This window comes from Carettochelys insculpta, chromosome 2, assembly GCF_033958435.1.
Source record: "Carettochelys insculpta isolate YL-2023 chromosome 2, ASM3395843v1, whole genome shotgun sequence".
In the NCBI taxonomy this organism is placed as follows: Eukaryota; Metazoa; Chordata; order Testudines; family Carettochelyidae; genus Carettochelys; species Carettochelys insculpta.
Window position 1 is genome coordinate 86,825,411 of NC_134138.1, and position 144,179 is coordinate 86,969,589.

At 42.9% G+C, this 144,179-nt stretch overlaps 2 protein-coding genes across 3 annotated transcripts in view; both read right to left on the reverse strand.

Moving 5' to 3' along the window:
• Positions 1-7,215: 7,215 nt before the first annotated feature.
• TAF4B (TATA-box binding protein associated factor 4b) lies at positions 7,216-119,768 on the reverse strand. Its single transcript, XM_074985816.1, has 15 exons — positions 119,342-119,768; positions 85,939-86,087; positions 84,825-84,926; positions 81,634-81,801; positions 81,415-81,537; positions 80,188-80,277; positions 73,119-73,628; positions 69,579-69,714; positions 68,819-68,924; positions 64,779-64,948; positions 60,765-60,895; positions 53,455-53,580; positions 52,204-52,260; positions 29,257-29,376; positions 7,216-7,383 (listed from the first exon to the last, which is right to left on the reverse strand). Exons 1-15 carry the CDS (start codon positions 119,766-119,768, stop codon positions 7,216-7,218), a joined length of 2,583 nt encoding a protein of 860 aa, XP_074841917.1.
• Positions 119,769-131,440: 11,672 nt separating this feature from the next.
• The window catches only part of PSMA8 (proteasome 20S subunit alpha 8), a 15,935-nt gene continuing 3,196 nt past the window's right edge, over positions 131,441-144,179 (reverse strand). Inside the window, exons 2-7 of one of the 2 annotated variants that reach the window (XM_074985818.1) lie at positions 143,670-143,796; positions 139,971-140,095; positions 136,120-136,242; positions 134,655-134,774; positions 134,495-134,557; positions 131,441-131,963 (exon numbers count right to left, since the gene is read on the reverse strand). In XM_074985818.1, coding sequence (XP_074841919.1) covers positions 131,874-131,963; positions 134,495-134,557; positions 134,655-134,774; positions 136,120-136,242; positions 139,971-140,095; positions 143,670-143,796 — 648 coding nt within the window. In that variant the 3' untranslated portion in view covers positions 131,441-131,873. The remainder of the gene's footprint in view (positions 131,964-134,494; positions 134,558-134,654; positions 134,775-136,119; positions 136,243-139,970; positions 140,096-143,669; positions 143,797-144,179) is intronic. The other variant, XM_074985819.1, reaches the window with a different exon arrangement.

The following is a 144,179-nucleotide window of genomic DNA, read 5'->3' on the forward strand; positions in this document are numbered from 1 at the left end:
GTGAACTTCCCCTGCTTATGAGACAGCTGTGGGGTCCCTGGCTGGGGCCTGGAAAGACCCGCAACCCCATGACTGGAGTGGAGCCAGCCCTGGGGTCCCTAGTCAGGGCACAGGGAAACCTGCAGCCCTACCTGGCCCGCTTCCACCACCCACCCAGGCCCAGAACCCCCCAGCCCACCGCAGCCCCCCACAGGTACTGCACCTTTTCCAACTCCCCCACCACAAGGTTCACATACCTTTCAAGCAGCATGCTGCCGCTCCTTCCCCCAATTAGGAGCACTAGGAACCAACCAGAGGCTTTTAGACATATTTTAATGGTACTTTAATGTCCCTCATGAGTTTTTGCCTATGAACAGAAAGTTGGGAACCAAATTGTGCTCGTACAGCAAGGGATGAATGCACTTGCAATTTTTGTCTCTGCTGTTATTGATTATGTACTTTTGGGTCCAAATGAGGTGTGTGGCTGAAGGTGTTTCTATCTTTGGAGTTCAACTGCATTTCAATTTCAACTGATGCAATGGCACATGGAAGAGTCATCAACCTGCAGCACAAGCCCATTCAAGCTATTGGTGTTCACTTGGCACCTACTAAGAGAAATTCCAATGTAAGGGAGTTCGCTCGATATTGCCACGTGACTGTTTTCCCTGTAAATACCATTGGCTCAACTGAGGGAGCACTAATACAATATCATTATCTGCTGGGTGTAGCATCAAACTCAAATTCAAAAGTTCAATTACAGGCCCGTGTGGAAGTCCCACAACTTAAAATTGAATTTATTAGCCTCCAGAGGTGTCCTGACTATAACCCATAATGCCCCTCAGTTTCTCTCTGGGTGCTGCTCTCCAGCTGTGCAGGAATTAGGTAACAGGAAGACTGTTTCAAATCGTGACCAGAAAGTCTGAGACTGTGGGGTCATGTTTATATGAGAGCCTGAGATGTGTGTCTTTGCTGTTAGCGCTATGAGTGCACCTACCCATTGCAGCTATCCCCTGCAGGGAGTGGGTAGCTCTGTCTCTACACTTATTTCTTTCTGCTCTACCTGGCGCCAGCCACGGCCCCACCACAGCACATGGCAGCAAGGCTCTTGTGGGGGGTCGTGCTTGCATAAGAAGCTGAGAAAATGTTTCAGGGGTTAACATTTGTGCCTGAACCCCCTTCCTTCCCCTACAGGATTCACACGGTTGGGGTCTTTCCCATGCTCAGCCACATCATAGTGGTAGCCCCCAACCACATAAAAGGACATGCCTGCCGTTCAGTGCTGACCTTGCTGCCAGGCAGCACTATCTCCTGCCTTGTGAGCATTTAGGACTCCAAGGGTGGGAAAGAACTTTGGGGGGTGGCAGCTGCCGGGGGGAAGTATCTTACGACAGCTAAGATAATCAGGGGGATACTTAAACTGGCCCCCCACACCCCTAGGATGGGACCACTGTGGCTTGCCGGTGCCAGGGGGAAGTCTCCCCTAATAGCTAAGATAATCACAGCCTGGCTGCAGCCACAGACTAGAGCACCCGCACCACCAAAATGTTTCTGGGGGCTTGTTATCCATTGCAGACACCTGCTGCCTTGATATTTGTTAGATATAAGATCTTTTTGCTAAGATTTCCTGTCTTCACGCTCATGGCCCTCCCTTACCCAAAAAAAAGTGGGGGCCTGTTGAGAATCCTGTTTCCACTATAAGCTGTGTATGAGATTTCACTACCACAGCACCTGGTGGAGATGTCTGTGTATTGAAGAGGAAAGTCAAAAATATTTTCTTCCTAGACATTTGTCCTCTTTCTTCTAACGTTGAGAATACAGTCAAGGTCCCTGTGTTATTTTGAGGGTTTGGATGCAATCACAGGAGGGGGACATGCAGTAGATGGCCAGTTAGGAATTCAGCTACAGAAGAAAGGATTTCTGCAAACTTTTTTTTTTGCTACTCTATGGATGCCCTACTTCCTTCCTTCTAAGGGGAAAAATGGACTTTTGCTTACCCCAGGAGAAGAATGAGGACAATGCAATGTGGTTAGATGGTGTCAAAGGCCAGCAAGCATACCCAGAATGCTACAGGAATGAGGGAACTGTGGGATAGATTCCCAAAGTGCACTGCTGCAACATTCAATGTTTGCCAACTGAATGTGGCAGCAATAAGTTGACTTTGTGAGGAGCATGTGGGCAGGTGAGGATAGTCAAAAATCAAATTTATAAGTTCCTGACTTACAAAAATCAACAAACATTCAAATTTATCTCATAGCATAGATGCAGCCATAGGATAGGGCAACAGAGTGAAGAACACCAACAGAGTTTTCAGAACACAATCATGTAGGAAAGGTTGGGTAGAATCTGAAGTGTGAAGAGTGGAGTTTTCACACATTTTCTTCTAAGGGAGAAGCCCAACAAATAGAATATCTAAACTGGAAATTAGTCTGAAAGAATTCTAAAAGAACATAGTTCAATAAAATCAGAAGTGACTTGAAACAGGAAAGAACAGCTCTAGCTATTTTTCTTCTCTAGAACAGTGGTATCCAATAGGAATTCAAAGATTGCCAAATTTGTGCTTGTCGGTCTTCCAATTGGCCACAGGCCCTGCCCAGTTCTAAATGAATTCCTTTTGCCCAGAGTCAAGCACCTCCCACCCCACCCTCTGTTCTAAGGCCGTGGCTACACTAGCACCCGCCTTTCAAAAGGGGGATGCTAATAAGCCACTTTGACAGACGCTAATGAGGCACTGCCATGCATAAGCTGCACCTCATTAGCATAATGGCAGCTGCATGCTTTTGAAAGTGCTGCTTTCAAAATGCACGCTGCCAGTGTGGACAGGGGCCTTTCGAAAGAACCTCCCTCCCCCGGATTTCAAAAGCCCCTTCCCAAAACCAAATGGGAAGAAGGGGCTTTCAAACTCTGGGGGTCCTTTCAAAAGGCCCCCCGTCTACACCGGTGGCGTGCATTTCGAAGGCAGCACTTCCTAAACGCAAGCAGACGCCATTATGCATATGCAGCACCTCATTAGCATCTACCGAAGTGGCTCATTAGCATCCCCTTTTGAAAGGGGGGTGCTAGTGTAGCCACAGCCTAACTGTATATTCCGGCAACACACAAGATCCACTGTCACTGAAGCCAGGGGCTCAGGAGCTGCAGCAGTCAGGCCACAACAAGCCGAGGCAAAAGCTGCATGGGTTGCTGCTGCTGTCACGTGCTTGTCCCATCACATGGTGGAGCGGATGCACGAAGTGGGTAGAGCAGGTGGCCTTATTTGCCACATGTGGTAAATGGCCAGCGTATTGGACACTGCAGCTCTAGAATTATGCCTTTACTTTCAATAGCCTTTCTTGTTCATTTTAGAATTGTGAGTTGTTTTTCAGAAGACTCTCGCTTCCCTGCGCAATTCAACGTATGGTGTAGAAGTAAACAACACAGCGGCGCTGCTTTTGTAAGTTACCCCCGCCCCAACCAATCACTATTCACAACGTGCCAAAGGATTAAATGTATGAGAACAACCATACACAGCTCTAAAAGAATGCCTCCCCTTCTTCCATCTTCTCCCTATTGTAAGGCAACATTATTAATTTCTGTACTTGGGAACAGCTATAATTCAGTAATTGCACCAGAGATTATATTTCCTCTACAAAGATACCCATTCCATATTATTCAGGTCTGCGCTGTCTCATACTCACAGTATGCATTCATTTATGAAATACACAGCCCTTTCCAACTTCTGGGAATGCAAGGGACACTGACAAACAACTTTAATTATTAAGACTGTCGCACCAAACAACTTGTAACATAAATGACAGATTTTGGAAGCAAACCAATATGAATTGGCTTTTCAGTTACTGAGAAACAGATGATGCATCAGATCCAATTCAAACAAATTTTAAAACAATTGTGAAAGTCAATGTGCAGGAATAATAACTGTGCAGAAACTTAACTGTTCAAAGATGTACGTGACATGTTTGTAATGCACATCTGGGTAGGTGATAATCTAAGTACTAGAAATGAATGACATTGCACTCTATAAACGTTGCAATCATACTATGATCTATTCTCAATAATGCTTAAGGGGTCCTTTTATATGGACCTGTAACCCCCTAAAGATAGAGTAGCCTGTGCATTTTTTAAGACACGTAACTCCCAATATATTGTTGATATACATTCCTATCATTAGGGTAAACTGCTAGTTTGTAAGTGTCAACAGCCTTTATAATAATAAACTGCCAAAGACTAGAGAAAATAAACTTGAGTTTACACCTCTTTCAGCAGTGAAAGGAAGTCTTCAGTCAACAAAAAAGTTATTGAGATAAATGTGTGCATTTGGAGACAGACCAACATAAGGAACTAAGTAATTTAAGGCCTGCTCCAAAACCTACTGAGAGACAATGGAGAGCAACTCATTGGGTTCAATGGCCTTTGTATCAGGGCCTCAAGCTATTATGCGTTTCTATTTCACAACAGACACAGGCACCAATACGTTAATTTCTGTTCTGATTAAAAATTTGCTCTTGATTAAATATATTAATTGAGCACAAATGTGTTTATATTCCAAAGGACAATATTTAGAATTTCAACTGTAATTTTGGAGGCTATTTCTACTAAATAAATGATTTTGATCCTAATTTTTGTTTAAGTAGGGATTTTAACCAATCTAAATATTTAAAATAAAGAAACCCAGATACTCCTGTATATATAAACCCAATGGTGCTAATTAGAATATATTAGAAGCTTAGAACCACAACTGCAACTCTTCTTAATCATTAGTCAGCCATCGAATTTTCCCACACACACCGACGACTGCGTATTTCCTAGCATCAGATGAGTAAACTGACCCACTATGATTTTTAATAAAATAATTGCTTTAATGCAGTATGTAAAATAATTTTAAACATCTGGTCAATAAGATACAGTACACAAATATGGAAAAATGCTGCACTTTACATAAAAAGTAAAGCTAAGCATTTAATTATACAAAACAATTTTGCCTGATGCCATCAATATTTTGCAAACTACAGCTTCGTTTTCAAAGGACTGCTCTTTATATATATGCAATATATACACAAATAATTTACAGCAGTTGACTAGGTTTGTTCACTATTGTCCCAACAGATAAACATGAATGATTTGAAACATACTGTATTTGGTAAGGGTGTGCAGTGGTCCTAGTGATTGAGGCTATGGTTCATCCCCCCGCCCCCAGCTTCAGCATGCCAAATAATTGCAGGAAGCTTCATCCTTTGAAGTAATTTCAGCAGGAAAGCATTCAATACACTGTGCCTGCTTGACTTAGTAGGTGTGTTGGACAGCCATGCTATTCCACAATGTGTCATGGAGTATATGATGCTGTAGGAAGAAAGGATTTTTCTTTCAACAAGGCAGCTATCACCAGACCTTCCAATGCAGAAAAGAAACTCTATTCCAATAATATTAAGAAACTGACATCACCTTCACTGAGTGGGAATATTGTAAAGAGCAAAGCCATTTAGTTTATGTTCAAGATGATCCCCTGATCACTAGTTAAGATATTCTGAACATCTCTGATGCAGAATCAGCATCATGCCATTTAAATTTACATTCTCAAAGCAGTGAAAGAGCTTTGCACCTCGCAAATGCTGCTCTCCCCCTTAAAAAGGGGACTTTTTCTGGTGTGTAGTCCTAGCATGTTTAACTTCGTAAATGGGGTTTTTTTTTGCAGAAATTCCATGCAGGCTGCTTTGGACTGTTCCATTTTTTTGTTCAAGGTTAGTTCAACATGAATGGCTAGCAAAGGAGAACATACCAAACCTAGTTTTGCATTCTTTTTCAGGCTCCTTTTTTTGTTCTGGTCTTTTAGTAGCTCCAGGTTTCCATGAAGCTCATCCCATCCAGACTGTAGGATGTGAACCCCATCATGTGAGCCTGTGCATTTATATTCACATTCTAAATTCACTGCAAACTGTGACCCATTGGCAGAGCAGCCTGGCCCCGGAGCCTCCAGCCCAGAGCAGCCCAGCCAAGGTGTCAGAATCTGCCTCATGCAGGACATGCCTCCCCAGCGCCAACCCACCCGACTGGAACCCAGGGGGGCTGCAGAAGAGGTCCCTATCCTGCAGGCCCAGCATTGCCAGGGTGGGCAGAGGTGCTTTTCCCTACCTGCCCTGGTGCTATCACAAGGAGAGAGATGTAGGGAGTCGTCCTTCCTCACAGCAACCCTCCCTCAGCTCAAACCCTTCAATCAGGCCCCACCCCAGAGCCAAGACCCCCAGCCAGACCCCTTGCAGTTCAACCCTCTGTCTCAGTCCCAAGCCGTTCATCCCTGGCCACAACCCAGAGCCTGCACCCACTGCTGAAGCCCTCCCACACCTGCACCCTAATCTCTCGCCTCAGTTCAAAGCCCCTCATCTGCAGCTCCAACCCAGATCCCGCACCCTCATCCAGAGCCCTCACGCTCCTGCACCCGCACTCTCTGCCCCAAGCTTGAGCTCCCTCCAATACTCAGAACCCCTTGGCCCTACTGCCACCACATCCATTTGTTTTGTGCACCTATGTGAAGGTGCTGTGTTGCACATCACCTCCATATTGGTGCACACAAAATATATGCTGCTGGGGCCTGGGAAAACATTAGAGGGAATACAGCTCACATTCCTCTTGGCTTCATTTTCCTTTCGAGGAAGTAAGTGATATTACTCCATAATCCTTTGCTTGCTGCCTAGTTCCTAGCAAAACAGCTTTCAGAAATACTTACAACTAATTCCAAAGCCAGGAAATTCAAAGAGATGCTGACTCACATCGGCAATCCGCTAGCATACTGACGGACTGTTGGTTCGTTATTAGATACATTCATCAGGGAAGGTAGTGCCTTGAAATTTGTTTTCCTACATAAGGTTGGCTTACAGGAAGGCTTGATACATAAAATAGCAGTTCTAAAGTTTCACGTACTGAAGCAAGCGACATATCTAGGTGCATATCTTAAGTCTTCCGTCTGTGCAAGTTAAATGCATGCAGATGGGGCGGAGTACTTGTGTGCTAGGTGTCTTTACTGTTTTACAGACTGATTTAACCCAAATGTGATTGATTTTTTTTTTTTTTTTTTTAAAAACCCTCCACATGCTAAGTTATGCATTTAATAAAATTTTGCATCTGTAAACAAAAATCATCCTTATAACGGATTATTTTCCAGAAATTGGAATTTCAGGACAGTGCAACAATGCTTCAGTGTTATCTTTGGCAGTAGACAGCAAGAAATGAAAAGCAAGATTTGAATCATCACTTCAGAAGAGCCTGGTACAATGCTAGAGAATGCTTCATCTCCCTCTCTTGTTCCATGCAGAATATCAAGTCCCTGAGACAGATCCGGGTTATTCTTGGGCGAAAAAAATGTTTTGTTAGACTAACACCAGATGATCCAGAAGTATCTGCATTGCCATTCAAGCCCTAAACAGGGGTGGGAAGGGAGAGAAAAGAAAAGGAAAAATGAATTATTTTTCAAAATACAGATGTCCGTTTGTTCTCAATGACTACACTACTGAAATCCTGTAAAGGCAAACATCATCTTTCAAGTTGATGTTCTCCTTTATGAATATTTCTGTAAGACAGAAACCTATAATCCACAAATCCCATTTCTGCATTTCCTATGACTTAATTTATCTTTTGCAGCATAATTACTCTGCCATTTTAATTGGATATGCCAACAAATGATATCACACTAAACATTTTCACTGCAGATACACCTCAGTTAATGTTTGTACAGACAAAAATCATGCTAACAGTGATGTTAAGTTGCCATCTAATTACACAATAGCAGAATTGAGGAAAACTGAGTTTTCAGTTTGTGAGAAATTGACATCATAACATTTGGCTGTGATCCAATCATGGCCAAGACTGCTTTTCTTCATGATTTGCTACAAGTCACTAAAAAAAATTATTTTGGACAGACTGAAAAATGGTGTTTCCAAAACCACAAATCGCATCAAAAGCCACACACACTGTTCCCTGGCAGCACTTGAGTGCAATTAATAGATTTGTCAGTTTCACCACTGATCACCACTGAATAGTAGCTACTTGTCCAGGGCAGGAAACCTGGATATACCAAGCCCCCTGAAGTGTCAGGCTCTCCCAACCTACCAGCATGGCTGAGCTGCCACAGAACAAGAAAATCCACTTTTCCTAGCACCCCTGCTGGTCAGAATTCTGTGAAAAAGAACCTTGTCTGTGATTCAACAAAATTCCATCAAACCTGAATCAAGTCTGCAAGACATTTTCGGTTCACTGAACGAACATTTTCTGTTTTGTCAGGAAATTTTCCAGCTACCATACCCAAAATAAAGGGAAGGTATGGTTAAGAATTGCACAGAAATACACTGTTTTAGGAAAAGACAAGTCCTCATTTCCATCCACAACCGTTCTTGTGCTTCAGATGGTGACTTCCTCCCAAAACACAGCAGTTTGAGAAGAGACTCAAGTCTGAACACGTGGTAAGCATGTAAAAGAGGAACTGGAATAGTCTAACCATTCACCACCTATTTATAGTCATTTGTTGAAAACAGTGTTTAAAAATAATCCAGGAGATTATATAATTCAAAGCAAAAAAAACAAACAAACCACAGCCAAAGAATCTAAATGCTGGGAAGGCATTCCATAAACCTGCAGTTTATCCATCTCAGAGTCAGGTTTATCTGGATATGAAAATCCAACAAGAGGGAAAGCAGGGATTAGCTGTTGTATGTTCAGGGCGTTAGAATGAGCACATATATACAGCCAGCCCCATGAAACAGACAGATTAATTAATAGAAACAATGGAAGAGTATGATAAGCTAAACAATTGACTGGCTACTTATCTTGGGGCCAATCTATACTATACAGCCAGTCTCTTATCACTACTGCAGGCTTTTTGGTAATGAATGCAATTTGTACCAATGCAAGCACTCAGACTTTAACCTCAGCCAGGCAATGCCCACCAGCATCAATTCCACTTTGAGATGGTGTTACTTGGATGCAATCTTAACTATAGTCAATTCTTACCCCAACAGTCTCTGTGAAACTTCAGCAAAATAGGGCTGTCATATCTTGGCTTAAAAACTAATTAAAAACGGACCTTAGAAGCAAGCCAGTTAAGGACAGTCTGCAGCAATGAATTAGGTATTTATGCCACAAGGAGAGACTTTACATTAAAAAGCATTTAAATTTATAAGATAAAATGCATTAAAGGCACTCTCAGAGATTAGATGAAGATTTGCAGAAAATTAAGCAGTATTTCTTACTAGCAGCACGTGCAGAATTAAGCTCTATTTCATTTGCTTTACAATCATTAGTATTAAAAAATTATGACACCATCATTTGAAACTTTCAGCTTGTTAAACGGCTTGGAACAGATGTGTGCGTGGAGGGAAGACTGCTGGCCAGGTAGCATAAAAGAGGGCACTGCTGGCCAGGGAAGACACAAAGGGGTCACAGTTCAAGTTTGTCATATGACAACCCTGCAGGATCCAGGGAAGAGAGCTCTGCAGTGCAGCTGCCAGCACAGAGTTGAAAAGGAGGTCAATCCAACAGGATGCAGCAAAAGGCTCAAGGCAATGTTATAAATGAAACAAACCCCCAGGGATTTTCAGTAACCCAACAGCAATGTCCTTTATAATTCCAAGAACTTCATGGAGGTGAAAACACTTGCTAGATGGGAATTCTTATTTTTTTTTTTTTTTTTTTTTTTTTTTTAAAACACACAAATCCTCTCACTCTTACCTTGGAAAAATGGGGCACACATTGCAAATCCCCAAACTCTGTCTGGGAGCTGTCAATATGACAAGATGCTATAAGCAAGTGGAGAGCCCACCCTGTTTGGGTTGAAGAATTTTGTTTTTATTGTTTTGAAAGTAGTTAATTTTTTGAGGTATGGAATCCTTAGAAAGTCACATTTAGTGAACCCTACAAATTGGAAACTGCATTACCAAAGAACGTCGCCAGAAAAACAAAAACTGTAGTCTATTATGGTAAATTCACACCTGCAACTTCACAAGACAGCTGTCATCTAGTATACAAATCTTTATCAATAAGCTGTTTGAGTATAAAATTCTGATGGCCTTTCAATGGGCCAGACACATATGCAAATCAGCCACAACTACATTCTCCCAACTCACTTCTTGGAAAATTAAGAACACTGCAGATTTTTCTGAAAAGAAACAGATCAAGGCCCAGATTTGTAAAATGATAAACTGCACTCAGCACTGCAATACCTAACTGATTTAGGAGCCTAAACCTCATTTTCAAATGGATTTAGGTGCTTGGTAATGATCCAGTTGATTGCCTGTTAAAGCACAAGAAGTGACCAACTGTGACAACAGCTCATAGTTGTACAAGCATTTAGGCATTCAAGAGCCAGTATCTTGTTGGCAATCTGGGTCAGGCCATGCACAGATCTTAAGGAGCAACTGTAGGCGCTGCAAAAGGAACGAATCTGGTTGGAACGACACCTCAGAGGATGCTGGGTTGCTTTGAGGTTACAGTATGTAGACACCGCTTTTAAAGTACAAGTTAACTGCAGAACACATACTAGCAAAAGCTCAGATGTGCATCATTCTAATTCCCTCTTGGTCTGCCCTTCTCCACCCGCAGCAATTTGTTGTCCTTTCATATTTTGTTTTAAACTGGGGCGTAAGTGAAGGAAAAAAAAAGGGATGTGTTTGTAGACACTTTTTACCTTGAAGGATATTGCTTTAAAGGAAAACATCTTTCTGAAGTACCAAAAATACAAACCAGTATTCTGTGCTTACAATTGTGTGTTCACATTGTGCACTGAGAATCGCTAATTGCATCCGATGCCTGCATATGTCAAGAACAAAAGAAAATGGGTGCAATTTGCTGTTAATGCCAAAGAGCTTGAGTCAAGAGGACTTGGATTTTTGACACTTTGGGCCATATGTCCCTAGTGTCTCGCCTGCAAAGTGCTCTCTGTGGCATAACTCAGAAGATTCTTCTACTGCTCACTCTGTGAAGGAAGAAAATTAAGATGCCTCTCGCGAGGAATGGGAAGAGCTTCATTTGGATGTTGGATGACAGTTACTAACTCTAGATGCCTACACATCATCAGCTCCCACCTCTGCTTTGCAGAGATTACCCACAAACAGGTAAGACTTTGCAGGCTGGTAGCTGCAGGTCTGATCTCCGTCTTGGATGGAGTTTGTGTTAGTTTTCAAATAGAAAGGAAAGGGTCCTCTGTCTTCTCATACTACTCCCATTCATTCTAGAATTAGTATGCATATCATGTTAAGATACTTAATAGCTGCTGTTTCCTTTTTGTAAGAGAATGATTTTTAAAAAAGGATGGAAATCTCATCTATAGGGATTTCCCTCCTATCATCTGTATTACAGCAACAGATGTCCTAACTAAGGTCAGGGCACCATTGGTGCCCAGTGAAAAACAAACTAAGCTCCTTGGGGCGGAGCTTAAGGTCACAAGGAGGGAGAGGAAGCAGGAGGTACAGGCAAATGAAGTAACTGCTCAAAGTCAAAGCAGGTCAGTGGCAGAACCAGGCACAGAATCCATGATTTTTAACTCCCATTCCAGTGCCCTAACCAATGAACCAAGCTGCTATGTTCTGGGAAAATGTGTTAGAAGACATGCCATTGAAAGAACTGTATCATTGCAAATCAAAAAATGGTTCAGATGTATCCCCCCAAGGGCACCAAATTCCCCTGGACCAGGGGTCAGCAATCAAAATAGGAGGAAGAGCCATTTTTTCGTATTTGGTAAAAGCGCAATAAATTCAAGAGTCACCATGCGTGTGAATACGAGACGGTCCTTAATAACTAACATCAAACCATACTTTTTGTAACACCTATTTTAAGAACAGCACACACAGACCCTTGCCCTAGACCACAGGAAATACAAGCTTCTTTCCATTCAAAGAAGATTTTCATTCATGCAAATATGATTTTACAGAAAATGTATTAAAAAGTGTTCTGTCCTAACTGCATCTGGGCAACCTTTTGAACAATTGGGATTTCACCTAAATCTATTGACAATTTCTCTCCCTCCAACATTGTAAAAATATGAGAGGCTTAAAGGAAATGAAGTCACAAGCAAGGTCAGCTGAATAACTGCCTTTCCCTCCCTCTGAAAGCATTTAGATTTTTACTACCCAAGGCACAAATGAAGAGAGTGATCTAATGAAAGGCATGATCTTGAGTGGAGAGAGACTGGAGACAAACTGAGGAAGCACCAGGCACTTTGAACAGATGAGGAAGGCGGCTTCCAAATCAGTTAGTGGAATAAAGTTAAGAAAGCCCATTAAAAGAATACAAAACCACCAGCACAAATCCCTCACTAACTTGAAGGTAGAGCCTACCAGAGTAAGATCCTTACTGTGGGGAAGGAACAGATCCATTGGTAAAGGACACCCGTTTCCCTATACAAAAGAACCTGAACAGTGCTTTCAAAGCACCAAATGCACTCTAAGCTCCACTCCTGTAGCAGAATCAAAACTGCAATCAAGAACTGGTGGACTGCAGCTGTAGAGAACTTGCTCCATCACAAACATGTTCTGGCTTTTCCCCTAGCGGGCCACGTGATGTCCCCTACTTTGGGGTGGCAGAGGGGAAGGGCACAGGGCTGTGCAGCCTCGTAGTCTGAGGATTCCACAAGAATCAGGAAATCCTCAAGCTACTGTTTTAGCGCAGCTTTGAGGTCACTTTACAAAAACTCTCCAACTGTTAATCTGAAAAAAGCATGAGTGGGAGCCAAACTCCATGAAAGCTCCTGTGGGGGTAGGCAGACATGTGGCCATATTCATATGTTGGAAACAATTATGGCATGAAGTATTGAAACCAGAGGAAGATAAACGAATGAGCAGCATTGAGAGTGAGCACATTAGTCTACACAAGGCAGCTATAATTAGAGAATTACCACATGCTCTAAGGAATAAATTTATTAATTATGGTCCTTTATGGAACTTATCAGAAATAAAGACAGGAACAGCACTGCATGATCCAGAGAGAAGGAAACTACATAGTCGATGACATGCTCTTGGTTTTTGCTAATATAGGCAGAGAATTGTGGGTCTGGAAGAATTGTAGGGATCTCAGTAGGGTCATCTAAGCCAGTCCCCTGTCCTCAGTGCAGGACTAAGTACTAACTAGTCCATTCCTGAAGCTCTAACCTGTTCTTAAAACCCCCAGTGATGGAGATTCTACAAAATCCCCTAGGCAATTTGTTCTAGTGCTCAACTCTGACAGGATTTTTTTTTCCTAATATCTAACAAATCTTCTTTGCTGCAGTTTAAGCCCTTTGCTTCTTGTCCTATCCTCAGAGGCTGAGTACAGATGTCCACCTTTCTTGTAACAATATTTTTATGTATTTGAAAACTTGTGTCCCTCCTCCAATCTTCTCCAGACTAAACAAACCCAGCTTTTTTCCAGCTTCTCACAGGCCATGTTTTCTAGACTTTTACATTCTCCCCTTGACTTTCTTCAATTTGTCCACATCCTTCCTGAAATGCAGCTCAGCAATATACGTCAATTGCAGCCTTACCAGCGTAGGATAGAGCAGAAGAATTACTTACGTCTTGCCACATACCACACTCCTGATAATATACCCCCAAATGATTTTTGCTTTCCTCTTGTTCTTTTTCAGCAAGTGTTTCAACTGTTGACTCATATTTAGCGTGTAGTCCACTATAATCTGAAGATCCCATTCTGCAGTACTCCTTCCTAAAGTAGTTATTTTCCATTTCGTATGCGTGCAACTGATTGTTCCTTCCTAAGTGTAGTATTTTGCATATACTTGAGATCACTTCTCCGGTTTTCTCAGATCATTTTGAATTATAATCCCATCCCACAAAGCACTCGCAACCTTTCCCAGCTTGGCATAGTCTCCAAATTATCTAACATTATTTGTGGATATATTGAACAGAATGGGACCCGGGACCTATCCCTGAAGGTCCCCAGTCTTTATGCCCTTCCAGTTGACAACGAATCACTGGAAATCCATTCCCAGAGTAGTTATCAAACAGTTATGCACTCACGTATCTTATATGTCCCTAGCTCATGAGAAGTTAACACAAGACCATATCAAAAGCCTTAATAAATTTAAGACGTGCTACATTACTACTCCCCCTGCTCCCACTCTGATATCCTCAGAGAAGAGGTATGACATGATTTGTTCCTGAAAAACCCATGCAGACTTATCTCATCTTCTAGATGTCCGCAAATTGATTATTTGTTCCATTACCCTTCTGGGTACTGAAGTTAAGCTGACTAGTCTGTAGTTCCCCTACGTTGTCCTTATTCCCCCTATTCTATACTGGCCCTGTCTTTATCCTCTTCCTTGGTACACTGATACCCAAATATAAAATGTCAAAAACAGGCAACCTGTCCCCTTTCCTTCCTTCCTTCAAAAATAAGAATCCTTTATGTACCTGCAAGCTCACCATAAGATACCATGTGATAAATTAGAAGGCATATGATTATGATTGCCAGGACTATTTTAGTATAGAGCAAAGAGAACAAATTGTTCCACAAGATTTTAGGGTTACAAATCAAAAGAAGAAAAAAAGGAACCTTTTACAGCCCTACAAGTCAGTGACATCTGACTCATCAGATTATTCTGAAGAACTATTGATGGGAAAGTGTCCAGTGGACCCAGAGTGTTTTCTGGCATTTGTAATGAGCTAACAGTTCTGTACCTGAATACTTCAAAAGCATGAGTGAAGAATTTGACAAATTGGTGATTATGCAGTAAGAATACCAAGGTTTGTGCTGTAATTATCTCTGTTTGAACTGATGAGGTCTCCAAGCTATTAAGCGAAAGTAGATGTAACCAACTGGAACAGTAAGACCACAGACTTCTTGTATATGTTTCCAAGTGCTGTCAATAGTGTCAGTGATCAGAGCTGCCCACTCAGGACCTGATTGAAAGCTCACTGAAATAAGCAACTTTTTCCAATTAGAACTCCTGCTCAGGTTTAAGAGTAACTGGTTGATACCAAGGCTGTTTAAAAATGTTAACATGTTGTTCTCACCATATAGGCAAATCCCTAGCCCACTCTGCTTTTTGTAGATTCATGTTAATTTTGTTTCTTCAGCTCCTAGAACCAACTGTTTTCATTACATTAGTGTGGAGTAAATACATTAAAAATAAATATTCCAAGGAGAGAGAGAGTGTGTGCGCTTCAAAGGATTCTTTCTGTAGGATTTTTTCCTATATATTCACAGTAACTCTGTTGTGTACTATGTACACCAAAATACAAGCAGCAGAGAAAGAAAGACAGAAAGAAAGACAGTTAAGTTACAAGAAAGAAAGAAGACAGAAAGAAAGACAGTTAAGTTACAAGAACGACACAAAAACGCAGACCTGATATAGTTCCTGTTCTTAATACATCCTACATAGAAAGCAATGCTAGGGCACTGGACTGCGATTTCAATCTGGGTGCCATTCCCTATTCAGAGACTTCAGAGGGAGTCACAAGCAAATCATTTATAATGGACTCTGTGTCCAAAAGATCACTATCTTCATTCTGCAGATAACACTTGTCTAATCTCAGAGACCATGAAGAGGATAAAAATCCATTAATGATTGTTAGGTGCTCAGATACTACAGGGAGGAAGGCCAAATAGAAGGCTGGTTGTACTGCTGGTTAACTAGTTAGTTATCTAACTAACACTGCTGAAAGGCAGCACTTTTACACGAAATGAATCCAATACAGCTTTCAGTCTTGCCATCTGTAAGTCAGAGGGACTTTTCATATCAGTCTGCACCAAAATGACCAGAAGGATCACAGCGTAACCCACAAAAAGCAAAAAGGTACTTGCTGAAACAAATCCATACTTCTCCAGTTACACCAAACAGGATTAGACTCTGCTTCAACGTGCCCTACTCTGATAAACCCTGATTGGCTAATAGTACTTGTGTCCACGAAACTGGCTCGAATGGTCTCTGAAATTGCATTTTTTTTAATGCAATACACAAACTTGTTTAAAAAGGAGATCAAGTTGAAGTCTGAAGGGCTTAAATCTTTATTTCCACGCTGTTTATCATGCAGCTGAAAACCAAATATACATATTTATGATATCTTTAGACTAAAAAGGAGCTCCACTCCACTGTCAAAGATTACAGAACAGAACAAGATACTCAGCTACATTTTTTCGCTCAGCTTTCACTGACACTTTTTACAAACCCTTTTCAAATGTAGGCAACGTGTTTTACATATTGAAACAAATTACTGCAAATGTAATGTCAGTTTATTCACGATTATGCCCAACATTCATATACATGTCACTTTCTACAGCTACATCAGATGCTTAATCTGTACCTAGAGGTAATGAATACTGTACAAATGTCATGTTAGTTAACAGACAATTATTAAGATGAAGTTTTCTGGCTCTTTGCCACATCATTTTAAGCAATATATTGTCAACTAAATTATAAATCTCTTGACCCTTCACATGTCATCAACATTTATGTGTGTTACCAATATGTTCAGCCTAAAGCTACAATGCAATTAGTCATTTAAATTGCAGATATCCTTCACACTTAAGAATTAAACGAATCTCTATACACGGACAACACTATATGGGCGAATGAGCTGCATTCCTTAAATATATAAATGGCAATTTAGCATATCTTTATCTAGTTACATGCTAAACTATTATGTCAAAAGTATGACCTAAACTGACAACTGCCAGGAAATTCAGAGCCGGAAGTGAAACTACTGCCTGAAATAAGAGGGCTGTGCCTGGGTTTTACCGCAAAATACAATATTTTTTATTTCAAAGTTTCCTTTTTGTGACTACAATATACTGTACCTCAACTGGACAGCACACTTAAGACTGGAGCATAAACGCTTGAACTGTCTGGTGGTTTTAATGGTCTGTAGATATGAAATGCATGTTTTTGTTTTTTTTTGTTTTTTTTTTTAAAAAACACCCTTTTAGTTGAAAGGACCTCCTCTGTCAAGAGTTTTAGGCCATCAGAGGTTACAACCAGCTCATTTAGTCTGACAAAGGACAACTCAGATTGCCAGTGCTATCTAGTATAAGTTGAAGTGCTCTCAGCCAGCATCCTTAGAACCTCACCAGTGCCAGACGAGAGAATTTGCTGGACCACGGGAGGTCAATATGGTCTAGCAGCATTACCAACAGTTCCCCTGCTTACTGGGCTCTTAGAAGACATTTGGGGTAAATTACAGCTAACTACCAGCACCAAACACTTAGCCAGGACTGGTGGCTGTAAACAAATTTGATGGGATCACAGGAAACTTGGTCACACCCCTAAGTGGTCATCCAGCTAACTAACATCATGCTAGATTACAGATGTAGCCAGACACGAGTGTGCTGGACCAGAGAAGTTCAACCGGTACCTTCATCTATTGTCCTTCTGGAACAACTAAAATCAGAAGTATTACACTCCACTTTAGGATTAGATTAGCACATGTCACGGGTAGAGAATATGAGGGACTGAGGCACACACAATGCCACTGCAACAGCAAGAAAATGATTAAGTGAGAGAGACAGTTAGAGACAAACCTGGCAAATGACTTGCAGCCTCATACTGCAGAAAGTAGCAAAACACCTCTCCCCGCTACTACCAGTCCCTGCTGACTGGACCTGAAAGAAAATTCCTTCCCAAGCTCACATATGGAAATCAGTTAGACCCTGAACACATGAATCCCAACCAGCCAAGCACAAGAGACCATGTTCAATGTCACCTCGGCACTGTGGCACACCCCTTCTTCCAAGTCCCTTTGTCACACATGGCCATTTCCGATGCTTTAGAAGGAGACCACAGAACTAGACTGGAGTGAGGGAATGTCAAAGGGGGGCACTTATTTCAAAGCTGCCCCCATCTTCACTGTGAATCTGAAATTCAAAGGCAGTTTGCACAGCTGTCATTATGCTAATGAGGCACTGAATACGCACATCAGCGCCTCATTAGCCTGCTTCGCATTGCCTCATTACCATGTCACCTCCGACGGGAGAGTGGTTGTGTAGCAGCAGCCAGGAATTCTAAGGGACTCAGAGCTCCAGCCGGTGTCACTGCCACTGCCAAAGTAGCCTTGGCAGCAGCTGAAGATCCAGGCCTGTTTGAAAAGCTACTGAGGGGGCAATCGTCATCCCTCTCACCCCCAACCCGTCAGCAGGCCTGGGCTCAGTATTGTAGCACATCTACTTGCACGTTAGAAGTTCACACCCAACATGAAGTGACTGCTTTCAAAGTCACATTTTCAACAAGCTTTTAAGAAGCTGTTTCAGCTGCACTAATGTGTGTTAATGAATGGCATCCAGCAGCAGACAGGCACGCTGATCAGATTGGAAGCTGGGCACATCCCATTATACAAGCAGCAGCAGCAACCCAGTTCTCATCTCCTACTGCGCTAGTGGTCTGAGTTTAAATTAGATTTAAATGTAGCTGCATATTGATCCAATATTTGTGTTGATGAATTATGTAAATGTCCACGCACAAACACTTCATTGAGAGAAGTAAGAACGAAAGTTGCTTATACCTACAAGAGCTAATGTCCAAATGAACATTTAAAAAGCTATTAGATACATTAAACACTGCAAACTAGGAAGTCCTGCTTAATTACTTCCCTTTTGTGTTAAGCTGCTCCCCTAGGGCTAGGGGGTCTCTGGCAGTGATGTGGGGCAGTAGAGACCTGTTGCTCAGGGTTTATTCAGTTCCCTTATATAAGCACGTCCAAAGCTGCAGACGCAAGTTTTCAGTACTGTTGATAGTTGTATCAAACTAAAGCTGCCAGAAATCCTGTCATAAATGGTGCTCATAAAATGGACAGCCCAACTCACCCATCTAGCCTGATCAGACTAGCAGGGATTCCAATTCTAGAAGAGAAAAAAATCTGGTAACCATCTACCATTCTAGATTCTGATTTCTTCCCTAGTCTGTGATAAAAGGGGGCAGTAACTTGGATGGAGAAATAGTTTGTAGGGGAATCTAATCTCCCTCCAAATACCTGTTGCTGGGAGGAGCTGCTAGCTTATTTCATGAATATGTAAATGGTGACTGAGCTGAAGCCCTGCATAGGACTTCATTTCTACTCCAGAAAGTGACATAGGACAAGCTATCCAAACTTTGATTCCTTGTGGTATGGAGATTTTGAAATTGATTTCAGACCTCTGCTTAATATACAAGCAACAGCAACCCAGTTCTCATCTCCTAGTGAGCCAGTAGTCCAACAAATGACTGGGGTGTTCTTCCTACATTTCAGGGGAAGGTGCTTGAAGGTGTCTGCATGGCTCATTTCCAGTGGTTTTCAGAGTTCAGGTTTCATCATCTCACCTTCCAATGCTGTGGGGCTGGGTGCCAGTATTGAACAAGCAGTTGCCCATAGGTATGTGAATACAAAGGAAAGAACTTACAAGGGTTGAGTCAGATACCTTCAGAAATACCTAGGACCTACACCAGCCTGGGTGTGTCTAGCCTCTGTTTGCAAGACGCTGGAAATGAGCGACAAGGAATTGATCACCTGATGATTACCTGTTTTGTTCATTCCCTTGGGGGCACCTGGCATTGGCCACTGTCAGAAGACAGGATACTGGACTTGATGGGCCTATGGTCTGACCCAGTGTGGCTGCTCTTATGAGAAAGTCCTGCAGGTTTGGAATCATGGTGTTTCAATGGGATTCTTCAGTCTTAAAAATGAAGACTCATGCCCAATGTTCCCTCTAAATTTTCCAATGCATGGGAAGAATAAATTTCTATGTGAGCCAATGCATGCGTGGATGTGCACGTGAGCTGGATAATAGAACCTATGTGATTTATCACCAGTGTTACTTTCAATCCTAAATCCCATCCTGCATCTTATCTTGCTTACTAGCCATGTTATCAAACTTTTGTAGGCAGGAGCTGGCGTCCTGCAGCAGTCAAGGTACTTGCACAGCTGTGAACTGATCTAACCACGCCAGCCATAACAGGTGTTATTTACAAAGCAGTGTCAGGATGTGCTGCGCTATAGAAACCATGAAGGAGATAAAATTTGAGAAAGGTCAAAGTGATTTAGGCTCTGAATCCTCGAGGAAAGGTGCTGGAATTTAGGTCCAAAGACCACCAAAAATGGTATACTGTCTAAGATAATTCTTGGACTTATTTTGGGTAATGTTTTAAAAAGTACTTAAGCTCCATTTTCAAAAATAGTTTTAGGTAACTCAGAGCCTGTCTCATTGAAAGGCAATGGAAGTTAGTTCAAGACACTTTCTGGAAATCTGGCTTAAGTGCTTTTCAAAATGTTACCCAAAAATCTGCCAAAGAATTCTAGACAGGTAATAGATCAGGAAACAGAACAATTTTACTTCTTAGTGGTGCTGAAGCTCTTAAAGCACCCACTTGAGGGTAGAGACAGGAACATCTAAGAAAGTGAAAGCCAGGAAGCTGTTAATTTAGTTTTAGGCTTCTGCACATGCACACAATGCTCAGTGTTTCTAGAGCAGAGCATTTATGCAGCTAATTTGGATTTACATGTGATTGTCAAGAACCTATTATCTTCCCTATTATCATTATATTATGTTGAACCTATTATCAACATTCTTCCACTCTACTCAGTGTTGACAAGGCCTGAACTGGAGCAGTGTCTCCAGTTCTGAGCGTCTCATTTCAGGAAAGATGCAGATAAATTGAAGAAAGCCAAGAGAAAAGCAACAAAAATTAAAGATCTAGAAAACAGGACCTATGAGGAAAGATTAAAAGAACTGGGTTTGTTTAATCTTGAAAAGAAAAAAAAATGGGTGGCAGGGAGAACATACATTTTCAGGTATCTATAAAATATTCCAAGAAGGAGGGTGAAATGTTATTCTCCTTAACCTCTGAGGCTAAGACAAGAAACAATGGATTTAAATTGCAGCAAGGGAGGTTTAGACTGGACATAGAATATCTTGAAATTCTGTCCAGAATTTGAAAGCTGAGAAATTGCAGTGAATGCTATTTTGTTTCCAGTGTAAATCACACATTCCTCATTTACATTACACTGCATCTAGACAATGTGCTGTTAAATTCTAGAACTGATATAGATTTGCAGGAGCTAGAACTTTGCATAATGGAAACCAATTTTATAAACACTATTGAGAACTTGTGGTTTTGTCTTTCTTCAGCAAAAGGGATTCCCTGCATTTGATTTAGGAATTTTTAACAACTATGTTCTGAAAAATGATACTCTTCACAACAACTATTTCATCACCATATGAGGTAGCCTCCATTTTAGATAGAGACAACTGACTGCTTCATAGTTAACAGTTTATGACTTATGAACCAATACAAACCATTAAATATGATGCACAATAAGAAGAAACAGCATGAGAAATGGTGGCTCAGTGATTTCCCTCACCAAACCTAGCTCTCCCCACTTCATGGAGAATTTCTAAAACATCCTTGTCACATACATTTTTAAGGTGTCCTCTTTCAATTCACTGACTTTCCCCTCTTTGTGGAAAGAGGATAAAAAAAATCTGAGGAGCTGAAATCATGGTCTCTGACCCTTGTGCCCATCAAAAAAAAGTGTGTTACTGAAAAGAGGTTCTGATGATCCTTGGAATGCAGCTTCTAGCAACTGGCATGTATTATTAGGATAACCAGATTCTTTCACAAGGGCTTAAAACCCACATTCACTTAAATGTGGATGTTTAATCCAAGTAGAGATTATAACAACTGTCTCAAACAAAAACAATAAGATAGTTTTTTATATTGATATTTTTCATGTAGAGTCTAGATCTGGAAACGTTAGCCCTATTGACTTGAGTCTCTTCATTGGTTTTTCCACGGCCATGACACTGCTGAAATGTGGTGGCATGTATCCATCAATAGCCATTACACACACAGTTTACTCTGTACTGTGGCACAGATGTGTGCTGTGCTTTAGAGAACAAAGGAAGGGCTATATAGTTGCCTAGAGGAGTTTACAATTCCATTCAGACATAAAAAGCAGGGGGATGACAAAGGGTAATGGGGCTTTAAGGGAGACAAAAGGTTCAAACAGTGGCTCATAGATGCTTGTGTCAGTATCTTAGTTCCCAGCTCATTTGTCCCATTTTATTCTCAAAACTCTTAGAAATTTCTTTAAGACACTTGACAATATTATTTTGTCTTCAAAATATCTCAAGTGCAGGAGTGACTAGCACACAAGAGTGAATACACAGCACTGGACTGAGAGTCAAGGAAGAAATGGATGAGGGACAACATAAGCACAGAGAATGCAGAATAATCCACTTGCTGGAAGTAGGAAAGTAGGGAAAAGACACTGTGCACATACCAGATGGATTTTAGCCCTTTACTTATTATTTTGGGAGCAGTGACTGAAACCGTTACAGTCGAGTGTGTTAAGTTGCCCTCTGTCACTGCTTGCTAGGTTTCTCTCCCCAGTGAAGGAAGATTTTTAATGTAAAAACATTAATTTATGTAGGGGAAAAATTTCACTTCAACATTTGGAAACTAATCATCTCTCTCCTTAAATACCCCAGAGCTTTAGTTTATCTAACTGACTAATGGCACAAAACACTTCCATTTATTTTTAAATATGGAGTTATAGTATGAGAGCACAGAAAAATGACGCATATCACCATCTTATTCTTATTTTCAGATGTGCTGGAGCACAGATGAATGCACCAGAATGCACGTGCATAAACGTTACCTGATGCATTTTAAAATAATTATCATGCACGTCCAAGAAAGCCTAATACTAAAATGAACATTACATATTTAATTGAATTACACAAAGGGCAATGAGAATGCAAAAAAATTCCTTCCACTACACAGAACTTAGGTACTGATAATGGATACAGGAGTATTAAGGACAGACTCACTCCCTTTTGCTATAAAACTAAAAAATTCTGGCATTTAAGGAGAAGCCTAATGCTTTCCACATTTACAATACAAAATGAACAATTACACTCTACAAGTTTAAATTACTACGACAAGTTGCCCCCAAAGATGATTTTAAAGATATCAAATGTGTGGAGGCCTAAAGCCACACTGTACTTGTTTCATCAATTTGAATTCATTGCATAAAATTAATCACTAGCATGTGCTTATCCCATGACAGCATGCTGGGCACATAGTGAAGGAAAATGGTGCTTCAGAGCCCCTGCATCATCAATGGTGTTGAGCAGGGCTGTGTGCTTGCACTTATGCTATTTGCCATTTTCTTTGGGATTATGCTACTAGAAATTCTTTCAGAGACAGAGGGGTATTTCTATGCACTTCTGCACAGGGGGCTGCATCTTCAATCTCCTCCAACTTCATGCTCATACTAAACTGATTGATTTGCTCATTAGGGGTCTTCTCAGCTGATGACCATGCACTTAGAGCACATATCTGAAGACACGCAGCATCAAACTGACTGCTTCTCTAGATCAGCCAAGCCATTTGGTTTCCTTGTGTCTGATGGAGTTCAAAGTGCTTTATGAGCTTGCTCCAGGAAAAAAAAAAAAATTACAGTTGACGACACTGCTTAAAGCAGTAGAAAAATATGGCTATCTTGGCAGCACTTGATCTAATAATCGTGATCAATGATTAAAAAAATTGCATGGCACATTTCTAAATCCAGTTCTGCCAATGGTTGACTCACTGCCTGGGGAAGGCAATAAGCATTTGATTTCACACCAATTGTCTATCATGCAATTGTGTTTAGCACTGTTTTCTACAGCGCTATAGCAGCCACTTGACTGAACTAGAGAATTTTCAAATGTGCTGTCTGCATCTCATCTGTATCGCCAAGTGGTCAGACAGGATACCAAAACATCTGGAAGTCCTGGAGTGGGACTGCCTAACCAATCATACAGGCACCAATTCACTGGCAGCCATCTAATATGGATAGGTGATTTGTCACTTTCCCAAGTCTATTTTAATGGACTGGTGAAAATGGAAGCACATATGCTGGGAGGCCAACTAAAAGTGACATCAGGATACCCTCAAAGCTCATTAAAAGCTGGCCAGGTCTAACTGAACACATGGGAAGTTTTACTTCTGACCACACAGGAAAAAAGGTAGACTTGTTGGTCTGTTAAGCAAATAGCAGAACAGAAAAAGGTCAAAGACGTGGGAGCAAAGAAAGCAGACTGTACAAAACACCTGGCCACATCTGCCCCATGTGCAGCACATCTGAGGATTCATCACTGGCTTGTGTTTGTACAAGCACTTAAACAAGTTGACTTCTATGTTCACTATTACTGGAAACTCCAACATTGGTTCAGAAGTTCCCAAGAAAGACAGAGAAGATTCCTTTTTCACTATTAAAACGTGTTGTGAAATGGAAAAGCATCAAAAAGGTTTTTTCCAAAGAATTAGGCACTCTTCGACAAACTACTCCTCTGACCCCAGAACAACAAGCACCACACATTGAAGTGGGTTGTTTTCACATGTGACATTTTCATGCCATCTTTTACGAATGAGCACATCGGGATTGAGGTGGTGGTCAAGTTAGAGAGAAGATCAATACAACGCATGTCAAAAGTTGACTTTATCAACCTGCATTTCCAACGGAAATTATGACAAACACTACCAGGTTTGTATGAGTTTAAGTTCACGTCCAAAATCCCAATTTAAAAAAAGAAAAGAAAAAGTACATTAATGGCCCCCCAAATGCTGTTGTCACATTATTCTCAACTGTAATGTTTTGCCATAGTGTTACTGAATTTTTATTAAAGGAAATGGGCACGCTACAAAATAAGCAATAGCTGAAATATAGTAACAGGAAACCATTACACAGTCATTACTCTTACACCAACAGAATGTTAGCAACTGCAGCTTTTTATTACATATCCTTTCCCTATCAAAGGCACTGTTAAAAAAGCAAATCTGACTAACCAAAAAAAGCTTGGCAGGAAGAGAGGGAGAGATGAGGGAAGTTATTCTAATGCTAGGCTCATGTTTTCAGGTATTCCAGTGGTGTTAAATAAAAAGGCAGATAAGCAGCTCACTTATACATGGCAAAGGAAAGGCCACTATTTCATGGCACAAATGTAGCCATTCAAAAGGAAGATAATGGTCTTGAAAAGCTCTCTGTGACCAGATTGGGCTAGGTTCTTCTGCCTCATTTGCTCTGGGGGTAGAATGGCAAATGAGGATCATAGAAGAGTCTCCTAATTGGTCTCCCTCCTTTGCTTCACCAGTTTGATTCTTTCGATCCGGAAGGAAAACGTTAATGAAGCAAAGCAGGTGAACAAAGGACAGTTTCTTGTCAAAGCCTAGACTTAGAAAAGCCTGCAAGATGGGAGTCTCCATTGAGTAAGAGGAAAGATGGGTGTGGCAGTTCTCTGTACCTGCTGATGGTGGCCTAGGCTAGAGATCTAGAGCATAAGTGTTCTTCCCAAAGAGGAAATCTTTGCCTACTTGTTCTCAGGGAAGGGGTCCTGGTAGCCCTGCCATTCCTGCTCATTAGCCACAGCTACTATAAAAGAGCCCGCTGGTGGATGAGTGTGAAGATGCCCATCGTCCCTGGAGAGAGCAAGATACAGCTGAACCTCTTTAAATCTAGCAACCCTGGATTTAACCTTAAACATTAAAGATTCTGCCTGGCCAGCAAGGGTACTGTGGGGTTTGGGTATGGAGGGCGGGGGGAGGAGGTGAGAGGTTACCTGGAGTCCCCTGGCCACTCCTAGGCACCACTCCCTGCCAGAAGCGTCTCACAGTGCTGGATCTGAAGGAGTAGGACTCCATCTCTGACTCTGTATAAAATGATCATGGATAAGTAGAGCAAGACAGCCCTGTCCACACACATCATTGCATTGACCTTCCCATTACATGACCCTTGGCTTCTCCTAGTTTTTAACATAAACCCTGACTTCTTACTCCTCTCTGAGACAGGACACTCCTCCCCTGGATCCAAGTGCAGCACTAGTACCGGTTTTCCCCCAGACTACACCAGGGGTCTCAACAGGTGCCACTGACTCTGACATGGGCATCTTATCCCATCAGGCAGGTGAAGACAGAGACATGAGGGCCATCACTTCCTGTGCTGCCCGATAGGCTTCTGGTGTGGAGGGCAAGTCCATCAGGTCTGTTGGGTGGGGAGATGAGACAGAAGTAAGTTGACAAGTCTCTTGTGGCAGAGGCCAGCCCACTGCTCCTCTCAGGTCTCAGTGGCAGGGTCCTTTACTCATCTGTGGGGAGACCAGTGCCTCTCTAGCCTCTTTCTTGTGTAGGACTGGTGAGTAAGACCAGCACTGCCCACGTACTGGTGCTCTTGACCAGGTATGCCAGTGTTGAATGTTCTTAGAAGAATCTCTTCTTGGCACCACTCGTGGCCAGGCAGTGCCTGGAACCATGCACTGGTTCCAAGGCAGGGTCTGAATAAGAGCACAAAGTGTCCACTTAATAACGCAGAGATGTGCTCACGCTCCTTGCAATGCTCTGAGATTTGTCTTATGCACACGTCGGTCAGGAAACGCCTGGGTCACTGACAGGCACACACTTGCCACTGTCACCACAGGGCTTATACCCTGGGACTGGTATGTCGCTGTCGGCAAGAGAACGAGAGGTGGGAAGACTAAAGGGTACAACTCCCAACTGGGCTATACTATTTATATGACCTTTTGTATGAAAAAGACATTTAAACTGCAGAGAAAAGCAAAGCTAGGGAGCAGCACTTGCGAAGTAAGTGCCATGATATTCTCAATACCTTTCTCCAGAGGCGATAAGGAGGAACTGAGAGAGTGATAGGTTGACAGGGCCTATATGGAGCTCCATGAAAGTGCAACTCTCAGGGTGCCCAGGTTGACTACTTGGGGGAAAAAAGTTCTTCCAGTTGTCACGCACACACAAACCTGACTGGAACCAACATCAACTACTCAATGAAAAATGCCAACTTTTCCCCCTTTGTCGTTTTACTTCCCTCCCGTCTCCTGGACTATGTTCTAACACGCTGATCAAAGCTTGTGTCTATAGATGTCTGCAGGGACAACAAACGGTGGGGCCTAGTGAACAAATACAACATATTCCAAGTGGCATATCTGCAAATTTAATCGGATGATGCGCTCCACGTCTACAACAAGAGGTGGCCATGTCTAGTGTAATGGCTTTAAATCTTCTTGGAGAGAAGTTTGGCAGCCTCATAAGTCTTAGGTGCCAACTCTGCTTATCTGGCCAGGGTCTGTCCTGCCACCTTGAGGTCTTCCCCTAAAAACTCTGGAGGAAAAATTAAAAAATGGCAGGGGGGAATCTTTCATGCTCAATGTTTCTGATCCAAGAGCTCCTGCAGGGCCCTCCTGGAGAGGACAGGTTTTGCAAGAAAAGGAAAACCTTGAACAAGACTAGAACAGAAGGATTAGATTGGGGTTGGGGGAGACAATTATCTCATGCACTGCAAGGACTGCTTCCCTCCCTTTGATGCTCATAACTATCTCAGGCAAGACACTTAACATACCCCACCTATCACACCACTCCTTCAGTCCTATGTACTTGATTTGTCAGTTTTTCTTGCCATTTTTTTGGACCTCTGTGCTTATACAGGTCAGTCTGGACTGGAAATACAGTTGATCTGAAGAAGTGCGTCTGTCCCATGAAAGTTCATCCCTGAATAAGTCATTGTTAGTCTTTAAAGTGCTTCATTTCTGCTGGTTTGTTTTGTTAGATGATAGACTAACACAGCTACCTCTCTGTTACTATTGTTAGGAACGGAGTAAAAAGTCAGGATTTCTGATAAACTAGGATAGAAGCCAAGGGTCATGTTATTACGGGCAAGTCAATACCATAAGACTATGGGACTACTCGCACATTAACCCTCTCTTTGGCAAGGAGAGATACTCAAGCTACCACAGGAAGAGGACCAGAGGATGCATTCAAAAAAAAAAGTAAAATTCATACCAGGTATGTGCACTCTGCAGCTGGGAGTGAGCCTTATTTGCTAGTGAGCAGTGTGTTCCCTGTAAGCTAAGCACTTAGGCAGCCACTCAGGAGAAACTCTGGTGGTACCCAGCTGACTAGTAGAGCCCCTGTAGCCACCTGCAGCCGGCGTCTATTGTGGTGCATACCTGCACATGCCTTGGCAGATGTAACATCCACGTGGGAGCAGATTTTGAAAAAAAAAGTTAGAGGAACACTGCTAGTGAGGGTCCAGCAACCACACTGAAATTAGCAGCAGCTTGGATAGTGTGGTTTGGGGTGGGGACAGGGGCCTGAGCCATAAAGGGCCAGACTGATGTTTTTGGTATCCCAACTGAAGCCCCACTAGCCTGAATTTGTTCATCTGTGCTGGCAAGCTCGCTCCCACTGAGGTACATACAAGCACGCTGCAGTGCCCTTTGAGTCGCTAAAGGAGCTCCAAGTGGAGGAAGCAGCTTTGGATAATGCAGCGCTGGAGGGGAGGATCCCATATTGTCTAACCCCTCAACTGGGCAACCCAGGGCTCGAGTGCAGAGATTAGACTTGCGTTCAAAGCCAGCAGCTGGAAGTTTAAGGAAGTGAGATTCAGGTGCCACTGAAAAAGTCTCTATGCCCTACCTACAGAAAATGGTCCAACTCCCCCAAACAAAAGACTTTCAAAGTGTTAACGTGGTCAAGAACAACCCCCCTCCCCCCTGCCCAAGAGATTCAGGAATCCTTCAGAAGCAGCCAGCCACACACTAGATCTGGTCTACAAAGATTTTGTACAGGTATAACTACATCAGTATGAGGTTCGGACGTGTGCGTGCCTGCGTATGTGGGATTTTATAATGATATCGGTGGTACTATCCCTCATACGGATGCAGGTGCCCTGTATGGGTATTGTTTAATTCTCCTCCTGTACTTCTATGACAGATGAAGGAGGTGTAACTTATGGTTTGTGAGGAAGGCACCTGAGTCGGGGGTGGGGGCATTACTTGAAACCATTCACCTGATCCATTGGGAAGCACAGCTTGTGTACCAAGCCCACTAGGATTGAAAACATAAGCTTCTTTCCTACTTTTTGTGGTAGAGGAGGCCGGTTTGGTCTTCCAGAGAGCACCTCAACTGCTGTTTGTTCCTGTAGATGAGATGCTTCCCCTTTTTGCAAGTGCAGCAGTTAAATGTCTGTAATAGCCCCAGAAGTAGTTACACTGGCAACACACACCACTAAGACTGTGGAGGATCCCCTCAGAGATTAAAGTAGAGACTTTCATTATTTTTGATTTTGTGTTATAAATAAAGCACGCTCATCAAGACACATAATTAGTAGCCATATTTGACTAATCGCAGTTCACCAGAACTAAAAGCTTTTAGTATCACTTTACAGATTGAGTATTTATTTTCTGTACAATATTTAACGAGCCTCAGGGAGGGCTTTCCTTTTCCATAAAAAACGGTGCAGAAGATAACAATTGAGTATAATCACAGAACAAACACATAAGCCATTTCAATACCTCAAGCCCAGATCCAAGGTTTGGTGAATCCAATGGCCTTTTTTTCCTTGGCCCAATGGCTGCCAATGCAGTGAGGTTGGCTTCTCTTTGTTGCATCTGTGCCAGCTCTAACTGCTGCATCTAATTTAAAGGAGAAAAGTATGAGATATATGGCAATGCCTTTTTTATTAAAAAAACTACTACTCAACTGGCTTCCTGCCCCACTTCTTCCACCCCAACCATTCCCATGGCTTGGGCTGCTTTTATGCATCTGATAAATCCGATCACACATGGGTCTATGGCTTTTCAGAAGTTACAATTTCAGTAGTTAGGCCTACCACCACATGAATCATTTTACAAGCTCAAATACTAACCACACTATATATCCCATCGTTAGGTTCAAGGGTTTGGGGAAGCCACCTAGGTTCAACGATACTACCAGATATATTCCTGTTGATCGTAAACAGTGAATTTCACTCTGACTACTGAGATTAGAAAAGTTCTGGCTCAAAACTAGTTTAAATGGCCAAAAATTAACAATTGAGAGCTGAAGGTTCTCAATATTGAGAGTTGGTTACACCGAACTTTATCTCACAGGTTGTTTCCATTTGGAAATTCAGAAACATGACTTGTATTGGCTGAAATTCATTTTGTCTTCAATTATCTGAAGTTTAAATCTGTAAACAAAGACCTTGTGCCCCTGATGTTAATCTGCATGTCATGGGGACAGAACAGTTGGGTCAGAGGAATTTTCAGGTGACTGAAGTTTAATATCAGGCAGCTAGCACTTCACATCTGTTAACTTTTTCCAAAAAGTCTCGCCTTTTCTGGCACTTGTATTAGACAAGTCTTAGACTTCAGATATTGACTTCCAGTTGTTCATTAAGAAAAGAATTCCCTTAAAATAAGACAAGGCTTATCAGGCTCCATGATTAGCTGGTTGGATTAGTTTATTCAAAATAACCAAACAAGCTTATGAAATACGTCACTAAGTTACTGCTAAAAATCAGCAGCTTTTTCTTTTTTTAAATATAAACTAACACAAAGTGTTTCCTATGGCAAGGTATATATTACTGCTTCTCAAGTGCATTGAAATAGTCTCATGGTTTTCATTCATGCTGGAATGACTCAAGATTAAGGGGAAAGTCTGCAAAGTATTTTTCCCTCTGAAGGATTATCATTTATAGCAAAAAAAAAAAAAAAAAAGTGCAAAACAGAAATGGAAGTTTTCCAGCTTAGGGTTCAAAACTTTCCAACTACAAAGCCCATACATTCAATGCCTTAGTCATGCACCAACTACAGTTTTTTTATATTAATATTAAAATGGCCACACTGGGCCATCTGTAACTTACTGAAACACTTCTTCGTTGTAGGTGTGTAAATACCCAAGGAATGTAGAGCAGCAATGTAATCCTTCAACATATGCAAGGAGTTATTCATGGTCTCGGAAAAAGCTTATGGCCAAAACAGGAGTCCTCCACTAGGGAGTTCAGTGGGAATGAGAAAATTGGTCAGAATCCCTAGGAGGTATGCAGTACTTCTTATCCACTCTTTTGCATATTGGTTATTGTGGGGAGGCTAGATACTTGGCTTGATGGTTTAATTCTGTAGGACTGTTCTCATATTCTTTGTGGCCAGCATCTGCTATACTGTATCACTTTGCCAGATCCAGAAGAACCTCGCTAATAAGTAACATGCCTCTAGAAGGGTTTGACAACTATAAAACATCCAGCAGCTTGTGCTCCTTATCTGACTTCCTGAAGAGGGATCTGCAGAGCATTGGCTACCCTTCTAATAAGGCCCTGGAACAACCTGAAGCTGTCAGAAGTGGAAAGTTTGGGAAGCATAACAGCCTCATCCGCAAAAGACAAAATTTGTGTTTTCAGGGTTGACTGTCATCTGTCCTAGCCTCCTGTTCCTCAAATGTCTCCTATCATGAAATGAAAGGGGAAGAATGTGAAGCTCAGGCCTTCTTCATGGAGCATAGCAGAAGTCTATTAAAGCGTTGCCAACAGATAGCATGGGTCTCAATATGGTCATTGTGAGAGGTGGGAATGGGGACAAGGGTGGTGTCACCATCCTTGGTGAGCTGCAAGAAACTGCCTGAGAGGGGATGGGTTCCTGAAAGGGTATGCAGGAGAATCCCTTACAGAAAATCATGGTGATTAATTGAAAGTCCTCTTCCTCCTCTCCCTCTTCCCACAAGAGGTCAATCCTTGAGGATGAAGGACAGTCATGTGCCATGGAGTGGCCACTCAGAGACCAAGGCCGCTGCACTGAAACATCTGTAATACCTAAACAGTAATGGGGACTCCAGTTCATTTAACACCAAGTACCACCTTGGGTATCAAAACTCCTGTAGTAACAGACAGGACCCTCGTAGTGAGAGCATAACTTAGGCTGCCAGGGCCGGAGATGATGACCCTTCAGCAAACTTCAAGCAGTGCATGTGTCAGACACTGAGGGCAGTTCACATATGTACCCCACTCACCCTCGGCATCTGCCATGAGGAATCAGAGTGCATGCCCAGGGCATGGGCACTGCTAGCTAGAAATTGCTGCTCACAGGCTTGAGAGGCTCATAAGCACCTCATGTGGGGCACCCATAGGAACACTACTCAAAAAAGAAGTTAGTTCTGGTTCTTCATGTATGAAAGCAGTGTTTAACATCCATTTCCTGGCTGGTTAGGCTCAGAGAGGTAGTCGTGTTACTCTGCAGCTTTGCAAAACAAAAACCAGCCCTGTAGCACCTTAGACATTTTTAGTCTTTAAGGTGCTACAAGACTGCTTTTTTGTTCTGGTTGGTTAGGGGTTTTATTTAAAAAATTAAAACAAATTTTGTCTACCCTAAAAGCATTTGGCACCTTGCCATCTCCAATGCCTAGGGGCCATTTAAAAAAAGAGAGTCACAAATTCAACTTTCCTACCCCAGCACTTAGGTGTAAGAGCAACAAACATGCTTTGATCCTTTCCTCCAGCAAAACAGACTTGACATTCCTAATGTTACTAAGGTTACAAACAGTTTAAAACACCGAGTCATTCGCACAAAGGGACCAATCCACATTTCAAAAAGATTTTTTGCAGCTCAACTTATCTGCACAGGGAAGTTAGTGTTTCTACAGCATTAGCTACCCTATCACATGTGTATTTTTTATTTCTATGTTTTCTTAAATGCCAGACATCATTCATCAGAATTTCTTGCACTTTGCTTGCTTTATTTCCATTTTTTGTAGTGTAGAGAATCATATTAGCAGTAAAAAGTTGTCTAAGAACAAAACCTACTACATTAAATTTTTAATTTAAAGAAGTTTTGCTTATGTTTCCGACAGCTGCCTTAATATTTGTGGGTTTTGCAAAGAACAGTTTTTTAAAAATAAAGAATTTGATGTAGAAAATGCTTTCTGAAGTCAACTTACTTTAAATTGGAGAGGAAAACACAATTTAAATCCAAGTAACTAAACTGAACCTTCACTTAGAAGTCCAGCCAAACCTCATGATTTGAAAAATCAAATAAAAATATTGCCATTTAACCACTTCCTGGATTTATTAGAAGCAATTAAAAATCTGCAGTTCTTCGACAGTTATTGAATTTCCAAGCCAAAATTTCTAGACCTAAGATGTTCCAACAAACATTTAAATTTGTGGGTAGTAATCTGAGCTGAGTTTTACAGAACCGTATACCCTTCATTTTAATCAGACAATTCTGTTGATACATTTTTGTTGTAGAATTTCACACAGCTGTGCCACACTGTACTTGCTTGCAGACAACAGTCTGTAAATATACTGCACAGTTACACTGTATGCTGATGTCCTCTTTAGCCACAGCAGACTGAACTTAACTGTGGATAGAACATTACATTTCACACTTGAGCAGACAAAGAGGGACAGACAAGTTCCAAACTTCTAGTTTTACTGTTGTTCCAATACAGCAAAAACAGTTAATGAAGATAGATCAGTATATAGTTGCTTTCCTCAGGCTGCTTATAAAAAAAACAGACATTTTCAAAGATGATGCCTAAAGTCAGGGGCTACGTCTACACTAGAGAGTTTTGCAGACAAAACTGGGTTTTTTTCAACAGAAACTCTGGACAATAGCAGCCATGTAGACACACACTGGGGGCTCTCTGCCAACAGAGAGAGTCAAAAGATCAATCTGCTTTTATATGTAGATGTAATCTGTCAACAGAAGTTTTGTCGGAAAATCCCTTCTGATGGTAAATTCTATAGACAGATGCTTCCAGTGAAGACACAGTCCGGGAGCCTAAGACACTGATCCTACATAGAGATTTGTGCAAATGTACTCCTGCCTTGCTCATTGCAGGATCAAAGCCTTACTCTACAGCTACGTCTTCCAATAAGTGGCCAGATTTTCAAAGGTCCCACTCAAATCAGCCACTGAGGTTTTTTTTTGTTTGTTTAAATCGATTAAAAAAGAGTACGTAAGCTAATGACCACAAGACACGAAGGAACTGAGTTTCACAGCAATAGAAAAATTATTGTGCCTTCTCACCAATTTAAGATTATTAAATTTGGACAAAGTAAGCAACCTGCCAATTTTTACTGACAGGCAGCCATGGTAGTAGAAAAACAGGAGCCAGTGACAAAGAATGACTGAAACAGATACTGATTTAATAGAGAGCCAATAGAAGGGGAGGTGAGGAAACAGGCTGCTGAATTCTATACAGTGCAGAGTTAATGGAGTGTAAGAAGAGACATTTATCAGCTATCCCAAGGGACAGATGCACTTTCTATTGGCAGCCTGGGTAAAAGTGACACCTCTGCACATGAGCTGCTCTCTCTCTCATTCATCCTCAATGACTTACCCTCCCAATGGGACTGGGACTTCTCTGTGAGAGAGAAAGAGAGTCAGTCAGTGCTGGTACTGTTGCCTACCCGCTACTTGTGGCAGCGGTGGGGCAGTGCGGGAAAAAGGAGGTTCAGCAGGAGGAGAAGTTCTTCAGCATGGTCACTTGATGCATCCTTGGCTATCCAAGTTCTACCAGCAACACTTTCTAACACTGACATTGCAATGCCCACCTATTCACGGAAACTGGAGTTGGGGATATTTGCACCCCCGCCCCCAGCATCCATCCTTACTCCACCCACAATACATTTTCCATCTGGGGACAGAAAAAAAAAGAGACAGAATCCAGCCAGGGTTTGAAGAATGAGTCTCACTTTGGCTACATTCTGGAGATGAGACAGTTGTGTCCTAGAACACAGGAACAAACATTGCAAAAATACAGTGGAAGCATTCAGTACAAACACCTCTAATCCTTCTAAAGGACCCAAGGAAATGGTAACAAAGAACATCAGGCTAGAAGCCTGGCTCAATACACTAGCCAATTAGACAGATTTGACTGGAGTGCATTTAGTTTTTCCGAAATGTGCAATGCTTTCAACTGAGTGTTGACAGCACCAAAAGCAGAGTGAAAAGGAGAAACTGATGAGATGTGAAGAAAGACGATGGCATCAAGAGATACCAGTGGACAATGGCTAGTTGATTAGTTCTGTGATACAGCAGTCAGGAAGAACAAGGTAAGATATGGATGTTTTTGTAGCACATCTGAGTTACCAGCAAAGTGGAAAAAAAGGAGAAATGGAACATGGTTTAAAATGCAGCATCTATAGCAGAGTAAGAACTCCTCTTAGATGGTGCAAAGTTGGAAGACGTCTGTGTGGAAGCTGCAGAAGGACGTGGTGCTTGGTATGCCACAAAACCCTTCAGCCAGACTTCCACTAGCAATACGTGCAATTCAGCAGCTTTACATGGGGGAAAAAGTGGTGTCCTAGCTAACCCCCCCTCGCATATCCACTTCAGAGATGCTCTCTAATCTCATCCTCCACTACCTTTCCTGTCTACCATCATCCCTCAAAACTGACAAACACTATGCTAATCTTTTGACTTGCTTTCAAATCTTTTAAAATGTAGGAAATTGCATATATTATTGAAAATATTCTCCACAGACAATAGAGCCTCTTCTCCCATTTCAGTTAGGAAGAGGGATGTTCCCTTTACATTTATATTTTGTTGTCTGGGCCGTGAGGAATGTGAACTCCTCAAATTATCTCCATCTTGTTGCATCCCATTTCTAGGGGATGGATGCGATGATACATCGCAATAATGTCAACATGCCATCAAAACCAGCAAGCCGCCTCTCCTAGGCTACATGTCAGCCACTGAAAAGATGACACTGCTGCCATTATGCCTGTCCATTTTGTAGATCCTACTCAAAATTTGGTCTCAAAAACAGCAGAAAAGAAGCAGTCTTTGGATGAAAAAGAAGCCAGAGAGTGTTCATGTACATTTTCCTCCCTTCAACTTTTACTTTCACTCTAAGAAATACAGTACAAAGATTTCTAACCTCCTGTGCACACAAAGATCAAATTGCTGTGAAAATGTCTCAAGTTGCAAAATAGTCTTTGTTGCTGCTGGCCTTTTTAATAATAAAAATGGGTTTTAAAGTCTGGTCTTGCAGCAGTCAGGAACTTCTAGGGTGACACAATAACCATTTTAGTTAATCTGACCTGCAGCACAAATCAAAAAAAAGGTACATGTTTAAGTCCTCCTCCTAGTAAAATGGCATTTGCAGCATAGGTGTAATCACATAAAATGAAAGGTTTTAAAATTGACCTCTCTTCTCCACTCAGTTCCTCTACCCATAAAAGTATTTCCATTCCAGCTCATGCAAATTGCATTTCTAACTCTCGTGAAGTCTTATTCTGCACATTTCAGTAAAATATGCAAGGCCCGTATCCAGTATTAAACTGACTTCATTTTTGGTGACAATCTTTTAGAAACAAAATTTTACTTTTAAGAAGATAGACAATATTTGAGCCATGAGACACCAAGCAGGTGGGAGAAAAAAAAAAGCAATTTGGGTTGTTACACAAAGTGCTCAGAAGACTGACATCTTTGGTTGCAATGGCGAATAGGGCAAAGTAGCTTACCAGCGATTGCCTCTCTGTCCTAGACCTGCTAACCAAAGGAGCCTGGCTAAGGAGGAAGTTATTTTTCTTTGTTATTATGTAACAAGTTGGATTTGTTTTGGTAATACAAAGCAAAGAGGAGACACTACATCAGTGTTTCTTAAACTGCCTTCCATGAACAACTTGCAGGAATGCTGTGAGCATTTGGAAAAATACGCTGATGGTATATATTTTCTGTTACTCAAACCAGCTACAAGGTTACTTCATTGCTATGATACCAGATTAAATTACTTAATTTTGTTTTTGCTGTGTGTGTTGCTATTTGTTCTTTTTTGGTCTGACTACTTTTTTTTTTTTAATTTCATGGATGTTCTGCATAAAAATATTGTTTGGTGTTCCAAAATCTCAAAGTTTAAAACCAACACTGCACTACTTTCTCCCCCCCACCCCCCATGCACAAAAAAAGCAGGACTTTCAGGTTTCCAGAGGTAAGTAACATCTTTGTCAGGTACCAACGATCAGGAAAACCAAGGTAGTCTGAAGTCATTTTCTATGCCTGACAAACAAACGAGAGAATGCTCTTCGTGAAGCTTCCAACCTACACCTACTAATTAGAAACCTCAAAAGTTGTTTTAAGTCATATTGCCTCAGACCCCCTGATTTGAACTATTAAACAACAACAATTTCAACTCATGCTTGCAAGCCCCTAGATATGTTGCTTGGAAGGCAAACAGCAGCCTTTGAAGTACTTCCTGATAGACTAATCAGAGCCCTATTTCACACTGTGTGAACGTGGACAGTTCTGTGCTACGGAAAAATTGTTTGCTGCAGTGTTCATGAAAGTCTGTCTGGGAAACAGAAAGGGAAAAAAAACTAATCAGTGTACTGTATTTTTAATTAACACACAATGGTGTGTCATGTCTCTGGTATGTGATTTCTGTTACTGAACGACGTTACGTAGCCTAAGCTGTACAGGTTGAACCTCTCTAGTCTGGCATCCTTGGGACCTGACTGGTGCCAACTGAGAGAATTTGCTGGACCACAGGAGGTCAATATTGTCAAGCAGCACTATCAACACTTCAACTGCTTACGGGGCTCTTGGGGTAAACTACAGATGAATAACAGCACAGATCACTGAGAGTCAGGACAGGTCGTCATATACACACATGCAAACAGGCATGTAGTTTTCGGGGAAGAGGAAGAACTATGTTTCTTGTGGGGGGTTCCAGAGAGCAACTGTACCATTAACATCTTGTTTTTTTCCTATGCTAGTCAACATGTAGGCCAGTCAGGATTGCAGAAGAGGTAATATGTCTAAGAGGAACAGGTCTGGAGTGCATAGGGTAGACAACAGGGCAACAAAGGGGCTAAGGTTATGGGAGGACAAGAGGCAGCAATCTGAGAGATGACAGGTATCCTAGGGACAGGTAAATCCAAATGCTTAACTCTGCCTGAGTGCAGCACATGACAAAGTAACATATACAAAATGTGATACCTATATACCCTGAAAAATCCCCTTCTACACAACTATGGAAGAAATCAAATGCAAAGGAACACTACCATGTGGGGGCAAACAGAAGGAGCAAAGTGAAGAAATTAAGTCTTTAAGACTGGGCAGTAAAGAGCATGCAACTGTTTGGATGTGGACAGAGTATACAGAAAGGAAGGTATGGAAGGAACAATTCCAAGCTTCATTTGGAGGACTAAGAAAAAAACTGGAAATGTATAAGGTGTGGCACCAACCAAGGGTGCCCATTATACGGATGGGTTTAGTAATAAGTAAAAGAGGGATAACTTCAGGACACCAAGTTTCAGCAGAACATGGAAAGAGGCTCTATCAAACAATTTAAAGCATCAGAGAAACGGGCAGCAAAGGAAACTGGGGAGGGCTAAAAGAGAAGTTAATGTATGCCCAAGGGTTATGCATGCTATTCAGCAATAAAAATATGTTCAGAGTAATAAAAGCAGTAACATGGATAAACAAAAATATGTAGAAGGCTTGAGGAAAAAGGAGACGGCAGACAAAGGCAAATGAAAGAAACTAAGGTAGTGGGGACTTTCAGTTTACAGAATAAAGAGAAACAAAGATAGGTAATCACAAAGGAGTTTACTCATACAAGCATTTAGTTTTTCCACTAATTTTTTTCCTCTTCTTTCCCACTGATGGACTATTAAAATTTAGAATTTTAAGATGCATAGCTAACATACACCTAACATCGGCTGTTTATTCTAAATACCAAAATTACAAGTCTTTCATTTCTTGCTCACACTCATTTTCACATAGATATCTATCTATTCTACCTCTCCCTCTAATCTCCATGCATCAAGTTTTCAAATGCTTTTATTCATACTCTTGGCCTGCTCTCTTCTACTGCCTTCTACTCTAAGGCTATGTCTAGATTGTCAAGAACTGTCAGCAAAAGATACACAAATTGCTCAATGCATTTGTGTATCTTCTGCCGACAGTTCTGTTGGGAGAGGCTCTCTCAACATTTGGCCAATCCACATGGGGCCAAACGTCAGGAAGACCCTCTTTGTTGAGGCATCCCACGAGGAAGAAGGGACATTGGCAGAATGCTCCTGATACGTCAGAGTTCTGTTGGGAGACCTTTAGCCTCCCAACAGAAGCCTGCAGCTTAGGCACCTACCTACCTTTTGCAGCATGTCAAGCACATTCCTATTTTGCACTTGTATTTCTCAATGCCTCCTCAGGACCTTACACCAGCTCCCAGCAAACCTAATACACTGAGCACCGGCTTTACATTTCACTCGTTTTGTAGGCAGCTTTCTGACCTGCAGGGTGAACGTCACATTTTCAGCAAGAGGAGGTGGAATTTTTGGACTGTGCGACTAACGTACTTGCCATCTCTTCTTTCTTGATGCAGTTTCTCCCTCCACCCCCTCCTTACAACACAACTGAATGCTTTAATTAGCCACACCACTTGTTCTTACTGGATTTTAAATTGTATTTTAGCATTAAATACAAGACAGAGGGAGTATATGGTATAAAGGGGTTCGGCGTGCAGCATGATTGTTTTAAATACATTTTTAGATTAGATGATGGATTTTTTAAAAAATTTCTCACACACATGGCATCAGTGACAAAGAAGCCTAAAGTAAACACTACTTCCGGGCTGCCCTCCCAGACCCGAGGTCTCATCTGCTATCTTGACAGTGGTTGTAACATGAGACACAGAACTGGTCCTAATACAGACTTTTGGGCATTTCTATTTTAAATGTCTGTACCACTCTGAAAACTATTTATGTTTTAATGTTTTCTTACTCATCACAGTTTATAATTTACGAAAGCAGACTACCTCCCAGCCTGCAATTACTCAAGGTATGGCCACAATGCACACAACAGCTCACTTGGGCTTCAGGCTAAGGGCAAGGCTGAATTTTGGTTTCGACATTTAGTCTCAAGCCCAGCCTGAAGGATACTTCCCCGCTGGCAGCATCCCAGAATGGAGGTTCCAATCATCCACACTGCAACTCAACAGCCCTGTATCTACAACAACCAATACAGGCCAACTCTGGATGTTTAATTGCAAGTAAACATGCCCTTAGTTTAACAGCCTTTCATGGGCAACTCTGACAAAGACTCTTGATACCTGTAAGAGACCCTAAGCGACCGCCCTTTCCTTCAGGGTGGCTGATTTTTATAAGGTACTGCACAAATCAAAATACTCAATTGGAAGGAACCTGAATGGGTTAACTAGTCCAGTCTCCAGCTCTCATGGTCGGGCCAAGCACCATCTAGACCAGAGGTGGCCCACAGATTCTCTTTCTGTCCCGTCCCATACTCCTCTCGCACAGTGGAGCAACTGCAGCCCCACACTTCCTACTCCTACCACTTCCTCCCAGCAATTCTAGAATACGTAAGATGTCCGAATCATGCTCCTTCCCCACTCCGCTCCCACCCTGCCACATCTGGAACACAGTGAATCCAGCTGTTTGCGGCTATTCAAGTTCTCGGAGGGAGGGGAAGCAGCAGGGATGGAACACAAAACAGTGGTTTCATTGTACTCTGGAAGTTCTGGGAGGGAGAAGGAGAAGTAAGAAGTGAAGTTCTCTAATACCATAGTACATAAGAGGTGCACGTCAGAAAAGAGACAGGGGTCTGCAGGCGGAATCCCAGTGGCCTGCGCACTGCTGCCAATCACCAAGATGAAAGAGGGCCCCTCATGCTTCCCATTAACTATTCTTGGCTGTCCATGGGATGATCTAGATCATCCCTGACCGCATTTGTCTAACCTGCTCTTAAGATGGACAATACGACTTTCGTGGGCAATTTATTCCAGTGGTTAACAGGCTCGGCAGCTTCATCCTGAGGTGCTTCAGAACACAAAGATGTATTTTCGTATGTCTATCATGACACCTCAACACTATCTCCTCTTCAATTCCTGAAACAGCTCTCCAACATCCTGTTTTATCTGCTCTATACAGCACTCCTATAGAAGTTTTTACTTGTTTTAGCTGCATCGAAGCGTGAGCACTTCAGTTTTTGCTAAGATTTCAAATTTGCTTCAACACACATATCCTACTGCTTGGGAAGGGGGCAATGGAAGAAATGCTGAAGTCCAGATCACATAACTAAATTACTAAAGCTATGGGCCCAAGCCACAGTCCAGATGTAAGGCCAAGCAGTTGGTTGATGACATTATGATGTTTTCAGCTTGTTTCTAGTTCCTAGGTACCTCTTCCAGGGGCTACTAGAAAAATATGACAGCGGACAGGATACACGAGCTACCTTTGAACACTATAGTCTTCACTGGGAAAAGGAATGAGCTGATGAATGAGAAATCAAAAATGAGGTAGTAAGTGCATGGCAACAGGAAAGCCAAGCAGCAGCAAAGATAATCAGGCAACTGGAAAACTTAAATAAAATAGGACGACGTAACCTATAGAAGGGGAACAGAACTAGAGCTGTAGAACACAGGATGCGGTGGGCACAGAAGGAACAGATTAGGTAAGGGAAGTGGAAATAGAGTCAGACTAATTTTTGAAGCTATGTCAAATGCAGTTAGTCACTGTTTTTTAAAAAAAAAAAAAATGTAGATCCTCTCCTACTATTTCTCTCAGGTCCAGTGGCTACCACAGCGATTTCATGTTAAACGAAAGAGGATGAGGCGATAATGCCAGGGAGGTGGCCCTCAAGACACTAAGATGGGGGAATATCAGGTTTTGTCAGTAAGAATCTCTGAATTAACAAGTTACAGGTTCTGAGGTCCCACGGCACATGAATGATTTCAGAGAAAAGGTGAGTGACAGGAAAGCTTGAAAGTTGAGATTTTAGATTCAGATGCACAACAAGCACCAACACAAACAACAAACTGACTGGAACTCCGTTTACATGAAGCTCATACTGCATTCCTATTCTTGGTACAGCTATTTAAATCACGCTGGAAAAGATTACATTAATGAACTAAAGACAAGCCAACACAGATATTTAAGAATACATCATCTGGGGAAGATATGAACATACTTTAAGGTTTTATTTTAGGTGAGAAAAAAGTTCAAGAATAGCAGAGAGCTGCAGAAAATACTTATAATATTAATGTTTAAAGAACAAGCATCACAGATTGAAAAAGAGGTTTATACCCCATAAACCTGAAGTAAGAGATGAGAGGGGAAGTCATGAACAATTTACTCAGGCTTTGGAAAGCCTATTACATGAAAGGTTAACGTGTAAGGTTATTAAATCTAGTAGAAAGCACAAAATGTTGAATGGATAAAGGAGTCAGTTGAGGTGTACCTGAAACCAGCTCAAACGGGAACATGCCCTTTCTGTAGGTGATAATTTACTCACACATTTGGGTAGGTGGAGGGGGCAGTAATAAAAGGATCAAGTTTAGTGTGGGCTAGGCAGAGCATGGGCCAATAGATTACTGTTAAGAGAAAACTGAGGTAGGGGCCAAAAAGGCATGGAAAATGCAACAATTTCATTTATAAAAGCCCATAGCCACTGCTCAAGTCTGTTGATGGACTTAAAATAAAAACAGTTTAAAAAGACAGTGCAGCCTGTTAGATGAGCGCCAACCCTTAATTCACATGTGTTCAAAACACTCTGACCTAAACCTTCAAAACTCCCTCCCAACCCTCCATCTGCTGTAAAAAATATGACCCTTCCTCCGCCAATTAATCCCTAGGATAATGGCAGGAGACAGGTAAACATTTAGAATACCTGCCTACATTCTATAAAACAAAAAGGAGGCAGCAATGCAACCACCTAGAAAGGAGGAAAGACGGTAAGAAAAATAGGAGGGTGTGTGTTTCATGAATGCAGACAAAGTGGAAGTGCGAGACACTGCTCGTGGCAGGGGACAATATTTATGGAACCCAGACATTATGGCCAAGATTGTCTAAAGTGACTGGCTATTTTGGGTCCTCAGCTTGATAAAAAGTGCGATTCAGTTGGATGGGAGCCAAGTACTTCCTTAAAGATCCAGTCCCATAGGGTGTCAAGTAAGGCATCAAAAACTGAAGCAACCAAAGTCATGGCCCAAGTGTCTGAATTGTTCTGCCTGACTTTTGTTATGTCTGCATTTCTACAGCTTCAAAACCCTGAAGTTCTTAAGTCCAGTCCTCTACAAATGGTTGACTCAACTTTGGAAAACTAGGCAACTGTTCCTGAAGCGATGCTCAGTTTCTTTTTCAAGCCCCTCCTGTGTTGGAGGCAGCAGAGAGGCCCAGTGGCAAGGAGGGAGAGGGGTTTGGCTCCCTTCCCACCCAGAGAAGGGGGCAAAGCCAAGGGCAAAAGGAATGGGGCTTGTGGGGGCAATCACCCGCCCCCCATGCTCTCTCAGGGCTGCCTGTGGAGCAGCAATAGCACTGCTGCAGTGTTTCAAAAGGGGCCCAGGCCAACTGCCCTCTTTGCCCTCCCAGGCCCCATTGACGGGCCTGGTTGGATGCTAACCACATTCAATTTAGACCTTTAACAGAAGGAAATTGAGTTGTATTTTAAAAGGCCCTTTCACTCTTAAATTTTGTAGCTGTCTTAGTGTGACCCTCCTTTCTTCCAAGCTTGAGTGACCAATAAATAGTTAAAACTCTTGACATTTACAAAATCACTGACATCTAAGTTAGTCTTCCCCTTTGAGGTTAACAGGGTGGCACATACGAGTGCTAACTGTTTCAAGCTCTGAGAGCACTGGCTGGAGCTTCTAATTTAAATTATATCTGCCAGAACAACAGTTAAAAAAGTTACTCTAACTGAAAGCTGAAACTATAGAAAACAAACGAAAAGCCTGTCTGCTGTTTTGCCCACCCTGCTGGTACTCTGTACCCCTTTCTTCTGGGAATAACACTTGAAATGAGCATTGAAGGTGTCCAGTGCTGTAGTGTTTTTCTCAGCAGGCCACCATCTTCTTCTATAAACTTCAGATTTCCACTTACCTGTGGTCCAAACACTTAGGAATTGTTACAGCTGTGAACAGTTCAGGTGGCCATCAGCGACCTCTCCTGTTTGGAAAGGCTGACCTGGAAAAGCAGTATCTGTGGCCACAGGTGTCAGAATTGCACAGATACTCAGGTGTTTGGGATCGGGCTTCAGGCAGGGTTTGACAGGCAGAAAGGTAGTCTTGGAGATAAAGGTTTAGAGCCGAATTGCCACTAAAACACACCTGGCAGTACCACAGGCTATATCTGTTGATTTCACTCTGTTCTTAGATTCTGTTTGGGTTTGCAGTGGAAAAAAATGCAAACAAACATTCAGCCCTCTTCAAGGTTTCAGTAAGGAAGCATCAGAACTAACTTGGTGGATTTGGGCTCAATGCCACTCACAGCCCTAGAATGGAATCTGTTCAAAGAAAAAAAAACCCTAGCTCATTATGTTGAGTTAACGAGCTGCATTTGGAACCTTGTGGAGCTCTATTTAACTCATTCTTTAAAAGGACACTGAAATGATAGAGCAGCAGGCAACCAGACACACACTGATGCAAAGATCTCTATTATTTAAAAGAGGTATGACAAGCCTATCCCTGGATTCTTTTGATGGAGAGGGAATTAGAAGCAGCTTTCAGTGGGGTGTAAAAATTTGTACCATCTGTCCTCTATTTCCACAAAAGTCTCTTTGAAATAATACAAAACAGAGGTCTAAAGGGCATAACTCAAATTAAGGAAGGGCAGAGCACTAAATTCAGGTGGAGTGTCTTTCCACCATGTTGCCTTCTTGCTAGTTTATTAACTGCCTTGTGGGTTATCCTGGGAAGGAGCAAGGCTAAGGGAGTAAACCCTGACAGAAAATCTGGAGGGGAGTCCTAAGGTGGTTCTGTGCCAGCTTCTGGCATTGACCCGGCAACTCCTGCAGCTGAGCTGGTACCAGACGTAGAGGTTATCCTCTCCTTTGGACTATATCAGTAAAGCCGAGAGGGGGACCACTGGCGTCTGGGCATCCCAGGGTCCCAAAAAAATTGCCCAGGCTCATGCCTGGAGAAGTACTCCAGCATCGTTAACAGTGTTGAACCAACACGGGAGGTAACAGATACCGGTTATAAGCTCTTGCTCGATTGGCATAGAGAAGGAGCGCCAGGGGTTGCCTTCGACAGCGGGAGAGATCATTGCATCTCACTGGACAGTCACCTCCCGCCTCAAGCTGGGCAGTCCCCAGGCAGAAGGGTACTGTCCCACCACAGTTCACCTGCCTCACTGGGTGCATGAGGCTTAAGGTTAAAGCTAAATCTAAGGTGTGGGAAGTCATCATCAGAGATACGCTGTTCACAGATGCTGCTGCTGCTGTAGCGTCACACACAGAAGACCAGCTTGAGAAACTGCTGGATCAGTTCTCCAAAGCATGCAAGGACTTTGGGCTTTCCATCAGCCTAAAGATGACAAACGTACTTGGTCAGGATGTTGCTGAACCTCCATCAATCAGCACTGACAACTATACGTTAGAGGTCATCCACGAGTTCGTTTACCTCGGGTCCATCATCACTGACACCCTGTCATTGGAGACTGAGCTAAATAGGAGGATTGGAAAAGCTCTGTCCAGACTCAGCAAGAGAGTGTGGAATAACATCAAGTTGTACACCCACACCAAAACGCAAATCTACAGAGCCTGCATCCTCAGCACCCTCCTTTACGGCAGTGAGTCTTGGACCCTGTACGCCCGCCAGGAAAAGAGGCTGAACGTCTTCCACTCGCACTGCCTCAGGTGCATCCTTGCAATATCGTGGAAGGACAGAGTGTCCAACACTGCCATCCTTGAGCAAGCTGGAATCCCAACCATGCACACCCTCCTCAGGCAGCGGTGGCCCCGCTGGCTTGGCCACGTCCACAGGATGAATGATGGAAGGATCCCAAAAGACATCCTGTATGGTGAGCTAGCCTCTGGCAAAAGACCTCCCGGACGCCCCCAGTTGAGCTACAAAGATGTTTGCAAGAGGGACCTCAGGGAGGCAGACATCGAGCCGGACAGCTGGGAGGAGCTGGAAGATGATCGCAGCAGATGGAGGCAGGAACTACACAAGGGCCTTCAGAAGGGTGAGTGAGGGTCAGACAGCTAGCAGAGGAGAAGCGAGCCCACAGAAAGCACAGTAAGGACCTGCCAGACACCCATTACACATACAACAGATGCAGCAAGGACTGTCACTCTGGTGTGGGCCTTCACAGTCACAGTCGACGCTGCAAATGAGGATTCCAAATGGAACTACGAAGGGTGCGATCCATAGTCTACATGGACTGAAGGATGCCTACTACTACTAGTAAGGCTATGTCTACACTACAAGTCAGGTCAATTTTAAGGCACTCAGCTCCATTTTTCATTGTGACTGTCTTCACTGGAAATACCATTACATTGATTTTAAGGGTAATAAGGTCAACTTTCTCACCCCACCCCTCCCAGGAGGTATAAGACCAAAGTTTGAATTTAAAAGGTTGTGCGCGCTAGTATGGAAACAGTGTTATTTTAAATCAATTTTATTGACCTCCAGAGGCATCTCACAATGCCCGACAGGTGTCCATTCTGGCTGCTATCACCTCTGCTGCTCTGCAGGTGTGCAGGAAGTAGGGAACAGGAAGCACATGAATTTAAAATCCTTTTCTTTCCAACCACTGTGGATCGCACATGTCAGAAGCGCATCTCAGGAGCAAACAAGAGCCCCTAGCAGACATCCATCATGAGATCCAGGGTCTCATTTCTGTGCTGAGCGACAAATCTGTGCTGAGCAGACAACGAACCAACAAAAGAAAAGCAGACATTTATGGGGAGAATTCCCAGGGCATGATGGAGAAAGGACACTGAGGAAGGCTGGGTCAAAATCAAGGAACTCAGGCAGAATCAATCAGAAGGTGAAAGAAGCCAACAAGTAATCTGAGACAGCTCCCAAAACATGCCACTATGGCAAACAGCTCAATGCAATTCTTGGGAAGGACCTGACCACAGATGCCAACGATTGCATGGACCCATCAGGAGACCAGGCTCAGCTCTCTGGTGAGAGATAAGAGGGCGAGGATGCAGTGGAGGTGCACAAAGAGGACACTGCCAGTCAGCAGACACTTGAGGAAGCTGATCCTGCCATGCAATCTCTCTCACCCTGGAGACAGTCCCCCCTCATTACCACCTGATGTTCTGGAGTCCAGCAATCATTGGAGATGTCTCTTCTAACCAGATTATTTTTCAAAATGCTACAAGTGGGTTGAGGGATAGGTGTGGTAGATTTATGTCCCTTAGAACAGTTTGTTAATATTTCTGGGGATTGAGCACTAAAGTTCTCAGCCAGGTACTTTATTTTTTCACACAAGGTTTCTGGGGAGGCCCAACATATTCCAGCTTCCACGATAGCATACCTTGCCATGCCAGGCAACCAGTAAGTCATCTGGCATGATGGTAACACACAGTATTCTGGCAAAACTTCCAGCCCTGTGCTCACACAGTAGGAGCACATTTTCATTTTCACTCCGTTATTCTCAGGACGCTGATGTCTCTTTTTGCAACGTGGAAGCAGCATGGGCAGCTTCATTAAAGTTTACCCCCTCAACATTATCTCACTGTTCCCCAGCCATGTAAATTTCCCAAGATTGCCCTGCCATGCCATGCGACTGGCAGGGTCAGTTTCCCCCTGCCGTATGGCTGGCAGGCTGTCCAAGCCCTCTCCCCTCCCACCACTTTGCTGGAGGGCTCCCCAGCTCTCCTCCCACTACCGCAACCACACAGCTGCAAAGGATTTATGAGGAGCTGCTGAGAAAGTTTTTTCTGCCTTTTACAGGGCTGACTCCCGCTACCGCCATGTGACCAGAGGGTTTAACCCCTCCTCGCACCACACCACTGCAGGGCTGTGCAGACCCTGATTCCAGACACTGTCATGTCCAATGTGGGCTTTCCCTGCTTTAAATGCCACAGGATTTAGGAGGAGCCACTGAGAAAGTTTTTTCCTAGTCTTTACATTTTGCAGGGCTTTGTTTCAAACCCCCTCCTCACTCCTGCCATTAGCCGCCAGGATCTTATGTCTTCAATGAAATGGTCTGGAGAACTAAAAGCTTCTGTGCTGCAGACATTGATTCTAGGTCATCCTTAAGAAGCCAAAAGTGGCCTTGAAGAACAAGAGTTGCAGTGAGTGTCAAAGATGCATGCATTGTATGGGTCAGTGAGGTGTATCACATTTAAAAATTACACCTAAATTTTGATCTTAACTATCTTCACCAGGCAGCATGAGTGACGGAGACAAGGTTGCTGTAATGTGCCACAGCAAAAGATGCAAACAGGACCTCATCCCGCAGCAGCTTCAACAGCCCCAGAGGGAGCAAGTCCAAGCCGCTGCTGACAGAAAGTGGACCCAGCAGTGGCAGCAAAGAATGGCCCAGTGCAGGAACAAGGACTCAGCAGAGCTCATGATGGCTGCCGAAGAGCCAATTGACATCCTGCGATCTGTGCCAGAACTGCAGAGGGACAAGCACCGCAGAACTCATATTATGCAGCCTCCTCTCCCTGTTGCTTGATCTCTCCTACTATGTTGCCCAGCCTCCCCTCATTAAGGGCCCCTCTGAACACGGGGTGCAAGGGAGAGGGAGGGTAAGGACAGACCCATGGTCCACCCCCAGGACCTCTCCATACTGCAAAAAAACTCCTATTCCACCACTACCTATGAGACCAGGATTCCCTTTTTTCCTACCTCATAACCCTCAGTCCCCTAAATAAATTTTTTTTTTTGTGAAAACCACAGCCTCATTTACGGGTTCACATGGGGTAGGGTGCAGGTGAAGGTGCTATCAGACAGGTCAAGCACACATCCTTGTGGGGGGTGGTGGTGGTAGTGGTATTACAATACTTAAATGCAGCAGATTGATGTGGCTGTCGCCTCATTCAGAAAGCTATTTTTCAAAGACTCTCTGATTTCATTACATCTGCATGTGGATTGCCGATTGCCCTTTTACACAGCTGCACATAAGCACTGCCCAGGGTACCTGCTTCTGCAACCCAGGCTGGCATGAAAATTTCCTTCTTTGCCTACGTCTCCACTAGCATTCCTTTGTTGAAAGAAGCATGCAAATGAAGGAAATCCAAATTGCAGATGAGGCATATATTTACATATTTGGCACCTCCTTTCAATATTCTTTCAAAAGAAGAAAAGCAGTGTAGATGCGGCTCTTTCCAAAGTAATCCCCATCTTCGAAAGAACTTTCCCCTAAAAAATAGGAACAAGGGTTTTTTCAAAGAGGGGCATTACTTTCGGAAGAGCTATGTCTACTCTGCTTTTCTTCTTTCAAAAGAAGCTGCTTTGAAAGAATATGCAAATGACATGCCAAATATGTAAATCTGAACCTCATTTGCATTTTCAATTTCCTTCATTTGCATGCCTCTTTTGAAAAAGGAATGCTAGTATAGACGCAGCCTTTGAGGCACAAATTTCATGGATAATACTGCACAATGCAAACATGGGGCGGGGGGGCAAATGTTGGCTTTGCCAAGGTCCAAACGGGTTTAAAGGCACCTGAAACTGGCTTTTAAATGGCCAAAGGCACACTACACTGCCATTCTACACTTGCTCAGCCTGTAGCTGAAGTGCTCCTTGCTGTGGCTCAGTGTGCCTGTGTGTGGCTTTAGGAGCCAAAGGAGCAGAGGGTAAACAGGGCTGCCAAGTTATCACTATGGGCATTCTCTATGTCACCAATCTTGATTTTCTGGTATGGCAACAAAGTCCCACTCTGGAGCTCTCTGTACAGATCTGAATTTCTAAAGATACACACATCATGCACCCTTCCTGTCATCCCATGTAGATGTCAGTGAAAACACCTTTGCGATACACCAAACACTGGCAACACCATGGAGAAGTACACCTTGCAATTTATGTTCTGAGGCCAGGTGGTACAGGGCCAGGATGGGGATTTGCATTCCACTGATCACTCCACTACAGTTAAGAAACCCCATGGCAGCAAAGCCGTCCACTATATCCTGCACATTTCCCAGAGTCATGGTCTCCCCCAGAAGACAGGAATTGATTGCCTGGGCTATGCAGATCACCGCAGCCCCCATGGTACTCAGTCTACCCCGAAATGATTTCCAACTGACCGGTAGCTGCTGGGCATTGGCGACTACCACAGACCAACTGTCACCTGCTTGTGAACAGTCAAATCAGGTCTCATTTTAGTATTGCAGCATTTCAGAGTAGATGACAGCAAATCACAAAAGTTCCATGGAAGTGGTCTTGTGCACGCTGAAGTTGCGCAGCCATTGATGGCCCTCCCACACCTCCAAAACAATGCAGTGAGTCCCACCAGTGTGTGCTGGTTTCATGTCTCAAGAACAGATGCTCCACTACATGCAACATATCCAGGGAAGCCAGCAGCTCTGCATTCCTGGTCTCCAATCCTTCAATATCATCCGCATCCATCGCATCCTCCCACTGGCTTTGTCTAATAAAATACTGCATGACACTTTGGGAAGTGGCCTTAACACACTTTGCAATGACCCTAAGCTGTTCAGGATCCATGCTAGCGCCATGTAGCAGCATGAGCTAGAGGGAGGCTTGGGAAAAATGGCCCCCAAAATGGCATAAAATTCCTTGGACTGTTAAACCTTTTCCAATCAGCAGGACGTAGGAGTGGGGGCACCGCACTCTGGGATGATGACAGACACCACAAGCACTTGCAGTGCATCTTTTCCCATAACCCACTGGCACAAAAACCCAGAATGCAACAGGGCTGCAGGCACTGTGGGACATGTGTTGCTGACAGTCAAACCTAGCTAAGGGAATGGAAACACACTGTCAACTTTCTGGACATTTGTGGACACTCATCTTCGACTTTATGAAATCTAGCGGCCAAAAGTCAACTTCAATAAATTCAACTTTATTTCGTAGTATAGACATAGTCCAAGTCATTTTAAAAAGAACTGAAAAAGATATTCAAGACTAATGCCACCATTCAACATCTAATTCTTATTTCTTATTATTGTTCACGATTTTCAAGCTTTTGTACGATACTGTTTGGCAGAAATGTGGCCAGGAACCATATCAACGTCTTACATATGGGTACTTCTAGGTTGTAATGCTACATTAAAGTCCCCCTAAGAACTTCTAGCATACAGTACTTCATTGGTTATCTACAAAAGATAGATAGTGGAAATCAGGATGGGAACACAACAGCATTTGGAGAGATATATTTGCTGCCATTTCATTGACATGAGAAGCCACTGGGGAGAGATTTTAACATTTCCACCTGCAAATTGTAACTTCTACAACACTGTTAGAAGACAATGAAAAAAAAAATCACATGGTAAAAAGCAAGTTTCTCCTTTCTGCCCTCCCTTCTCTCATTTTATTTCTCTTTCTACTTTGGTGAAAATCCAAAGCATTGATTTTAGGACTATTTTACTGGATTTCCATTTGTTTTGCCTCAGCTCCTACATTAATCCAAACAATAAGGGCCTTTAAAGCATTCATAAATAACCTGATAGCGCTTCTGGCACCTAGGAGCCAACTGCAGTAATGTTAAGCAGCAAAAAATTTCATAGTTCAAAAGGCACAGTTAAAGAAAAAAGGTTGCTCAGGGAAAAAAAAGCCAAACAAAAAAACAAAAACAGAATAACCACTCATTTAGGACACAGATCCTTAAAAATTGCATGAAATCAGTCAAGTAACTATAGAAACCAATTTTTCAGCTCTGTATCACATGTCTCACACCTCAATTGTCTTTATCATCATCTGCTGTCAGATCCTTAATCAGAAATGTGAACAGGCTTGATGATTTATTCAGCAGGGAAAAAATCTGTAGGTCAAGTGAAAAATTTCACACACACACTCTCCCCCCACTCCACCCCCAACCTTAGGTACTTTCATTTCATTCCGTTCCCAGTAGCTCAGGGGGCAACTCCAGAGAGATCCAATATTAAGGCTCAATTAAAATAAGCTCCAATTAGTGGAGCTTTTTCCCTCCCAGGCTAGAGGAGTCAGGAAATGGATATTGGGAAATGTAAAAAGTCAGCTACTGAGAGGAGGCTGCAGACATAAATGAACTTATTTGTTGATTTCTACAGTTGCTATGCAGAGGCCTCTGGGAGTAAAAGCTTAACCAGTCTAAGCTATAAACTAAAACCCCTGCAGCTAAACATGAACTGTGTGAAACAAGGGCTCCATTCCAGAACAGAAAACTGCTGGGCCCAGAAAATTAAAAGCCAGAGGCGTTTTCCATTTAAAACTAAATCCCAGTACCGCCTCCAAGCCAAAGAATTATAAGCAGTATCAGATTTACAAAACGAACAATTACCCTGGAAAAATGTAGCCTATTGTACAGTCCCAGATGCTAAATCTCAAAGTTTCTTTCTTTTCCTCCTAATCCCACATTATATTCTTACTAAGTGCATGGCTGTAGTTTACAAAGAACCATTTCTAGACAGGCCTAAACTATGAAAATTAAATGTTAAAAGAGCTCATAATTCATTGACCTCATTTGAAGTACTGCCCTTGCCTGTAGCAGTTCCTGTCCTTCCCCAAGGCCTCTGCAAATGGTATGCAACAGCAAAATAAACCCTGACCTAATTGCCAGGAGAGGCCTGCCAACCTTCCCTTCAAACACAAAGGCAAACACGGTAACTTGAAAGTCCCACCTCTTTCGCTTTCTGCTTTAATCGCAGCTGTTCTGGATCTTCTTTATTGGAACGACTCTATTAAAAGAGAAAGAAAAATTGAACAGAAATTGCTAGCATCCAAACACTGCAGAATACGCTAAATATTTAATAAGCGACAGTTTTCTGTTGTGATTGAATGTCTTAGTTCCAGGGGCGAATGCCTCAATCCACATTGGCTTCTCTCTTCCCCCAGCCTCCCTCCTCTTCATCTGGGCCTGGGTGCCTCTGTTCTAGCCTGAAGGCAGCTCAAACTGAAAATGATGCTAACACTGTCAGTCAGGTCCCGTCTAGGCATGATGTTGTTCATGTCAGCAGCAGACATTTAAAAGGACAGGAAGTAGAGAAGAAGAAATTGTTCTTGTTTAAGTAGAGTGAGATCCTAGTAAGTCTAGATTCCACAGCCACCCCTGTGATTCTAGAATATGGGCCCCAGGCGCTTTTTTTTTTTTTTTTTTAAAAAGGGTAAAAAAAACAAACAAATACACAAACTGAGCCAAGACTACACAGTCACACTCATTTGTCCATTTTGCATACGCTCAACCAACCATTTTAAACAACAGAGCACAGGCCAGAAGCAGGTCACATATTGAACTGACTAGATTGCAACACACAACTTGTCAAGCATCACACTTCCAGAGCACTGGCAGAAACAGTGAGAACAAACATTTTGACCAGGCACCAGGTAAAGGTATTGAGAAGAGCAAGCAAGTCGGTTCTAGAATCAAAAAACAGACGGTCAGCTTAAGATTATAGAATCAATATGGGGGTTGTGCCAGTGTGTTCACCAGCAGGACTGAATGAACCAAAACATGGCCCTTAGGTAACAATCTTTCAACTTTATTCCTTAACGTTTTATTTTTAATTTCTACATCAATGATACTATGTTTGCTGAATGTGTATTATTCTTACATTTATTTCTGGAAGATTAAGACTCCTCACTTTAAATGACTGTCTTTTTTTTTTTTTTTAAATTGGATCAGGCCCAGTGGACTGGAAAGTAGGTATGTGGGGAGATGGTAATAGAGATTTACCCCATGGCTCGTACATGAGCAAAATGCCTGTATCTTAGAGAAACAAACCCAATAAGAAAACCTGTTCTGCATGGCATATCACATGTTATGATAGCAAAAATCAGACAGAAGTTGAATGTACAAGACAGGAGTGATTGAATGTCTAGTGTTCAAAAGGCTGCCATTTTTCTAGGTGGCTAACTATAAGATGTTCTCTTACCTTGGCTGCTCGCAGAAGCATTTCACGTTCCTCTTCATCTTTTCGCTGTTTTTCCATGTGATCCAGCTTCTCAAGAAATCTAAGTTGTGCTCTAGTGTCACTAGAGAGGATATACTTACTGTTTTCCTGCAAAGAGATCAGTTGGTCAAGCTTTCATATATGGCTAAAAACCCATTCTATAGCAAATAAGTTATTGGAAAGAAGCGGTATTGGACCGAAGTCTCTTTCTTCCAAAGCTGATCATTATAAGTACTTCTCAGAGGATTCTTCTTACAAGAGAACCTAGTTGCATGTCTCCTCTTCCATGTAGTATGCTCTGTCTATTCAGGTATTTAACAGCCTTCTATTATTAGCATCCCTAGCACCTGTCTAGTCTAAAAATCAAAACACCACCCTACCTGGCCCACTAAATGCTTAAATTTTAGATATGTGATTTGAAACTGCCAGTTTATGCCTAAAGAGGAAAAAAAGACACACAAACCATTTTTTTTTAACTGAGCAAATTTTTGTTATAAAGTCAAAATGTTATACAACCAAGATATACATGATCCATTTTTACCACCTACTTAAGACAAAATATATTTCATGCTTCCGGCAAAATACAACAATCTCAATATTGGAGCATTGTTTCAGCTAGTCATTCCCAAATGTGAATTAAGCCTTAGTGGTATTTCCAAAGGGGATGGAAGAAGGAAACTATATTTTTTCCAGAACTAGCTAAGACAGTTAGATTGAGAACAAGCGTGCACGTTAGCACTGGTCCTTAGCATTTCATGAATAAATTCTCACTTTGGTCGATTAACAGCTCTCATTAAATGCTAATGGTAATTATTGTACATTTGTGCATGAAGGTGAGAATAGGACCCTTAGTGTACGTTAATGGTAAACACCATCATTCCTTTGCTCCTTGAGTTCTCTGAACTGAGCACACTTTTACCCTTTCTAGATATAAAAAAGGTAAGAGCTCATTTAAATATGCCACTCACAGAACACTAATTCAGTCTCTTTTTGCTCATATTCTTTGAAAAAGTTACATTACATACGCCCTGTAGACTAGACTACAGTATTTTATTTCCTTTACTCTAAGAAAGTTACTGTCATTTCCTCTTTACTGGTTGTACTTTTTTTTCCCTCCCGTCTTAGAGTTGCACTTCCTCTGTTTCAGGGATGAGCAAAGTATGGGGCGGGCCCCCTTGGGAGGCATGAGATTTTGTAAGTGGGAGGGGGCACAGCACAATCACCTGCTGGATCTCAGGCTCATCCATCTCAAAAATGTTTAAATCTCTGTTATGGTTTTTATGCAGGTATATTCATTTATATACCGATTAATAAAGTTGATACATTTTTCTCACATGCCGAAAGGGTTCCCCCCACCCCACGTACATAACCAAAAATTCCCCATCAGTTTGGATTACATTAGACAGGTGGGCAGGCCCGTCTAATTGCAGGGACAAAAAGTGGGGCCAGACATAAAAAGTTCGCTCATCCCTGCCTTATACGGCCCTTTTTTCATCCCTTACCACAGTAAGTCAAGTTACCAGCTCAGCTCAACCTGTTCTTTAAAAAAAAAAGAGTCTTCCTACTTAACATCTGTTTTTGTCTTTTTGTCCCTTTCTTACATGGTTCCTGAAACGTTCACCCCTCTTTCGGCAGGCTGCCCCTACTTCGCTGTGTTCACAATGTAGTCTTGTTAGGCAAATATTTGGGAATTAACTCTGTATTTTAACTCATTATTGTAGTTATTGTAAAAAAAAAAATCACTTCAGAAGAATGAAGTTTTCAGCTCTTCTGCTTCCTCACCAAATGCCAATGCCACCACCAACTGGCCACCCAGGAGCATCCATCCTTACTCCTCTGGTCTCAGCCAAGAGCTGACTAGCTCACATCCTGAAGATCCTTTTATCTGAGCTTGCTGTTCTTTGACCAGCTGCTTCCCAATAGCCTTTATAGCCAAGCCTGGAGGACCCACCTTTACTGTTCTTTTTCCGGGGCCAGATATGGTAAGATTTTGAGGCCTGCAGCAAGGGGCCTCAAACTCCTGGTAACTCTGTTACACTCCTGTTAGTGTCTCTAGTTATTAAGTCCTCCCACATGGAGCATCATTTGTAAGCAATTCTATCAGCTTTGTGTACCATATAAATGGCAAGATCTTAGCACTGCAAAGGTATTTTCAGCTATTCCTATACTAAGAAAAGCCTTCAGAAAGTTATGTTCAGAATATGTCATCATGCATCATTTGTGCTATATTAAATGATGTAGTAGTAGTAGTAGTAGGCATCCTTCAGTCTGCATAGACTATGGATCGCGCCCTTTATAGTTTCAATTGAGAACTTCATTTACAGCATCTACTGTGACTATGAAGACCCACACGAGAGTGACAGTCCTTGCTGCATGTCTTGCAGATGTGGTGGGTGTCTGGCAAGTCCTTAGTGTGCTTTCTGTGGGCTCGCTTCTCCTCTGCTAGCTGTCTGATCCTCATCTCGCCCTTCTGAAGGCCCTTGTGTAACCCCTGCCTCCCTCTGCTGCGGTCATCTGCTAGTTCTTCCCAGTTGTCCAGCTCAATGTCTACCTCTCTGAGGTCTCTCTTGCAGACATCTTTGTAGCGCAACTGGGGGCATCCGGGAGGTCTTTTGCCAGAGGCTAGCTCACCATTCAGGATGTCTTTTGGAATCCTTCCATCATTCATCCTGTGGACGTGGCCAAGCCAGCGGAACCAACGCTGCCTGAGGAGGGTGTGCGTGGTTGGGATTCCAGCATGCTCGAGGACGGTGGTGTTGGTCACTCTGTCCTTCCATGATATTCCAAGGATGAGCCTGAGGCAGCACAAGTGGAAGACATTCAGCCTCTTTTCCTGGTAGGCATACAGGGTCCGAGTCTCACTGCCATAAAGGAGGGTGCTGAGGATGCAGGCTCTGTAGACTTGCATTTTGGTGTGAGCGTACAGCTTGTTGTTATTCCACACTCTTACTGAGTCTGGACAGAGTTGTGGCCACCTTTCCGATCCTCCTATTTAGCTCAGTGTCCAACAACAGGGTGTCAGTGATGGTGGACCCGAGGTAAACGAACTCGTGGATGTCCTCTAACATATAGTTGTCAATGCTGACTGATGGGGATTCAGCAACATCCTGACCGAGTACGTCTGTCTTCTTTAGAAGTAATAGTAGTACTTTTAGAAGTAAAAGACAAGTTCTGTGACGTGCTTAGTGCTGCTGTAGTGCAAATACCTGCTCGTGAACAACTGTACATCTTGGGTGACTTCAATGCAAGAGTTGGAGCTGATTGGGCCTCAGGGCCTTCCTGCTTAGGACACTTTGGTGTGGGAAAAATGAATGACAATGGACAGGGTCTCCTTGAGCCGTGCACATACCACGATCTGTGCATCACAGACACATTCCTCCAAACGAAGCCACAGCAGAGTGTCGTGGAGACACCCACGCTCGAAGCACTGGCATCAACTAGACGTGGTCATCACTAGGCGTAATAACCTCAAAAACGTCCTTCTGACACGCAGCTATCATAGTGCTGACTGAGATACAGATCACTCGCTAGTTTGCTCCAAGTTCAAGCTGAGACCCAAGAAGCTGTACCGCTCTAAACCTGCTGGAAGGCCCTGCATTGATGCCAGAAAGACGGCAAACTTGGAGAAAGCTGAAAAGTTCAGAGACACCCTCCAGGAAAATCTGCGCAGCAGCCCTGAGGGCGCCCATGTGACATCCAAATGGCAACATCTGAGGGATACAGTTTACAACACGGCCTTGTCGGTGTTTGGAAGAAGAGCTAGAAACACGAACGACTGGTTTGAAGCTAAGTCCGATGAGATGATTCCAGTCATTGAAAAGAAGCACACTGCACTCCTGGAGTACAGACGCTCACCGAGCCAGAGTACCTAGCAAGCACTTAGAGCGGCCAGAAGAACAGTACAGCAGACAGCCAGGGGCTGTGCCAATCACCACTGGCTCCAGCTATGCAGCAGCATCCAGACCTGTGCTGGCTTTGGTAATCTCAGAGGAATGTACGAGGCTATGAAGAAGGCATTAGGACCCACCCAGAACAAGATGGCACCTCTGAAATCCAAATCTGGTGAAGTCATTGCTGACAAAGCCAAAACAGATGGAGTGCTGGGTTGAGCGCTACTCTGAGCTGTACTCACTTGAGAACGTTGTGGTTGATGCAGCCCTCGATGCCATCGAGCTCCTACCAGTAATGGACGAACTGGATCAAGAACTGACTGTGGATGAACTGAAGAGAGCCATCGACAGCATTGCAGCAGGAAAGGCCCCTGGCCAGGATGGTATACTACCAGAGGTAATCAAGTGTGCCGCGGACACACTCCTGGAACCCCTACATGAGCTACTGTGCCTGTGCTGGAAAGAGGGTGAGGTTCCACAGGATATGAGCGACGCTAAAATTGTAACCTTGTAAAAGAACAAAGGAGACAGAAGCGACTGCAACAACTACCGTGGAATCTCCCTCTTAAGTGTCACTGGTAAACTGTTCGCTCGCGTCATCCTTGGCAGACTCCAGAAGATTGCTGAGAGGGTGTAGTCCAAATCGCAGTGCGGATTCTGCACAGAGAGGTCTACTGTTGACATAGTCTTCTCTCTAAGGCAGCTGCAGGAGAAGTGCAGGGAGCAGAGGAAGCCACTCTACATAGCCTTCAATCGACCTGACCAAGGCCTTTGACTTGGTCAGCAGGGATGGTCTGTTCAAACTGCTCCACAAGATAAGCTGTCCTCCATGGTTACTCAAGATGATCCAGTCGTTTCACAAAGACATGAGAGGAACCATCCAATATGACTGTGCATTATCGGACGCTTTCAAAATCAGGAGCGGCGTCAAACAAGGATGCGTGCTTGCTCCGATATTGTTCGGGATCTTCTTCGCACTCCTCCTGAAGCATGCTTTTGGATCTTCAACAGAGGGCATCTTGCTGCACACAAGATCTGATGGGAAACTGTTTAATCTTGCAAGGCTGAAAGTTAAGTCTAAGGTGCGGGAAGTCCTCATCAGAGACATGCTGTTCGCAGATGATGCTGCTGTAGTCTCTCACACAGAAGACCAGCTTCAAAAACTGCTGGATCAGTTCTCCAAAGCGTGCAAGGACTTTGGGCTTACCATTAAATGATGACCACTACAGGAAACTCACATTTATATTAGGACAGTCAGGGTTGATAAAAAGTTGATTAGCAGTGAGGGACTCTACTCCTACTGCGGCCGTATGGCATTCCTGCAGAAGCTCATGTTTCCTTTGCTCCTGCTTTGGTTTGTTCTAAATGCATACGCCTCATTCTCACGGAACATTGTTTAAACAGGAAGATTCAAACAAAGCTGCTGCACTTCATCTGAACCTGGAGGAAGAAGCAAACGCTTGAATTCTATAGGGATTTCAACAATTCCCACCTGACTACCAACCTCAGCCTAGACCATTCCACAAAAAGAGATCCACTTCCTGGACACTACAGTACAAATAAATGATGGCTGTACACCACCCTATAACTGAAACCTGCAGACCCCTTTTCTTACCTACTTGTCTGTAGCTTACTTACCAGCAGCCACACACAACACCAGGAACCTATTCCTGCAACAAAGCCAGTTGCTAACTCTGTCAATGCATCTGTACAAGTGACATCATAGGACCTAACCACATCAGCCACAACATCAGGGGATCTTACACCTGTACATCCACTCGTGATATATGCCATCAAGTACCAGCAATTCCCCCTGCCATGTATATTGGCCCAACTGGACAGTCTGTCAAAGGATAAATGGACACACAAACTTCAGGAATGGTAACACTTAAACTTGTAGGGGAATATTTTAACTTCCCTGAACATTCAATAAGGGATTTAGAAATAGCCATTCTTCTAAAAAAACACTATCACCAGTTCACAGAGGGAAACATTTTAACTAGAGCTCATTTACAAGTTCAACACTATCAAAATGGACTTGAATAAAGACCCTAACTGGTTAATGCACTACTTAGGCAATTCCCCCACTTTTGATATTTGCATTTCCACAACACACGCTCTGAATGAGACAGATCCAGTCTGACCTAATTAGCTTCACTAACACTCATCCTACAACTGACAGGTAATGTCTTTTGCTGTTAGAATTTCCACTCCAACTGATCTGATGAGGTGGGTTATCCATGAAAACTCACGGCCTAATAAATGTGTTTGTCACCAAAGTGCCACAAGACTGCTAGTTGTTTTTAAAGTTACGGACTAACATGGCTACTGATGCACAACAATACCTTCTGGAAATTGACATTTCCTGGCCATTATCTGTTAATACTTCAACAATGCCAACCTATTTCCTCCTGTAGAATTTACACTTTTAAATTTAATACAAAGATGTTAGGAATTTAACATTTATTATCAATTGTAAGCTAAAAATAAGATTACTACTATTGTATTAGGTTTTATCCTCTGAAGTTGCTTAATGGGTGCAAACACAAGGCTGTGTCTATGCTTAGGAAAAACTTCGAAATGGCCATGCTAATGGCCAAATCAAAGAACACTAATGAGGTGCTGAAATGCATATTCAGTGCCTCTCATTAGCATGCCAACAGCTGCGGCACTTTGAAAGTGCCATGGTTTGCTCCCACATGGCTTGTCTACACTGGGGTACTTTTTGAAAGGACCCCACCAACATCGAAATCCCCTTATTACTAGTGAGCTCATGAACTACCTTATCAGAAAGGTAGTTATTACATTTAGAGTGACTGGGATGACTACATACTTCCCCCTCCCCTTTTTTTTTTTTTTAAATCAAGTTTCCATTTACCTGTCTATGGCATTACTTGGTCAACTTAGCATGGTTTTAATCGGAGATGTGTCTAAACACAGTACTGGAGGATCCATGTTTGCGGTCTTTCAATTGTTTCCTTATGAAATGAGTCCAATTTGGAAACAACTGCCAGAGTTTCAAATAAGCGGAGATCAGAAAGACAAGCTGTTCTTCCGAGCTCATGCTTAGCTACCGGTAATGAAAGTTCAGCAGGCCAATTCAACCCCATCTTACAGCTGTGCAATGCCACCATTAAAGTTACCATTTTCCATGAAACATGTGATTTTTTTTTTTTGTTTATTCATACTTTATTTTTATGTGCACTGAGCTAAGATCTCAAAAGGGAAACATCAGGATTAATTGTAAGCCACCATGAACAGTGGCAAAATAGCCTGGCAAATAGCCTTGAGGATGATTAAAGCCTGCACACAGCATGCATGCGTGTTTAGATAAAAAGTTTATCTGCAAGGCTGTAGAACAGGACTAACTTTAGCGAGAAAAAAATTCCTTATTTTCTCTACCTTATAGGTGGTCATTCGATGCTGCGCAATTACAGTCAGTTTTTCTAGGAGCCCTCGTAATCTCTCCTGTGTAGCATGGGAGATCAAGTTCACAACATCAGAGTTAGGCTCCGTAATGTCATGCCTTTTACCTGCGGAAGCAGAGAAAATCCATTATGTGTTTTAGTAGTAGCTGATAATTGAAATAATTAGCACAGCAGGTATTCTGTTCCCCCTGGAAGTCATACCCATTACGAATAAAGGTTTGGAGATTATGATTTTCCTGGTAAAGTCACAACTTCAAAGATCTTAGACGTTACATTAATAAAACTTAGCCTGGAGCTTCAGAAAATATACACATTGTTTCACTTAGCCTCTAGATTCATTCTCCTTGCAAGGTCATTTATAGGACAAAGTTAATAAGAACACAAATCAAGCCTTATGTTCGGGGAGTAGGGTGAGGGGGAGAGGAGAGGAAGAGAGAAATAGTAACTGTAGAAATTGGTGCCATATTCTGTTAATTTCAGTAATTAAAAAAAGAGAATTACAGTTTGCGCTGGTAGACACTGCTTGTGACATTTATTTCAATTATGGTTTTTGCAGACCACTCCAGGCGTAAGAGCCTCCTCTCCTCTACTTCTGACCAAACAGTATATACCCAGGACACACAAGGTAACAGTTTAGGAAATACTTGTGTAGTCCAATTGGGGTAGTAATGCCATCCCCTCTGACCTGTCCTCTTGGGTTGCCACTCCTCTCCCTGTTCCCTGATGACCCCTACTGCTTCTCTCGGTATTTCAACAGGTGCTATTAAGGGAGACAGCTCTGAGCAATGCCATTTGGGGCTGCATGCCAGAGGCTAAGCATCACCTCTGCAACCTTCTCACAGCTGCAGATAGCCAAAGAGTTTCTGTGGTTGACAAACATGTCAGCACATTGACACAAGTACCTGGACATTCTAACTTCTTTTTACTAATAGTGTAGCCTAGCTACCAATAGCTAATGCAGATATCAGTGTTAAGACAACAAGTTTTAACTTTTGGCCCTCTCCTTGCAAATAAAGACTAGCATTTTCCAAACACAATATAGTACACATTTAACATGTAATGTGACATTTATTGCTCACTAAAAAGTGAAGGGCTAAGAACATAGCATTTATTCAGAAATAATCACTTCCATGGCTTTATTTTCATTCAGTGGTAGCACCCAGATAATATAGGTTCATATTGTTTATGTACTCAAAAGGGCCTATGACGTTGTTATATGCAAGGTCAAACTGCATGAACATTTTGATCATAAGTTAATAAGTACTAGCAGCCCAATTATGGGCAACATGCTTTTATTTCAGACAGCTTTCAAAACTAACCCACTGAAGACAGAGTTAAATATATATTGGAAATACTTGAATTACAAGCCATTTAAGAACATTAGCTATATCTACTTATAATTAGTGTGTTGTGTCCAATTCTGGGCACTGCATTTCAGGAAAGATGTGGAGAAACTGGAGAGAATCCAGAGAAAACCTAAAAAGATTAAAGATCTAGAAAATATGACCTATGAGAGAAGATTAAAAGAATTGGGTTTAATTTGGAAAAAGAGAGGGGATGTGACTGCAGCTTTCAAGTACCTAAAAGGGTGTTAACAAGGAGGAGGGAGAAAAATTATTCTCCTCGGCCTCTGATGATAGGACAAGTAGCAATGGGCTTAAATTGCAGCAAGGGAGGTTTAGGTTAGACATCAGGAAAAATTTCCTACCTGTCAGGGTGATTAAGCACTGGAATAAATTTTTTTAGGGTGGTCCATCATTGGAGATATGTAAGAACAGGTTAGATAAATACTTAACAAGGAAGATGTAGACTGCTGTGAGGGTAGGGGATTGGACTTGATGACCTGTTGAGGTCCCTTTCAGTTCTAGTATTGTATGATTCTATGATTCACCTTTCAGACTAGTCCAATTACTATTGCTTCCTATATATCCCTTGCTCTCCCAACCTAAAATTGTGTAATATGAACTAGAAGACACATTCCATTAACAGAAAGCTAACATGTTAAATAGCATGGTTGAACACTTAAGTCAGCAAATTTCAAAGTTGGCAGACTGAGCTTTTACAGTACCCCTTTGTCTACTTCTTGCATAAAAAAATCAGATCTTTACTATATTAACATACTGTGTTTCAAATAGGGAAAAAGTTTCCTTCCAGTTTTATTGTCCTAATGGTGCAGTAACCCCTTCCTGACTCACAGGTGCATTGCTTCAAAAATATTTATTAATCTGTCACAGCCTATGTATTAAGTTTTTCATTTCAATTTGCAGCATTGCTTTCCTTAAGTACATTACAGGGATGAGACAAGTTATTAAGTAAACTTCATAGCCAGATAGATAGATTTTTCTATTTTGTAAACAATTTTCACACCAAGCATACATTACACAGAACACTTGCATGAATTCTGGTTAATTGTATCAGAGTCTAAAGATACTGCTTAGATGACTAGGGGATAGAAATACTGTCTTATTACACAGAAATAGGATAGTCATAACTGGACTTCCACAACGAGTTAGAGAGACACATGTACACGTTTTGTTATTTTCTGACAATGTTTAGTTTTCTATTATGGCAACCCAAGCAGGGGAAGACTAAGCAGCAAAAAAAAAAAAAAAAAAAAAAAAGCGAACAAGGAAACCACTTTTTTAAACAAAACATTCATCTTGTTGGTTCATAAGAGCATTCAATAGTGAAATTGGGAATAGGCCCTCATTCTGCTAGGTATTGTACCAATGTGTCTGCTCTGGGCTTTGGGCAACACACACACAGGTTGAGGGACACACAAAACCATGTTTTTAAATACATGCACTCTGGGTATATGCTCCCATTATTATCATACACAAGTAAAAACCTCATATCTAAGGCATAGTCTTACCCCAACTGCCCTCAGTTCCACTCTTTAAAATGTGAGCTGAATTCTTGCAGGCATTGAAACAAAAACAGTTAGAAGAGGTCTCAAGGACAAGCAGTACTTTAAACATCAAATCATGAACAAGACTGCCGCTTCTTAAAACTTGCTTTCAAGATCAAGAGCCCTGAAAATACTGGAAAAGAAGTATGTTGGAATATGTCCCCTTCCGGCTAAGGCGATCTGTTTTCTGTGTATAGGCTGGCATGGGTTTACTTCTGATCATATCAGCAGACTCTAACACTTACGTAAACAGTGCATATCTAATAGTGAGATTTCAGAGCCTGGAGATCTGCCACTGGGTTGGTGATTATTTCTACCTTCCCCATATTATATGGGAAGGGTTGTATTGGTAGAAAGCCCAATAACCAATATTCCAGTCCAATATGCTTGTGAGTAATTGATACCATGGAGTACCATTGCCCCAATGCCTTATGGGTTATCTTGGGAAGGAGCAAGACTAAGAGAGTAAACCCTGACCAGAAAATCCGGAGGGAAGTCCTAAGGCGGTTCTGTGCCAACTTCTGGCATTGACCCGGCAACTCCTGCAGCTGAGCTGGTACCAGATGTAGAGGTTATCTTCTCCTTTGGACTATATCAGTAAAGCCGAGGGGGGTACACTGGCATCTGGGCAGCCCAGGATCCCAAAAAAATTGCCCAGGCTCGCGCCTGGAAAGGTATTCCAGCATCGCTTAACAGTGTTGAACCAACACGGGAGGTAACAGATATCAATCCATAGTCTACATAGACTGAAGGATGCCTACTACTATTGGAGTACCTATTACAGTTCACAATCATAATTAAGGTGGATGAACAGAAGCTGTGCCATTGTTACTTCTGGAGTTAAGGTTTATCTCATTTTTTTTTCCTTTGGATTATCCTACAGATTTTAGGCCCACACAAAAATGTTTAGGACAGATTTCTTAATGGAAGTTCAAAAAAGAAACACAGTTGTCCTTTTTTCCAGCCTAAACAGATATTTATGAACTCAGTATGAGATTTTAAAAAAAAAAAAAGAGCGCGTATCCTAAAGTGTGACAATTGTTCAATGTGGGCACTGAGTCCAGATGGCTTTTGCCTCACCTATTTCAAAGATCTTCTTTTGCAAAGTCTCTGCGGAGAGAAATGGTTCATCCACACAAGATCGGATCAGCGTACCAACCACTTCAGAATTGGTTGCCAAGATACAGGCATTTTCTTCGTTTAGGTTGACCCCAGCCATAGAAGTCACATCATTGATGTCATCTTCGTCTCTACCAGAAAGAAAATCAATGGTTGTTTTATTATGCTTTTGTTCTTTCCCTCACATTTTAAAGAGTCTCATTATTTGCAGACCAGTTAAACTTTACACACAAGTACTTTTATGTAATCATCCTTATGCATCAGGAAGCCAACAGTCTACTGCAGTAGAACCACAAAGTTAGGAATGACTTGGGAATGAACGTTGTTGATAGTTCTGAAACGTTCATAACTTTGACCAGCAAATTATGACTGTTTCAAAAGTTGAGAACTGAACATTGACGTAATGTAGCTTTGAAATTGTAGTATGCAGAAGAAAAATGCTGCTTTTAACTCTGAATTTAAATGAAACCAAGAAGAAACAAACAGTTTCCTTACATTGTCAAGTTTTTAACTTCCCCTTTTGTTACAGTTTATGTATAAGATAGCGAAACACTATTTGCTCTCTGCTGCTGCCTATTGGCGTACTTCTGATTTCAAATGAGGTGGGTAGTTGACAGAACATTAGGGTTTAATTCTGAGGTTCTACTGTGTACCTTCAGTGTTCAATGCAGTTGTGACCTTTTTCCACGTCTACTTTTGTAGCTAGGCAGTTTCCATATAAATTTGTTTAAGGAAACTACAACAAACAGATATTCAGCCATGGTTCATTTATTCTTAAGTGGCTGACAGACTTGTACCCTAGTTCAGTGCATTAAAAAAAAGGACTGAACCCTACAATTATCAGAACAGTTAGCGACCAGTGATAATTTAAAACTGAAGCCACCACTGATGTTTCCTCCCTCTACTCAGCAGCAGTGGCTGAGCAATTTCAAGAATGTATTCATAATATATTAGCAAAATAGAATTCTTAATCTTTCAGGAAATGTGCAAATTAGGCCTTGAATGCATGGTAATTGAGTGCTAATTGATCTTCACAAGTACACTCCAATTCCCGTCTTCCTAATGACCATAGAATCTTTGGCTGCAGTTAAGACTCTAATCCCACTGTGGTGTAATTACAGCTACTACCATAATCAGCCTATAAAGAGAGGTTATGTAGCAAGTGTACCTATAAATACAACATTATACACTAAGACAGTGAACTTAACAGAAGTCCACGCTGAAATTCGGTGCTTAGATCTTCCAGGGATGGATTCTACAGAAAGACTTTAATCTCCTGTAACACTTCATATACCACTGAGTCCAAATGACCCCTTTTCTCCTCTTCCACCTTGTTGTTTAGTGCAGGACTGAGCAACTTTTTTTATGCTGGGCCCCACTTTTCATCCCTGTAATTAGCAGCCCCCACAACCTGTCTAATGTAATGACAAACAGACAAATTTTGGTTATGTTCATATGAAAAAACCCTTTTGGCAGGTACAAGAAGATTACGTAGCACGTAAAAACTTTATTAAAATCGGTACATAAGTGTCAATACACCTACATAAAAACAGTAACAGATTTCAACATTCTTAATTAAATGGATCAATTTAAGACCCAGCAGCTGATTGTGCTGCACCCTCCTTATGAAATTTCATGACATCCTGAAGGCTCAAGGGACTGGCAAAATATGCTGCTAACTTACATCATGGTCTCTCAGGCAGCGTAGCTTTACTAATGAATCAATTTCAAACTGCAAGTATCCATTTCTCTAAATAGTCCTGCCAACTACTAGTTTCTATGATACATTTTAGTAATTTATTCAAGTTCAGCACTACGTAATGACCTCCAATTGAAAGTTCAAGGAATGCACATGATATAGCTAAGAGAAGTTAGACTCTGGCTATCACCCTGAAGTATTTTCAAGTTATTCCATGTAGCCGTTACACTGGAAGACCAGCATGACATTATATAACAGCAATACTATTCCACAGTAATTTCTCTTACAGCTTTCCTAGCAGGTGTGGTTTCAAATCTTACCCTTTACCAATCAGACGTACATGGTAAAAGATGTTATCGGTATACCTGTTCATAGACCAGAAAAAGGGTCACACGCAGTCGGCCTCTGCTCATCTCTACTTGATGTTAGTTAGACTCTCAGTATTAGTTAAATTGGAATGAAAAGCACACAATATGTGGTTTACTGTAACAGAGAGGAAGCTGTGCTCTTACTGTGTGATCTTGAATGTGCTAGATGAAAAGTGAGCCTCTGGCACCCTCTGGTGTTTAAATGCACCCATTTTCCTCTTATTCCATCCCTTCCTCACTAAAGCAAGAAAAGCGGTCATCTAGCACTTTAAAGACAAACAAAATAATTTATTAGGTGATGCTCTTTTGTGGGACAGACCCACTTCTTCAGATTATTATTTACTGTATTTTTACTGAACTGAGAAGAGGAAGGTATTTAAGGAATACTTAAATCTACCCAAGGTTATATTGATGTTGGACTACAGATCAGAATAAGCATGCGGCCTTTAAATTCCATCCAAGTGACACTGATAAGGTTGGTAGAGAGGATAAAAAACCTGGGAGCGGGCAAGAGAGTTAAGAGCAGACAGCTATCAGTAGAATATTCTGTGAAGGTGTCTCAGTAGCGGTTTCTTGCTCCCATCCATTGTTTGACAAGGGTCAAATATGTTAGCTTTCCAAACAAGTGGGAAAACCCATCTTTTCCATATCACTATTTGGAGGAAAGACCATCTTTATAACTGTATTACTCTTATTCCACTACAGAAAAAGTATCTGTAAAGCGATTTTTATGTATTTTTTTCGATTCTGTAAGTGGCCAGGGATGACAAAGTAATAGGGAAAAAATAGAAGGGAAGTGCCAACATTAGATTTGGAGATTTCAGTTGGTGAAAGAAACGGTTTCTCTAGTGCTTTCTTGAAAAACATATGTTGTAGTTCCAAGGCACTCAACTGTAAAAAGAGGGATCTCTAGCATATACCTGGTACTTCCAATTTTCTGAAACCCTGTTATCCAGCGCCTCCACATTTGGCACAAGAAAGGTGTCGAAATAATGCAGCAGTTTGGATAATACAAGCAGAGCACCCCAGCCACTGGAAAGGCCACCCTGTTGAATGGTTTCCACGGCAGGCTGGTGACATCTGATCCTTGGCAGGCATAAGATGCAGGCTAGGCTGCAGTCCCAGCAGGGTGAGTCCCAGCCATGGGGAGCTGCTCTGACCAGCTAGGGCCCATGACTTCCCTCCTGTGACTTGCACTTGCAATAATCAAGAAGATAGGATTAGAAGCACAGGAAGCCCTCTGCAGCCTCTCAAAAGTTAAGTTCAGCTCTGATTTAAGTCAGCAGCGGAACTGAGTTTTGGCAGTCGCCGTCTCCACTTCTGTTCCCATGCTCACTTTTCCAGAGGAAAGCAGACTGAAGTTCTGAAAATTTAATGAATTACTGGGACTAATATTGTCAAAGATTCTAGTGATCTAAAAGGCCAGGTACTGTGCTGCTCACTACAGTCAGAGCTTTACATCTACCTAAAAGTAGCAAGTAACAAAAGATGCCCTTAAAAAGCTCCCATCTGCATCAGAAGTTTACTAGTACAGCCCAAATTATAGTCCAGTTGTATCTGGCTGCTTGGACTGAGCAGAGGTCATTTTTAGTTTTACCCCAAATAGGGTTTCTGGCAAAAGTAACAGTGCAATAGGCCACTCGATTTTATAGGGTAAAATATCAACATGCCTCCTCACTATAAAAGCATCATCATTAATACACAGTGGTAATAGCATGCTGATAAAGATCCAGAGCCAATAGCGTAAGGGTCTCAAATTTCAGGTCCATGTTTTTAGGTTCCACCTCCCTCACCACTAAGAGATGAAAACATCTATCAGAAGTCTCTAAATTAATTCATGGAGGCGTCACTCCCCTTATTTATACTGCTACTTGATCCTTTTGGTTAAGTCTTGTTTCCTACAGTCACAAACTTCCGACTTTGTTTATTTTTACCTGAAGGATGTTGTTCCATTCTCTTTTATTTTATGTTTCTGAACAGGAGATGCTTGAAGCGACAGAATTTTGTTTCCTGGCAGGGTAATTTGTTTCAGAAAGGAACCTAAAAAGCCAACATGCTAGAATGAAATTCAAAATCCAAGACAGATGCCTGTTCATTCAACACATATTCTAAACAAAAGTCATTGTTGCAGGCTGCAGAACCAATTACAGCCATTTGGAAAGCAGACACTCAAAAGTACTACATCTAACATTTTGCAAGACTAATATTTTTCACCCCTTAATGAAATAGCATTTCACCATCTTATCACTAACCTACCTGGGTCACATAATCCACTGCAGGAATGAGCTAACCAAGACAAAACTGAAACCAAAAATTACTGAATTATACGTTAAATTAATTTGTACCAGCGGAAGTGCACTTAATATCATGAAGCACCAAAAGAGCGCTTATCAGAGCAGCATTAATTTGCTAGAATGAGCATACTTAAAATATTCAAAAAGAGTAAAACTACTTACTTTGCAGTGAAATATTTTCTCAACAGGCAAGATGATGCCTAGAGCTCTCCCAAGGCTCTGTGACTACACAGTTCCAAGTAACTACCGAAGACACCTATAATTTTACCATAATTGACTGATTTGAATTCAATATTTCCCTTATCCCTTCTGCTCCAACATCTAATGCTACATTTTCACACAACCCAGTTTAAAAACAAAAACAAAAAAATCTCTCAAACTCAGAGAGATTCAGCCCTACCTGCAGGAAACTGGTTAGTTTGGATTAGTGCATTTAAAGGCATCCTTTTTTCACCAGGTTTCTGGATAGTCAGTGTTGTTGTTTGTGGAAGCGTGGCCACTTGTTTAACAATGCCTCCTGATGGCTGCTGGACTACCTGGAAACAGTACAGCCGATGGATCAAAAAACATGGAAAAAGCTAAATACAGAGAGACATGAATCCTATCAACATGTTCATTCAGCCAAAGCTGCTGGGGGTTATGCATGCATCGCTAGCTGTCACTTTAAGAAATACATCCTGCTCATGAAAGTTTACATATACTGTGCATCTTAAGAAGGCAAGTGAACCTACCAGCTGTTAAAAAAAAAAAATTATAGATAGCAACACTGACTTGGCTGGAGTGTTAAAGTTGCCAGACAGAAATTGCCGCCCCCCTAGATATGTTGCTTATTAAAGGTCTTCACTTTGATAAAAGAAACTGGCATTAAAGGCTATCAATGGAACAAAGAACTTCTTGCTGTATGGATTCAAACTAAGTATTTTTGAACTCTTGAGCAATGTGTTTCATAGCTTGTTCTTAAATTGTCCCTATATATAGGCAAGTCAAGACTATATGTATCTATGGAAGTGAGGATATGTTTGAAAACAATGTTTTTTCCCCCCCGGAATCAACAAGTTTTGATACATATTTTTTGTTAGAGGGCCTCTCAAAACTATATTTATGCCATGACTGACAAGTACTATTCAGGATGGGGTTGGGGTGGGGCTTGTGGTACCTGGCTTTGGGAGAGGAGAGGGGCAAGGGCAGGTGGGCTCGCAGGGCTTGGGCAGCTGGCTTGCAGGGTGTGTGTGGCTGGCCCCCGCATTGTGGGACTTGGGACACTTGAGCTGGTGGGTGGCAGGCTGGCCGGCCACCTGGCTAGCCCCAGCAGTGCGGGGCTTGGGTGGCTGGCCCTGGCAGCGCAGGGCTCAGCCAGCTCAGGCCACCAGGCGGGCGGCTGGCCCTGGCAGTGCGCGGCTCAGTTGGGGGTGTCTGGCAGGTGGCACAAGGCTCAGCTGGGGCTGCACTAGGCACTCACAAAGGGCCAACAAAAGCTATTTGTACTTTTTTTCATTTTAAGTAACATTTTTGTATCAAGTTTGTGTTTATTGTAAATTACAAATTCAATATTTGGTTAAGGGGGATAAAGAAGAGGTTGGGGGGGCGGTGTGAGGGTTTCTCTGAAAATCAAAAGCGGGGCATTATGCTGAAAAGTTTGGGAACCGCTGGTCTAGAGAGACTACTCTAAATGGTGCTGGTCCTGCCAGGAGGGCAGGGGACTGGACTCAATGACCTCTGGAGGTCCCTACCAGTTCTAGTGTTCTATGATTTTATTACCTCTAGCATCTGCAGGGTCACAAAGGGGACTACGTTCCTTCTTGCCCTAGTCAAAAGAATGGCAGCAAGCAGCAGAAGCACAAAGACTGACAAAGTGTAATGACCCACTGGCGGACTCGAACTGGGGACCTCTGGAGCTTAGTACAGGAGCCTTTACAGTTTGAGTGGAAAAGCCAGCTCGCCCTCAGCTAAGGCTGTAGAGGAGCTTCATTTTCTCTCTGTAAGTGGTCTAGGTGCCACTACACAGGACAGTAAACCTCACCCTTAGGTGTTGTGATTACAAAAGCAGGGAATAAAACTAGGGTATGAAGAGAGCCCTGTGAAAAATAAAGTTACACAATTGTTTTATTTTTGGGGAATTCCATTTTACCCATGGAGGAGGAGGACAGGTGCTGCTGCTCATGGGGCTACTTCATGTCATATTTCATAAACAACTCAGCCCCATAGCAGAAGCTATTGATATGGCCTAGTCAAAAATCAGGTCGGTCTTCATCCATTCACCTCTCTCAGGAATGGCCAGACTTTGGAAAGAGCCAGAGTTTAGCAAACTGAACCTACACACAGACAGGAACTCAAAGTTGGGGCTGGATGTAGCATGAGTATCCCATGAGCCGGTAAATATTTTAACCTGGAGTGGGCAAGATCTGGCCCAAAGCCCACCCACCAGGCCCATCAAGAACAGAGCAGCCCCAGGGGTCAGAGCGGCTGGCTGCTCTGTGTGGCTGGTTGCAACTCGTAAGGTGGCAGGGGGTGCACAAAGGGAAGGGGATGCTTCGCATGCTGCCCTCAGTCCCAGTATAAATTTCTCAGCTTTTGTGGGTTAGTTTCCAACCCATGGAAGCCCAGAGATTTTGCTGGGGGTGGCAGGTGGAGGGGCTGCACGCAAAGCTGCTTTCCCCCTGTCCATGCACAGTACAGCCAGCCAGAAGGAGAACCCAGCCGTTTTGAGCTATCTGAGGCTGTGACAGGCATGGAGCCCACCTGAGCAGCCTCACTAGGCTGCTAGGTGGAAGCCACCTCCATAAAGGTCCTCCTGGCCACAGCCTGCCCTGGCACCCCAGCACTCAACTCCCTGCCCCAGGTCACCACACAAACCCTGTGCACTCCCCACCCAACGTTACAACTCTCTCCCGGATCCCACAACCCCACTCCTATTATACTCTCCGCCAGCCAGCATCCTCTCCTGCACCCAAATCCCCTACCGCAGGTGACAACCCCCTTCAGCCAAATTCCCTCTCAGACTCCACATTTCTTAGGCTTCTCCTTAATGAGGGAGAAAATTAACATGGAGACTTGCTTTTTAACAAATTATATCAAATGTGCACAGCTCTAAAAATAACCAAAACCTAAACACACATACTGTTGAAGACCCAGGGCTGGACAAGAAGCTTAAGAGATGAAGAGACTCATTAGATATTATTTTTTGGTCATTAATAATTAGTCAGGTTTTGCTCATATAAAAAAATGAGTAAGCGCCTGTCTCAAGTAGTTTAGCTGCTTAGCTCCATGCACTCCTACATGAGTCACTGTGCAGATTTCAGTTCAGTCCTCAGCCAATAGGGATCCACACTACAATCCACTGTACCAATACTCCCAGGGAAAAGCCAGAGCAGAAGCCGGGAGGGAGTCCTGTCTCCATGGACTGTCCCCCTGCAGCTTTGCCCCAGAATTGAGACCATCAGCAGAACACCTATGAACGGATTCAGCTACACCTGCACTTGGAATTTTGTATTCCTGCTAAAGAAAAAAATTCTTCCTTTTTGTAGTGAGTCACCTGGAATAGCCATGACAGCACTAGAAGTCAGGAGCCAAGACCCCCCTCAAGTCCAGTTAGGGATATTCTCAGCACATCTTGCAAGATCAGCTCCCAAAACAAACCCTCAGCTCCAAACAAAATTTATCTTTGATACATCTATTTCACACTCAGATTTGTGACCTATAACATTAATCAACAGTAAGGTGTCTGCATTTGCTCTCCCACACTTGTTAAAACAGCTGCAAGCCACCATAATTTAAGAGAATAAATTTAATTTAGCCAGCACAACAGAACAATGTCTCAGGGAAATCCAAAGCAGCCCATTAACCGATGGCAGAATTTCCTTTTCTAAATATTTATAGAACTTGTAATTCAAGATTGTGCTTCTGGATCCGAAGACAAAGGTGGAGGGAAGTTTAATCTTACCAGCTGTTTCACTCTAACTGCCTGTTGAGCATGGACCGACTGTGCAACCGTAGAGTTGGGCTGAGTAATTTTAATACCGATAGGTGTCCCAGTGACTGATTTCATAGGCTGAAGAGGAACTGTCGTCGTGGTTGCCACTGTAGATGTCCGGACAGGTTTCAGACCCTGAAGAGAGGTTGTTGCCACTGCAGACATGGAGACTGGATTTGCAAGCTGAAGAGGGGCAGACACTGTTTTTTCAGTCTGAAGGGAGGCAGGAGCCACTGTCACCGATGTACTGGAGGTGACTGCTTTTACAGTCTGAGAGCCCGTGACCACTGCAGAAGTGAGCGCTGGTTTTATGGGCTGAAGAGAGGTTGCCAGAGCTGAGGTGGTCGTTACCATGGAGGAAGGTGGTGCTGCAGACGTACAGGTAGAAACAACTGCTTGGGTTGGAGCTTGCTGCTGAGTGCACTGCTGGATAAAAGTCTGTGCATTGGGCATTAACTGCCGTAAAGCAAGCATACTTTTCTAGAAAAGGAGAAAAAGATGGGCAGCCATCATAATACTGTGCATACCTCAGGCAAGTTTAAGAACTGCATTACTTTTCAACCGATTTTTCAAAGTTCATCTTGTTTCATGAGGAAGACAAGAAGTTATTCAGCATTACCTACAACTGTAGTCAAAGTGACAAAACAGCATACATAATGTAATAGTTATAGCATACAATGTGCAGTAGTTAGAAGTTGTTCACTGCTTCTCTATGGAATAAACAACATCTGATATTCGATTATATTTTCTTTTAATTAGTTACCTTTCATTTAGTAACTAGGCTGTAGTCCATGTTTCACTGTGGGAATAACATAATTATATGGCTTTTGATCTTTGTTTCAAAAAAGCCAGCAGCTTATTCATGGCATTGTGTTTATTCTGTTAAATAAACATGTTCTATTAAAAGTGTTCTATACACACAGAAGCAAAATTCTCTGGACAAAAATCTATAGGATTCCCCTGGAGAGTCACCAATATTCAGTTTTATATACTTCCTGTAGTGAAACCTGCCTATCCAGTACAATTCTGATATCGTTCATATATGCAGTGTCATTTAGAGCACATTTATAAAATTCTAGGGTCCAATAAAATGTTCATTTCATCTTGGAAAGGAATAAACCTACTATTCTTTAATCCCCAAAATATGTGGGCAAAAAGCGTACCTGACTTATTACTTGTTAGAGATTTAATTTTGAATCTGAATAATGTATTATCTGCTTTGTTGACTGGTGTATTTGGTTCAGACTTCCTAAATTAAGTCTTCCTAGCAAGTCTCAAACTTTTAATGAGAACTTCAAAGAAAGCAGCCAGTGGAAGTTTCTCTAAGGGATCGCCTAATTATACAGCTCTTAATATATGCTTCCACTGTCTCACATAAGCAAGTTTCATCATTTTAGTTAAAGTATTCAAATTTTGGCTCTTCTACTTACAAATTGTTTTTCCTTTTGCAAAACAAATGGTGTAAAGCATTCACTTAAGTGGCATGTGCAATTAGCATTCAAGGGGGCATTGCTATTCTATGTTAGAATGGTGCCCATAAAATACGGCCTAATAACTCAATATGCTTTGTCTTCAATGAGCATATTTAGCACCTTGGGTTTGCTTGTTCTGAGTTCTCCTTCCCTTTATAAGGCATAGTCTTGCTCAGCTTAAGAGTCTAAGGCCTGGTCTACACAGACATTCTTTAGTTTAGTTAGGGGGTTGATTTTTTGCCAATATTGTTACATGTATGTGTAGATGCCACTTTCGGCATAAGGGCACCTTATACTTCATAGCTTTCTCTAGTGGGAAAAGTGGGAATGGGGGCAGAAATTTAAAAGGTATACATACTACACTTGAACCTCTTTAATCCAGCAACCTTGGGAGACAGGCTATGCCAGAGTGTGAAATTTTCCAGACTGCAGGTGTTCACCATAATGAAGGTGACAAATATTACTGTAACTTTTGTTATATACCAACCATTACAAACCATCTACATGTATAACTGTTCACAAGAGAAATCCTTCATGCACTGTATTTAAAACTTTTGTTTTGATCATCTGCACGTAATTATGGAGAAAGCCACTAACTGTACAGCACAGTATTCTGACATCTCGTGTTTAAAAGATAACTGTGTACTAGACACTCCAGTGTGGGTGCGAATGTATGTATAGGGATGTATGCTTCTTGATGCACTGTATTTAAAAACTTATTTTGTTTCTCTCATCATTGTGGCACTCCAGCCATGGGGCGGTTCAAACTTTGGTTGTTTTAGGGTTAGACTCCCAGACTGAGTTAGTTCTAGTATAAACTGAATCTACATAACCAAAATTGCTGCTTTAATTATGCTGGTATATTGTAAACATATGATGATTAAGTACAGCTAGCTCTACCTGCAACAAGACAATACTAAGAAATTGAGATGTCTGGCTACCTTTTCCGACTATAATGTTTGAGGTTTCAGTTACTGGGGTGATCCGAAAGAGCTGTTTTCTTCATGAGATACTTAAAGCAAAAATAAATCTAATGTTAATAGCTACAGGAAGACCCTCTCTCCTCTTCCAATCCATAGAGTAAAAAAAGAAATAATTACATTACACTGAGATTTAAAGACTTTCCAGCTGCGGATTTCTTGAAGCAGGGGGTGGGGTGGGAGGAAGTACTTTACCTACATGCTAGACACATTGGATAGATAAGGTTATTTGGATAATTAAGTTAGGATAAAGTTATGTCTTCAAAAGTCACTTAAGAATTTCTTGACTTTTCACCATGGTTACGTCTACATTTGGGCAAAACTTTGAAATGACCATGCTAATGGCCAAATTGGAGAATACTAATGAGGCACTGAAAAGAATATTCAGCGCCTCATTGGCATGCTGCTAGCCGTGGCACTTTCAAAGTGCCACGTTTCGCTCGCCCACAGCTCATCTACATGGGGGTCCTTTTTGAAAGGACTCCAAACATTGAAATCCCCTTATTCCTATCAGTGCCTCATTAGTACTCTTTGATTTGACCAGCAGCATGGGCATTTTGAAGGGGGGTTTTTTTGGGAAATGTAGACATGGCCCATGTGCCAGACCATGTGTAGGCAAGAGTTTATACAGCAACATGAACCCAGCATGATTGATTTGAGAATGAACTACAGGTTGAACTACTCTAATCCACCATCCTCAGGACTTGACTGGTGCCAGACGAGAAAATTTTCCAAACCACAGAGGTCAGTATTGTCTAGCAGTATTACCAAACATTTTTGCTTACTAGACTCTTGGAGCTAAATAAAACAGCACAGAACACAGAGCCAGGACCAGTGGCTGTAAACAAACTTTACAGAATTGTGGGAAATTTGACCACACCCAGGATAAGTGTTCATTCAGCTAACTAAAATCATGCCAGACCACAGATTTTGTAAAATGAGTGCCAGATCAGAGAGGTTCAACCTGTACTGTCCTATAGCCAATGTTGTGGATATCTATAGTAAGCAGTAAAACAAGTTAACAATGAATACATTTTTGTATTTTACTCATGAGTCATGGCATGCTTTACACTGTGTCTTGTGATATCTTTTTCAGCTTATCTCAAAAGCACAAAAAGGTAAAGCCTCAAATATAGGATAAGAAATTGGAAATCCATGACTAAGGCAATTCTTAACATACCCGTTCATACAGGAAACATTTGGTTATGCCAATTTACAGTCTGCTGAATAATTCTAACCAAGACCAGTTTCATTCACCCTTGCGTTAACTAGTAGTTACGAAATCCTCAATTTCATCTATACAGTTAAACCTGGTCTGTATTGGCTGCAAAATCACGGTTGGCATGTCAGGTAAGTCACCTCTTTATAGGGTTAAAACAAAAGTTTTGGGCTACAGAGCAGACTATATGCAGTTAATAATGAAGTATTCACTCCAATTATGTTCATTTCATAAACTATGAAGTGAGAATATATAACAGAACTTTAGTTGGTAGCTCTGGTGTTGGTAATTTTGACCAGTCAACCATACACTTCATTTGGAACCAGAAGTATACAATCAGGCAGCAGCAGACTCCAAAAAAAACAAATACAATGCAGAATTGTCTTGAATATAAAATTAAAAAATAAAATGTAAGGTGGCATTTTCTTCTGCATAGTGAAGTTTCAAAGCTGCATTAAGTCAATATTCAGTTTGTTGAGTTGTAAACTTTAAGAACCATAAAGTTTTGGATTTATGAATAACCTCCATTCCCCAGCTGTTCATCTGTCTGAAGTTATACTCTAAGGCTCTGTCTACATTATATTCCTCTTTTGAGAGAGGAATGCAAATGAGGGTAACCAAAAATGCAAATAAAGTGTTATTTAAAAATCTGCTTCATTTGCATAATCTCATCCAATTGCTTTTTCAGAAGAGATTTTTGAAAAAAGCAGTTTTAGAGGGGTTCTTTTAAAAAAAAAAAAAAAGAAGAACACAACCCTTTTTCGAAAGAATCTTGTAAACCTCATTTGTTTGCACAAATAAGAGTTTTCGAAAAAGTGCCCTGCCCCAGAAGAATCCTGTCTTCACTGCTTTTTCCCCCCCACCCTCAAAAAAACTTCAAAAATAAAAAGGCAATTAGACAAGATTATACAAATGAAGTGTAAGATTTGTAAATCAGAGCATCATTTGCATTCCTCTTTTGAAAGAGGAATGTATTATAGACATAGCCTAAGAGGAAAGTGTTCTAAAAACAGTACTAGAGAGGAAGTGCATATTTTACTGTAATGGGACAAGCTACAGCCACCCATTGTAAATTCACTGCAAAAGTTGTAAAAAAAAAAAAAAAAAAAAAAAAAAAAAAAAAAAAAAAAGCCACCATGAAAAACTGGGAATGAGAGAGAATACTTAATGTAAAAATTGGCATTTGTGAGGTTAAAGTACCCGAGTACAGTGGCACTGACCAACTCCAGGCTAAAATAAGAGAACTTATTGACAAGGCGTTTACAGGTTACCCTTGAAAGATAGGTATTAGCTCAGTATTTGACAGATTACCACCACCCTTTGAAGAACTAAGGTTACTACATAACAAAGTTCATGAGGTAGTACAATATGCTGTACAAACAGAAAAAGGCAGTGTGTGGATTGCCTCCAACCCAGTTCTGCCATTATGCTATTCTCCCCTAGGTTTTGAGATCTTTGCTCTGTACTTGCAGGTGTTCATGGGTTCACTGACTACTACTACAGTTGGATCTTTGTCTTATAATAGAATGAACCTCTTGGGAGAACACTATTCTCTGCGGCTACATCTACACTATCCCAAAACTTCGAAATGGCCATCTCGAAGTTTACTAATGACACGCTGAAATAAATATTCAGTGCCTCCTTAGAATACTGGCAGCCGCAGCACTTCAAATTTGCTGCGGCTCACTGCCATACGGCTTATCCAGGCGGGGCTCCTTTTCGAAAGCACCCCGGAAAACTTCAAAATCTTCTTATTCCTATGAGCAGATAGGAATAAGAGGATTTCGAAGTTGCCGGGGTCCTTTCGAAAAGGAGCCCCGCCTGGATAAGCCGCGGCAATTTTGAAGTGCCGTGGCCGCTAGCATTCTAATTAGGCGCTGAATATGCACTTCAGTGCTTCATTAGTAAACTTTGAAATGGCCATTTGCATGGCCATTTCGAAGTTTTGGGATAGTGTAGACACAGCCTGCTAGTTTTAGAAAAAACAATCACTATCTGGCTTTAGATCAAATTGGCTGAATGGGGTTAGAGTTATCCTGTACTTTTTTCCCTAGGTTGTGGTACATTGACTGGTTAGTGCTTGGTGCAGTTTTCTATAAACCTGTGTTTTGCTCAGTTTAACTACACGTGGCACCTAAAGGTAGGCACTGCTTATTTCGTTATAGTAGGATAGCATCTTTATTCTTGTTCCATCAGAAACATCTAAACACACAGTTTCATTCTGCTCTGCAATATACTGATTATAACTTCCACTACGTTTGACTGAATATTAAGTTTTAGAACAGCTTCAATGAGAGTCCCCAAGAATTAATGCAAAATGTAGTAAGAACAGCTTCTAGAATTCTATCAGTGACAGTATACACTTTGGGACAATCCACATGAGTTCCGTAAGAAGGGCATGTTTTATATAGGTTAGCTTTCTTGACTACAAGTATTATTGTTTCACTCCCTGGGAGCTGGATCTGCAAGCACTTTGGTAAGTGAACTGCAAGATTGTGTATTTTCCTTTTAGCTCCTTTGGCACAGAACCCATGTCCTGTGCTGAAACTCATTTGTGACCAAGGTCCCTCTACCTGACAGCAGTAAGATAGTGGGAGCAGTTGGAGGGCCAAGAACAGCTTACTTCATCTAGAGCAGCAAAAAGTCAGCTATTTCAAAAGACTGGCAAGCACTAGCCTGATAGGCCCTAAAAGAGAAGGTGGAAACTTAACAGAGCAATAATTGTAGTTTTGTAAACACTTTAGATTAACTGTGAAAGAATTCATAAATCCATCTGATTTATAACTACTCTGCTTAGTTTTACATTTCTCAGTGCTCAGACAAACAAAATTAACCTATTTCATTTCACTATCAGATTGCTAATACTGCAATGCATTTCAAGACCAGCAATCAATGTTCCATTTAACTTATTCTGCGCATGGAAGGAAAAGATTATGTTCAAAGCATGAGCAAATGTGCACCATGAGTAGAACCCAAAAGCCTAGCAGTGGATCCCCTGCTAATTAGCTGAGCATCATTTGACTCTTGAGTGTCTTCACAGGCACATAGCTTAAAAGGACCACTGCAAATTAGACAACTTTGCATTGGAACTATACTTAATTTTTCAAAGCTCTCTGATGGGTTTTTACACAAGAAAAAAAAAAAAACAACTAAGGCTCAACATGGAAATGGAATGTAGCAACCTAAAGAGATTAGTAAAGTAGTTGTAAGAAAAATAATATTGTGGCTTATTTTCTGTTCACTTTCTAAAGTTTGATTTGACAGTCTTTTCCAACATGAGTTTGAAATTAGATCCTAATATCAGTGACAAACCTGTGGTTTTTTTAAGTGCAGAGACCATAAACTTCAGAACCATTGCACAAACATACCTTGAGGAAAGGAACCAGATATGGTTGTGGAGAGGACTTGAGTTCTACATAGAGCTTTTTTGTAAATTCTTCTGGTTCAATTTTTGCTTCCTAAAAAGAACAAGAAAAGCTTTTCATACAAAGTTGATCTAACCATAAATATGAGTAATTTCAAATTATATCTAAAAAAGAAAGAGAAAGCATCCCAGCTCATGGGAATTCCAAAGATGAAGTTGTTGAATTTCAGAGTTTCCACATACTTTTATTCATATGATTTTTTTAAACCCTAATTAAATACTGCATTAGAGAATTAGTCGTTTCAGCTCTGAACAGTTAACCCCTTACAAGAGCAATAACTGCTGAAGCATTCATTATGAGCCAGTAACAAGTGATTCCCAAGATAAATGTTACTTAAAAATATAACCTTAACTCCCTGTGAGTGCCAGCCTTGTGCAAAAATACTGTAATGTATTTTCTGCAAAATAAAAGTAGTTTATCTACACTCCAATCAAGAGGGATTCAACTGCAGAGGTCATGAAAAACACAATTAAAGCTAATTTAACATGAAACTTCTCTCTAAAACAGAGTGGGCTTGTGTACGCTACCACCTTCCTTCGCAGGAAGGATGGTAATTAGGGTGTTGGGAGTTTACTAATGAAGTGCTGCCATGCATAAGCAGCACTTCATTAGTAAGCTCCCAACACCCTAATTACCATCCTTCCTTTGAAGGAAGGTGGTAGTGTACACAAGCCCAGTATGTAACAGTCAGAGGCCCTTTATAAAACGGTAACAAGATGACACAGGGAGAAGCTATCCATCCACAAGTCAAGTTCTATGAGGGAGAACAAGATACGAATTGATGTTGATCCTCAATCCCACAGGCTACCACTGGTGGGTTACTTTGACAAGTGATTAGTTCAGTGCACTGAGTGAGGCAAAAGGTTCTGTGGGGGCAGGGGGGGGCATTGTATAGGATCATTAAATTCTGAATCTTAATGCGTATTCAGAAACAGACCAGATTAAGGTTGCCAGAATTCATGTTTCTCATGCATTCTCTTAGTTTTAGAGTGCTTGATGTGACCACTTCAGTGATGTTTCTGAATTTTAACGCACAATTAGAAAAAAAAAGGGTGAAGTAGAGTAAGGTAAAAAGAATAAAGCTAACTTTACAAAATGCTTTGCATGTATAAAATACTTAAAAGTATTAATACTGATACCAGAAAATTTTGAACAAAAATAGACTCTTACCAACAAATGTTGTACCAGATTCTTCACATTCTGTCCCATTTCTGGGGCTTGAGGCCCACTAGACGCCAGTTTTATTAGTGTTGCAAGAAAATTCTTGCATTTCTTCACATTCTCTAGCATTTCCTGGTTGTAGGAGCGAAGGGAAAAAAGTAAGCCCTACTGAATTTGAATCTCAGTGGCCTAAATACAGTGATATGTTAAACTACTTGTTTGCCTTACTGTGGAAATGTTGGGTTGTGCTACTGCTGTGCTCTCTGCTTTGAGGGAGGTTGCCTTTTGTGTGACAGATGGTGCAGGAGGTGCTGTAACTGGAAGCTTTACAGGTGTTCCAGTCCCTGGAGGTCTGACAGCAGTAACTGTCATAACAGTGTTAGGTGCAGCTGCTGGCTGAAAAGAAATATAAACACTTGTTTTATGGATACCGTCACAACCACATGCCATGTGCTGCTGCTGTTTAAGCAGTATTTTTTCCTAAGTAACCAAGTCAAACTGTATCGCAACAGAATTTAAATGGCTGCCTGAGACAAACTTGCAAGGATCATCCTCATCAATATGTGCTTCATGTAACTGCAAAGTTACCTTATTTATTCAAAACAAACAAACAGTCTTGTTTTCTCCAATTCACATTCTTTCCGAGGGTCAGTCATAGCTTGTTGACTGAACCTCTTCAGAATAAAAAAAAAAAAAAGAGAGAGCAGTCAACAATGCTGATGCTATGATTGTGTGAAATTTACACTACACAGTCTAGGACTGTGTTGGACGGAGTGGATGCCATTTTGAAAGCCAGAGCTAAAACAACTGTCACTTTTTACTTATGGTCTTAGAATTTAACAATCAGTGCTAGGCTAAGGAGAATTCAACTTCCTCACCTGTCTCCTCTGCTGTACAGTGCACACAGGAGTCACAGTAAAACTAGTCAATGTAGTAAGTAGCTGTTACGACTGGGTACACACCAAGTACAGAGGGCTTGAATAAGGAGGTGATACACTGTTTTAAAAAGAGGTCCCTTTCCAGAACCAGAAAAAAAAACCAAAAATCAATATTTAAATGTGACAAACAAACATGACCATCCTTTCAATTTCTCTTCTCATGCCTTTCTTGCAAGCAGGCACCTCTCCCAGTAGCTGCCAAACATCACAAGCCAATCCACCTGATACAGAAGAAGTGAGCAGTTTCAAGAAACCGCTTCAGCTTAGCTTCCTGCTGCTGGTACACTTCAACAGCTCTCGGGCAGGATCTGTGCCACCATTCTGTTCCAAGGAAGCAGCTCAACAAATGTATGACTGAGGGAGGATGACTGGGCAAGAGAATCCCAGAAGCAGATGAAGGGGATGAAAATGACTGGTGGGTTAGAGGACAGAACTATCAAGTTGCAATACTTTCCAGGTTGAAAAGGGAAGTTGCCCTGGAGCTACTCTCCTGTGAGCCGAGTCTAATTGTGGGTCAAGAAAAGATCAGTGTTTGGTAACCCGAGGAGAGGGGGGTCAGCCTTCCTTTCCTGTCCCCACAAAAACTGACACGATTCTATCCATCGCCTCTCCATCTTCTCCACAATGCTCTGAGTGCAAGTAACGGAGACATCACAAAAGTTAGAGCTCTTGTATGACTGGCATTTATCCTGCCTATTTGGAAAAGGGTTGTATGCAGAGCAGCTGCTCTCTTGAAAGGACAGTACTAATTAGTCAGCTCTGGGACCCCTTCTGGAGAGAAAGGCAAAAAGCCTGCACAATGTGGGACTGGAGGAAGGGGTGGCCTGGGATTTAATATTTTTAAGGAAATCAGAGCTGAAATTAAGAATACAGTAAACCCTTAATTTAATGGACTAATAGCAGGGGGCAGGAAGGGGTGTTTGTTAAAGGCAAAAGTCCATTAAATCAGAATGGTTGTACTCTATGTATGATGATGCACTGACCTTCCCAGACCAACACTCACTCCTACTCTGTCCCCCTCCTGTCCCGCTCTTCCCTTCACACCTCCTCCTCCCAATTACCAGGAGAGGAGCTGCGCCCTGACCTGGTTCCATCCACCTCCTGCAGCTCTCAGTGCACTCAGTGCTGTAGCTCCTCCAGCCCCGGTGAGTCGCTGGCATTTATTTGGGGGGTGGGGGGAGGAGGAGGAGGAAAGGAGGGCTGGTGGACAGCATCAGTTATTTCTGCAGCCCGTTAAATCGGGGTCCATTAAATCAAGGGTTTACTGTATACCTCTGAAGACTGGGTGGAGTATGGAGCTGGTAATAGATTTATTGCAGAATACATTGTGCCAATAGTTTTACATGCTATCGACTACAGAGATGGCTTTAATACATGAAAAAGCTAAACTAGCTAAGGATTGTATCTCATCATATTAAGCTTTTGTTTTGGCTGATAACTCCATGCTGTGTCTTCACTTTTTGTCTTTGGTCTTCTGATTGTCAAGACTAGTGCTAACAAGCTAGGGGTTGGGGTGGGTTGGCAAGCCAATATGACATGGCTACAGAACAAGCTTCTTGGGCCCTCTTTCCTTTCTCAGGCAGTCCAAGACCAGCTTGAATGCTGCTTCACTGGCTTCTCTATGGCCAGGTGCAGGAAAGCAGGACCACCTCATAATTACAGTCATTTACTCAGGACTTCTGAGAGACAGCAGGAGGGTTTGCCCTTTGGCATGGAGGCTTCTTTGCCACCAAGAAGAAAAGGAGTAGCGTATTTTAGTACAAAAAGGATCAGTTTGCTTTCTTTTTGAAAAAAATGAATCCCTTGTACATCGGAGCCTGGCTTTCTGGAGAGGGCTCCCTATCTGTCAGTTCTGAAGGAGAAAATACTGGATAAATATTGGATAATAGCATTCTCAGACGCACTACTGCTGAGGATATTGAAATACTACACTGAGACAACAGTCTCTATCCAAAGAGCTAGATAGAAATATCTTTACATTTCATACCTTTGCTTTTGGAAAGTCTGATAGCACATACAAACTACTGCAACCCTCTAAATCATCTAGTGTTATTGTAGCCATGTTGGTTCCAAGAAACTAGAGAAACAAAGTGGATGAGGGAAAATCTTAACTAACCAACTTCTGTTGTTAAGAGATGCAAGCCTTCAAGAGCTCTGAGATAATTACCTCATCCATCTTGTCTCTCTAGATGATGGGCTCTCCTGCACTGTTTGAGCAACCTGGTAAAATTATGAATTTTAAATATCACATAAAATTATAACCTCAGAGGCACTGAGACCACTGGCAAGGAGGAGTGAAGTCTCTGCTCTACAGCCTCAGCTAAGGGCCAGCTGGCCTTTAGCCCATGTGTAGGGGCTAAAGCCACGTGCTCCAAGGTTGCACGTTCATACCCTCCTGCAGGAGGGCATCAGGTTCATCATCCTTAAGAGATCATTTTTTATCTGAAACAAAGAAAAAAAAAGCAGCAGTGGAAGACATACCTGTACTATAGCAGGTCTTTGATCAGCAGATGCAACTGAATTTGTTTGAGCTACTGTTTTCACAGGTGTCACTATTTTTTTCACTAAACTGGTGCCAGTGTTCTTAAAAATAAAGGGATATGATAGTTAAAATACAGGAAGCATAGAATAGTAGTTATGCTAAACAATACAGTTGCAAACATTTACCTACATTAGTACTTACTCTCTCTGCAACGCATTTTTTTTTTAAATCAGTAAGTCATTCCAACAATTTAAACATGAATTTGGGGAGGGAATGTGAAGTTGTAAATAAGCCTATTTAACCGTCAGTATCATAAATCGGTCTGGAAATACTTTAAACAAAATAGTTTAGGCATGTTTGCTGGTTAGTACAGAAACGATCAGACAGTGACCAGCTTATGAAGAGAAACTTTTCAGTTACTCTTTGTTTTGATATGTCCATATCTGTGTGGTTCATATATTAAGGCTAAAATTCTATGTATTTTCAGATATATATATCGAATCACAGAAATATAGGGCCCTCTAATTCAATCCATTAACTGAGGAAGCTGAAGTATATATAAGCCATTGACAACAGCTGTTTGTCAACCCAGAACAAAGTATCAGAGCATGTTTTAAACAGACTTTGTACAATCAGATTTTTTTAATCATTTCAGATTGATATTTGAGATTTTTTCCATTCATTGATTTAAGTTTTCAGTTTCAGCAAATTACAGGGTATAGGAATCAAATAGTAAGTTTTCAAGAAGTTATTTAATGACAGATCCCAAAACATAAAGCTTCACAAATTGTTAAGACTCATCCCCAAGTCAAGTTATTCCAATGAAATATTCTTAATACTAACTGTCAAGGGCCAGCTTTTTTATTTTAGTCTGTTTGTGTCTGTACAGGGATACTGACATTTACCAATAAAAATCTCAACTGGCGAGACCTAGTTTTTAAAATAAGAAAACAAAATACACAATGGCATTCATTCTTATGAAAAACTAAGACATCCAAACAATGTTGAATGAATCTTTTACAACAGGTTTTACAAATATGATGTTATAAATACAATCAAATTAAGAAAGAGTACTGTACAGCTACTGCAAAATCAAGCTGCATCAAGTTTTACCTGCACAGCACATATTCTGACTGAAGGTGTGCTGGTAGGTATTGACGGTCTTACACCTGCGTTGTTTTGTGTCTGGCTCTGTGCCTGAGCTATTGCTTGTTGAGATACTAACATTAGTTGACCATTGTTACTTCTGATAAGAACTGTACCTGTTAAGAAAAAAAACAGACTGATAAGAGGAATTATTGCATTGAAAAGTACCTAATAAGAATTTATAAAAATTCTTGCAGTTCTTTGCATATAACGCGATATCGCCCTCTCTGCAAAAGTGATAAAAGTGAGCACTCTTAGCTTGGCTGCCTTGAACTTTATGTATGTTTCATGACAGCAGTATTTCATTATTACAGGCAGTAACATTAAACAAATAGCAGTATATGTAATACTCTATGTTCCATTTCAATTTTCATTACACACTGTTGGGTCTTTGCTTTTTCAAGGCTATTTGTTTTTGTTGCTTGGTTTTCTTAAAAAGAAATACAAGAAAATCCAGAGCAGATTGGTCAGGCAGCACTTGCCCATGCAGCTATCTGGATTTATTAGCACTTAATATGCTGAGTCAACAAGCGTGCACTTAAATATAGATGAACACAGATGCACTTTCAGTTCAGAGCAGTATTTCCCAAACTTAAAACATTTGCACACCTGCTTTGTGACTTCAGCCTTATCAGCATACCCCCTCTCCCAGTGCTGTCCCAGTGTTTATATCCTGATTTTAATAATTTATCTTCTGCCGCATCCCCCTTGAAATCCTTTAAGTAACACCAGTGGTACATGTATCACACTTAGAAAAACGCTGGTTTAGAGGAAGTTTGCAATGGAAACGAAGTATGCAGGCAGACTGCTATTTATTAGTAAGGAGCAAAAACATATACACTTGCTTTGCCAATTTTCAAAAGACATTTGACAGTATAGATCAGAAAGTGACTTGGGCAGTGCTCGAGTCATACGGAGTGAATAGCAGACTAATACAGTTGTTGAAAGATATCAATGATAACGCGGAGGCAGCAGTGAGAACATGTGAGGAGTTGGGAAGTTGATTTAAAACAAGCAGAGGTACGAGACAAGGACATCCAATATTGCCAAGTATCTTCATTACACATCTGGAGAGAGCGATGGACAAGATCAAGGAACAGGTAGAAGGGATATCTGTGCACGGGAAAAGAATTAACAACTTGAGATTCGCAGATGGTATAGTTATCATTGAGGAAGATGAGGAGAAGCAAGCGAAAATGGTGCGGGTGTTACAAGGGAACAGTACGGACTGATTATGAACATTGATAAAACAAAAACAATGGTATTTGGAGAGAAGGAAATAGGAAGATCAGTGTGGATGGTATTGAGCTAGAAAATGTAGAGAAGGTCACATATCTGGGGAGCAGCGTAATGTATGATCTAGACTGCAAGAAGGAAATAGCGACTAGAACAGCAAAAGCAAGAGCAAGTTTTAAGGCAATGGATAAGATCTGGAAAAGCAAAGCAATTAGCTTAAGAACGAAGCTGGGTGTCTTGAAAATGTGTGTATTCAACAGCATGCTGTACGGATATGAGACATGGATAATAACGAAAGATTCAAAAAGAAGAATATTGGCATTTAAAAGGAATTGTTATAGAAAGATTCTGAGAATAAGATGGATGCAGAAGGTCACCAATGAGGAATTATATAGGAAGATACAGATGAAAGAGAACCTGCTGCAGAAGGTTATAAAATGGAAGCTACAACTATTTGGACATATTTGCAGAATGAACGACGAATGAAAAATCAAGACCCTAGTATTGGGCATAATGGATGGTTCGAATAGGAGAGGCAGACCCCACAGGGAATGGATAGATGATGTAGTAGATTGGTGCGGAGCTAGTCTAGAGAAACTAAACCACTCTGCACTGGATAGGGAAAGATGGAAGGAAATAGTGAGAGCAGCATCAGACATCAACTGGTGCTGAGCCCACGGTTATTGATGATGATCATTAGAGTTTGAACCTCTCTAACCTGGAATGCTTTCCTTTGTCAACATCTGTAATCCGGCATATTTTAGTTAGCCTGAAGACCACTTATCATGGGTGTGGCCAAGTTTCCCACAGTGCCATAAAGTTTGTTTCCAGCCACGAGGCCTGGCCCTCAGTGTTCCATGGTGTTACTTAGTTGTAGTTTACTCCTAAATGTCTTTTAAGAGCTTGGTAAGCAGTGAATGTGTAGGCAATGTGCTAGACAATACTGACTTCCTGCAGTCCAGCAAATTCTCCTGTCTGGAGAAGAGAGTATTGGAGGTCAGAAACATCCCTTATGAGAGGGCGGAGCAGCAATATACAGTGAAATGCAACGAGGTAAGAAAGCAGCCAGAAAGGATAGGTGAAATGGTTAGAGAAGCAGCGTGAAGACAGAAATATTATAGCAAGTGTAAGATTAGGATAATCAGGAATATAATAGGAAGTGGCAGCCGAAGCAGACGGCAATCAAAGAACTGAAAAAGACCTCTCTGCTGAGCATCAAGACCAAAACTGATATTTCAAAGGAGGACGCAGAAAGATCAGTGAAGTGACTAAACAACAAGAGCCCTGGAAATGACAAAATCATGGGAGCAATCAAATACAGTGGAGAAAGTATAATTCAGAAAATACACCAACTATGTAACAGCATGGAAAGATGGGAAGGCATCTAAGGAATGGACAAGATCTGTGCTAGTGACAATACACAAGAAAGGAAGTATATTGAAATGCAAGAACCACAGAACAATTGCCCTAACAAGTCATCTAGACAAGGTGTTGATGACAATATGATGGAGACTGAGATCGCAGAAAGAACATCTAGTGGATGAGCAACCAGGGTTCAGGAAAGATAGAAGTACCATACAGCAGATCTTGGCACTAAGATTATAGCAGAGAAAGCTTGACAAAAGAACAAGCATATCTACACTTGCTTCATAGTTTTTCAGAAGGCATTTGAAAGGCTAGATCAGAAAGTGACTTGGGTGGTGTTGGAGCAGATAGCAGACTGAGAGGTTACTGGTGAAGGATATCAGTGACAACGCGGATGCAGCAGTGAGAACATGCAGAGAGTTGGGAAGCTGGTTCAGAACAAGTTGAGGCCTGAGACAAGGAGCTCCGATATCACTGAATATCTTCACCATGCACCTAGAGAGAGTGATGGACAAGATCAAGGAAGAGGTAGAAGGGATATCAATGCACAAGATGAGAACCAACAACCTGAGGTTTGCAGATGATAGTTATAATTGAAGAAGATGGAGAAGCTAGTAAGGATGGGGCGGGTGCTAGAACGAGGAAGGGAAGTGATATGGACTGATCATGAACATCAATAGAACAAAACAATGGTATTTGGAGATAAAGAAAAGAGGAAGGAAAATCAGTGAAAATGGGCTCAAGCTAAAGAATGTAGAGAAGTTCACATATCTAGGAAGCAGTTTAACATATGATCTCAACTAAAAAGGAAATAGTAACTCAAATAGCAAAAGCAAGAGTGAGTTGGAGGTGATGGATAAGATCTGGAAAAGCAAAGCGATTAGCTTAGGAATGAAGATGAACATCTTAAAAACATGTATGTTCAGCAGCATGTTGTATGGATGTGAGACATGGGTGATGACAAAATATTCAAAGAGAAGGATATTGGCATTCAAGAGGAGTTAGAGAAAGATCCTGAGAACAGGATAGATGCAGGTCGTCAACAAAGAATTATACAGGATGATGCAGCGAAGCGAGAACCTACTGCAGAAGGTTACACAATGCAAGTTACAGCTATTTGGTCATATCTGCATAATGAACAAAAGATCAAGACCCTGGTATTCGGTATAATGGGTGGTTTGAAAAGGAGAGGCAGACCCTACAGAGGATGGATGGATGATACAGTATATTGGTGTGGAGCTAGTCTACAGAAACTAAGCCACTCTACACTGGATGGGGAAAGATGGAAGGAAAGAGTCATCAGACACCAAACAGGCGCCGAGCCCTTGGTTGTTCATGGCAGTGGCACTTGTCAGGTCCGGGGGGTGCAACCTGTATTCCACTCGGTGAGCATCACAGCCACTACTGAAAGCCTCCTAACATAGGATTTAAAGTTTTCAAAACAGGACCAAGAGATTTTATTTTGACATTTAGCAAAAAGACATTCTGCTTTCTTTGCCCCGTCCTGTCTGCATGTGTACGATTTTATGTATTTTTTCTTTGTAGCAACTCTCAATATCCAAAACCTATTCTTAAAAAGGACATTAAAATTTAGCTCAATATTTATTTAAAATAATGAAGCTTTCCCAGAGCTAACCAAAGATGACAACTGAAGCATTCTGCCAGTGTACATTTGTTACATGATACAAACCAGAAATCACTTAATAGTATATTTTTTTCCCCTTCAGGTACTTCACGATCTTCAGCCTCTGCACTTGAAGCAAAGTTGTAGTTCAAGTTTGCTCCTCTATATATAGATTGATTTCACCAGCACCTATTCCATGCTCACAACATTTAAGACACTGGAAAATTGTTCAGTCCATCGAATATCAATTCAAGATGTACAACATACGAAATAACCCACTCAAGCCCTACAGCAGGGGTCTGTAACCCCCGTCATGAGTGCCAAGAGCAGCACATGAGCCAATTTTCATCCGCATGTGAGGGGGCAGCTCAACCCCACTCTTCGTCCCTTAGGCAGCCAGGATCTTGCTCAAAACCCTGCCACCTGTGCATTAACCAAAAAACAGCTAATGCTACCAATCACCTTCTCAACAGTAAAGCTCTGCACCTGCATTTGTTAATGAACCTGTTGTAAACAGGATTATAAGAGACTTTAAAAAGCATCACAGCACTCTGACTGCGCATTAAAGGTCAAAAGGTCAAATTTTGATATTCCACCTCGAAAAGGTTGCTAACCCCTGCCATACAGTTTCTTCTGCTGTAAAACTGAAGGGAGAAGGCTACACAACAGATGGGAAGCATCATTTGCAAGGCAGGTGCAACAAGTGTGCATTAGCTCCTAAATACAGCAGTGTGGCTGGAACATCATGCACGTAATGCTGGTTAGTCACCTGAGTACAATCCTGACAAATCCCCCATATCTATACTCCAAAGACATAATTCCCAGCATGGATAGACATACCTGTGCTAGCTCTGCTCAAGTTAGCACTTAAAAATAAGTGCGCCTGCTGTGGCTCAAGCCAGCCACCGGTTTTCAGATATGCCGATGATAAGGCATGATTTGCAATACTAATGAACTAATTATCTTTTGAGAACATGTTGGCCTTTAAGGCCCTGCTCCTGCAAAAGCTTACATTACTTTTCTATCATCATTTACGTGACCATTTCTATTGACTTCAATTGGACTATTCACACAAGTGAAGTTTAGGAAACATACAAGTGTTTGCAGGATCAGGGCCCCAAGTGCGTGTTCGTTAATGGCATGAGGTATACATAAGCTTCAGTGAGAAGAGAAAGATATCTGAAACTGTCTTTGTATTAAAGTTGTCCAATTAGACGAAGGAAATTGACTTTGAGACACGTTCATTTGGAAGACACTGAAGAGACACGGGCAAAACAATTTTGGTTCAGACCTAATTCCTTTTTAATCAAATCTAAAGGAAGCTTGAGATGGATTAAAAAAAAAAAAAAAATTATTTCCAACATGATTTTAGCATTCCAAAGGAAACAGGATTTTGGTTTCTTGAAATAGAAGACTTCCTTATCATGTCTACAGCCTTAACTTTGTACTGTGCTGGAAGAAGATGAGAAGTGACAGCTTATATTAAAACACTTTGGTTGGTAGTGTCTATCAATGGGGAACATGAGTTACACTGACAGAAGCACTGGTGTGAACAGAGCTATGTCAGTAGGAGACATTCTCCTTGCGACATAGGTACAACTACTCATTTAAGTAGCTTTGTTATGTTGACAAGAGACGCTTTCTCCCATTGGAATAGAGTGGCTACACAAGCAATCTTAAAGCACCATAGTTGCATAGGTATGACTGTGCCACTCTTAGCTAGCCAGGGCAGACATGGCCTTAGTCTCATACTTCTCTCAGGGTGGAGAGCTACAGGTAAATACCAGTCAAAAATGTTGAGTATTTCAGTGTAATGAATGGGTATATATTCTTTTAGAGAAATCAGCAAACTTTAAAAATATGCTTTTTAAATTTAACTCGTGAATTGCCAGAAATAATAAATCTGTAATAAATTGAGCTAAGTTTACACTTATGTCTTATTATAGTTATACTTGCTACAATCCAATATCTGGAAGAGTCCACCTTATCATCAAGTTACTTAAATTCACCACTGGGCTGTCTAGTTCAACTTGGCGTAAGTGGCAGCAATTTCCACCAGAAGTGCGCATGCAAAGGAGGTTCCTAAAGTGTAATCCATAAACATCTTTAAAACAAAGTCTGCAAATGCCCTTATGTATTGGATCTAACATATTAAAAGTTTCCCAGTATCACCATCTTTATGAATGAAATATTAAATGCCTTTAAAATCTACGGTCGTGTCTACATGGAGTACTCAAGTTAAGATGAATTAACTGTTGGTGCTTAAGTGCATTAGTCAAAGCACATTAAGAATATTTACCACAGCGATTTATCAGAAGTAAAATGGCCATACCTCACTACCAATTCAAAAATTATTGGGGTTTAAATGCACGTTTAGACCATAGCTACACTGGCAAGCTTAGAGCTGTGCTTTGGTAAGATCACTCGTTGGCCTGAAGCGGCTACAAGAGTTTTCCCATTGACATAACAAAACCACCTCAATGACCGGTATACATTATGCTGGCAGGAGAATGTTTGCCATCAACATGCACACAAACACTTAAGCCAGCAAAACACGTATCACCCAGAGGTATTTTCTGTTCCCTCCGCCCTCCAAATCCCTGAGCAACATGCATTTTCCCAACATAAGTGAAAGTGTAGACATGGCCCCAGTCTTAACTTCACAGTAGTTATGTCTGCACCATAGAAAAAAATATGTGCCGCTTTAGTGCAGTAGATGGTAGGTTGACAGAACAAGTCTGTCAGCTGTTATCTACATGTGGGCTCAGGTCAGCTTAAGCACGGTGCAAAGCATGACACTTTTCACAGGTCTGAGTGAGACAGCTAGGTGGATCAAAATATTAATTGTAGAATAGGTCTGGGTAAACATAGGTGCACTAAGGGAAACAGTTATGCTATACTATTCAAACAAAATTTCTGTAAAAACATTTTTCCTTGCCACATGAGCTTAAGACCCAATACTTAGGACGGTTGTGTTCAATCGCAGTTCAAAGATTGTCATGCTTGTGGTAGTCATCTTTCCCAATTCACCATATTTGCCCCTCCGCAAATAAATACCCTGCCCCTCCTATAGAGCCAGGCACCCACTAGCCTAGTGGTCGGCAACCTTTCTGAGGAGGAGTGCCTACCTGGGCCTCCCCACCCCTCTGCGCATTACTGGTACAGTAGCTACTGCAGGGGACTCCAGACACAGCTCGAAACTCCAGCAGCACCCCGGCCCTATGCTCCAGAGGGGGCCCTACCCCAGTCCTGTGCTCCAACAGGGGCTCTGTGGCTGTGGCCTAGGCTCTGGCCCCAGAACTGTGCTCCACGAGCCCAGTTCACCCCAATGTGGTCTCCTATTTGCCACATGGGGTGAATGGAGACTGTCCTGGGCACAGACTTAGAAAAAGGAAAAAAAAAAACCCCATAAAAGCTGTCTACTATAACACAAATCATTCAGAATTCCTCCTGTGAAGCGTGCATTTGACCCAACTGTCCTAACTGACCAGCAATAATTGTGGCAGGACTTTTTAAATGGTCTCGTTTTGATTTATTTCAGCAAGAGAGCTGCATTTTTTGTGGGGGGGGGGGTGGTAAATGAAAAATGAATATTAACAGTTGGCAACAAACTTCTCAAGGCCTGATTGACATGTGGAAGGCGGCAAAGATACTTATAAAGACTTTCAGATATCAAACCACAACGTGTCTAAACCAGTGGCTCCCAACCTTTTCACTTGCACAATCCCCAATCGCCCTGCCACAGCCAATTCTAGCCACTATGTGCACTTCAGGAAATCAAACAGATACCCTACCATAGATTTTTGGACAGCAATCAAGAACATTATTGGAAGATATTTAGTTTAAAAATAGATTGCAACTTTGCAAATTTATTTAAAAAATGTTTATGATCATTTCTTTTCCTTTTCTCACCAATCCTATGAAATACCCTGGCAGATCCCTAAAGGTCTGTGGACCCCAGGTTGGGAATCACTGGTCTAAATATAATACCAAATACATATGTTCTAAAACATTAAAGTTACTCCCTTCTGCCTCCATTGGCATGACCGTGCCAAGATTTGAATTCTGTGCATCTCTTGTAACACAAGCCCACAATACAGTGGGGAATATTTCTGAAGGAAAATAGACTTGTTTTGCATTGAATGACAATGACAGCATGGGTGAAAACAGCTCAACCTTCAGCCTGACTGAAAGACTAAGTTGGGAAAGAAGAAAGTGGGATGGAATTTTCAGAGACTCCTTAAAATGGGGCTCAAATAATACTGAAAGTTAATAGAATTTAGACCCCTAACTCCTCCAGGACCCTTCTGAAAAAAAAAAAATCACAGCTATGATCATTTTCTCATACTCAGGGAAGAAAAACCTCAAATGAGTATGGAAATACTTAAGGCATTAAAAACGGAGTATCAATATGATTGAAAGTCAGCAAAAATAAAGATAGGCTAAACTCAGGGAAAAAATACTGAGGCCTCTCCCTCTATGAAAAAGTCAAAAAGTGACAGCCTTAATAACAGTGTTTAAAACTGTACTGGACAAAGCATGCCATGCTAAGATACCTTAAAGGGAATGGAAGATAACTGAAAAGCCACAGAATTACACCTGAAACAGACCTAATCTTCACACAATGTGAATTAAAAAAAAGTTTTTAAAACCATGTGGTTTCCTTCCTAGGTTATATTTTGTTTATAAGGACACTGCTGACTAAGTAAAATTCATTAACCAGGGCTTGAACAGATGCCTACTGTATAAAGAGGGAAGGAATATCCGTAAACCCGAAACCAACTTTTTTGCAAGAAACTTATTGGGGGAATGTTACTATTCAAACTGCACTATTTTTGTACCCCGTACTGGTACGAGAATGGTGCCAAAAGGAAAAATGTACATCTTCCAAGACAGACCACATTCTTCTACTTCCACTAGGGCCTAATTCTGGGGAAGGGAGTAGGGCTGCCAGCTCTCCCATCCAGACAAACCACATGCCATTTGCAGCAATGGTATCTGGTCCAAGAGACCTGGCAGCCCTAGAGGGGAGTTCGTAATTAGTTCCCTCCCAGATAGACCTTTCAGGGGTCCTCTCCACTTGTCAGAGGAGAATGTTGGGTTGAATTCACCATCTAGATGGCACTTAGTGCTGCCACTACCACAGAGGACTGGGTCTTCTCGCAGTCCCTTCCAGTTTAGAATTCTACGACTTCGTGGACGACTGAAATGTAGAAACCAACAGTTAATAAAAACACTGCTCTTGAACAAAACTAGTGTGCTCTGGATCAGATTTGCTTGTGCTATATTACAGAAAGGTGGAGGATGGTTGAACCCAATGTTTCACTTCTGTCTGGGAAAGACTGTATTCAAAGACTGCCGCAGCATCTATTCCGACTGCTACTCAACAGCCAATCCCTTGAACAGCTCAGACACCGTTTTGTCAGCACTGCTGCATCCCCACTCTGCTCTTTTAGAGCCTTGCTAAATTTGCTGGCTTGAAAGCTGAATAATTCAAGTCCCAAGTCATTGTCTGGACCATTTAGCCCCAATCAATTGGGAGAGATGTATTCACCTGAACCCAAGTGCTCCTGGGACTGACTGACTGCTGAGGGAAGTCAGGATCCTTGAGCTACTGTTAGATTACTACTGGCTGAACTGACGGGTGGTAAGTGAAGTTGCCACACATTTTCACTTTCAAAGAAACCGCTGCCCCATGAAGCATGCAATTCGTACAACACACCCTGTTCTTCCTCCTGCTATGCAGTGTTCAGCATGTTTATGCCTGCTTTAATTGTCCTGAATAGCAAGTCAACCGTGTGGCACATTCAGTATAAACTGTACAGCACTATTCATAGCTACATTGCTATACAGATACTGTAATGCTCCCTCCAAGCCCAGAGCAGATCTCTTCTATTCATATAGTTTTTCTGTTGCAATGGATAGGACAAAAACTATTTCAAGGTTTCTGAAGACAAGGCAGGAGAGGGATTCCATGCTCTCCAGCATGCGACAGGTTTAGACAGTTTTGCCGCTCGTTAGCATCTTCAAAAACCCCAGTCAAGGTAAAGCAATTGTACTGGAGCATATGCTAAGCTTGGCAAGTGAAAGCCCAAGAGACAGCACATACTACTACACAGCTGCTTGGTCTTGACCAACATTTTTGAAAATGTTAACAACGAAAATAGGTAACTCAATCTAACATTACCCTTTTAAGCCCTAATCTACCTTAAGAGGTGTCCCCCACCACCATGGCAAACTTTTCAGAATAAAGTTTTCTTATTTGCACTCAGTGTCCAATAGGATGCTATTGCAGAATTAGCTTCTTCCAGTCACTTTCCCTGCATTGGCAAGCCATTATTAGAGAGCATTGACTGGTGGCTTAATTTGGACTAATTAGAGCTTGCCTACGTGGGGAGTGTCAGGAAAGTTACACACTTGTAAAGTTAGGTCATATTAGTTACATTGCACTGAACCATTCAATGGCTGTCATTCAGAAGGACTTAAATCAAATTAAAGCTCAATCAAAGCGCTCTCATGCCCAGATGCAAGGATATTGATCTTAAAGGCCTTTAAAGACTGAGATGTTTATAAACTCTAAACATTACACATGGATACAAGTTTGGGGTTATTTTTAACAGAGCCCTTTGTTTTCCTCAATTACTTGACAAACAGAAGTTGATTTATTAAACCCAAGAAGTTAAAAACAAGCCTTTTTATGGCAAGTATGGGTAAGTGATCATGCAAAACAAACCTAATCAAAACCTTTGAAGTCTCTCTCCTTTTGGAGGCAAAATATTAGTGTCTCTTATTTTCAAATCAATATTTGGTGAAAAGGAAAGGGTTACTATCATTTTCAGTCCCCATTCACAAAGGGCATTCACTCTTGGTAAGCACTTCCAATGATGAGCCTCACTGTTAAACTCAGACTGGAAATAAGGTACAAAGTCTTCCCTTCTGCTTTCAGCAGCTGGATTGCATAGCTCTCTGCTAGAATGAAAATCCCATCATCAAATATTAGTTACTTACTGATCGTAAAACAAGTGGAAAATAGTGTCACCCTATCACCATCTTTGTTAAGATAAAAAAAATTCACTCCTCGAGTCTAAAGCTACAGTAAGTTATATCCCTTAAAGAGACTCATGACTTCTTCAAATCTTCTCCATTTTATCAATACCCTTCTCGAACAGCGAGTATCAGCATTGAGCTCAGTATTCCAATTGCACTGACCCAACTCTTCCTGCTGAAGAGTCCCTTATTTATGCACCTAATCAAAATAGCTCTTTTGGTCAGAATCACTGCTCAAGCTCATATCCAACGGATTTTTCACCATGAACCCTGTTCCCTCCCCCGCCCCCAAGTCACTAATGCCCAAGACAGACACATGTGCCAACCTCCACATCTGGCCTGCCTTCTTTAGGAGTATACATACACTTTTAATACAACTAAAAGTGCACCTATTTTTTGCAGGTTGGAGCCCTTGGGTACAAGCACTATCAATGACCCATCCTTTGATTAAAGATTTGAAGTGACCCAAATATTGGCAGAGTGGTAAATGATTTCATGTTTTCTTCCAGGTCCACTGATTTAAAAAAAAAAAAAAAAAAAAAAAAAAAACCCATCTAAATAGCACAAAATACAGACTCAGTTCTGGCAGGGCCCCACAGGAAGTGCCTACTCAATAACAGGTGCCTATTTACTACCACATTTTGAGACGTGCAGTTTTTAATCCACTTAAACGTGTGCCATGTTAGTTTTAGATCATTCTAGTTTTAAAATAAACTGTCATGCACTACCCAAACACATTCTAGAACTCCGAGTATATTATATCAGCATTATTACCTTTATTGGTCGTACTTCATTACTTCAAGATGTGTGACAATCTATTTTCCATAAACCCATGTTGATTGGCATGAATGGTATTACACTCCTTTAAATCTTGATCATTACGCCCCCTATCAGCTGTTCCTTTATTTTGCCCTGGAACGCAAACTGACAGACCTACAACTTGGATCATTCCATTTTCCATCTTCAAAATAAATACTGGTACATCAGCCTTCTTCTAGTCTCCTGCATCTTCCATACAACATACAAAGAGACTTGCTTGAAAATCAACACTAGCAGTCCGGCAAGCTACTGAGCTAACTCAAATTCCTGTCAGAGGGGTAACCATGTTAGTCTGTATCTGCAAAAAACAAAGAGAAGTCCTATGGCACCTTTCAGACTAAGATTTTTTGGAGCATAAGCTTTTGTTGTTTTTCCTTAAATTCCTGGATGTGAGTACACATTCCTGCTATTTTAAGTAGGTCTAACTGAAATTAAGGAACCGTCTCCTGGTCAGCATTCTTGGTTGAGTGTAACTTCAATTTTCATGAGAAAACCAGTTCCCAGGTCTGGAGCGTGCAGGCCAGGGTGACGAACCAGGACCCACATATTGAATTGAGTGAGCACATTTGGGAAGGCAAGGAACAGCAGTTTGCATCAGCAGGTAGGGGAAATCATGCTTAAATTCACTCCGATTGAAGGTTAATGAGGCACTTCAATATCTGTCTGATCCTCCAGGAGCTTTGTCACATGCTCCTGCCCTTCTGGCCTTTCTTGGCTATCCAGCCTCAGTCTTTAACTGTCTCCCTCCATGGTCTTGCTTTCCTATGTACTGCATCTGTTCATTGGAGCACCAAGAAACATCCTCCTTACTCCTGTGTTGCCACCTTATCTGAGAGAGATTCTGCCATGGCAGAGTGCTCTCCAGGAAGCATTTACACAAGCCAAAAACCCCAATGAAAAACAGATGGTATGCGAACGAGCGCCCATTCATGAACCACAGAAGTTACAAACATACCTTCCTGCTCCTTGGTTAGCGCACAGGCCAACACAAAGGAGAAGGGGGTAAACAAGTGGGGGAAAAAAGCAAGAGGGGGCAAAGGGTGGTTCACAAAGGGGATAAGAAGGGCTGTCCCTAGGCATATGCAGAGTACGCAGCTGCACAGGGCACCACTAAATCTGGGGCACCAAAGTAGCGCCCTGTGCTGCCCCTGCATATGCTGAGTGCAGCCACAGGCCAGTGCTGCCTTCAGCACCCCTGATTCCCTGGCCTCTGCTCTGCCTCCTAACCTGATGGCCAAATCCCCTGAGCCCCACAACCCCACTACAGCTGAATCCACCACACACACCCCCGACCCCTCAAACCCCCACTATGTCCCTCCCTGCTGGCTCCAGGGGCCCAATTCCCTGGCCTCATGCTCCTCCTCTTGACCTATAGCACAGTCATAAGGATGGCCCTGGAGATAACTATAAATGGCTAAGAAGCCTATTCTGATTCCATAGGCTAGGGTAATCGAACCCACTATTCCACTCCTAAGGGTAACCCAGGATGCAGCACATCATCTCCTGTATACAAGTGTGTTCAGACAAGCTCCATACGCTGCTCACCTGTGTGTTGCTCTTGTCCCTGCAGATCTTATTGCTGCATATTGCAGCACAGTTTCCTATAGTGGGAAGAAAAACAAGACAGCTCTCCCCAGGTACTAGGTACTGACAGATTCACCTTTGGGAGAGGAATGCAGAATACCTAGAGGACAGTTTCCTACAGATCACTGCAGAGGATGCCAGAGATATCCCCAAGTACATTAACATACTTTTTTGCCATAGCCCAGCTGAATAGATGGACACACTCAGTTTCTGCCCCTTAAGCCCCTTCTGTCATATAACAAAGTACAGGAGAGTTCTGTCTCCATTCAGCATCAAAGCAAAACGAGTACTTACTGGAACTCCCCCCACTGCATTCTGCAAGCCAGAGTGTACTGTCTCCTCTGGAATGGAAGAAATTGGTCTTGACTCACCAAGCACATCTGGACAACTCCATATTATCCTCCAGGTCAACCTCCTTCTCCACCAGCTCCTCGTAGGAGTTGAGTCCATTGGCCAGTACCTCCAGTCTTCCCAAAGTATTCATGGGACTCTTTGCAGTAGAGATGGGGTCACTGCCAAGGATAGCATACCCCTCCTTACAGACACAGCATTCTGGTGCTGCACCAGATTGATGGTTAGCGTCCCTTGCCTTCTCGTATGCTGGCCTCAGCTCCTTGACTCTAGCCCAACACTGCTACATGGTCCCTTTCATGCTTTTGCCTCCTGCATGCCACTAGTAATTGGCCTGTAAGATCAAAATTTCTACTGCTGGTGTGAAGTTCCAGGTGCACAACCTCCTCCCCACATACTCAGCAGATCATTCAGCTTCAGTATACTCCCCACATTGCATGAAGCCAGCATGTCAGCTGGGAAGATGCTGTGTGAACTGTGTACACCAAACAGAAAGAGGACAAGACGGTTATCTGTTCCGTAACTGGTGTTCGAGATGTGCTGCTTATGTCCATTCCAATTTGGGTGTGAGCCGAGCGCATGCCCAGTTGCCGGAAGCCTTAGAGTCGGTGCGGTGCCCCCTGGAGTGGCACCCATATGGCCACCCATATATGCACTGCCCGCCCCACCCCCCAACTCAGTTTCTTCTTGCCATATACTCCGACAGAGGGGAAGGCGGGAAGGTTTTGGAATGGACATGAGCGACATCTCGAAGAACACCAGTTACAGAACAGCTACCTGTCTTTTCTTCGAGTGATTGCTCACGTGCATTCCAATTTGGGTGAATGCAAGCCAGTGCCTAGGAGACAGGGTCGGAGCCCCGAAACGAGTGCAGGACAGCCCTGCCCACTGCAGCGTCTTCCCATGCGTGCTGTGTAACACGCTGCAAACGTACAAATGGAGGACCAAGTGGCCCCTCTGCAGATGTCCTGGGTAGGGACTTAGGCTAAGAACACCACAGAGCACGCCTGTGACCTTGTGGAGTGTGCCCTAATCGGCAGAGGGGGAACCCCCGCCAGTTTCTAACACTCACTGATACAGACTACTATCCAGGAGGAGATCCGCTGAACGGAGACTGGATGCCCCTTCATCCTGTCTGCCACTGCAACAAACAGCTGCTGCAACTTCTGGATGGGTTTGGTCCTGTCCATATAGAAGGCCAGTGCCCTCCGGACATCCAAGGTGTGTAGGCTCTGCTCCCTAAGGGAGGCATGGGGCTTTGGGTGAAACACTGGTAAGGTGATGTCTTGGTTAATACGGAAGTGGGAGACCACCTTTGGCAGAAATGCCAGGTGGGGTCTTAGTCTAACCCTGTCTTTGTGGAACACCATATAAGTTGGGTCCACCATCAGGTACCTTAGCTCTGACACCCTTCTGGCTGAGGTAACAGCCACCAGGAATCCCACCTTGCAGGTACAGAACAACATAGAACAAGAGGTTCAAAGGGGGAGCCATCATCTTAGACAAAACCAAATTAAGGTCCCATGTTGGCAGGGGGGCCCTGTGGTTTGACTCTTTCCATTCCCTTCAAGAACCTTTTACCACTGGGTCTGAGAAGACCAAGAACCTCCCGTCCCCTGGGTGAAATGCCAAAATGGCTGCCAGGTGCACCTTTAGGGAAGATACTGACAGCCCCATCTGGCTTAGAGTAATTAGGACTCTACTCTAGCAAGTAATCTATTGGGGCCTCTCCCGAGCACATCCCCTTTTGGGTGGCCCAAATATTAGGTCTTCTCCATTTGGATACATATGCTACCCTTGTAGAGGGTTTCCTGCTGTTGAGCAATACTTCCCTGACAGGTTCAGAGCAGGCCAGCTCATCCGGTCTTGGCCATGGAGCCTCCAGGCTGTGAGATGCAGCACTTGGGAGATTGGGGTGCCGCAGTCTCCCCTCCTCCTGTGTCAGTAGGTCTGGGCACAGCGGGAGCATCTCCGGGGCGTGAGTGGACATCTCCAAGAGGGCTGAGTACCAATGTTGTCGAGCCCAGGGTGGGGCCACCAGGATTACAGATGCTCGGTCCAACTGAATTTTCAACAGCGTTGGGTGGATGAGCAGTATCGGTGGAAAGGTGTACAGCAATGGGACCGACCAATGGATGCTGAAGGCATCCGCCCAAGAGCCTGGACTTCAGTTCTGGTAAGAGCAGAACGTCCCACACTTCGCATTGAGATGCATGGCAAAGAGGTCTACCTGGGGACCTCCCCACCTCTGAAAAACTGAATTCACTACTTCTGCGTGTAATGACCACTCTAGTCCATGAAGGACCTGCTGAGGTGGTCCACCAGCGAGTTGTGAGTCCCAGGCAGGCAGAACACCTTCAGGAGAATCTGGTGCTGGATGCAGAAATCCTAAAGCACAAGGACCTCTAGACACAGGGGCAACAAGTGTGCACCCCCTGGTTTGTTTATATAGTGCATTGCTGGAGTGTTGTCTGTGGTGACTGCAACACAGTGCCCCTTCAGCTCGTTCTGAAACACTTTGCACGCCAGTCAAACTGCTATGAGTTCTCGCACCTTTCTGTGGAGATGAGCGTCCATTTTGCCCCACAGGGACTGCGTCTGATGGTCCCCCAAGTGTGCTCCCCAGCCCAGGTCTGAGGCACCTGTGGCTAGGGAGAGGGAGGGTTGTGGGGGACTGACGGGTACTCCCATGCAGACTGACCCAGCTTCTAGCCACTAGTACGGTGCCGTCAACACTTTTGGGAGGACTGTGACTAACTTACTTATGTTGTCCCTGACAGGTTTGAGTACTGAGGCGAGCCACATCTGAAAGGGGCGCATTCATAACCTGGCATGCTGGACTACGAATGTGCACGCTGCCATGTGCCCCAACAATCTGAGACATCCCTGGCCATTGTGGTTGGGAACCTTATTAGGGCGTGAGTGCAAGAGGCCATCACTTCGACCCTGCTGTGTGGCAGAAACGCTCTGGCTTGCTCTGCATCTAGACATGCACCCACAAACTTCATGACTTGAGCCAGGGCTAGCACAGACTTCACCTTGTTTACTAGGAGGCCTAACATATCGAATGTTGCTCTTATTAGCTGTACATGTTCTGACACTTGTCCTTGTGACCAACCCCTGATCAGCCAGTCATCTAGGTAAGGGAACAGGTGCACTCCCCGCCTGCGTAGGAAGGCTGCCACTACTGACATGCATTGGGTAAGACTCTCGGGGCTGAGGAGAGTCCAAATGGAAGGACTATGAATTGATAATGGTCCTTCCCTAGCACAAATCTGAGGAACCTCCTGTGAGGCGGATAAATTGTTATATAGAAATATGCATCCTGTAAGTCGAGAGCGGCAAACCAGTCCCCTCGCTCCAGCAGTGGGATAATTATGCCCAGGGATCTCATATGAAACTATCTTTTTTACAAAATTTGTTCAGGTTTTGTAGGTCCAAGATTGGCCTCAACCCCCCTGTCACTTTCGGAATTAGGAAATAGCAGGAATAAAATCCCTGTCCCCAGAATTCCTGGGGAACTTCCTCTATAGCCCCCTTTTGGAGGAGGGGGCCTACCTCCTGTCTGAGAGCTATCGCGTGAGAGGAGTCCCTGAAGAGGGATAGGGAAAGGGGTCGTGAAGGGGGGCAAGAAGAACATTGGATGGCATATCCCTTTTCTACCGTGCGGAGGACCCACTGGTCCGAAGTTATGCTGCACCACGCACGGTAGAATGGGGCTAGGCGGAGTGAAAATAAGCACTAAGCTGGAATGGGAGTGGCCAGTGCATCGCTCCCGACTGCCCCGTCAAAGTTGGTGTCTGGGCCCGGGTGGGGTCTTAGGGTGGCCCTGGTCCTGCGTCTGGCAATCCTGACGCCTCCTATTATGACGGCCCCTTCTCCTGTTCCCATCCCATTGTTGTTGTCAGGGGAACTGTCTGAACTGGGGCTGTGGGTTAAAAATGCCTTCTCTGGGTCACCGGTGTGTACAGGCCCAGCAAGCGTAGCATGGTGCAAGAATCCCTTCATACTATGAAGTCTCTTATCAGTTTTCTCTGAGAATAAGGGGAGGTCCTGAATGGACTGCTGCTCCTCTTGTGAGAGTCCCAAGACCTGAAGCCATGCTCCCCTTCTCACGGCTATACACCCAAGGCCACGACCCTAGTGGCTGCATCAGCTGTGTCTAGGGCGGCCTGCAGTGCTGCTCTGGATACCAGTCTCTGCTCCGCTACCAGGGCCGTAAATTCTGGCTTGGAGTCTGGTAGGAGCAATTCTGCAAAATGGTCCATGGAGCTGGCCATATTGTACGCATACCTACTAACCCTGGGATGCTGGTTAGCCATTCTCAACTGTAGGCCACCTGTAAAGTAAACTTTTATACCGTACAGGTCTAGTCTTTTGGCATCTTTGTTTTTGGGGGAGGGCCCTTCAACCCCGTCTCTTCCTATTGTTCATTGCATCCATGACAAGGGAGTCGGGGGAGGATGGGTCAACAGATGTTCATTTCCCTGTGCTGGGACAAAATACCGGCGTTCATTTTTCCTAGCCATGGGCAAGGCTCAGGCCAGGGTCTGCCACACTGTCTTGGCTGTGTTGGCAATTGTCTTTATAATGGACAGTGCCACCCTGAACAGTCCAGATGTTGAGAGGATGCTTGTAACAGGGTCTGTTTCGTTCCTGACCTCTTCCTCCTGCAACCCCCAGACTCTGGGCAACCCTCCTCAATAGCTGCTGGTACGCTCCTCCATCCTCCAGTACTGGGGACGCGGAGGATCCAGCTAATGCCTCATCCGGAGAAGACGAAGATGAGGTCAATATACCCTCCCAGCCTGCCAGTGCGGAGGGCTCTGGCACTTCTACTCGAGTCCTCAGCACCACAGTCTGTGGTTCTGTGCTCAGTGCCTGGGGTGGAGGGTCTCTGGTATGGTGCCGTGAAGACAGGGCCACTCTGCACCCAGGACAGCACCGATTCCATCGGTGCCGGTGCCAACTGCACCACAGTTCCCGGTGCCTGTAGAGGCGGTGCCCATGCCTGGGTCGCCTCTAACTGTGCTGGTGCCAATGTCAATGCTGGTGCAACTGCTGATGCCGGCAACTCCTCCTGCTCCTTCGGCAGGGCTCCCAGAGAAGCTGTTGGTGACGATCTCAGCACCTGAGAGTTGCCAGGCACCCTGAACAGGAGTCCTGCATCCTGCCCTTCCACTTCATGGATCACCCACGGGGTCCAGAAGGACCATTGTGGTGCCCCCTGATAGAGCCTTTGCCATTCTCCTTCTAGGGAGCATCGGGAGTGGTGCCGGTGCCTACTGCGTCGGGATTACCTCGTACTCCCACTCTGCACCAAGCTGGAGTAAAGGGAGTCCGATTCCGACGTGGACCCTGATGCCAATGACCATGGTGGTACAGAGGGTCCTGTATCTCGTTGGGTCTTGGGGGCTCTGTACCATTTGTACAGCGCCAACCGTTTGTTGGGGTCCCACCTGTGTCTGGAACCGTACCAGGGTCCCTGGAGCAGGGGTGATGAAGGCTCCCAGTGCTGTGTTTGTAGCGGCACTGAAATTTGCAGGAGGCCTTGTGCAGCACTAAAGGCCTCTGGCATCAAGGGCAACCTGGGAGAGCACAGGCTCCCGCCTCGCGCTGGAGTTGACGCCCGCACTTTGTGACTTCGGTCACGGTGCTATCTGGCAGACTACCCCGTTGCCTGTCTTCGCCCTCTTCTTTCTTGCAATCAACCCCAGTCCCATCTCCTTCTTACGAGGCACCAGGAGGCGCTGAGTCCTGCTCTTGACACTGAGAGCCCTCTGACGGTACAGACAGTGCGGGAGCGCTCTGCACCAAAGATGCAGCACTCTCTGTTCCCACCGAGGAATTGTCCGGGCACAAGGCTGACTCCATCATCAGAACTTTCAGCCTTTGAGCCCTATCTTTTAAAGTCCTAGGCTTGAAGGCCTTGCAGATAGAGCAGCGCTCCCAGAGATGAGTCTCACCGAGGCAACTCGGACATGCCTTATGCAGGTCACTTTTGGGCATACGTTTGCCACATCTTGAACAGTTTTTAAACCCCAAGGAGCCAGGCATCCCCTGGCGCCGAGGGGGTTAAAGACCCGCCTAGGCTTACTAGGTGCTAAAAAGGCACTATTTACCTACAAAGATAACTATCTAAACTATTTACAACTAATTAAAACAATCAAGGCTACCAGCGAACTCTCAACAAGAGTTGAGCTCCAGCAACCTACAGCATAAGGAACTGAGCCGGGGGGCAAGTCGGGCAGTGCATATATAGATGGCCATACGGGCACCACTCCAGGGGGCGCCGCACCGACTCTAAGGCTACCAGCTAGGGCAAAAAGCTTCTGGCAACTGGGCATGCGCGCGGCGCACACCCAAATTGGAATGCACATGAGGAATCACTCGAAGAAGAATTTCAAAAATTCCCAGGCCTTCAACAAGGGAGGGGCACATCCCTGTCAACCTTCAGCAGCAGCCAAGCTCAAACTCCTAACCAGAGCAGTAAAAACGGCGCATTGTGGGACAGCTCCTACAGGCCAGTTTGGGTGATAAAACTAAAGTTTCAGAGTGATGCAGCCTAAAAAAAGCTCTATGCCCCTTGTTGAGGTAGTTTCATTATATCAGCATAGCAGAGGAGATACATTGGCAGATGGAGCATTGCAGTGTGTACACCTCCCCTTTTGTTGACAAAAGCTGCATTGCTGGAACTACAGTGCAGAAGGCCTTATCTTTAACCGTTATTCACAGTCAGCCTGCACAGACCTTGAGTGACAATGAGCTTACGAGCAGCACGTAGCAGTTTTGTAGGGGACCCAGATGAAGAAAAAATTAACTAAATTTCCATAATCTTAAATCACAAGTGGAAAAGCATGTTACGCTTTGTAGGATTCTGCCTACACTAGGGCTGGTTTTTCAAAGCTTAAATCTATCCACTGTTAACACCTATTCAGTTCCTTCGGCACTGGCAATTTTGACACCCTTAGTGTAGGGCAGGCCACTCCTACTATTTTAAGCATCATCTAACCTTGCCCACAGGACACATACCTGACATAAGACAGGAGCTGGCAGCCCTTATGCATAACAGCTTTGTTACTATCAGTACAGTAGCAGTGCTGGTCAGTTTCCCCTCTTCCCTGAGTGGCAGGCCCTTGGTCAGTTTCCCCTCTCCTGTGGCCAGAGCAGCCCTGATGGTCATTTTCCTCAGTCCTGTCAGTGGCAGCAGCCAAGAGTCAGCTTGACACCCCTGACAGGGCCAGATTCCTTACTCCTGTCAGGGGCATGAGCCAAAAGTCACGATCTTGGCTGCTGCCTCCGACAGGAGCCGGAGAATTGACCAGTGTTCCTCTGAGTGGCATGGAGCTGGCGCCTGGCTCCAAGCTGCCCACCACTCACAGGAGCCAGGAAACTGACCAACACAGTAGCCACTTGTAGCGTTAACCTGAGATATGCTCAACCTGAGTGCATGTATCCTGGGGTTCTACTGTAGTGCTAGACTAGAACTGGCAACAGTCGTAAGCTTTTGAAGAATATCTCTACTGTAAGATTATCAGAAGGTAACACAAGTGAATCTGTTAGTACCTAAAAAAGGTCCACACTTCAATGCCTCTGTCCTCCCATGAGGAAAACAGGCCTGTTTGGTTGCCAGTATGGCAACCCATCGAAGAATCACCCCACAGATAAACACAATAAGGGCAAGTAGTAGGTAGAGTGGAAAAGATGAACAGCGACAGCAAGAGGAAATAAAAGAGATCCAAGAACAAACATTGGGGGTGGGTGGGTGGGCAAGAAGGAATTTAAGCACAAACAGCAGCAATTCTAATTTTGGTGTTAGTGCCAAGAATGTGAGCCCAGTTACCATAGGTTTTTTGGTGGAGCCCTTTTAGAGTTACATGCTAATACAGTGGGAAAGCTGTCACCCAATTAGACATTTTGGAAGCTGTGGTCTTATCAAAAGATATTAGCAGGAACCTTGCCCTCTAAACCCAGCCTGTGAGTGTTTCTAGTACTGACACTTGCACAGCTTTCATCACTATCTTGTTTTTTTTTTTTTTTAAAACAACGGACACGAATGGTCAGTCCACTCCTTAAGCACACATTGCCTTTTCTGCATGATTCTCTCACAGTGTGGAACAACAAGCTGTACACTCACACCAAAATGCAAGTCTACAGAGCCTGCATCCTCAGCACCCTCCTTTATGGCAGCGAGACTTGTACCCTGTATGCCCACCAGGAAAAGAGGCTGAACGTCTTCCACTTGCGCTGCCTCAGGCGCATCCTTGCAATATCACGGAAGGACAGAGTGACCAACACCGCCGTCCTTGAGCAAGCTGGAATCCCAACCATGCACACCCTCCTCAGGCAGCGTGGGCTCCGCTGGCTTGGCCACGTCCACAGGATGAATGATGGAAGGATTCCAAAAGACATCCTGTATGGTGAGCTAGCCTCTGGCAGAAGACCTCCCAGACGCCCCCAGCTGCGCTACAAAGATGTCTGCAAGAGAGACCTCAGAGAGGTAGACATCGAGCTGGACAATTGGGAAGAACTAGCAGACGACCGCAGCAGAGGGAGGCAGGGGTTACACAGGGGCATTCAGAAGGGCGAGATGAAGGTCAGACAGCTAGAGGAGAAGCGAGCGCACAAAAAGCACAGTAAGGACTTGCCAGACACCGACTACATCTGCAAGAGATGCAGCAAGGACTGTCACTCTCGTGAGGGTCTTCATAGTCACAATAGACGCTGTAAATGAAGTCCTCAATTGAAACTTTAAAGGGCGCGATCCATAGTCTATGCAGACTGAAGGATGCCTACTACTACTACTACTACTACTATTCTCTCACCATCTGAACCACAATTAGCAATATCAGTTTAGACCAAGGACTGAAAGAACACCAATCACAGCTGTGCAAGTATGCCATTGTCCTGAAGTACTGCACATGCTGTACATGTTTTATACACACACTAAATTAACAGTACAGAGACTGTTAATTTCTCAGTAACACCTGCTTTTTTAAAGAGCGGGCAGTGCAGAAAGTCTCTTATCAGAGGTGAAAATCAAAACTTTAATGAAGCAACTTGTTCAGGCTGAGCGTTCGTTATATGCCAAGAAGAAAGGACCCAACCCACTTTGGAACAGTTTCTCTGCCCTGTTCCGCTCATGGGACACAAAGGGGCCTGCTAGTCCCCACCTGCAAGTGTCTGCTGGAGATGCCCCACTGGGGTAGCATATCTGTCAGTAGCTGTGAAACCCACAACAGCTGTATGTCTCTTTCCCTGTGCCCTGGTGCTGTGGGCAGTGGCTTGAGAGCACAATGTTCTGGCTATCTCCTAGATCGGCTGTTCCCAAACTTTCTCTGGTCACAGAACAGTAGCACATCACGGCACTCTCTGTGGAACACTGTCATACTAACTACAAGGAACATGACTTCCCTGAGAAGAGGCAAGAAACTGCCATTATTCAGTTTCAATGGCAGAATACTTTGCAATAGCTTGCAAAACACCCATGTTCCACCAGAACACAGTTTGGGAACTGCTGTCCAAGATGATCCTTCACAGCCATTTATCAGCTAGCACAAGACTGACAAACCTGTCCCAGGCCAGAGAGTCAGGGAGCCATAACTGTTTTTCCCCTCTTCCTCTGGGCTTCCTGTGACAGCTGTTTAGTAAAAGAAAAACTTTTGTTAGATGTTCCACTAGAGTTTATTCTTCAAGAGCCAGTTAAGCTCCTATGCTGCTCGCTTGGGACTCCCACAACCCAGCAAAGCAGCAGACCAGAGCCACACTCTCCTCCCCAGAGAAGCTGTAGGCATCCAAGCAAGGGAGCTAACCTGTGGCTGCAACAGGTGAAAAGGGCAGCTATTTATAAAGAGTGCACCCAGCAAGGGCTATAGAACAGTGGTAAGTGGTGTTCCCTGCCTCACCCCATAGCAACAGGGCCAATTCAAACACTTCAGGAATCACAGGGAAGATGCTTTTGATTCATAATTAAATGTCTTTTCTAAACAGTTGCTCTCCAGGGCCACATATTGAACACCGTTACTTTGAAAGCTAACTGCGCTCTTACCGACCATTTCTCATTTCTGACTGTTGCTAGATTTTGCAGCTATTTTCAAACAAACTTTGACACTCCAAGATTAAGTCAACCATGTGGTTGAAGCATCACATTAATATTTTGTTGTAATGTCACAATTCAGAGTCAGTACTTCCTGCCAGAATTACTTTTTTGCTTATTAAAAATGAAATCCACAAGACAGAAAACATATAAATAGAACAAAGCCTTCTCAAATATAAGTCTCTTTTTAAAGGATCAAAGTAATCCAAGTGCATCACCTAGTGATATTTGTACACTAGAATTTTATCTAGCTTTGTATACGGCTTCATAGAAGGAAACTAAGTATTAAACTCTCATCTCTAATGTGAAACCTAGCACTGCTTCATCCTTTCCAGAAGTGAAAGCAGGTGCACTTTTCCTCAAGGAACTGTTTTGGCTACTTTTTCCACCTCTGGTTACTACCTTCTCTCCCTGTGCAAAGCAACACAGACATTGCACCAGTTCAGTTCTGGGAGGGCTCAGCTATAAGGCCTGTTGTCAGCATCCAGGAATCCAACCCACCAAAAGGAACCAAGCCCCCAAATTTTAAAGCCATCTACCCCTGCATAAGATTTACACAGAGAAAGATCAAAGATGTCCACCATCACAATCCCCCATCAATAAAGGATGCACAGTGGTTGCTCTCCCTATCCAAGTTGCCACAGGACTGCATATTGTTTCTGAGAAAGTTAAAAACAAAAAGACACCAGCTATTCCAATGTGTCAAGTTTCTTAGTACTCAATTTCTTAGCCCAAACAGTTCTCAGGTAAAATGCTTCAAGTCAGAGTTGATCTTTAGTTTGGTCTGGACCCACAACTTTTTTTCCTTCACAGTTCTTTAGTGTCTTGTTTTCAGCTTTGTTCACATGTATCTCTTTAAGGTGGGTAAGGCACTTCCAAAGGCCATTTGAAGATAAAAGACCTGATTGCTTTCCAATTGTTAAATACATTCCCCCAGGGAAGAATCCCTACAAAAAACAGAACATTCAGGAAGGATTCCTGAACAGGTAGCATGGGGATGTTTTTCTAAGACCAACCACAGTGTGGACTTATGGGCAGGGGGAATCATTTATTGGTTGTTGATTTGATTACTGAGCCATTAAGTTTCTCCATCAGTCCTCATTAGCACATTTAGAATTAAAACCAAAAATTCACACTTCATATTTTTAACTTCACATAGGCTGTGTCTACATGACAAAAATAACTTCGAAGTTGAGCATCTGCACATACCCTACTTTGAAGTTAAACTTCAAAATAGGGTACTACCTCATTCCCGGGAATGGAGTAAGGGCTTCAAAGTTAGGTTCCCTACTTCAAAGTAAGGGAAAATGCATGTAGACTCTCTGCTGGCTACCGAACTAGAGCCTAACTTCAGAGTTACTTCCTAGTCATAGAAGAATGACACATGCACAAGAACGATACATAAAAAATAGGATATACTGATTCAGCAGACTGTAATTTCAAATTTGATATGTTACATGATACATGTTGCATAAAGCATCTTATATAGTTAGGAATATTCACCTCCCGAAGCCAATTTTCATAAAGCACAAGGGGGGGGCACTACACCATAGATACCATATTCAGCACTAGGCCCTCCCTTAAGTAGGAAAGGCTAGAAAAAAAATCTGTGCCAAATTATATTTTCAATTAATACAGATTATACACAAGTTATGAAAAATCCCATAGAAGTGGAATAGATTTGAAATTATGAATGTTACCAAACTATGACCATCAGTGCTGAACACGCACTTTGGTTTTCCACCCCCCCACTTAAATCTATCTCCATGTCAAAAAAATCAGTATGTTGCAGGAGGATCTTAGAGGCCAAAGCTTTTTTTTCTTGGAGAAAAAAAAAAGAAAGTATGCGCAAAAGCAAGCTTCTACACTTCTGCAACATTTCACTTTATGGCAAGTGGAGTAGCATTTAAACATGTTTGATGTGCTCACAACTCAAACACCACAACATTGTGCTAGGGTCTGAGAACCAGAAAGTGAAAGGGACTAAGAAATAGGATAGATTTTAAAAGCCTGATAGAGTTCTGCAACAGGAATTGTGTGATGCATACTTTGATATGAAAGAATACATTAACGCACTTCTAGGCGTTGAATTTGCCCTGAAATAGCAGATTTCAATTAGCTCCATACTGACTGAATACATGTGACTTCAGGATGGGAAGAAGAGGAAAATTTCTTCTCATCATTAGTGAATGCTTCTTAGAGCAGCTAGTCCTGGAACCCTAAAGGGACCAACAATATTCTTGATTTAGTCCTAAGTGGAGGATTGGATCTTGTCCAAGAGGTGACTATAGCTAAACTGCTGATAATAGTGTCCTCATAAATTAAATTTAACATCTTTAGGTGGAGGAGGGTTAACACCCAAAAAGCCTACCGCAGTCTCATTTAACTTCAGAAAGGGAAACTACACAAAAATGAAGAAGTTACTGGAAATTGAAACAGTCTCAAAAAATGTGAAATGACTGAAAGCAGCATGGAAACTTTTATAAAAGCAGCTTAAGTTTGAAATTAAATCTGCAGCCCAAATTAAGAAAAAAAATATTAGGACAACCGGAAGGATTTCACAATGGATAAACAAAGTAAAATGGGTTAGAGGCAAAAAAGGCATCTTTTAAGAAAGTAGTAAATTCTATTAAGGAAAACAAGAAAAAAAACTCTTGCAAGTGTAAAAATATATTTAGGCAGAACAAAGAAGTATTTGAAGAGCAAGAGAACACTCAAACTAACAGCAAATAAACAAAATTACGTGCATCAGAAGCAGAAAACTTGCCAAACAATCAATGGGGCCATTGGACAATCCTAAAGCAGCATCCAAGGAGGATAAGACCATTATAGACAAGCTAATGAATTTTCTGCATCAGTCTTCACTGCAAAGGAAGTGAGGGAGCTCCTCAGTTCTAAGCCACTCTTTCTAAACAACTAGTCTGATGAACTGTCCCAGGCTGAGGAACCAGAGGAAGTACTGGAATAAACTGGTAAGTTAAACAGTAACTAGGAGGCTCCATCCCATTTGCTATGCTTGCCAACAATGTTCTTTTTCCAGGAGGCTGAGGAGCCATGTGGCCATCCCCCAGCCTTACCAGGGCTTCCCCCACTCCACCACCTTTCTCCTGCCTCAATCACCCAGGCAATTGACTGATGTGGTGTCATTCTGTTGCCTGGGAGGAATTATAAGTTTAATACATAGAGAGATAAGTAACTGGGACCAGATGGTATTCACCCAAGAATTCTGAAGAAACTCAAAGATGAAATTACAGGACTACTTATGGTATGTAATTTATTTACATTAGCTTCTGCTCCAGATGCCTGGAACACAGCTAACGTAACACGAATTTTTAGAAAAGGCTCCAGAGGGGATGCTGGCAGTTACAGGATAGTACTCTTTCTTATTCAGCAGCCCTGGGACTGGGAGGTTGCCAAATAGTCAAATATTCTGGATAAGAGAGAGAGATACCAAGCAATACATGACACTAAAGAAAAATAAAATTAGATATTAAAAAACAACAGTATATGCTGTTCTTTATCTACCAACAATAGTAGGATTGTACACTGTCAACTTACAAATACTGCAAATACAATGTATTTACGTTCACTATACTGTACTTACGGAAAATGTGAGTAAAATTTACTTATGATTAAAATGCCAGATATTTGAGTGTTCCAGATAATAAAATGCCAGATAGGAAAGAGTTTACTGTACATCTAACTTCAGTAGCATGCAGTGTGGTTGAAACTGTAGTGAAGACCCCGAGGCCATGTCTATACGTATAAAAAAAACTTCGAAATGGCCATGCTAATGACCAAATCGAAGAATCCTAATGAGGCACTGAAATGAATATTCAGTGCCTCATTAGCACAGTGCCGCCCACAGCACTTCAAAAGTGCCGCTTGCTCGCTCGCAGCTCATCTACACAGGGAGTCGTTTTTGAAAGGAGCCTGCCAACATCAAAATCCCCTTATTCCTATCACATGATGCTATTCATATTATAGGAATAAGGGGATTTCGATGTTGGCAGGCTCCTTTTGAAAAGGACCTCCCATATAGATGAGATGCGGGTGAGCAAACAGCAGCACTTTCAAAGTGCTGCAGCAGGTGGCATGCAAATGAGGCACTGAATATTCCTTTCAGTGCCTCATTAGTATTCTTCGATTTGGCCATTAGCATGGCCATTTTGAAGTTTTTCATAAGTGTCATCATCATCATCATCATCAACCATGGGCTCAACGCCCGTTGGAAAGAAATAGCGAGAGAGGCATCAGACACCATCTTTCCCTATCCAGTGCAGAGTGGCTTAGGTTCTGTAGACTAACTCTGCACCAATCTACTACATCCTCCATTCATTCTCTGTGGGGTCTGCCTCTCCTATTGGAGCCATCCATTATGCTGAATACTAGGGTCTTGATTTTTTGTTCATCATTCATTCTGCAAATATATCCAAGTAGTTGTAGCTTCTGTTTTATAACGTTCTGCAGCAGGTTCTCTTTCAGCTGTATCTTTCTATATAATTCCTCATTGGTGACCTTCTGCATTCATCCTATTCTCAGAATCTTTCTGTAATAACTCCCTTCAAACACCAATATTCTTCTTTTTGAATCTTTCGTAGATGTAGCCTAATTGTCAGACATGTAAGGGAACACTTTGGTGATGCACGATTTCACTTAAAAGACACGTTGGCTCTCCCCCACTTTGAGGGAGATCAAACATGGACAATGGTAATACGACTGTAGAGCACATGGATGTTCAAAAAGCTTTTGAACAGATTCCTATTCTAAGGCTCTGAATCAAAGCAAGCAAATGTTAGTAAGAGGGGAAGGTGCTCTTATCAGTCAGTAGCTATTAAAAGACAAGGTAGGAAACAAGCAATAGAAGAAATGGTCAATTTTCAGAATGGAAAGCCAAAACACCAATGTCACTCAAGGACCTGAACTGGGACCACAGCTGTTCAACTTAGTCATAAATGATCTGGAAAAAGTGGTAAAATATGAAGGTGGCAAAAGTCTGCAGATGATACAAAGTTATTCCAGATAATTATGTCTAAAACTGACTGTGGAGAGTTACAAAGGGACCTCCCACGACTGGCTTACTGGGCAACAACATGGCAGATGAAAATCAATGCTGATAAATGCAAGATGGTGCACCCAGGAAAACTGAGTATCACCTATACATACAAAATGAAGTCATCTAAATTAGCTATTCAGATGAAGCAGGTCTTTGCCACCGAAAGCTTATGCTCCAAAATATCAGTTAGTTTATAAGGTGCCACAGGACTTCTCATTGTGTTCAGAAACTATCCACAAGGACTCCAAACATCTTCCTTGAGTGGTCACAGCTAATTTAAAACAAAGCTCAAAGTGCAAGCAGCAGTCAAACATACTAACAATGTTAAGAACCATTAGGCCAAATCAAGGACCACGAAAAACATCATGAATTGTGAAATCTGTTTTACCCTGCCCACCTGCATGGGGTCTTGTGTGTGCTTTTACCCTATTTTATAGGGGTTTCAAATTGTTACAGGCTGGGGACTGACTGGCTAAGCAGCAGTACAGAAGAAAGGGACCTAGGGGTTATGGTGGATGATAGGCTGGATATAAGTAAACAGGGTGCCCTTGTAGCCAAGACGGCTAATGGCATATTAGGGTGCATTAGGAGAAGCATTTCGAGCAGATATAGAGAAGTGGCTGTTCCCCTCTATTTAGCACTGCTAAGGCCACTGCTGGAGTATTGTGTTCAGTTTTGGGGGCCCCAGTATAAAAAGGATGTGGATGTACTGGCACAGGGTCAGTGGAGGGCAACAAAAATAATTAAGGCGCTGTAGCACATGACCTATGAGGAGAGGCTGAGGAATTTGGGCTTATTTAGTTTACAGAAGAGAAGACTGAGCCGTCATTTAGTAGCAGCCTTCAACTTCCTGAAGGGGAGCTCTCAAGAGGATGGTGAGAAACTGTTCTCAGTGGTGTCAGATGGCAGAACAAGTAGTAATGGTCTGAAGTTAGAGGGAGAGGTGCGGGTTGCATATTAGGAAAAACTACTTCACCAAGAGGGTGGTGAAGCACTGGAATGCGTTGCCTAGATAGGCGGTGGATTCTCCATCCCTAGAGGTTTTAAGTCCCGGCTTGACAAGGTCCTGGCTGGGATGACTTAGTGGGGGTTGATCCTGCTTGAAGCAGGGGGCTTGACTAGATGATCTCCTGAGGTCCCTTTCAGTCCTAGGATGTTATGATTCTAAATCGGGGGTCTTGACCTAATAGGGTGTCATGGGGACTTGTAAGGTTATTTTAGGGGAGTCACAATATCACTACCCTTACTACTGTGCTGCCTTCAAAGTTAAGTGCCCAGAGAGCAGCTGCAATGGTCGGGCCACCAGCTCTGAAGGTGGTACCCTGCAACAGTTCTCCCTTCCAGAATGAGGCTTCCAGCAAGTAGCCACTCACCATCCACCCAGCTCTAAATGTAAAGCTGGGATCAGCAGCCAGGCACATCAGGTAGCCATGCTACAACCCCCACCCTCCCAGCTCCTTTTTCCTTAGGGGGAGAGATACATCAGTGGTTAGAGCATTTGTCTGCTAAACCCAGGGTTGTGAGCTCCATCCCTGAGGGGGCCATTTAGAGGTCTGGGGCAACCAGATTGAAAAAGAAAGGCTGTTGGGGATGGTGTTAAGTCCTGCTGTGAGGCCAGGGGACTGGACTTGATGACCTCTCAAGGTCCTTTCCAGTGCCATGGGATAGGTATATTGCCATACATTCAATTACAACCCTGAAATTTAAATAGCTGAAAACATGAAGTTTACCATTTTTAAAAAGCCTATGACCGTGAAATTGAATATAACAGACTACGAATTCAGAAACGGCATAATAAAGCAGAAAATGTCACAATGCCACTGTATATATCCATGGAACCTTCAACACCTTGAATACTGTTTGCTGTTCCAGTCACCTCATCTCAAAAATTATATTAAAACTGGAAAAAGTACAGAGAAGGCCAAATTGTTAAGGGTATGGAACATTAGATAGGATGAGAGATGAATAAAACTTGGACTTTTCAGTTTGGATAACAGTTGGCTAATGAGGGCTATGACAAGAGCTCTATAAAATTTTGAATGACGTTGAACAAGTGAATAAGGATATGCTATGCACTTCTACATAACTCAAGATTGGGGGGGGGGGTGTCACTGAATGACATTAATCAACAATGATTTAAAAAGTTTTAAACAGAAGCACTTCACACAACCAAGTCAGTCTGTGTAATCTGCTGTTAGAGGAAGTCTGAATGATAAAAGAATTAGAAACCTTCATGGAGGATAGGTCAATCAATGGCTGTTAGCCAGGATGGTCATGGATGCAACCCCATGATTGACAACAGCTGGGAGCAGACAACGGGATAGATCAGTCAGTAAATGCCTGTTCCACTCAATTTTCTCAGAAGCACATGGCATTGGCCACTATTGTTAGAGCCCTATGCAGACAAAATTCATATCCATAGATACAGACAAATATCCATGAAGTAGCAGGGTTCTTGCCATCAGCAAGTCCAACAGGGCCATGGCCAGCAACCAGGCCAAGAATCAAAGCAGCAGCAAAAGCAGCAACATGTCAGGCCACTACTCACATGAGCCAGCACAGAGTGTTGGCAGCTCCTGTGGTGTAATTATGCCACTCCTCATGCCTACTGAGATGGGCACCGTGCTCACCAGCAGCAGTGGCTGGTCACGGTAGTTTGTGCAAATGGCTCACGTGCTTCTGGACAAGAGTCCCTTCCATGCAGAGGTGCACATCTGTTCATGTGTGCAAGAATCACTTGCACATAATGCGATCAGGGACAGCTATGAGTAAACCTGGTGCTCATCCCACTGAGCAGGACTGAGGCAGTATAGCTGTCCTCAGGGTGCTGCACAGGGTCCTCTGTGCAGTGGCCTGACATGCTACTGCTTTTGGGGCAGGACGCTGCCAGCCTCATGTGTGCTGCTAGACTCCTGCCACTCCATGGATATCTGAAGAGAATTGTTGTATCCATGCAGGCAGAGCTCTAAGTCTTGGAAGATGGACTACTGGCCTGACCCAACAGGGTCTTATTTGCAACTCTCCAGTCCTCTGCTATAAGCAACAGATTCTAATGGAGTTATCAACCAAAATATGTGAACTCATTTAATGCTTAAATCCTGAACATACACATCACTCTGCTCCAGTGACTTGTTGCTCTTTAATTCATTGATTTATTTCAGCAAGTAGCCCTGCAATTCCATCTGTATTATCTAAAAATCTAATACTGTAATGAAAAACTATTCTGCATAAAAAATTCTTATATGTATTATCACTAAGATTAAAAAGTTAAGATATCTTTAAAAGGAACCTGGCCCAAGCCCAGGTTCAGAACTGCAATATTAATATTATCCTTGTCTTCTGCTAGGTTTTGTTAGCCTGAGTTATCATCAACTTCCACAAAAACCCACAAGTTCTAAAACTTTTACACCAAGAGTTAGACAGCTGAATATAGGGTCTGATCATTGGCTGCTAAGCCTGCAAACACTTTTGAAAGAGAAAGCATCTGATGAAGTGAGTCTGTGCTCACGAAAGCTCATGCTCAACACTTTTCTGTTAGTCTACAAGGTGCCACAGGGCCCTTCGTTGCTATTACAGATCCAGACTAACACAGCTACCCCTCCGATTTTTGACAGTGAGACCATTTTTAAGGCAACTGTCTTTAACTCGCAACATCTGAAACTCTAATCCAAAAATCATATCTTATCTAATGAAGTTTTTCCAGCTCAACTGTTTCTCTTCTAGTGAGCCTGTTTTACAGCACTTAAAATTTTAAACACAGCAGGACCTGTCAAATTTCTATGACAACACTTGTATTTTCAGGTTTGAAATACAACCTCCTGAACCATTCTATCCCCCTTTAATAATTAAAATTAATCAGTATTGCACCTTTCCCATTTCACTGGCTTGCAATTCTGCCAGCAACGCCTTCAAAATACACACACACTCCTGCTCCTAAGGACCCAAGTAGAAACCAATCCACAGTAAGTGATTACATGAGAACATATAAGCAGGGAGATAAATGACAAAAGTTCCTGATCTCCCCCTCCCCAGTAGCATACACCAGAAGTACTTCAGGCTCCCACGGGAGCCCTGTGCACGAGGACTGTACTCAGCATGCTAGAGAAGTTACACAGCACTGAGCTCTGCCCAGCACGCCGGCGGTCCCGCAGCACCGCGTTGCCTTTCAGGGCGTGTAAAAGAGGCGACTCACCTGGCGGGAGCTGGAAGTTTGCAGGCAGTTGTATCGTGGTGGTCTGGGGGGCTTTGGGAGCCACAGTTTGCGGAGCAGCCAGCCGGGGCCCCCCAGAGCTCTTGGGGGGCTGTTGGGCAGCAGTGACAGCGGCCACCAGAGTCCCCACGGGGGCCGTCACCAGGCGGGACTGCTGCGAAACGGCAGGCACCAGGTTGATGGGCACCTTTGTCACTGCGTGGCTCAGGGCAGCTGCCTGGCCCCGAGCAGTTGCCTGGCCCCCAGCGGGAGCGCTGGAGACAGAAGCCGGGGACACAGTGCTCGGAGAACAGAGCAGGGCAGGGGCGGGCTGAGCACCCCCGGCCCCGCTCGCTGCGGGAGCCGCCAGTGCCTGCTCAGGGTGCCCGGCGGGCATCACCCGCACTGGGGCTGCCGCAGAGGTGCTCATGGAAGAGACGAGCGGGAGCGAGGCGGGCAGGACTGGAGTCTCCCGGAGCGCCCGCTTTACCCCCCAGCATAGCAGCCGGCAATGGGGAGGCTGGTGTCTGGGCGGCGCGGCAGGATCCGAGGCTCACACGCTGCCTGCGCGCCCGGGCTGCTCCGGGCAGCTCCCGCTGCCACGCTGCCGAAAACACATGGTCATCCGTCCCCTGCCGGCGGCGCACACGTGGGGCGCGCTGGGCCTCCCTCTCGGGGCGGGCAGGCACAGGGAATCGGTTCGCACTACTGCGCCGGCGCCCTGCGCTGCTGCTACCCGGTGCTTCGCCCCGCCCCTAGGCGGCCGACCCCAGCCATGTTTATAGAGCCACGCGGAGCTCTCCCGCGCACGCGCTCCAGGCGCGCGGGGCCGCAGCCGGGCTTCCCCCGGGCTCTCGGCCTTCCGATTGGAAGCGCCGAAGAACCTACGGGGGCGGGGCTTTGTGGCGTCACGGGAGCCGCGTTCTAAGCGACTGGGAGGCTAGAGTAGAAAGTGTGTACGGGCTCCCTTGGAGTAACAGCTGACTTCGTCCCGCAGCGGGTGTGAGGCTGGATATTCGGGGCCCGCGGGACTTTTCTCATGACAATGGGGCGAAGCGAAAGAAGCATTTCAGGCTGTTTGAAACGTTGGGGGCTGGTTGGCGGTGGGGTTTAGAAGTCCACCTAGCGCGCCATCAGGCAGAAGCGCGTTCCGGCCTAGATAATGATGGGTGCATTAGGGCAAGTCGCGTAATACGTTGTGGGGAATCCTGGAAGATAGTAGTAGAGAGGTAGCTGTGCGAGTCGGTAGTTTAGCAAAACAAACCAGTAGCTGCGCAGCACTTTAACAAATGATGTATTAGGTGGTGAGCTTTTGTGGGACAGACCTATTGAACTGATGAAGTGGAGCTGCTCCACGTAAGCTCACTACCTAAAAAATCATGACTGCTGTTTTGTCTTGCAAGGTAGTGAGCACCTCTCTGCTCCTGCCAAAGTAAATGGGAACTGAGTGAGTTTAGCAGGCTAGAGGCAGGGGCTTCCACAGAATGGGTCCCAATCTGTAGCTGCCTTTCTAACTTACCCATCTGGTGCTTGTGTAGATTTGCACCTGCTGATTGAAGTGATTAAAATAAAGCTTTACAGGTGTTATCCCTGCAGAACCAAAAAAAAGATAAATGAACCAGCTTTCTGTTTCTTCTAGGACTGTGTTCAGTCATTTATGCTTGTTCAAATGCTGTACAAGTAACTGTGGTGTTGTTGAGGGGATAGCATAATCAGCACATTTTAAAAACTGGTTGCTGAGGTATAAGTAAGGCCGTGTTGCTGCAATGATGGACCTTGGTTGAATTCATTGTAGGACTACAGTTTAGGCCTGGAATTTCATCTATTTTTGAGGACTAAAAAGGAAAGAACCCAGCTAGACTTTCAGTTCCCAGATTGACTTTACAGAAAGAAAGAGAAAACATTTTCCCCATGTAAAACAAAGTATATTTTATTATGAAAGACAATGTGGTTGGTCAGAATAGACTGCAATGTCTGTCCTTGTCTCAGTTGCCATTGCCCATTCAATACAAATAATAGTTTACTATTATGAGTGGGTTCTATCACAGTGGTAAATTGGACTCGATGAATAAATTGTTGTAGGATTAGGACCCTAGTCCAAATCCTGTGAATATTTGTGCTTATGCTCATTTTAAGCAAATAATTAGTGCCAGGGAAGTCAAGCATGTAAAGTTAATATCAAATACCAGTCCTGGGAGAATTCTGTAATTTTACTATGGCTCCAAATGCAACAATTGCAGAATTCTTCCAGGACTAAAATACAAGTGATTGCAAAATCAAAGGTTACTGTATACAAAAGAGCAAAACCAATCGTATGCAAAATGCTATCAAATGCACAAAATAAATATATTAAAACTGCAGTAGAATTGTGTTTATTGACTTCTGTCCTTGTGATGTTAGGTGGTTGTTTTAACCTTTAGGTGCAGCATTTTCAGAGAGAAGTGTGTGGCTTCCATGTTGAGACTCCCTCATTTTTTTAAAGGTTTTGATGATTTTTTTTCTTCAGGAAAATGCTATATAAATGAAAATTGTTACTTTAATAACAGCGTGAAAAATCACTAACACAGCAAGTAGGCACTTGCTGGGAAAATATTCCATTAGCATCCTCTAAATCTAAGTTTTCATTAAAACAAATGCTAGTACTGGCAGACACAAAAACCATGCAAAACATAGACTGAGCATAAAATGACACAGTATTGTTTTTATAATGTGTAGATGGACAGCTCCATGCTGATGCTCATATATTTGCAGTTCTGCTGCTTATTGAAAACTAACCAGAAGTTTTCAATTTCTACTATTTCTGTTCAGAGCTTTGGACGATTACATCTACTGCTGCTTGAAAATACTCTGAACAAAATGAGAGGTGCACATAGGAGCTAATCGCCGGAGAGGAGGACTCAAAAAGAAAGGAGTCCTGTAACACCTTGTAGACCAGGGGTCAGCAACCTTTCTGAGGCAGAATGCCAAAATTTGACTTCAATGTATGGTCTAAGTGCTGGTGATACTTTTTAAAGTATACTATTTACAGCAACTTTATTAGTAAATAAAGGTGCTGAGCTATACTGTTGAGGTTGGTAGCATTAGCAGGTCTTTTGTTAATCCACAGGCAGATCTCCCTGGCTTCGTGGTGCCTTAAACAGCAAATTTACATCCTTCATAAAACCTCTTCCTCATTACAAAGCCTGGCATTTTTGGAACAGCCCTCAGCTTGCTGTTTGGTGTGAAAAGTGGGTAAAAGTTTGGGGAGGCAGCAAGCTCAAGAGGAAAGAGCTACTAAAAGCTGACCTACAACTGAATCCTGTCGCTACGACTGACTCCCTACACCCACTGGCCAGCCACTGAGGAGTGTTGGGAGTGCGACAGAGGTTCAAAGATGCCTTGGGGAGCAAGGGTCTACGTCTTTGATATTTAGACACCTAATGTCCTTTGAAACTTAATGAGAGCTGGGCATAGAACTCTTATAGGCACTTTTGAGAACCCCAGACTTGGCCTCTCTGTGCCTCAGTTTTATTGTCAGTAGAAGAAGATAATTGGTTCTCTCACATTCCTTATTAAGGAGCTATGATGGGTTACTGGTCAGGGCACAGTTCAGCTAATCACTTAAATGTGTGCTGAACTTCCAGTCAGTATCTCTGAAGTCCAGGGCACATAAGCCAGTGGTGGAATTTGAGCATGTGGTTGAATTGTTCTATGGAACTGGGCCTCTGTTCAGCATGTGGCAGGGGCAAATATTTTAATAGTAAGTAAGCATTACAAATCACTGTGGGTTGTGGGAGGATTCACGTGTCACCAGGCAGAAGAGGCCACCTTGCTGTGGGTGAGTCTGCCCCTAAGTATAACGGCAGCTGGAAATAGGGTGGACTGAGCACAAAGAGCAGGGGAGCTGCTGGATGGGAAGCTGCTGCCTTCCATAAAGTGAATGGCCCCAGTGTATGGAACTCAGTTGAGGGGAATCCACCTCTGCTTGCCTCTCTCCAGGCCAGCTGAGTGCCCAGGGTCCTACAGCGAGCCTGAGGAATGTACCATCTGACAGGCACAGAGCAACCCGGGCACTGGCTGGGGCAAACTTCCCTCCCCAGCCCAAGATTAAGGCCGGCTGACTGGCAGCACCACATCTGGAACTGCGGTAAGTGCTCCCCCACCTGTGGCAGCCATTCCCCAGGCCTCTTTGCCCTCCCCATACTCAGGCAGTGGTGGCAGCTTCCTGCAACTTCTTGGCATACTGTGCAGCATGCCTTCACCGGATGGCACCATCAGGATGGGCCCAGTCCTCCTCCACCCCTCATTCCCGCTGCCAACTCCCGGGGCTGGGGCCCAGGTATGCAGCTGGGAAAGATAGGATTGGGCCCTCACATTATAGCCTTAGAAAACAGATGGCCAGGCTATTGTTTGCTTAATGGGGCTGGTGGCAGCGCAGCACCTTCTGTGGTGTCTGCTCCGTCTCAGAGGGAACAGGGAGCTGGGCTGAGCTCTTCCACCCTTCCCTGAAGCTCTAGTTAGCCTGCTTTGATCTGTTTATGGTGCTTCTTATCTGCAGCCTTGCTGGCTTCCTGTCCCACTTGGCTGTGCTTTCCGGCACAGGAGCTCAGCACCCTGCTGCCCTTTCTAAACTTAGTAATTTTCCATTTGGCCTAGGTAAGGAGGGTCGCAGTAAATACTAACATGAGGGGCAGCTGGAGCAGCTGGCTGCCAAGGCCATGGGAGAGGTTTGAGGAAGCCCAGGCAGGCAACCACTGCCAAGGAAGAGGAAAGCAGCTCAACAGTTTTGGGACCTGGGGGAGGAAGGTTAGGGCTGAGCTCCCAGCTTGCATGTCACTCTTAGCACGCATGCTGGGGGTTGCTGACCCCTGTTGTAGAGTAGTGGATTTATTAGGGCATAAGCTTTCATGGGTAAAACCCCCTAAAAGAGAGGTTGATTGAGGAAAGAGCAGCAGATACTTCCATCACAACAACCAGGAGAATAGTGGCAAGGCAGAGTAGTGTGAGACATCCCACATCCCCATGGCAAGGTGATTCTGTGGTAGGACAGAGGAAGAGTCAGAATTTTCGCCTTTCTTCCAGCAGCTGGAGGGGTTGTTGAGCACAAATACTTATCAATGATCTGATAGTAGTAGGATGTATAGTAGACCACAAGGCATTGTCCATGGACATCATCTACTTTAGGTAAGGGGTGGAGCAGGCTTGTCATTTGGACACTACCTCTGCATCTTGGGGCCACCCACTTTTAGTTAGTTAGAAGGATTAATCCTCCATTAAATATTTGGTTAAACTTTGAAGATCCCTATGTGAATGGTCCGGGGTAGACGATGTATGCGAAGAAGTCAGTGGACATGGGTGGTTGACACAGATAAGTGTGGGAGAAGGGAGTTTCTGAAAGGAGGAAAAAAAGGAAATAGAGTACACAAGTCAGGTCTGAAAAAACCTCAAGATGGTGAAAGTAAAGGAGGGAGTGACACTGAAGACACTACAACATGACAAAGGGGATGGTGGTAAGGTGACAACCACTAGAACTCTAGAAGGGAAAGTACAAAAGAGATGCCAGATGCCCCAGAGGGAGTGAGCAGAATCCTGTCCCTGCTATCAACACAGTCTCTCAGACTGCATTGGCTGGACCCGCTGAACTGCATATGGCCATCTTTGGAACCAGCCAATGGGAGCTGAGAGTTTGTGCTGGGGTCAGGGGCAGGGGCAGTGTGCAAAGCTTCTCCCTCCCCTGCACAGAGAAGCAGATAGAGCAGATCTTCACTCTGAGACCTGGGATTGCTCTGTGCCTGAGGGTCAGGTGGAGTGGCCATGTGCCAGAATAAAAGGCTTGGCAGGTCGCATCTGGGCCACCCATATTCTAGACAGTGCTTGGTCCTGCCATGAAGGCAGGGGACTGGATTTGAGAAACTCTTGAGGTCCCTTCTAGTTTTATGATTCTGTAATTTTTGAGTGCAGGTATATTTGAATATAATTCTGTATTTGTAAATTCAGCTTTAATGATAAAGTTATGTTGGCATTGGAAAAGGATCAGAAAAAGGCAACAAAAATGATTAGGGGGTTGGAGTGGGTGTTATATGAATAGAAATTAAAAAGAATGGGACTTTTCATTTTAGAAAAGAGGAGACCAAGTGGGGATCATAGAATCATAGGGCTGGAAGGGACCTCAGGAGGTCATCTACTCCAGCCCCCTGCTTCAAGCAGGATCAAACCCCACTAAGACATCCCAGCCAGGACCTAGTCAAGATGTTACTTAAAAACCTCTAGGGATGGAGAATCCACCACCTCTCTAGGCAACGCATTCCAGTACTACTGCTCTCTCACACAGAGCACAACTCCTTCTCCTTTTCTCCCGTGTCCTTCCTAAACAGTTTATAACTGTCCATGACCGTGCTCCAGTTATGCGAATCGTTCCACCAAGTCTCTGTTATTCCAATCACCTCCTACTTCTTAGACTGTGCCAGGGCCTTTAATTCTTTCTGTTTGTTCCCTAGGCTTTTGGCATTTGTGTGCAAGGCTTCTGGCATATATGACATGACAGAGGTCTATAGAATCATGACTGCTGTGAAAGAGTCTATAAGGAAAAGTTATTTACTTGTTCCCATAATGCAGTTTGGCAACCTACGGTTCTTTAAGGAGTCATTTGCGGCTCCAGACGCTGCCACTGACTCGTCCGTGGTTTCCTACCCTGCCACTGCTGAAACAATAGAACTAAATTCGGTTGGTTTAACAGCAGGATCCCTCATGCTGCCCTGCTAGCCATTAAACCAACTGAATTTAGTTCTGTTGGTTTGGGGCAGCAGGACAGGAAGCCACAGAGGAGCTGCCAATGACTCCATAAAGAGTCACACGTTGCTCCAGAGCTGCAGGTTGCTGACCCCTGATCTAGGGTTTGCCAGGCACCATCCATTGGTAAGGTTCCTGTTCTAGTGCTGGCCACAGTTGCTCCCTGCCAAGTGATCCCATGCACCACAGAGGGACCCCAAGCCTCTGCCACCCCTCTGTCCTCAGCCCTAGTGCCAGACGGAGTCGGGGTGAGCAGGCTGCACAGACCCCATCTCTGAGTGCTCCCTGGGCAGCTTCTGCCACCACTAGACCAGTGTGGCCCTGGGCAGCCACCACAGCATCAGGCTGTCCCTAGGCACTCTGGGAGGTGCTGCTGGTAGACAAATGTGACCCTCACCACTACAGGAGACCGTGGTGAGCCCCAACACCCCTACAGGTCTCCTTCCTGAAGCCTCTCATCCCCTGCCCTGAGCTCCCCTGACACCCAATGGGCTGCCATGAGTTCCCTCACCTCCAAGCTCCCCGTCCTGACTCCTGCACCCCCAGCCCTTCCCCTGAGCTTTCACAAGGACCTGAGCAATGCTGGGTAAATCCTCTAATCAAATATAAAATTAGCAGTGTACACTTTGGATTCTGTGTTGTAATTGAAATCAATATTTGAAAAGGTAGAAAACATCCATAATATTTAATAATTATCACTTGGCATTCTATTTTAATCTTGCAAGTAAAAGTGATTAATCACAATTATTTTTGCATGTGTTAACTGTGATTAATCAACAGCCCTAGTATTTACTAATCCAAATGGCCAACTGGGTGCACAATCTCAGTAATCATACTCACATAATTTTAAATTCACACAGTGTCACAAATACCACTTCACCCATGTCTCCTCTGCCCTCTTGTACTAGCTGACCTTTTATATGGGTAGACTTATCTTCTGAACATTCAGGCTGGTAGACATCAAGTAGGACCTAGAATTTACACATTGTTTTGACAAATATAAAAATAAAAGAATAGCCATAATACAACAGAACTTTACATTAATGTAAAATGTCTAAAAATACAGCAGGAGTGCATGGCAAAAATAGTGTATAATAAAAAGCTTTCTAGAAAGCATTTAGTTACCAATAATAGTGTGATTTAGCCATGAGGTGAGACCGCTGATCTATCTGAGAGAAGCTTGTTCTCAACAGAAGCTTCCCTGGAGGCATATCTGCAATTCTTGGTGTACGTGGGACCCATAGAAAGCCAGTCAATGCAGCACCTAAAATGGCCCAGTGAGATGGCTAAGTCATGGGATCATGAGAACCACACTGGTACGGATCAGAGTGCAGAAGAAAAATAGGAATCGGGTTGTTGAAGTAAGGCTATGTCTACACTATGAGATAATATCAATTTTAAGCCATTTAGCCTGATTTTTCCAAGTGCCTATATTCACTGTAAATTCCATTAGCTCAATTTATGGAACACTAAAATTGACATAAGATCAATATCATAAGATTGTAGTAACCTGACGGGTGCAGTGTTCAGTATGGCCGTGTCTACACTAGCCCCAAACTTCAAAACGGCCATGTAAATGGCCATTTCGAAGTTTACTAATGAAGAGCTGAAATACATATTCAGCACCTCATTAGCATGCGGGCGGCTGTGGCACTTTGAAATTGATGCGGCTCGCCGCCGCAGAGCTCGTCCTGACAGGGCTCCTTTTTGAAAGAACCCCGCCTACTTCGAAGTCCCCTTATTCCTATGAGCACATGGGAATAAGGGGACTTCGAAGTAGGCGGGGTTCTTTCGAAAAGGAGACCCATTGGGATGAGCCGTGCAGCGGCGAGCCGCGTCAATTTCGAAATGCCGCAGCCACCCGCATGCTAATGAGGCGCTGAATATGTATTTCAGCACTTCATTAGTAAACTTCGAAATGAACATTTACATGGCCATTTCGAAGTTTGAGGCTAGTGTAGACGCGGCCTATGAGTTTAAAATTCTGAATGAAGGGTAGTGAGAATGCGCCATATCTTTAAATCTAATTCATGAGCCTCCACTGATGTCCTGTATGTGCCCAACAATGCTTCCATCTCCATTGCTCTCAGGTGCGGAGGAATTAGGCAAACAGGAAGACTGTTTCAATTTGGTACCTGGAAGCCTGTGGCTGTAGGGTCATGAGAGGCTGAAAAATCATCTTTCTTTTTGTTTGCTAGTAGCGCAGCTGCGGGGTCTGTGGTTCTGTGTATACCCTTGCTAGCTGCCTTTTTTTCTGCACTACCTGGCACCAGCTGCTGCCCCTCCACACTATGGGGCAGCTAGGCCGTGGGTGGGCTTTGTGCTTGTCTGATGGGACAAGAAACTTCTTTTCAGCCATTTACATGTTGTCTCATCCCCCACATCCCCTCTCTTCCCTCCCTGAGAGGTGCCACGCATTCTGGAACTTTCCCTCGCACACATCACACGGCAGCTAGTCTGTGGGTGGGGATCGTTCTTGTCCGAGAGGATGAGAAACTTCTTTTCAGCTGCTTACGTTTTGCCCTGACCCAAACATCTCTTTCCTCCCCTCCCTCTGGAGGTGCCATGCAGTCTGGAACTTTCCAGCACCCAGCCGCATCACATGGCTTGACCCCAAACCAATAAAAGGATGTGCTGTGCAAGGTGCTAGGCAGCTTGTGGGCAGTGAGGGTCCTGTAACCAGCCAGGGGAAACCTCCTTAGTCAATCACAATTTTTGGGCAACTGAAAAAAATACTTTGTTACCGGCATGGCTATCCTCTCAGAGGAAATTTTGGATATGCTTTAGCCAAATGACAAGGGGCTGGCTCAAGTCAGGGGTCTTTTAGCTGCCCGGGGGAAGTCTCCCTCAGTGGTCATGATTTTCGGGTGCTGGCTGTAGCCAGTGGTCTTTTAGCCACCTAGAGGGAAGTCTCCCTTGGCAGTCATGATTTTGAGTGCTAAGTCTAGCTGGGTGTCTTTCAGCTGCCTGGTGCAAATCTCTCTTGGTGGTCATGATTTTCAGGTGCTGGCCATAGCCAGTTGTTTTCCATTTGCCTGGGGAAAGTTGCCCTTGGCGGTCATGATTTTCAGATGCTGGCTGTAGATGATGGTCTTTTAGCCACCCAGGTGGAAGTCTCCATCAGCAGTCATGATTTTTGTGCGCTAGCTCTAGCTGGGTGTCTTTTAGCTGTCTAGGGAATTCTCCCTCAGTGGTCATGATTTTCAGGTGCTGGCTGTAGCTGGCGGGGGGCAGGGTGGCGTCTTTTAGCTACTATGAGCCATAACTGTTTCAATGAAGGCAATGTAGTAGCTATACAATTACTTCAGTTCTCAAAATAAGGCTTGCAGTGAGGAATATTCTTGTTCTGAGGGTCTTTTTTGGCAGGTCCAAACCTGACTATAGTCTGGGGTCTTTTAGCTGCCTGATAGAAAATGTCCCTTGGCGGACACGATTTTCGGGGCTGGTTATAGTCTGGGGTCTTTTAGCTGCGCAAAGTCATAACCGTTTCAATGATTCATTGCAGTTTCAGTGTAGCACCTGTGTCAACTTAAACAAATTCTTGTTCTGAGGGTCGTCTTTGCCAGGAGGTCTAAATCCTGGTCCAAGCCTGCAAAGATCCAGTGCTTTTCCATCCTGTTTTCAAAAACCTGTCAGTTGGGAAACCCAAAATCTCTTTTCTAACCATTCCTAAGTGCTTTACTACCCCTTCCCTCCCCTCAGTTATAAAAACACATCTCTCATAAAGGCAAGCCAGACTGCATCTGGAAAAAGAGATGTTTGTTTAACACGGCAGGGGAAAGAGGGGAATGAAATGTGGGAAGATGTTGTCAGATACCCACATCCACTTACAGGGCATTTTTTTTCTCCCAGCTACACCTGGGGAAATAGCCAGAATGCTCAGGGAACCATGGGATAGGTTCCCACAACACACTGCTGCAGCCCTCGATTTAGGCTACTTGTATGTGGCAGAAACAAGTTGAGTTTGTGGGGAGCATGTGGGAAGGTGAGGATGCTCAAAATCAAATAGATAAAACCCAATATTAATAAATCAATGTTAAAAAAAATCAATTTTAGCTCCTAGTGTAGGTGCAGCCTAAGACAGGGAGTAGGTCAAGAAGGAGAAATAGGATAAAGCAAAGAAGAGAGGAAGAGAAAAATAATGGTAAGAGAGATATAAGTGGGGCAACTGGAAGGAGGCAGTAGTAGGTGAAAGGGTGCATAGCACTAAAATGTTTCTTTGCAACAAATGTATTCTCAGTGGAGTATAGGTGGAACCTGTCTAGTCTGCACCCCCTCATCTGGCAACATCCATAATCTGGCAAGATTTTAGTTAGCCAGATGACCATTCATCATGGGTGTTGCCAAGTTTCTGCTGGTCCCATAAACTTTATTTAAAGGCACCAGTCCCGGCTGTCAGTGTTCTGTGCTGCTGTTTACCTGTAATTTACCCCTGAATGGCCATGTCTACACTAGCCCCAAACTTTGAAATGGCCATACAAATGGCCATTTCAAAGTTTACCAATGAAGCGCTGAAATACATATTCAGCGCTTCATTGGCATGCAGGCGGCCGCGGCACATCGAAATTGATGCGGCTCGCTGCTGCGCGGCTCATCCCAACGGGGCTCCTTTTTGAAAGGACCCCGCCTACTTCGAAGTCCCCTTATTCCCACCTGCTCATAGGAATAAGGGGACTTTGAAGTAGGCGGGGTCCTTTCCAAAAGCAGCCCCGTCGGGACGAGCTGCGCGGCAGCAAGCCGTGTCAATTTCGAAGTGCCGCGGCTGCCCGCATGCTAATGAGGCGCTGAATATGTATTTCTGCGCTTCATTAGTAAACTTTGAAATGGCCATCTGCGTGGCCATTTCGAAATTTGGGGCTAGTGTAGACACGGCCAATATCTTCTAAGAGCCTGTTGAACAGTGGAAGTGTTGGTAATGCTGGTAGACCATACTGACCTCCTGTAGTCAGGCAAATTCTCTCATTCAGCACTGGTCAGGTCCCAAGGGTGATGGACTAGAGAGGTTCAATCCATACTAATATGATGAGCTTTGTATACAGTGTAGTTGTAGCCATATCTACCCCAGGTTACTAGACAGACAAGGTTGGTGCATATCATCTTTTATTGGACTAGCCTGAATTGTAGAACAGAAGTTGGTCCAGTAGGCTTCATCAGTTAAGGTTCTGAAAGTTAAATATAATACAAATGGTATCAAGAAAAATACCATTCGTTATCTTGTACAATCCATTAACAGGAGAAAGATGTTTCTATCATTCAAACAGTGGGGCAATTCAATATGTTGTGCCATGTATGACAGAGAATAGCAGTGCAATGTGCTTTGGAAAATGTAACACATTAAAGCATCAAAACATAAATCAGAATGTCAATGAATTTTTATTTTGCATGGCATATGTAACTACTAGCATGTAAACACAAACTTACAAAGTTGCAAAAAGTTATGAAGAAAAAATGGAACACTTAGAAACCTTTAATATCTTGAATAGAGAAGTGCCAATAGTTTGGTGATAATTTGGTGACAATGCCTTTTAATGCTGAACATGTAAATAACAAACAGAGAAAAGGTAAGTGGCAAATACCTGCCTGTTTGCACACCAGAGTGAATAAAAACATATTAGGACTAGTACATTTGTAATTCTGACAGATTTCAGAAAACCAGAGTATTCAATAATGAAAGACAAGCGTAGTCAGCAGATGCAAGTATTGTGGGCTGCTGGTATTTATTAAAATGTTTCCAAAGTTTTAACAAGCAGCCGTCAGCACATACAATTTAAATACTTTTCTTCTTTTTCTTTTCAGCTTCTTCTTTTTCCTTCTCTATTTCTACAACATGTGATTCAATATCCTTTGCAGTAAAAATCTGAAATAGAACATAGGGCAAAGTTGTGAAGCAGTAGCCACTATAGTGAATTAGCTACAATATTTTACTTTAGCAAATTCTGTATCACTGCTGTAGTGAACTAGTCATTATTCTGAAAACATATTTATTGTTCAAGCCAACCAGCCATACTCCACAAGCCATATAGCATGTTGGACATCATGGCTGTGGCCACACATGATGTCCATGGCCATTTTGAAGATTTCTAATGAGGTGCTGAATTGAATATTTAGCATCTCATTAGCATTAGGATGCTTCAGGCCGCGGCGCTTCAAAAGCGCTGCTTTTGACCACTCACGGCTTGGTGCAGCAACATGGGGGTCCTTCTGCTGAGAGAAATAAGGGGATTTTGAAAAGTGTGGGGTCCTTTCGAAAAGGACCTGTGTAGCCACACCGAGCTGAGAGCATTCGAAAGAGGCGCTTTCAAAGCGCTGCAGCCGGAAGCGTCCTAATGCTAATGAGGCACTGAATATTCAATTCAGTGCCTCATTAGTAATCTTCAAAATGGCCATTTGCATGGCTATTTCAAAGTTTTGGCCAAGTGCGGCCACAGCCCACGTGTATAAAGTTTAATAACATCTGCAATTTTATAATCCACAGATTCAATTAAATTTCACAGCTCCAAACAGTATTCCGAAAGTGTTAAAAAAAGTTTCAAAAGCTCTCATCTGAGACACAAACTGAGAGAATCAGATTTTTGTGAAATTTTTGAAGTCAAGACGCCTGTTCATAAAGTTTTGTATTTATAAACCTGGCACGTTAAGAGGCTGCCGCAGATGATCATTTTCCTTACAAGTAAATTCACAGACCTGATACTAAGAAATGCATGTAAGGTGCACTTCTCCATTAACATCATTAACTCCAACTGCAGAAGGCAATTTTGTGCTATTCTGGCACAAACTTAGGTTTCTTTAGCATACAGACTGGCAACTCTGTCAATTATGTATGAGTGTTTTGTTTTATTGGGCTGTTCGCTAGCAATGCTCAGACCTCCAGCTAGAACCAAAATCCTAACAAACTTGTATCAGAAATTAAGGCAAATGACTTGTCTCATAAACCCCTTAGCTCTTTATAAATAAGTTATCAAAACTTTCAGATTGATTTTGAAGTGTTAAAAATCCATATAATATTCTTGAAAGAAAATAGCAAACGTAAAAATTAAAGCTATATTTATGGACTGGGAGAAAAAAACATCTATGAGATGGTGATGTTTTCCCATGATACTGGCAGGTACATCCCATGGGACTGAAGCCCTGAGACACACCCCACTGCTAAGAAAAAGATCCTACTCCTTTGCAAGGCAGAAGTCCCCTCTCAACCACCCCCCTGGGTCTGGAGTGAGGGAGGAACAGCTCTGCAAGCCACACTAACTGTAAAAGAGCCATATGAGGCTCATAAGCCAGTCTGGCCACCCAAATCTTTGAAGAACCAAGCCCTGCTCTTTCAAAGGTTTAGGCAGTGCCCTCTTTCCTCTGCAGCCCAGAAGTAAGCATCCTGAAGAGCTCCTGCCCAGCTGATACACTTTCACAGCACCTCCACCTCTCTAGGACTTCACAGCAATAAACCTATCACTCTATCTTTGATAAAACACATACACAAGTTTTGGCTACACTTCTGGCCAGCTATTTTCAATTGCCAACTCATGATTCAATTCACTGTCATCATACCGAATTCATGATAACAATGCCTGGACATAAAAATTTACTAGACTTGAGTCTACAGGATGTGGGTGTTTCTGCAGGAAAAGGTGCTATATTGCTGAGTGTAACGATGAACGCAACTCGTAGAAGATGTGTTTATACCAAGAATGTACCCATCGTCACTTATTTTTGTTAATCAAAATATTTTCATTGTGTTGCCAAGAGTTTATTAGAGAGCTGGGCTTCTTTCAAATAAAGCAGAAATAAAAGTTTTTTGGAATATTTTATCAATTGGGACTGAATATGAAACATTACATCTTAGTAAAATCGCAGACAACTCAAACAGTTAAAGGGATTATGCAGATTTATCAATTATGGGGGTAATATAAGAGCAAGAATGGAATTGTTTATTTCAAAAGAAAGTAAATACTGTATAGAAATCTTCCTATTTTTAAATAACCATGCCTGGAATCTGCGTTTTGCACCGTAACAGATGCTTAAAAAAGAGTCAAGAAATGTTTGCCAGAAATATTACATGGCAAAAATGCTTACATACAATATCAAAATTTACTATCAGACTTACCATGTAAACTCTACGGTAATTTCTCCCACATATGATACAGAAAAATATGGTTTTATATGCTCTCCCAACACAGCATCTCACAGCACAATATGAATTATATGCAGTTACTATGTACCTCACAGCATCATCAAACTACAGACACAACAGAACTCAGGTAACATTGCTTTACCAGAAGTTAGAGACATTTTATATATCCAGTTGAAATACATAGGTGCAAACTGGAATAACTTTTGTCAAAAGATTGTTTACAGAAATTATCTTTTTATTCCTACAAAATCAATAACTCATACCTGCAGTGGTTTGTTTCTCCTTATTATTGCAAGTTCAATGTTTTTTCCACCAGATTGCACAACCTAGTAAACAGAACATCATTACAAGTATGTTATAAAATGAAGAAAAAACGAGCTTTTGTGACAGCATTTTTTGTAAGAATTCGACTGCATCACATACTTCTAGCAGAGCTCTTATTGCTAATTTGATAGTATTCTTGTCAGTTGCTATAGCTTCTTCAGTGTAATTCTTCTCCAAAAATTCACGCACAGTTTTAGCATTACGACCAATTACATTTGCCTGTAGAAGACACACAATTATGTATCTCACCACAATCTAAATTAATTTGCCATACCTAATCAAACACATGTAGGTCTGCACACATTTTTACACAATACTGATATGGCAATTCCCCCTCTATCACCCACGTGATTGGTGTTTTGCAATATTTGCCAGCAAAGACTTTAATTCGCTGTTTCTATGTGGAACACTGTATTTTCAAGATTTATAGGCCTTTAAGTTTTTAAAGAGAGAAGACCAAACAATATAATAAATCTTATTAATTTGAAGTGCTTTGAAAATTTTGGTAGGGGCCCTAGGTCTTGTAACACAAGAGGACATAAAAATAAAACATTAAAACTGTTGTTCTTCAGCTTTTTCACAAATGATCCCGCTTTTCCATAAACAGACCACCCTTGGGATTCCCTGCTGTAACAGGATGGTCTCACCTTTAAGAGCCAATGTCAGCAATCCTGTGCAATTATTAAGCTCAGCTGGGAAGGGGCCAGGTGATGGCTATAAATGGAAATAGAGGGCTTGAAAAGAGTAGTAACAAGCTGTTTTTGAGCTAAACAGAAACAATTAAAGTCAAGGTAGTTTGTAATGATCTTTACTTATAAAATTAGGTCTACCTTATTTAAACTTTTCTCATGTGTTTTTTTTTTTTTTTTTCCCAAAATAAATATGGTAATCTTCAGGCCATGCCTCCATTTTTCCATGGGAAAATTTAAGAGGAGTTTGAAATAAAGCTCTCTAATGTAATTGGGTTTCAACATTTATTATGGAAAGGTTCTCTCTCCATAATCAGTGATGTCATATACCCGATCACCATGCAGTATGTTTGCTGCTGCGTATATTTTAAATTTATTTTCTTGTTTTTGCTGTGGATTCATTAGTATTTTAACTACAAGGCTAAGAGTACATCTACACAGCAACTCAACACCAGCAGCCACCGAAGGTCAGCTGACTGGGCTGTAAAATGCTGTGCAGATATTCAGGTTTGGGATGGAGTCCAAACTCCGGGACCTTGCAATCAAGTGAAGGGAGGAGGCAGAGTTCCAGATCCAGTCTGAGCCCAAACACCTATGCAGTAATTTTTAGCCCCACAGTCCAACTCAGCTGACTTAGGTCAGCCATGGCTGGGCTCTGGGTCTTTTATTCCAATGTAAACATACTCCAAATTAGCTTTGGAGGCTCAAAAAACTGCAACAAGCTTTCTGAAAGCATGGAATGGATTTTTTGGTTCTGTGGCTCTAGAGCACAAAATGAAACTTCAGACTTGGCTGGGATATACTGCCTATGCAAATCTTTGTACTAAGATGCATACAATTTTGGAATACGGTTTGTGAATTAAGTTGGAGCTTACCTTCCAAGAATGATATGTACCAGATGGGTCTGTCTGATACAGTCTGGGACTACCATCATCATCAAAGCCCACAATCAAGGCAGAAATACCAAAAGGCCTACGTCCATTGCTCTGTGTATAGCGCTATGAACAAGATGTACAGTTTTAACACTCCATGAAGTTAAAAATGTTATCAGTCTAGTACATAAGAAACAACATAAAATTGAAGAATTCCACAAAGATTTCAACAATTTGCACCCCACCAACAATCTCAGACCTCATCATTCCACACAAGAGATCCATTTCCCAGAAATTACAGTACAAATCAATAATGGTCAAATTAATACCAGTCTATTCCAGAAAACCACCGACTGTTCTTACCTACATGCCTCCAGCTTCCATTCAAAACACATACAAGATCCATTGTCTACAGCAAAGCCCTGAGGATATGTCTACACTTACTGGGTTGAAGGGTTGATCTCCTGGAGTTCAATTTTCTGTTTCCGGTAAAGATGTGCAAAATCAATCTTTATGGGGTCTGCAGTCAACCCCCTCTACCCTGCTCTTGCAAGGAGTAAGGGAGGTCGATGGGAGGAATGCTGCCATTGACCTCCCGAGTGAGGACAGATCTTACAGTCGACTGCAGACAGGCCAATTCCAGCTACGCAATTGCCATAGCTAGAATTGCATATCTGTAGTCGACTGCAAAGTCTAGTGTAGACCAAGCCTCAGATACAACCATATCTGCTCCAATCCCACTGACAAAGACAAAAGACTGAGATCTTTAGTGAGCATTCATAAAACATAATTACCCACTGGGGGAAGCAAATAAACAGATTGACAGGGCCAGATGAGTACCCAGAAACCAGTTACTTCATGATAAACCCAACAAGGAAAATAACAGAACCCCACTTGTCATTAGCAGTAGCCCTTAGTTTAAACCCCTCCAGTGCATCATTGACAATCTGTAACCTATACTGGAACATGTTCCCTCACTCTCCAAGACCTTGGGTAACACACCTGTTCTCTCCTATAGACTGCCACACAACCATACCACAGAAACACTAACCTAGAGACCTACCCCTGCAACAAACCCTGTTGGCAGTTCTGTTCAAAAATCTATCCTAGCGACACCATCACACCATTAGGGGCTCATACACCTGCACGTGCATTAATGTGATATATGCAATCTTGTGTCAGCAATGCCCCTCTGCCATGTACACAGGACACACTGGACACTCTCTGTTCCAAAGGATGAATGAACACAAATCCAATGAGGAACTGGAATACACATAAACCTGTAGGGGAACACTTTAACCTCCCTAGACATTCAATAAAGGATTTGAAAGTAGCCATTCTCCTACGAAAGGATTTTACCACAAGATTACAGAGGGAGACATCTGAATTGGAATTCATTTGCAAGTTTGACACATTCAACCTTGAGTTTAACAGCGATCTCAGTTATCTTAGGCCTTTCAAGAACAATTTCCCCACCTTTTATAGTTACAGGAATGGCACCCATCCCACTTAATTTACTACTTCTTCCTCTGGTCCTATTAATGACAGGTGACCTCCCCCCTTTTTTATCTCCTCCTCCTTCCCCTCCACCCCCCACTATATAAACCCTGGATTCTTATCATCTGCTCCAAATCTGAAATGGGTCTTATCCATGAAAGCTCATTTATTTAACAAATAATAGTTAGTCTTTAAGATGCTACAGGACTGCTTGTTTTGTAACATAAAACAGAAAAGGCTTCTATGCAGCACTTTGATTTATAATTGATTATTAACAACATATTACTGGGAAAATGTGATTGCTATGTATTTTGGGATTAAATTATGCCCTGGGAGGGAATTCTGCACCACTGTGCAAGCACAGAAATTATGTCTTTGCTTCTCTACAGAAAAATGACCTTCTGAGGGGAAAGCAAAGGGAAGCTGCAAGAGCTGTCATGCACTACTCCATATCAGCGCAGGTACATCATTACAGGCCCCTGGTGCAGCTGGCGGGGATGTAAATCACTGCAGACCTGGAGACACCCTAGCTGGTGACTTCTACCCTGAACCAGAATCTGCTGCTAGTCCCAACTGGACTAGAGGCAGGAGGGGACAGGACTTCCTTTTCCCCTGCATGGAGCAGCCAAGGCTGGACTGTCCTCCAGCTACATCAAGCTCAGCATCCTCCCCGGCTTCCCACCAACCATCATTCCTTAGCTGTGGGGGAAGTAGTCACTGCCCAAGAAGCTGCTCCCATATCCACCCAACTCTTGTTCATCTGGTCTTCCCCAGACACTCTTGCCAAAGCCTCACCTGGTACATTCAGAAACTGTCTAGCCCTCCCTTCCCCAAACCGACACCTCTGAACCTCGCCTCATATGCCTGGAGTTTCCCTACATCCAGAACAATCCCACTGGACACTCTGTATTCAGACTCCCACCCTCACAAGCCCCATCCCCTCCATCACCCTGAGCCCTCACATCCAGGCCCCTTGCCACTGACCCCAACTAGCTGCACCAAGACTCCTACTCCACCAAGTCTCACCCCCCCACACCCAGGCCTCCCTGCTAAGACACCCTACACCCAAACCCCTCTGTTGAGCCCTAACCACCTTCACCTGGAAGCCCCTGCAGCATCTCACTGAGCCTGCATCTGGAACCTCCTCCCCATGAACCTCTGTACCATATTCCCCCACATCTAGACCCTCCACTGAGCTGCACAGACCGAGACTGTCCCAAAGAGAATCCTCTCACCACACACCTGAATCCCTCCACGCGTGGATCATGCCTAGTTAAGCCTGCGTGCTCAACAGCTGGTTCACCTGTCAAAGTATGGCAGTGTCCCAGAGTGTTTCTAGGGCAGGACTAGTCCTTGTTGTGTGTCAGGGTTGGGTGCAAAGTCACTGCTGAGTCCATGTCTCAAGGGTGGGGGGATTGCAGAGTGATCTCCCACCTTTGTGCAGCCGATGGCCTGTGCACCCCCCTGCCATGCTGGAGCCGCTACATTTATTTATTGATAAATGAAGTGTGCAGGATTTTTAAATACTGTGTACAGAATTTTTTAATTTTCTAGCACAGGATTTTTCATTTTTTAAGAGTAATATTTGTACAACCCTACTAAAGTTGTACAGGAGTGGCTAAATCCGGCTATTAGTGAGAGAAGAACAACACTACAAAATATTCCCAACAACATATAAACCACTTATAGGAATTTAAAATAAGCAGATTATTTCAATAGTTTCATGCGTAAAGATATTTGAAAGCAGAGTGCAGGGTGTTGTTTTTATCAGAAGTTTTTTACAGACATCTCCCCATAGATTTATGGTTGATCAGACTAGTTCTAACTGTTCCCTGATATCAAGAAAGGACATTTTTCGATTAAGAATCTGCATCTACAAGTGTTACCTTATATTCAGCCATTCACACGATCAAATAATACACCAAAAAAGCTTTAATTTTTTTCATCTTATATTTTATTATACCATAATTTTTTAAAATTTCCAAGTATACTAGGAAAAGCATAGAAGGGACTATTGTACCTGAAAGCAGAGCAGGAGCAAAATTGCAGGTGGTCCCCAAAAGAGAAAGGCTAATAATTGAAATGATTTATTGTGGAAAATAATAATTTTTCTAAACACTATTTACATTCTTAAAAGTCCATTGACAGAACATTTAGCCAGGCTCCCATTGTTACTGATAACCTGAACCTGGATTTTATTTGTACTGCTGTGAAATAGAAGCAGTGTAGAATTTTGTTAGTCTTTAACATGCTACTGGACTGCCTTTTAGTTTTAAATAGAAGCAGTTTGTTTGCTTTGAAATATTGTTATTTAAAGGCCCTTACAGAAAATATACAACATTTAGAAAGACATTTACCTGCTTTAAAGTTGCTATGTAGCGTGTTATATATTCTACTGTGACTGGATCCTCAACAGTAAGTTTATGGCTTTGACACTCCACCCGGGCTCTGTTAATTATTATTCTAGCATCAGCAGTCAGACCTACATAAACATAATTGTCAATTATGTTACAACAGAGCAAATATTCTTTATCAAACAACACATGCATCATTTAAGAATTTTTTTTTACTTCAGTATAGAAAAACAATTTGCTCAAAAACTGATTAACAGAGACAAATACAGGATACAAACGTAATACAAATTGTGTTAAGAAAATAATGTCTGAAATAATCATTTTTGTAAGAAATGCACCATTCGCTATGTGGACATTTTTAAGATTAAGACATACAAGTTTATTGAACATTTGCATTAGCAGCAAAAAACAAATCAAATTGTCAGTATCCCTTTAATGTGCAGTGAAGTTTAGTGCATTTAAAAAATAAATGGAAAAAGTAGTTTCTGGCACTAAATCTGCTGTGAGCATCTTGCCAAGTTTTGTTTTTTGCAAAAACATTACTGTATTTTTATCTCCCTCTTCCTTTGTGAAAATCATTTTTCCTCCTGGAGTCTGACTGCAGAAGGGAAACTGACCACCCACAAAGTATAGTCAATTGCACAAATACAAGCAAACCGAGAAGGAAAGAAAAACAAGATGAAAAACATTGTTCTCTACTTTGTTTAGCTATAAGAATCTTCCTTGCTGTCTGGAACAGTAGTAGCAAGACAGTTTGAGACTCAGTCTGGGTTTGCCAATCAAGTGACAACCAAAACTAATTTTATTCCAGAATAAAATACACCATTATGTCCTCTTCAGAATGTCCTTCCATTCTAATCTCTCAGATCCCAATCCTGCAAACACCATCAATGAGGCTACAGTGCGTGTGCTTAAGTATAATATACAAGTGTCACAGGAGCTAATTACAAAACAAAAAAGCAGTCATGTAGCACTTTAAAAGCTAACAAAATAATTTATTAGGTGATGAACTTTCATGGGACAGACCCACTTGTTCAGATCTACAGCCCTACCAGAACAGATGCCATACATAAAGCACAAAGGTCCAAAAATTGTTATCAAGGAATGAATGGACAAAGAGCAGACATCAAAAATCTCCAAATACACAAACACATGAGCCAGCACTTTAATGGAGTGGACCACTCTGTTAAAGACGTTGAGAGTTTGTGCTCTAGAGAAAGGAGGCTTTAACAACCATCTACAGAGGGAATGTTCAGAACTAACATTCATATTCAAATTCAACACATTAACACATGGTTTGAACTGGGACAGCAATTACCTGACTCATTACAAGGACTCTTTTACATACTTAGATGTTTGATCTTACACTTACTTCCCTACCCCTCATCCCTCTCTCTTACTCTTCTATTTGATTTGCCAACAATCATAACAGTTCTTCTGATTTGTCAACCTTGATAACAATTTCTGGACCTCTGTGTTTTATGTATTGAGTCTGTTCTGGTAAGGCTGTAGACCTGAAGAAGGGGGTTTGTCCCACAAAAGCTCATCACCTAATAAATTATTTTGTTAGCCTTTGAAGTGCTACATGATTGCTTTTTTGTTTTGACAGATTACAGACGAACACAGCTATCCCTCTGGTACTATTCAAGGATCTAATTACATTGCATTTCTTTTTTTCCCTCGCACCAGATATGGTGCAGCAAGGTAAGCACTAAAGAGTTCTTGAAGCAAAAGGACATCTTTGGTGGTGCCTACTGTATCTTCCATAAAAACCTTAGCAGTTTTATTCATTTACCACTTCTATAAAATAAGGGTTAGGGTATGTAAATGACTAATTATAGTCTGCATGTACGTGTACATGTGTTTTGATTAGTCAATGACCTCTAACTGATCCTTTTTATTCCCGATTCCTTCTATTCGGCAGCCTCACACATAATCAGGAGAGGAAGACCCAGCAGCAGAAGACTGTAGAAGCTAAAGTAACCCTAAAATAAACAAGGGCAGGAGCAGAACCACCACTGTCTAAAACGAGGGGCTCCAGCCTTTCAGGGTCACCCTATGGCTTGCTCTCTTTTCTTCTCTCCCCCTGCGAGCAGTAATAGGGACAGAATGAGAAGCTGCAAACACATAAACCAGGGGTGTGGAACCACGGCTTATGGTACAGATTCAGCCTGTGGCTTGCCTAGATCTAACCCCCAGGGCTCAGGGTTCCCCACTCAGCACCCACACTGCTGTGGGTGGTGAGCGTGGAGCCTCAAACCTGACAGGGAGAAAAAGCGGTTCTGCACAGTGCTGCTCCTCCTGCTCCCCAGCAGAGCAGCACTACCTGGAAGCTTTTTCTACTGACACTGATTGGCAGAAATTGCAGCCAATAGGAGCAGTGTGGGGGGCAGTGCCTGGGAGTAGTGACAGATGTGGAATCATACATGTCCTTGGAGAGCTGCACAGGTAAGTGCCCCCTGTATCAGCCAGATCCCCTAATCTTGCACCCTCCCTCCTGCCCAGACCCTCCCACCCCAGCCCACTTTCACCCCCTTCCCATCCATTGCTCCTGCCTCCACCCCACCTTGCATTCCCCTCTGACCCATCCCTCCCACCGCTACCCCACTCCTGCATCCCCTGCCCCATCTTATACCCTACTACCTTCAAAGCCCCCCAGGCCTAATCTGCTCCTGCATCCTATTCCTGCAACCCCTCTCCTGCCCAACCCTCCCAGCACCCTGCTCCTGTACCCCACACCATTCCAGACCCTGCAGCTCATTTCTGCACCCTCCCTCCTACCCATACCCCAAGCCCACTTCCTGGAAGCCCCCAGCCACACTGAACCCCTCATTTTTAGTCCTCCTCCTGCCCTGAAAGAGTTTTTTTCTTCTGTTTCCAGTCAGGGACAATGTCAGTATTTTTAGGAGTGGGGGTTGGTTTGACGTTTGTTTGTTTTTTGCATCTCACTTGTGTGGCCCCCGTCTGATTTTCTGTTGGTCAGTTGCTCCCAACCCAAAAAAGACTGTCTGCCCCGATGTAAACTAACCACAGAGTTCCTCCTTCCCCAAACTCAGGGAAGAGGGATGTTGCCTAACTGCCCCTCCCAACGCTATTCTTTTGAGGGAGGGGCAGCCAGTAGGTGTTCACAAGTGCTCCTTCCCACTCATACCAGTTGCCTTTCTCATGCATGGGATGATCAGAGGGAGAAAGCAAAGACAAACAGGACAGATGTGCTTTTCTAGCCCCATATCATCTTTCCCATATTTGTGTAGGTGTTTCCACTATTATCCCAATTTCTTTTTTGGGGGATGGAGTTAAGGATGGGATTCTCTTCCTTGGTCTGTTTAAGGCTATTATTGCCAGTCTATAGGCAGCTTTCTACCCCAGTTGGCCACATTACTGCTACTGAGCTATATATCTACCTGGGCAAGAAGGAAAAAAGGGAAAGGGTCAATCAAAAGTCCCTAAATGTACAGTGTTTTCTAAAAGAACAAATTATTTCCCACTCGCCACTGAAAAAAAGTTCATTAGGCAATGGGTTTTTGTCAAACCTATGATGTAAAAGCGAAAGCCTTCATATCTTCTTACCAGTCTACTGAACTATCCTGACCACCTCAATAATATTTATACTTAAAACCAGGAACAGGTTTTGGAAGACCTCTTGCACAACATATATTTGCAATACAATGTTCCATAGAGCAATAACTGTATAACCAATACCTGCAAAAGCCATGCAGACATGATCATCCAGTGCACAAATCTTTCTCACAGTTCTTTCTTCCTGAAGTTTGGCAACAGACTTTTTCTCTACCCCCAGCACAACTACGTCCAGCCCTCGAATTCCAACCTGTTAAATCAAGATTAAAAAATAACCAAACTTTAGACAGAGACCTTTTTTTTTTTTTATCATTAACCCTATATTAAAGATGTTATGGTACTTAGGATAAGAATGAACCTTTGGATTTAAGCCTCCAAGCTATGAAAATGACATTATGCATATACCTAGTTCTTTGCAGAATAAGAACCATCAATTGTTACCTTTTTCACAGTGATGGTACTCAAGAAGTAATAAACATTATTTGATCCTCCGTTAGCAAGGCAAATGGCAGAGTGGGGATGCTGCCATAAGAAAAGCTGTGAATGCCTTATTTATTACTTGTATTGCAACAGAACCAAGGACTCCCAATCACAGGACCAGTATCTCTGTATAGTAGGGGATGTACAACACTG

Bases quoted from the DNA above. Each gene is read 5' to 3' on its own strand.
- TAF4B (XM_074985816.1), bottom strand. From the start codon at position 119,768: ATGAGCACCTCTGCGGCAGCCCCAGTGCGGGTGATGCCCGCCGGGCAC. The intron at 69,715-73,118 runs GTAAGATTAAAC...TACTGTTTCCAG, and splicing joins CAGTTAGAGTGAAACAGCTG to GTAGTCCAGCAGCCATCAGG. The intron at 52,261-53,454 runs GTAAGAGAACAT...CTCTTTTAATAG, and splicing joins TGCTTCTGCGAGCAGCCAAG to AGTCGTTCCAATAAAGAAGA.